Raw genomic sequence first — 123,022 nt, forward strand, 5'->3', positions numbered from 1 at the left:
AGCCACACTCTCTGGCCGCAACAATACCTTGGACTCTTAATCCTGCGTTTATTGGCGGCTCTCACCGTCTGTGCCCTGTAACGGCAAAGTGCAGACCTCACCCTCCTCCAGGTGCGCTCACAACGTTGGACAAACGCTTGAGCGGAGGGAACGCTGGACTCGGCAAGCTGGGATGAGAACAGAGGAGGCTGGTAACCCAGACTACTCTGAAACGGAGATAACCCGGTAGCAGACGAAGGAAGCGAATTGTGAGCGTATTCTGCCCAGGGGAGCTGTTCTGCCCAAGACGCAGGGTTTCTGAAAGAAAGGCTGCGTAGTATGCGACCAATCGTCTGATTGGCCCTCTCTGCTTGACCGTTAGACTGGGGATGAAACCCGGAAGAGAGACTGACGGACGCACCAATCAAACGACAGAACTCCCTCCAAAACTGTGACGTGTGAATTGCGGACCTCTGTCTGAAACGGCGTCTAACGGGAGGCCATGAATTCTGAATACATTCTCAATAATGATTTGTGCCGTCTCCTTAGCGGAAGGAAGTTTAGCGAGGGGAATGAAATGTGCCGCCTTAGAGAACCTATCGACAACCGTCAGAATCACAGTCTTCCCCGCAGACAAAGGCAGACCGGTAATGAAGTCTAAGGCAATGTGAGACCATGGTCGAGAAGGAATGGGGAGCGGTCTGAGACGACCGGCAGGAGGAGAGTTACCCGACTTAGTCTGCGCGCAGTCCGAACAGGCAGCCACGAAACGGCGCGTGTCACGCTCCTGAGTCGGCCACCAAAAGCGCTGGCGAATAGACGCAAGAGTGCCTCGAACACCGGGATGACCCGCTAACTTGGCAGAGTGAGCCCACTGAAGAACAGCCAGACGAGTGGAAACAGGAACGAAAAGGAGGTTACTAGGACAAGCGCGCGGCGACGCAGTGTGCGTGAGTGCTTGCTTAACCTGTCTTTCAATTCCCCAGACTGTTAACCCGACAACACGCCCATAAGGAAGAATCCCCTCGGGATCAGTAGAAGCCACAGAAGAACTAAACAGACGGGATAAGGCATCAGGCTTGGTGTTCTTGCTACCCGGACGGTAAGAAATCACAAACTCGAAACGAGCGAAAAACAACGCCCAACGAGCTTGACGGGCATTAAGTCGTTTGGCAGAACGGATGTACTCAAGGTTCTTATGGTCTGTCCAAACGACAAAAGGAACGGTCGCCCCTCCAACCACTGTCGCCATTCGCCTAGGGCTAAGCGGATGGCGAGCAGTTCACGGTTACCCACATCATAGTTGCGCTCAGATGGCGACAGGCGATGAGAAAAATAAGCGCAAGGATGAACCTTATCGTCAGACTGGAAGCGCTGGGATAGAATGGCTCCCACGCCTACCTCTGAAGCGTCAACCTCGACAATGAATTGTCTAGTGACGTCAGGAGTAACGAGGATAGGAGAGCGGACGTAAAACGTTCTTTTAGAAGATCAAAAGCTCCCTGGGCGGAACCGGACCACTTAAAACACGTCTTGACAGAAGTAAGAGCTGTGAGAGGGGCAGCAACTTGACCGAAATTACGAATGAAACGCCGATAGAAATTAGCGAAACCTAAAAAGCGCTGCAACTCGACACGTGACCTTGGAACGGGCCAATCACTGACAGCTTGGACCTTAGCGGAATCCATCTGAATGCCTTCAGCGGAAATAACGGAACCGAGAAAAGTAACGGAGGAGACATGAAAGAGCACTTCTCAGCCTTTACGTAGAGACAATTCTCTAAAAGGCGCTGTAGAACACGTCGAACGTGCTGAACATGAATCTCGAGTGACGGAGAAAAAATCAGGATATCGTCAAGATAGACAAAAACAAAAATGTTCAGCATGTCTCTCAGAACATCATTAACTAATGCCTGAAAAACAGCTGGCGCATTGGCGAGACCGAACGGCAGAACCCGGTACTCAAAATGCCCTAACGGAGTATTAAACGCCGTTTTCCACTCGTCCCCCTCTCTGATGCGCACGAGATGGTAAGCGTTACGAAGGTCCAACTTAGTAAAGCACCTGGCTCCCTGCAGAATCTCGAAGGCTGATGACATAAGGGGAAGCGGATAACGATTCTTAACCGTTATGTCATTCAGCCCTCGATAATCCACGCAGGGGCGCAGAGTACCGTCCTTCTTCTTAACAAAAAGAACCCCGCCCCGGCCGGAGAGGAAGAAGGCACTATGGTACCGGCGTCAAGAGACACAGACAAATAATCCTCGAGAGCCTTACGTTCGGGAGCCGACAGAGAGTATAGTCTACCTCGAGGAGGAGTGGTCCCCGGAAGGAGATCAATACTACAATCATACGACCGGTGAGGAGGAAGGGAGTTGGCTCGGGACCGACTGAAGACCGTGCGCAGATCATGATATTCCTCCGGCACTCCTGTCAAATCGCCAGGTTCCTCCTGAGAAGTAGGGACAGAAGAAATGGGAGGGATGGCAGACATTAAACACTTCACATGACAAGAAACGTTCCAGGATAGGATAGAATTACTAGACCAATTAATAGAAGGATTATGACATACAAGCCAGGGGTGACCCAAAACAACAGGTGTAAACGGTGAACGGAAAATCAAAAAAGACATAGTCTCACTGTGGTTACCAGATACTGTGAGAGTTAAAGGTAGTGTCTCAAATTTGATACTGGGAAGATGACTACCATCTAAGGCAAACATGGGCGTAGGCCTGTCTAACGGTCTGAAAGGAATGTTATGTTTCCGAGCCCATGCTTCGTCCATGAAACAACCCTCAGCCCCAGAGTCAATCAAAGCACTGCATGTAGCACCCGAACCGGTCCAGCGTAGATGGACCGACATAGTAGTACAAGATCTAGATGAAGGGACCTGAGTAGTAGCGCTCACCAGTAGCCCTCCGCTTACTGATGGGCTCTGGCCTCTTACTGGACATGAAATAACAAAATGTCCAGCAACTCCGCAATAGAGGCACAGGCGGTTGGTGATCCTCTGTTCCCTCTCCTTATTCGAGATGCGAATCCCTCCCAGCTGCATGGGCTCAGTCTCAAAGCCAGAGGAGGGAGATGGTTGCGATGCGGAGCAGGGAAACACCGTTGATGCGAGCTCTCTTCCACGAGCCCGGTGACGAAGATCTACCCGTCGTTCTATGCGGATGGCGAGAGCAATCAAAGAGTCCACATCTGAAGGAACCTCCCGGGAGAGAATCTCATCCTTAACCGCTGCGTGGAGTCCCTCCAGAAAACGAGCGAGCAGCGCCGGCTCGTTCCACTCACTAGAGGCAGCAAGAGTGCGAAACTCAATGGAATAATCCGTTATGGACCGTTCACCTTGGCATAAGGAAGCCAGGGCCCTAGAAGCCTCCTCACCAAAAACTGAACGGTCAAAAACCCGAATCATCTCCTCTTTAAAGTTCTGGAATCTGTTAGAGCAATCAGCCCTTGCCTCCCAGATAGCTGTGCCCCATTCTCGAGCCCGGCCAGTAAGGAGTGAAATGACGTAAGCAACCCGAGCTCTCTCTCTAGAGTATGTGTGGGGTTGGAGAGAGAACACAATCTCACACTGCGTGAGAAAGGAGCGGCACTCAGTGGGCTGCCCGGAGTAGCAAGGTGGGTTATTAACCCTGGGTTCTGGAGGCTCGGCAGGCCAGGGAGTAACAGGTGGCACGAGACGTAGACTCTGGAACTGTCCAGAGAGGTCGGAAACCTGAGCGGCCAGGTTCTCCACGGCATGGCGAGCAGCGGACAATTCCTGCTCGTGTCTGCCGAGCATGGCTCCTTGGAACTCGACGGCAGTGTAACGAGCGTCTGAAGTCGCTGGGTCCATTCCTTGGTCGGTTCCTTCTGTCATGCAGGTAAAAGAGGACCCAAAAGCGACTTAACAGAAACAGAGTTTAATAATGTTCAAAACGGAATAACTGACATCCTCTAGATTTGTAGAGGGGAAAACAACTGGAGAAGCGGCCACAGACTGCAGGTCGCTTCGGGTAGGCGCAGGCCGTAGTCGACTGAGACACCTGCTCACACGCAGCGTCTGATGAAGGCACAAAACACGACAGGACAGGGTGATACACAATCACGGCAAAAAAACACGACAGGACAGGGCGAAACGCAATCACAGCATGGTGAATACAATACAAGGAACCGACGGAACAGGAACGGATCACAAAGGAATAAATAGGGAGTCTAATCAGGGGAAAGGATCGGGAACAGGTGTGGGAAGACTAAATGATGATTAGGGGAATAGGAACAGCTGGGAGCAGGAACGGAACGACAGAGAGAAGAGAGAGCGAGAGAGTGAGAGAGGGAGGGGGAGAGAGAAGGATAGAACCAAACAAGACCAGCAGAGGGAAACGAATAGCATGGGGAGCACAGGGACAAGACATGACAATAAATGACAAACATGACAGTTGTGATCATAAGGCATGGTACACTGGGAAATCCAGTACTGAAGTTATCAGTAAAACAGAACATTCCAAATAAGTCCCCCCCAAGATGGCCGTCGAGTAGTCATGCATCTGAGTGATGCTTTCAGATTGCAGTTCTATGTACAGGTAACTGCCTAAATAATGGAGACACATAAGTAAATGAGGGATACGCAATACATTGAAAGTAGGTGCTTCCACACAGTTGCGGTTCCTGAGTTAATTAAGCTATTCACATCCCATCATGCTTTGGGTCATGTATACAAATGCTGGGCAGGCCATTATTTTGGCAACCATGGCTATGTCCCAATAGGATGACAATGCCGCCATCACAGGCCATCACAGAGCGGTCACCGAATGGTTTGATGAGCATGAAAACAGTGTAAACCGTATGCCACGGCCGCCTCAGTCACCAGATCTCAACCCGACTGAACACTTCTGGGAGTTTCTAGAGTGGCACCCGAGACAGTGTTTTCCTCCACCATCAACAATACACCAAATGATGGAATTTCTCGTGGGAATAAGGATGTCACGTTACCCTGACTGAGTTCCAGACTCCTACACCCTATTTAGTCACTTTATGTTGCTATTTCCTTTATTTTGTCAGTTACCAGTATATTCCAGTTCTACAACTGAGTACACCAAACACCTTCCTAATATTGAGTTGCACCCCCCCAACCCCTTTTGTCCTCAGAACAGCCTCGATTCGTCAGGGCATGGACTCTACAAGGTGTTGAAAGCATTCAACGGGGATGCTGATCCATGTTGACTCCAATGCTTCCCACAGTTGTGTCAAGTTGGCTGGATGTCCTTTGGGTGATGGACCATTCTTGACACACACAGGAAACTGCTGAGCGTGAAAAACCCAGCAACATTGCAGTTCTTGACACAAATTGGTGCGCCTGGCACGTACTATCATACCCACGTTCAAAGGCACTTAAATATTTTGTCTTGATCATTCACGATCTGAATGGCACACATACACAATCCATGTCTCAATTGTTAAAAGGCTTAAAAATCCTTCTTTAACCTGTCTCCTCTCCTTCATCTACACTGATTGAAGTGGATTTAACAAGTGACATCAATAAGGGATCATAGCTTCCACCTGGGTTCACCTGCTCAGTCTGTGGCATTGAAAGAGCAGCTGTTCTTAATGTTTTGTACACTCAGTGTATTTACCTACTGTTGGTCCTATGATCTATCAATCTCCCATTCTCTGGGGCGTCAGGTAGCCTAGTGGTTAGAGCGTTGGACTAGTAACTGAAAGGTTGCAAGATCGAATCCCTGAGCAGACAAGGTAAAAATCTGTCATTCTGCCCCTGAACAAGGCAGTTAACCCACTGTTCCTAGGCCATCATTGAAAATATTAATTTGTTCTTAACTGACTTGCCTAATAAAATAACCTGGCTTCACTTTGTAAATTGGAGTGTGTGATATTGTCTTAATAGAACATAATATTGGTTTAGCTAGAACAGGCATGATGGTCATTTAAGACAGACATTCAGAGCTCGCTAGTTGATTTAGGAACAGATATGAGGACTGCATTGGTCAAGATGCTTCCTGAGTTCTTCCAAATTAACTGATTTAGGATCAGCTCTCCCTTAACCAATATGCACCAAATAATAAAACTGTCCCTGGATCAGTTGTTACTGTATCTGTAGAAAGTGATCAGGGGTGTGATGGAGGGTTCAGACGCTTTTTTTCCTTAATTGACAGGTCTCTCGAAAAAGGTTATGACCCTGGTGTGATTGTGCCTCTCCACTCAACAAAGACCCGCTTTCAGACCCTCTCACCTGGCCCTATATGCCTCAGAAAGATACACGATAAAGATCATAGAGGCATTTCATCCCCTGGTTCACTATTTCTGAGCTTCACAATGAAGAGAGCCCATGTTGTTTGCCTGGAGGGGACTGTTGGGCATCTGAACTGTTGTGACAGGTGAACTAGTATAACATTAGCAATAGCAACAAGCCCCATGTACTGGTGGAATTTGTATGTGCTGTATGTACTGCATGTACTGTAATTTGAAGGGATACATTGTTGGTTTAGAATAGACAGTGCGGTGCTGCTTGCTGAGTAATTACAGTTGGTGTGTATTTCTGTTCACAGTTACATTTAATCAAGCTAACACCATTACTGCATATGCAGGAAAGTTCATGGAAATGCATACAACACGCCTTCAGTTTCCAGCCCCTTAATATCCATTGCAAACAGTCATGGCAGACATCTTCTTTTAACTGGTTCTCACAGCCTCATGTCAACTGGTCTTTGCTCAAACAGACAGGCCTCTTGCTGAAACTCTGACTGACCCTAAGTATGCAACGTGACCATGACATAACACTGTCATCGACTGGAGTGCTCTACACACCCAGGGGTAGCCTCAGGTCCCGCAATAATTAGACACCCATAAAGCCATAATCCAAGAATCTCTGTAGAGTCAGACAGGTTTAGAATGAGTTAATCCTCAGAGACAGGCTGGCCGTTTCCCATGCCCTCAGTGCTCCCTACGGTAGTTCACACCATGGTCCACTTCATACACCCTCAACTCCCATTGTTAGCTAAGTGGATTAGCCTTATTTTATTTTGTAGATGTGTTTTTTACATGTAGGTTAGTTGGAGGCCTGTGAGCAGATGAACACCAAGTTTATTAACAATTCCTGCCAATAAAGCCCTTTGAATTTAATTGAAAGAGAGAGCGAGAGAGAGTAAGAGAGAGAGAAAGACAGAGAGAGAGAGAGAGAGAGAAAGAGAGTAAGAGAGAGAGAGAGACAGAGAGAGAGACAGAGAGAGAGAGTAAGAGAGAGAGAGAGAGAGGGAGAGAGAGAGAGAGAGAGAGAGAGAGAGAGAGAGAGAGAGAGAGAGAGAGAGAGAGAGAGAGAGAGAGAGAGTAAGAGAGAGAGTAAGAGAGAGAGAGAGAGAGAGAGAGAGAGAGAGAGAGAGAGAGAGAGAGAGAGAGAGAGAGAGAGAGAGAGAGAGAGAGAGAGAGAGAGAGAGAGAGAGAATATTGAAAAGTAGAAACTTTCTAAATATAGGCCACCAACATTTGCCAAGTGTGGGCACATGTATAGGCGGACAGGTCGACAGTGTCATTCACTCTCAATGAGGGGATCGGTTTCCTCTTGGGGGAATCCATGGACTTCAATAAAGTAATCCTATATTTGTGTGCACAATAGCTGATCCATCTTAAAAGCCTGTCTCTCCTCTATTGACCTGAGTAAGTTCTGTTCTGGGTCCTAAATCTAAACTGCAAGTCTATGGACATGATCCCAGGTAGACTTCCGATACTCTTGCATCAAAAGAGCCATGATGTAATGCAGACATCAGGTCATTACTGCATTACACATTTGTTATAAGCCCATATATAAGAGAGTTGCCTATTGTAAGTGTCAATAAAAAAAAGTGTATGAATAAACATGAGTTGAATATGAATGTAGGCCTATCCGTGAAGGCCTAAATCCACCTGCAAATGGTCAAATGGAAAATCTGTTATTGGTTATTGTAGCCTATTGAGCAACATTCGGAAAAGGCCTACTTCAATTATTGTATATGCAAAATTGTGGTGAGTGGCTATACTTCACGCTATTGTAATGGGGGTCGAAAGCGAATCAAAAAAGTGTGATTTATAGGTAGGCTACCTCGTCCTCGCAGCGCGTGGGAGGAATAGGAGAAAGAAAGAGGTCCCTGGGAGAATAGATTCTGCTGGTGCTGAGGGGAGGGAGATGTGGGTTGGGTTTCAAGCTCGACTGGGGGTCGGGGGGAGGTCTAGTATTTTGGAATATACGAAGATCCGTAGAAGGTACTGTGGACATAAAACCGCGGTTCTTGCTCTGACGCGGTGGGTGTAAAGTGCCGGCTAGGGCCCCGCGTTGGATTCCACTTCGATTTTGGAAGGTTGACTGCATGGTTCGGTTGTAGTCTCTGGGAACACACAGACACACTCCATTAAAAGAGAGCATCGTCTGATCCGTCCCATCTTTTTCTTCACCCAAGGTCCTGCATGTCTAAAATTTAGACATGTTCAGCTTTGTGGATTCACGGACTGTTCTGCTACTTGTAGCATCCCAAGTTGTTTTAATATCCATTGTCAGATGCCAGGAAGAGGATGACCGTAAGTTACATCATTCTGTTGAATTGCCTTTTGATGCCATGTTATCAACTCATATTTTACTTTCTGCGCTTCTGTGGCCACACCACCTTGGCATGTAAAGTTCCTGCGCAAATCTCACCTTCACAATGAATTGGGCAAGTGTTGGTCAAACTGCAGCAAGCAAGATATGAGAATTGGATACGATTTTGTGAACCACTTGGGTACATTGGCATTGATGGAGGGGCACAAACTCATGCAAACATATCTGTCGGTCATTGGAGGAATTGCCCAATTATGAATTAGAATTCTTGCAGATACAATTCAGAGATGAAATGTTAATCATCTGGACTGTTATACTGTACATGATATCAATTTAAGAAATTACTATTTAACTATTTAAATAATGGTGTTGAATTGAACATTATCATCCTAATACTGGTTTGATATTGACATCGTTGATTGCTACATTTTGGTTACATTGTAAGTGTTTGCAGATAGAAGGGGCCTATGAAAGAGTTGACCTTTCTTTTGGGAGGATAGGTGAGGCTATCAAGGCACATCTGTGTGGGATGGAGAACCAGGTGAACAAGTGTCCGTTTGTTTCACTCCTGCATACTCACTGTGGTTCCTGTCTCTGAACAAGCCGTGGTTCCTGTCTGCTCTCTCTAGCCCTGGTGCCAGTGTTTAACAACACAAATCCATTTGGTGGAGACAACAGACGGAGACACAGTGGCTCACTTGAGATGCTTTGACAGTTCAAGAGCTTATTGGGCGATTTAGAAAACGTTTACTTTGGCATTTACAACCCCCCCCCCCTGATTTCAAAAGAATAGCTGAATTGTTTAAGGTGACTATTTGTTAGAGGAGGGGGATTAAACGCGTAATTATTTGTGTTTCATGCTGTGGCTGAAATATTTGAAAAGGTTAATTATATTCATAATTTAAAAAGACAGGGTCAGACACAGCTTGACCCCAGACTAGAAGGCTCAAAGGGTAGCAGGAAGTGAATGGCAGTTGGTCGCTCAATAAGATATTTTATTTTATGAAGAAACTATGGAACAGGATACTACTGTCGCTAGAGAGATAGGCTACACCACACTATGCAATGTGTAATGTATCATGTGTTGCTTTACAAATCATAAATATTCATAGGCTTGTTTCCACATAGCCTAAAATGGTTCATCAATTTCTCTTGAAGTACTCCAAAGAACAGATTTTAGGGGCCACGTTTCCATTGTTGCTAGTAGTTTTAAGCATTTAGTAAGGAATTAGAGATTGTGGGTCCGTATACATATTGCCTCAACTCAAAGAAAAGTTGTGCAACAACATGCCACCAACCGAACCCACCCACCTCGTGTGTTATGTACTATAGTTTGGTAGCAGGTACGTGCTAATAACCACTTTCACATAAATGCAACACAAACAAATAGCTGCATTTCGCCTCGTAGACCCAACCTTAGACCCTGTGCATGAATGCTCCCCATTCTCAATTCTCCAATGTGTTTGAACTGGCGCCTGACACAGCTGTGCGATCCAGATGGAGAATTTTAGAAGGACTCCCCTGTTTACTTAGGGCAGCAGCTTGTCAATTGGGCACAGTCCCCCAGTGTGAGGGACTCATTCATAACAGGTCCACTGGTCACCAGGGAGTGCAGTAGGTATACAGGTTAAACATACTAACTCCACCACCACGCCAAAAAAAAAAAAACTATTTGCACTGTAAATGGCACCGCTAAATACATTCACGGTCGGCTGCCTCAGCATCCTCCTGCATATGATTACTGTGATCTGAATGGATGCTTTATCTTCCGTTGGAGTTACCGAATCTAGCCGTTTGAGTGCAGGAGAAATAAACCTGGGTGAGGCTTGTTGAGCTTTTATGTATTTTTACCAGGTAAGTTGACTGAGAACGCATTCTCATTTACAGCAACGACCTGGGGAATAGTTACAGGAGAGAGGCGATGAATGAGACTGGAGATGATTAGGTGGCCATGAAGGCCAGATCGGGAATTTATCCAGGACACCAGGGTTAACCGCCCCTACTCCTACAATAAGTGCCATGGGATCTTCAGTGACACCAAGAGTCAGGACACCCATTTAACATGCCATTGGAAAGTCAGCACCCTACAACAGGGCAATGTCCCCAATCACTGCCCAGGAGCATTGGGATAAAAATATAAAAAAATTTGACCAGAGGAAAGGGTGCCTCATACTGGCCCTACAACACCACTTCCAGTAGAATCTGGTCTCCCATCCAGAAACTGACCAGGACCAACCCTGCTTAGCTTTAGAAGCCAACCTGCAGTGGGATGCATGGTGGTATGCTGCTAGACTAAACCAAACGACAGACCGGTGGTTAGATTTTGTGAGACTGTGGCCCCCAGGTAGAATCTGCATCCACCCAGACAGGTACCTTGAAAGATCCAGTCTGCCATGCTGCCAATCCATGTTGCATCGTGTTGAGATGAGTCTATTAGGCATAATACCTGGATATGATGAACATAATGATTCCATACATTATTATAAATTATGCTGATATGCTTCTGTCTTTAATGTGGTTAATAATAAATGCTTTTGTGTGATTCTGGACATCTCTGTTCTTCTTTGAATAGGTCACTCCTACTTACTTTTAAAGAGCAGATCGGATCAAGGCAAAAAGTGTTTTAGCTACTCGGCTCTGTAGTCTTGTAATTCTCTCCAGGATCTTCTCATCGAGGAGGAGTTTAAAAGTTTGGTTGATTCACATGCTATTGAGGAATGTGATTGGCATTAGGACTTGAGGCAGTGGTACAGTTGAAGTCGGAAGTTTACATACACCGTAGCCAAATACATTTAAACTCAGTTTTTCACAATTCCTGAAATTTAATCCTTGTAAAAAGTCCATGCTTTAAGTTAGGATCACCACATTATTTTAAGAATGTGAAATGTCAGAATAATAGTAGAAATAATTAATTATTTCAGCTTTTATTTTTTTCATCACGTTCCCAGTGGGTCAGAAGTTTACACACACTCAATTAGTATTTGATAGCATTTCCTTTAAATTGTTTAACTTGGGTCAAACGTTTTGCATAGCCTTTCATAAGCTTCCCACAATAATTTGGGTGAATTTTGGCCCATTCCTCCTTACAGAGCTGGTGTAACTGAGTCAGGTTTGTAGACCTCTCCACACTTTTTCAGTTCTGCCTGCAAATTTTCTAAAGGATTGAGGTCAGGGCTTTGTGATGGCCACTCCAATACCTTGACTTTGTTGTCCTTAAGCCATTTTGCCACAACTTTGGAAGCATGCTTGGGGCCATTGTCCATTTGGAAGACCCATTTGCAACCAAGCTTTAACTTCCTGACTGTCTTGAGATGTTGCTTCAATATATCCACATAATTTTCCTTTCCTCATGATGCCATCTATTTTGTGAAGTGCACCAGTCCCTCCTGGAGCAAAGCACTCCCACAACATGATGCTGCCACCCCCGTGCTTCACGGTTGGGATGGTGTTCTTCGGCTTGCAAGCCTCCCACTTTTTCCTCCAAACATAACGTTGGTCATTATGGCCAAACAGTTCTATTTTTGTTTCATCAGACCAGAGGACATTTCTCCAAAAAGTACGATCTTTGTCCCCATGTGCAGTTGCAAACCATAGTCTAGCTTTTTTATGGAGGTTTTGGAGCAGTGGCTTCTTCCTTGCTGAGCGGCCTTTCAGGTTATGTCGATATAGGACTCGTTTTACTGTGGATATAGATACTTTTCTACCTGTTTCCTCCAGCATCTTCACAAGGTCCTTTGCTGTTGTTCTGGGATTAATTTGCACTTTTCGCACCAAAGTACGTTCATCTTTAGGAGACAGAACGCGTCTTCTTCCTGAGCGGTATGGCGGCTGCGTGGTCCCATGGTGTTTATACTTGCGTACTATTGTTTGTATAGATGAACGTGGTCCCTTCAGGCATTTTGAAATTGCTCCCAAGGATGAACCAGACTTGTGGAGGTCTACAATTTTGTTTCTGAGGTCTTGACTGATTTCTTTTGATTTTCCCATGATGTCAAGCAAAGAGGCACTAAGTTTGAAGGTAGGCCTTGAAATACATCCACAGGTACACCTCCAATTGACTCAAATTATGTCAATTAGTCTATCAGAAGCTTCTAAATCCATGACATAATTTGCTGGAATTTTCCAAGCTGTTTAAAGGCACAGTCAACTTAGTGTACGTAAACTTCTGACCCACTGGAATTGTGATACAGTGAATTATAACTGAAATAATCTGTCTGTAAACAGTTGGAAAAATTACTTGTGTCATGCACAACGTAGATGTCCTAACCGACTTGCCAAAACTATAGTTTGTTAACAAGAAATTTGTGGAGTGGTTGAAAAACGAGTTTTAATGACTCCAACCTAAGTGTATGTAAACTTTCGACATCAACTGTACATATGATAGATTTTTTTTTAAATATATATGTCTGTAATTTAAATATGTTTGTGTCTGCGTCAAAACATGGTGTACCAGTCAAAAGTTTGGACACACCTACTCATTCAAGGGTTTTTCTTTATTTCTACAATTTTCTACATTATACAATAATAATGAAGGCATCAAAACTACTAAATAGCACATATGGAATCATGTAGTAACCAAAAAAAGTGTTAAACAATTCAAAATATATTTAATATTTTTCAAAGTAGCCACCCTTTGCCTTGATGACAGCTTCGCACACTCTTGGCATTCTCTCAACCAGCTTCACCTGGAATGCTTTTCCATCAGTCTTGAAGGAGTTCCCAAATATGCTGAGCACTTGTTGGTAGCTTTTCCTTCACTCTGCAGTCCAACTCATCCCAAACCATCTCAAATGGGTATGGTCATGTGATTGTGGAGGCCAGGTCATCTGCTGCAGCAATCCATCACTCTCCTCCTTGGTCAAATAGGCCTTACACAGCCTGAAGGTGTGTTGGGTCATTATCCTGTTGAAAACAAATGATAGTCCCAATAAGCGCAAACCAGATAGTATGGCGTATCTCTGCAGAATGCGGTGGTAGCCATGCTGGTAAAGTGTACCTTGAATTCTAAATAAATCACCAACAGTGTCACCAGCAAGCACCCCCACACCTCTTCCTCCATGTTTCACGGTGGGAACCACACATGTGGAGAACATCCGTTCACCTACTTTGCGTCACACAAAGACAAGGTGGTTGGAACCAAAAATCTCTAATTTGACCAAAGGACAGATTACCACCGGTCTAATGTCCATTGCTCATGTTTCTTGAACCAAGCAATTCTGTTCTTATTATTGATGTCCTTTAGTAGCGGTTTCTTTCCAGCAATTCGACCATGAAGGCCTGATTAACACACTCTCCTTTGAACAGTTGATGTTGTGATGTGTCTGTTACTTGAACTCTGTGAAGCATTTATCTGGGCTGCAATTTCTGAGGCTGGTAACTCTAATGAATTTATCCGCTGCAGCAGAGGTCACTGGTCTTCCTTTCCTGTGGCGGTCCTCATGAGAGCCAGTTTCCTCACAACGCTTGATGTTTTTTGAGACTGTACTTGAAGAAACTTTCTAAGTTCTTGAAATGTTTTACAGATTGACTGACCTTCATGTCTTAAAGTAATGATGGACTTTCGTTTCTCTTTACTTATTTGAGCTGTTCTTGCCATAATAAGGACTTTGTCTTTTACCAAATAGGGTCAAATCTGTTAACCACCCCTCCCTTGTAACAACACAATTGATTGGCTCAAATTAACTTGTAACAAGGCACAACTGTTAATTGAAATGCATTCCAGGTGACTACGTCATGAAGCTGGTTGAGAAAATGCCAAGAGTTTGCAAAACTGTCATCAAGGAAACGGGTAGCTACTTTGAAGAATCTCAAATATAAAATGTATTTCGATTTTTTAAACAACTTTTTGCTTAATACATGATTCCATGTGTGTTATTTCATAGTTTTGATGTCTTCAATATTATTCTACAATGTAAAAAGTTGTACAAATGAAGAAAAACCATTGAATGAGTAGGTGTGTCCAAACTTTTGACTGGTACTGTATATACTTTTTATGGTGTGTCTATGTAAGTTCCTTCAGTATGTCTGACATTTGTCTCAAATATTGTTCCCCCCCTGCTGCTGTCTTGGTTGGACCAGGTCTCTCTGTAAAAATAGATTTTATTGCAATGAGACTAACCTGGATAAATAAAGGTTAAATAAAATACAATAAAAATGATAGGTGAAACCAGTTGATTGTCCCAAGCTGTGAGTGTAGTCATGAGTGTGGGTGCTGTGATGCTGTGTGCTGTGCATGTGGTGTAAATGAGGCCTCATGCTAAGCTGATAACTTGTCTCTCCCCCCTCCTCCCACCTGCCTCCACTTACCTTCACCCATCTCACTCTGACCCCCACCCCTCTCCTCCACCCCACCTTGCACTCAATGCCCTTCCTGCTTGCCCTCCACCCTACCCTGCCATTTACACATGTGCCCCCCTCATGCTTCCTCCCCCGCACCTATACACCATGATCACTGTCATGCCTTCTTTGACACCCACCCATCCCTATTTATCCCTCTCCTGCCACAACCACCCTCCACCCCCGTCTCTGCCCCCGGCATGACCCATGGCCTCTGTACCACCTCCTGCCGGTGGTCACAGAGGAGGCAGGCAGCTGCATCCAGGATGCCCAACGCTATAACGATAAGGATGTGTGGAAGCCGGAGCCGTGTCGTATCTGTGTGTGTGACAGCGGGTCAGTGCTGTGTGATGAGATCATCTGCGAGGAGATCAGAGAGTGTGCCAACCCCATCATCCAACCTAGAGAGTGCTGCCCCATCTGCCCTGCGGACGCCAGCGCCCCAACTGGTTGTAATTTATTTATTCACACAATCATGAATAAATTACTGTGCCCTTTTAACATGCCAAAACTTTTGAATGGGGAACTAAATGGTAGTTAAGATGTTCACTGGGTTTAACAGGTCCTCAGTAACTTATGTTCAGGACTTTGGTGTGCAGACATGAGTCTGGACAGGAGTCAGGACAGATTTTGTGGCTCATAAATTGGTATTAAAGGGATTTATAAGTAGCTAGGTGTGATGTTCCCTATTCAAAAGTGTTACCTTTTTCCCTGCTTGTTTTGGGTTGGCGACCAGACCTGCAACATCCTCTGGATAATCTCCCTCTATGGATGTTCACTTCATGAGGAGTTGAATCCTACAGTTGTGGCGTCCGGTTTCCACTTAAAACAACCAGGGTCAATCTTGAAAACAAGACACTTCAATGTTTGCTTTAACTAGTGGCGGGTGACTAAGAAGCTATCCTGACCTGCCAATCACTGTGTCCTTTTTTTTTTGTCCAATGGAAGCTTTTTTCCCACCACATCAAAGCAATCCTATTGGGGTGAAATAAGACAAATGATTGACAAGACATGATAGTCCCGCCCACTTTTGGGGCTCTTGAAGTCTCATTTCCTCCATCACTAGTGTCTAAGCGTGAACATTTATGACTGCTTTGCCTTCTTTTTCAACACCGGTCCCATGTTACTCGCATTGCGTCTGGATATGATCCTATTCCCAGGGACATACGCATGTGGGAGTCATTATTGTTCTTCACTTCACCAGACTTGACCCAACCTACACTCTTAGAAAAAAGGCTTATTCAGGCTGTCCCCATAGGATAGCCCTTTTTTGGTTCCAGGTAGAACCCGTTTGGGTTCCATGTAGAACCCTCTTGTGGGAAGGGTTCTACCTGGAACCAAACGTGTTCTACCTGGTACCAAAATGGTTCTACAACAGCTGAAGAACCCTTATAGGTTCTAGATAGCAGCTAGAGTAGTACTCCCAGGCTCAACACACAGCAGATAACATATGCAAAGAGAAGAGGCAAACACATGATAATATAGAGTGCCAATGTGCTATTACTATCAATATTCAAAGATACAGTATATGCACTTTGAACATAGAATACTCATACTTGCTTTCCGAACAACACAAATAAACCAAAGCTGCTCTCACATTTCACATTTGAATCATTGTTCATGTTTTATGATTGAACAAAGCGTATATATATTCTGAGACAATATTTTCGAGCATTTTGAAAAAATTGGTCTTTGAAAACGAAAAAATGGTTTTCATGCGTCATGTTTTATTCTGTCAAGTATAGTAAACTTGAACTTTTGAGAAGATATACATTTTGGTTCTAACAATCCCATCATCAGTCTTTCATAATAACCACGAAATGTGCGATTTCGTAGCATGATATGCTCCTCGCTAAAGCCATTTATACAATGAACTCTGTTGTTCGCTCCAAAATATGCTATATTGACAAATGTTTTTTCACGCACAGACGATTTGATCCAAACATCTGTCCCACCCCCACGCTTTGCTTTGCTTCTGGCCCCATCCCCTCAACATGGATCTACAGCTAACCCTCAAACCCACTCGGGATGGGTTGTCAGGGCCTTGGAGTTTGGTCTTTGGTTTCCACAGGTTTTCCTTTGAATCTGGAGGGTTCAAACTCTGGAGGTTTGGCCCCACACAGATATCAGCAGTCTCAAGTTTACCCTTTTTAATGTTGTTTTCTCTCTCTCTTCCTCATCCACCTGAAATGCAACTTCAGAGGCGGTGATTGGTGCTCAGGTGAGACCACCCTATGATATGCCACCCTGAAAGCTGTTATGAACGAATAACAATAACTTGGCAAAATACAATCATATTTTCTGTTGGACAAACCAATGTGTCATTTAGACCATGCTTATCAGACTATCGCCGACACCATCATCTAAACACCGTGTATAACCATCCACACACTCAGGGCTCCAAAATACTTCCGACTTACATGATGTGAATATTATGTGTCTTTATACAGATAGAGTCTTCATTTGGGACCACAGACTTTCATTGGGACCACAGCCTTTCGTTAGGACCACCGATTTAAGACCAGAGACTTTCATTAAGACCACTGACCACCATTAAAACCACTGACTTTCATTTTTTCCTATTAGGGCCAGAAAGGGGAACCAGGCGAGATTGCAGATGTAAGTATGCACACTCAGATTTACTGTATAGTCAAATAATTGCGCTAAGTATTCAGGGGACACGGGGGGGGGGGGGGGGGGGGGTTTATTATCTCATGTACTTATTTCTTCTCCGCCTTATTGAAGCGTACAGTCAGTGATGAGCTGCTGTATGCAAAGGCTCACGCTCACTCTGAAAGAGATCAGAAGACTTGTTTGTCCGTTCAAATCAGAGTGACATGGGGATTTTTGCTCCACGAAGGCACTGGCGCTCCTTTTTAGGTACCTACGCGCACGCCATCGCCAAGCATTAGGCAAGACGAGGCTATGGCATGTCTACTTCTAACGGTGACACTTTAACACGTTTTTATAATAGCCTCACCTAAAAGTCACATACATGCAGCATAGCTATCCGAGTCAGTTTGTAGTCATTATCGGGGTTTTGACTCTCTGGAGGGTAACGGACTACTAATTTGGCTATTTGTGATCTTCTTCTTTTGGGGGAATCGTACGATTCCAAGAGAGCCAAGGCCTCCGAATGATAAGTGATTAGCTACCATGCTTTGAACCTGGTGGTTTTAGACAGATTTTTGTTGTTGTTTTGTTGTGAAAACATGGATGGAAGACGACATTCCTAGGACATAATGGACCGAAACCAATCGTCTTTTACATCCATTTAGTAACTTTTTTGATTCATGGGTATGCAAGGCTTCTTGGGAAATGAACAAACCCTGACAAGCTGAAGATGTTTTTTTCAGCCAAAGTAAATTGCCAACGGACTTCCTGCTATTCCCAGCATCTTAGCAATTCAAAGCAGTGCAACCCGAAACCTTATCAAAGACATCAGGCCTTTGAAAAGACTACTTTCATCCCACTAAGTATTGAGAACTGAACAAGCTCTCTTTCTGTTCTGTTGTCCAGGTTGTCGGACCGAATGGACCAGCAGGCCCTATGGTAAACATATTCTCAAATATTTACTTGCTATTTTTGTTTTGTGAATAATGTGCTCTGTTTGTCACGCATCTTGCTCATCCTAACATGCTTGTTTGTGCAGGGCCCCTCGGGCGAGCAGGGACCACGTGGAGAAGCTGGCGCTAAGGGTGATAAGGTAAGACAGTAAATCCGTCTGTGGTATGGACTGAAATAAGGGCTAACCATTCAACATCTTCAATTGCTGCCTAGTTTATCATGTGTGAGACTTTGCATTTAGATCCAGGATAGTGAGATTTACAGTATACGCTACCTTATTGTGGAAAATCCAATATATTCCAATCTATAAATAGTACAATAGGATTGTAACGAAACAGTGGCATACTCCGCAAAGCACCTCAATACGTCCTCTGCAGTTCTTCAACCACTGGCCAGGCTAGTTATGCAGCAAATGCATTACAGTTGATTGATTGGTTAATTGGTTGATTGTTTGGGTGATGGACTGATTTGTTGATTGGTTGGTTGATCGATTGATTGATTGATTGATTGCGACCAGAATTACATTCAGTAACATAGTCTCCTAAGGCAGACAACACCATCAAAGCCATGCAACAATATCGATCACTCACTTTTCCCAATGAAAGCTGATAACACTGAACATGTTTGTGTATTGAACCCATTGTTGAATGTGCTTGTCCCTCTTGCCTTTTCCCCAGGGAAATGTTGGCCCCAGAGGCAGAGATGGCGAGCCTGGAACCCCCGGGAACCCCGGAACCCCTGGCCCTCCCGGACCCAACGGACCCCCAGGTCTTGGCGGGGTAAGTGGTAGAAAACAGAGGAGAGGACAGGAGAGTAGATGAGAGAGTATGTCACCACCACACATAATCTCTGTTTATGTCGTTGTGGTGCAGAGAAGCACTCCCTGTTGATGGACTAGCAGTACAGTATCGCCATATTCTCACTGTCAGGTGTGTGTGTGTGTGTGTGTGTGTGTGTGTGTGTGTGTGTGTGTGTGTGTGTGTGTGTGTGTGTGTGTGTGTGTGTGTGTGTGTGTGTGTGTGTGTGTGTGTGTGTGTGTGTGTGTGTGTGTGTGTGTGTGTGTGTGTGTGTGTGTGTGTTCGCACGCACACACGTGTGTGAAATAAACTAAGCCATACGCCTATTTGCTCATCTATGTGTTAGTTAGTAGAATAGAGAGCGAATAGAGAGAGAAGAATGGACGACACATTGGTAAGCTACTGTGCCACAGTCAATATCACCAATGTAATCCCTTCTGACAACTGTAAACGTGCCACCAGAGTTTTTGTTTCCTCCGAGTCCTGGTGAGGTCACCACTGTCGACTCACGAACAATGTCTCTCGACCCGTGTTGTGTTTCTGCAGAACTTCGCGGCTCAGATGGCTGGTGGATTCGATGAGAAAGCCGGAGGCGCACAGATGGGAGTGATGCAAGGACCTATGGTTAGAGGACAAGAGATGTTACTGTACCGTCACATGAACTTCACGGAATCCAGAGGGGGTTTAAAAAGACTCAAATGAATGATTGAAAGAAATAAAATCATAGTGGTAAACTAAAGAGCTATATGGTATGTGGTAAATGTCGGTCGGTAGTGGCATGCTGTGTTACAGACTTGAAGACAGTACTGCAGACTGCAATCTTGTCATGGAAATGAACCACTGAATGGAACATACTGTAGTATAGATTGTGCTGTAGTGCGTACTGTAGTATAGAATCGATAGCTAATGCTGTCCTGTTGGTATGGAATATGAGCTATATTATAACGGCAGTCAGTAACAAAGACATAGAAATGATCATGAAACATACGCTATTTATATTACCTATGGTCGATGAATTGACGTATCTATGGACACGCCCTGCAGCATTTGGAAGCATATGACCCCTCCCCCAATTCCCAAGTAAGAGTCAACCTACAGTCTATTATTCTACCCGACGACTCATTGAAATACACTGTATTTATTGGTTTTCTCATACGACCAGGTAACCATGGCCTCAAACCTTTATTACACCACAACCGTAACTAATTATTGCACAACATCGGAAGACCCACAGGCCATGTTATTTGAATTACAATGGGACATCGGAGCATTTTAAGTGTTCTTTCTCTCCCTAGAAGACATGACTAAATAGCAAATATCCCCAATAGTCTTTGAGCTATGAATTGCTATCAATATTATGCATTTCCTCTCATTATCTCTCTCCCTGTTCCTCTGTAGGGCCCTATGGGTCCCCGTGGTCCACCCGGCCCTTCTGGAGCCCCTGTAAGTATACACCACCTTCATAACTGTGGGCTGGACACCTCTCTAAGCCCTAGTAATAACCACAACAGAAGGAGAATGTGGACAGTGCTGTAGATTAGTGCTTGACCCTTTGACCTTCTGTATCGGATGGATAAACATTTATGGTCTACCTGTGTCCTAATATACTATGTTGGTCCCTAATGTGGACACCCTACGCCTATAGAAATATGCAGACTATTAGGATGTCTTTGACTTGATGTCCCTTCTAATCAATTCCAGGGCCCACAAGGTTTCCAAGGTAACCCCGGAGAGACTGGAGAGCCAGGCCCTGCTGTGAGTATCCAGAACTATCCCAGGGTGCACCATACATCTCTGTGCCACAACGCCAATATAGAAATATAATACGTAGAGCTTGGCAGCAGCGCCAGAGCATTCTAGTACCAGCTCTCTCGGGAGCCGTATTCGACTGAGGGCTGTATGATTGCGTACTAACCACATGAAGTATAGAGAAATGAGTGTTTACTGTGAAAGTGTTTCATAAATCCACTCAACCCAGTTCGACCTCTAACCCCTAACCCCTAGAAGTGGTAGGAATGTCTATCCATGTGCGGATCACATGGATAGAGCTCCGTCCCCCTCAGAGCTCAAGTGAAAATTACCAACATCATTACCCGTCATTAAAATCAAACCACGAGCAACAGGAAAATGCCCCCTTCCTCTACATGCTGTGAATGTCCGATACAAATAGACAGGAATAGACAGGGTACCTTTTTAACATGACTGCCTGTGACATAACACTTTCATTAGAGTTGGCAGTGAGAATTCAAAGACTGGGTGAAAGGCCCTGAAATCATTAAGTGATTTCCTTTTAGTTTACTTTTAGTTTACTGTGGGAAGGTAGCTTCTTGCACTAGTCTGTTCTAAGTCACATCAATGACAACAAGCTCTTTGCCCTCATGACAGGGTGCACTGGGACCCCAAGGACCCCCTGGACCTTCTGGCAAACCAGGAAGTGATGTAAGTATTGCCTTCTTCAGCAACCGAACCAGAACCATGCCAGGCTTGGACCAGATCCGCGGCTCAGGCCTGAGCTCGGTTGTCAAAGCCGTGCTCGAGTAGAGCGCGAGCTCTATCAGATGTAGAGCTCTGAACACGCTTTGTGACTTCAATTTCCTCAACAAAGCTCTTGCCACCTGCCCAAACTATCATTATCTTCTTGACTTCGTCAGGCCAGACTCCAGTGCCCCTCGTTCCCTCATGAAAGGCGGACCTTGTTTCTTCCCCCACTGTTTACAAAAACACAAGCATGATCGTCTTTGACACAGTACCAGCGAAGCAGTCCACAAAGCACTGACCTACCATTTCTAACTTATAATACAATTGTTTCATTAAATGTCCCTTTAGAAAATCCTAAACTCCTAGCCATTTACATTCCCACACTGAACCCCCCCCCCCCACCCACCCACCCACACACTCACCCCCCACCCCACCCCAGAGGGCATTTGCCTTCTCTCGCTGAAGTAAACTAATTAGAATCTTAAATGTAAAATGTTAAGACATTTACTATTCAGTTGATAAACTCCGGATTTGAATCATATCTTTCTTTATTGCTAGGGTGAGGCTGGCAAACCTGGAAAGGCTGGTGAACGTGGACCTGCAGGACCTCAGGTAAACACTGAAAGATTAGACTATAGTAGAAAAAAAACAAACAGAAATCTATGTCCACAACATCAGAGCACAATGCCATGGATAACAATTCTCTTATGTACTACAGACTTAAGTTTTTTAAAATTTGTTTATCATCAATTGCCTTTGTTTAAGTCTTACTATATACTGATCAATTCAACGTTCAATATCTTAAGGTAGGAGTTCCGTTTACAGATGAATCCCACACAGAATCCTTTCGTATCCAATTTCCTCATTTATCTCTTTCTTTCAGGGAGCTCGTGGATTCCCCGGAACTCCTGGTCTTCCCGGAATCAAAGGACACAGAGTGGGTGCTTCATTATCTTAACAAACACAACTCCCTCTGCATGGATATTGTGATGTTACACGTCCCAGCATGATTAGCAACGCAACAGATTAGCTCATTAGTGTTCATTAAATCAGTCTAATGGGGCTGATGCAGGACTAATAAGTCCTGATGAAGTGGCTCACTGCTGTCTGTCTGTCTGTCTGTCCGTCCGTGTGTGTAGGGTCATCCTGGTCTCGATGGATCTAAGGGAGAGGGTGGTGCTGCTGGAGCCAAGGTAAGACTCCTGCCTCGGTCTTCTACTCATCCAATCTTTTGAGTTGTCTATTTCTGTGTCTACTCGTCTGTCTATCTGACGGACTGTCGGAGAAGCCGTCCGATTGGCTAACTGACTGACTGTCTCCTCTCTATAGGGCGAGGGTGGCGCTCCCGGAGAGAACGGCGCCCCTGGACCAATGGTAAGAGAGCGTTACACCTGTGCAGCACCCGAATGGTATGAGCATAATGCTTTTATTCGCCAACTGTAACTTTTACCTGAATGTTACCAAGCTGAGTGTTCATCACTTGTCTCCTGTAGGGACCACGTGGTCTGCCTGGCGAGAGAGGCCGTCCCGGAGCTTCTGGCTCTGCTGTGAGTAACAACGCAGACATTTACCTTTGACACTCTCTGATTAAACTATTACACTCCTGAACAATACAAGCTAGCAACGCACCAAAGCTAAGGTGTAGCCCTAGATGATATGCCGTATAGCTTCGACCATTTATGTCCCCAATCCCAATCAATCCTCACCAGACCCAATCATAGTCTGTACACTTGCCTACCAGACAATCCCAGCCTAGAGTTTGGGACTTTCTCTTTGGTTAATGTTGCCACACGATAAAGAACTTCTCAATCTGGCTGTGTAGCCAAATCAATTACAGTCCAAATGGCAATTCTGAAAAGCCTGCCTAATGGTCGTCTCGTGAAGCCGACCGTAGGCCTTTGGAGACGGAATATTGAGACACAACGGTGTGAACGTGTTCATCCATCAACACCTCACAGTACCTAGACACCATCATAATGTCTCCCGTGTCTGCTCTCTCCTCAGGGTGCCCGTGGTAATGATGGCTTGCCTGGCCCTGCTGGTCCTCCTGTACGTATGAGCTCCTCATGTTGGTTCCTCGCTGTTTCAAAGACATCTAGCTTTTGTCATTGTCATACAAGATAACCGTAATGCAGAAATCAATAATACACCTATTGCATCACAATTTGTGCATATTTTCAAAATAATTTGAAATGGATTTGGACCACTTTGTCTGTTTCTCCCAGTCCATGTTGTATTTGTGCGATAATAACAAAACCAGGAATTAGTGAGTTTGTGAACTCTGACCTTTGAACTGGGATTCCTACAGGGGCCTGTTGGACCTGCTGGAGCACCTGGTTTCCCTGGATCCCCTGGCTCCAAGGTTTGTACTATTTACGATTACAGTATGTACAATTTTTGATATTCTTCATTTCTTTCTGCCGTGCATCCTGCCAGCCATGAACCAAATCGAAGCCTATTGGTGCGATAAAGGATGGGTCTGTTCAATTCCCACCAATCGCGGCGGTCAGACACTTCCTTTCCCTAGACCACGGGTGATAAACTCTGACGAGGTGATCCATAGTGATAAGCTGCAACGAGGCAAGATTCTCACAGTCACCCGACGTCAAGGACTCGGAAGAGTCACATTGAACCGTGACTGTATGCCGGTCTATCACAGGGAGACAATGAGCTCCAATCACCACACCATTTGACTTTGTCGCCGAGGGCAGTTTGAAGAACAGTTAGAAGCAACGGAGAAGCAACGGCAGTCCTAATGGTCCTCTGAATTGCTTCCTTCCTACAGGGAGAAGCTGGCCCCACTGGTGCCCGTGGAGCTGAGGGCGCACAGGGACCCCGCGGAGAGGCTGGCACACCCGGATCTCCCGGTCCCGCTGGCGCCTCTGTACGTAACACCCAGGCTCTGTGTGATACAGTCCGAAGTGCATCATCTCGTACTGATTATCTCTCATAATTAAACTGATGCATTGTTTTCGACTCTTCACTCTCTTCCTTTAGGGCAACCCTGGTACTGATGGTATCCCCGGAGCTAAAGGATCTGCTGTAAGTATACTCTTACACTATATGGTTTAGAAAGTACCCTCTATACTCTTTATATACTCAGCATGAAATAAACAGTGCTCTTGGTCACCATTATCGGTCTACTACTCAGTCAGTAACGCTCAGTTGTGTTCTCTCTGTCGCCCTCTGTAGGGTGCTTCTGGTATTGCTGGTGCACCTGGTTTCCCAGGACCCCGTGGCCCCCCCGGACCTCAGGGAGCAACAGGACCTCTTGGGCCCAAGGGCCAGTCGGTAGGTCCCCCCATGTTCCCCCCAAAACCTGGACACCCTAGTATTATGTTGGTGGTGCTTATTGGTTTTACTTAGGGGGGAAACCCATGTTTCTGGTGAGTCAAGTCATTCCTATTTCAACTGTTCTGAGTGATTTCTAGAATGATGACTTTGCCCCTGCGTTTGTTACAGGGAGACCCCGGTATTCCTGGTTTCAAAGGAGAGGCTGGACCCAAGGGAGAGCTTGTGAGTTCTGTTTTGATGGGTCATATAATATCATAACCACACATGGATATTTTCACTCAATTGAGTTGGACTTGGAAGTATGTTTGGGATTAATCCGGCATCTTCTTGCTCACCCCCTGTAGGGCCCTATTGGTCCCCAAGGCGGCCCTGGCCCCGCTGGCGAGGAGGGCAAACGAGGAGCAAGAGGAGAGCCGGGTACTGCTGGACCACTTGGACCTCCTGGCGAGAGAGTAAGGATCCGAACCATCACAGACCTCGCGGCAGTTTGCTCTGTTTTTGTCCTGTGTCATTGGGTCATATCAGTTGTTCCCACATCCTATTCCTCATCACGGAAATGTCCTCTCTGTCATTGTTTCTAGGGAGCTCCCGGTAACCGTGGTTTCCCGGGTCAGGACGGTCTTGCTGGTGTTAAGGTGGGTCTTACAATGCTGATTTGACACGTTGACACTTTTCTCTCACCTGATAAACAGAAATGGACAGGAGCAAAATCACCATAACAACTAGTTCTACTAAATGAGTCCTTAACCGTAAGAAGACGGCCATGTAGACCAATGAGTAAAAAACAAATACAAATAAATTGTCCAAAACCAGTTATGATTAATACAATTAGCTCGTCACAGTTCATCAACAATGTTGTTTAAACGTGAGTGACGAAAGCAAAACAATACTAATCTCCCTCTTTGTCTCCCCTCTTCCTCCTCAGGGAGCCCCTGGCGACCGTGGTGTTCCCGGCGTGGGTGGGCCTAAGGGAGGCACTGGTGACCCCGGCCGCGCAGGAGAGCCTGGTCTCCCCGGAGCCAGAGTGAGTAGTACCTCTGGTCTCCACCACCACCACCACCATAACCAGCCAAAACAGCCATCGATACGAGCTGGGGCTCATCGTGGCTTTAAATCGGTTTCCATCTACATGTATAATGTTGACACTGTCTTTGTGTGTGATGCTCACAGGGTCTCACTGGTCGCCCCGGAGATGCTGGTCCTCAAGGCAAAGTTGGCCCTGGTGTAAGTATGCCTCGTTAACCGGCTAGCACCGCCTAGTATTCCACTCTTACCAAACATTTTGCCATACAATTAAACCTTCTCTCCTCCGTGTGTGGTACTGTAGGGTGCTGCTGGTGAGGACGGTCGCCCCGGCCCACCTGGTCCTCAGGGAGCACGTGGCCAGCCTGGTGTGATGGGATTCCCCGGACCAAAGGGAGCCAATGTAAGTGTCACAGGGGTTTCCAGTAAAGTTGTGATACCCAGAGGGAAGAAATTGCCAGTCGATTTTCCTCCAGCTCCAGACACAGAGTATCTGACAGTGCAGACACATACAGTACAGGAAGTGTATGGAAACGTCTCCATTAAGCCCCCTTGCACTTGTCTTTTCTTCTTCCCTGTGACTGACCACTGTGGGTTTTTTTTCTCCAACAGGGTGTTCCTGGCAAGGCAGGAGAGAAGGGTCTCGTGGGTCGTCAAGGTCTGATAGTAAGTTGATCAGCGTTTCAGATGAACTTCCTGTAACCCTTGGGTCTTAGCAAAGTTGAGTTCTGTGCAATTTTTTTGTTATTTTCAGCCCCACAAAATTTCAAGGAATGACACGGTGCAGGAACCGGATATCGATCGCCGTCCCTTTGCAGCGGTGGTTCACGATGAACTGATTCATGTTCCTCTCTCTCTCTGAACAGGGTCTGTCTGGTAAAGATGGTGAGACTGGCGCTGCCGGACCTAACGGCCCTGCTGTAAGTGTTCAACCCCTGACCGACGTTGTGAAAGACAATATACAGCAGACGGTTCTTGAGGAGTGAAAACTGCACCTCGTAGTAACAGAATCCCTTTCCGCGATGCACCTATAACAGAATACGTGTAGCCATAGTATTTGTAAAAAAGCTAGCGTCTCCCTTTGAGCACTTGAGGATGCAATGGAATTCCCAGACTTTCCACACAGCACCACAGGGTGCTGTCGCTGTCTAACCTGTGTTGATCACTTTTGATGGCTCTCCTCTTAGGGACCTGCTGGAGAGAGAGGAGAGCAGGGAGCTGCTGGGCCATCTGGCTTCCAGGTGAGTTTGCCTTACTTTTCTGGAATGGCTAGAACAGGAATGATTCTATTCCGAACAACCTGATGTCTATTTTTGATGACGTCATAGGAAGTCACTGATTGTCCTGTTGTTGTTGTGCAGGGTCTGCCTGGACCTGCTGGCCCCCCGGGAGAGGGAGGCAAGCCTGGTGATGCGGTGAGTGTCCACGGTCACAGCAGTACACCAGGCCGACCTGTTCAGGTCCCTTATTGATTGATTGAACACATTAGGAACATCTAACCCTGCTACTCACGTCACATTTATCATCACACGCCTCAGGCCTGTATCCTGATTGTGTAATTCTAGCAAACACAAGAACATGCTGTATTCTCAACGTATCATTTATCTACTGTAAAAGTATGCAGCTATAATGTCTCTCTCCTCTCTCTGTAGGGTGTTCCTGGAGAGGCTGGTGCTGCAGGCGTTACGGGACCCAGAGTGAGTTTTCATTTCTACAATAAGTCTGATATAGATTATTTTTCCTCACTTACTGTCACAATCATGTAGTTAGCCACCACCATCTACTTATCAAACCTTTATGTCTGTAGTCCTTCCTGTTTCTGCCTCTCACTTCCTGTCTCTCTGTTCCCTGATAGGGCGAGCGTGGTTTCCCTGGTGAGAGGGGCGGTGCAGGATCTCAGGGTCTGCAGGGACCTCGTGGACTTCCTGGAACTCCCGGAACCGATGGACCCAAGGTGAGGAGCCCCTCCCCTCAGCCAACCTCGTCTTCAAGAAGAGTTTCCGTTGCTATTGGAGACAGAGTCCTGAGCTCCTATAGTCGGCCAATCACAGTACCACTACTGAAGAGAGAAACATCAGAAACAGTGTGATCGGCCATCTTCTAACTCCACGTTCCTCCTCTCTGACAGGGAGCCATTGGGCCAACTGGTGGTGCTGGATCTCAGGGACCCCCCGGCCTGCAGGGTATGCCAGGAGAGAGAGGAGCTGGTGGTATCCTTGGAGCCAAAGGTGACAGAGTGAGTAACAACTGTCAAAAATATCGAATCATTGTTGTCGAAAATTCGACGGCAGACTGCAAGGTTATATCATGATACATGTCATGGTTTTCTGTGTTTTGCAGGGTGACAACGGCGAGAAAGGACCTGAGGGCGCTCCTGGAAAGGATGGCTCCAGAGTGAGTACCGCGGAAGCAGAGAAAATAGACACACTCTTCTGTGGCAACTCTGATCCAAAGTCCCAATGGAAATACAATGATCCAATGACCAAGTGAGGTTGATAATAACTCCATCTCTCTCCTTTCCATCTTTATTCTCTCCTCCCACTCAGGGCTTGTCTGGTCCCATTGGTCCTCCTGGCCCAGCTGGTCCCAACGGCGTGAAGGTATGAATTAGCATACTGATCAAACACACCTGTTATTATGTGTACGGTGTAATATTCATTTGGCAGATGGTTTCTCACTCTTCTCTCTCCTTCCCTCTCAGGGTGAGGGTGGACCTTCTGGCCCAACTGGTGCGGCTGGTGCCCGTGGCGCTCCTGTAAGTTGGGTCTTTCCGCCTCCAGTGTCATATCGTCCGTTCTTAGACTTGTATTGAATCAGCCACGTTGTCGACGTGCTCAAGTTCGAAATGTACCTTCGCGCAAACTCACTCCCCTCCAGTACAGAGAGCAGGAAGAAACTAGAGAAGAAGCAGAGCTCGACAGATCAAAATATAAGATCACTCAAAGTCACCAGATATTTTGATGGCCACATATTGTTCAGTTTGATTCCCAAGTAGCCCGGCAACAGTTATAAATAATAAAGGAAGCCCCAAGTACACTAAATCAAAGTACACTTAGTCCCTCAGAATATATTCCATTCCAAAAGGTTTGATTTCCGATGAGTGCAGCCTCCTCCACTTTCACCCACCGCACCTGCAGCATGACGGACAGGGCCACATACACGTGCAGTTAGAAAACCTTTCTCTCTGGTGCCTGTGTCTCGAGTCCGTCTCTCTCTTCCTGTAGGGTGACCGTGGTGAGGGTGGTCCTCCTGGGCCTGCTGGCTTCGCTGGGCCTCCTGTGAGTAGAACCACACCAGCCGCATACGTTTCAAGGAAAACATTCACATTCATCCATATCAAATGTTGGATCTTTATTGACCTGTATCTTCCATCCACCAAACTCCAGGGTGCAGATGGTCAGCCTGGAGCCAAGGGAGAGTTTGGCGAGGCTGGACAGAAGGGAGATGGTGGTGCCCCTGGACCTCAGGGACCCTCTGGGGCCCCTGGACCTGTGGTAGGTACCCATCGAAATGCACTTTGAGATACCAAAAAACCTGTATGTCCCTGAGACAGATATCTTATGACCCAAGACGTTACCATTCGGAGAAAAAAGAAATGGAGAGGATTTGAGAACACAATTGATGCACTTCTTGTTTCATCGTTCTTGTTTCTTTGTCTAATTGTGTTTACTGTTGCTTTTTGTTCCAGGGTCCCACTGGTGTTTCTGGATCTAAAGGAGGCCGCGGTGCCCAGGGTGGCGCTGTAAGTCGACAGTTCCAATGATAAGAGATTATTACCCAATAGTAAGTGAAAATATCACATGGTATGTTCTGTTATTGAAATATTGTCTTGTCTCTTTCTTGTTGGTAGGGTGCTACTGGCTTCCCTGGTGCTGCTGGAAGAGTTGGATCTCCCGGCCCCAACGTGAGTATCACATCCTCACGACTCTTCCATAGACAACAGAACTGCACCTTTTCATTCAGATTACCTGTGTATATGTGTGTGATTGAAACACAATGCTGCATCTCTCTGTTCCCCTCTCTCAGGGTAACCCTGGTGCTGCTGGCCCCGCTGGTCCTGCTGGTAAAGACGGTCCTAAGGGAGTTCGCGGTGACGCTGGCACCCCAGGAAGACAGGGTGATGCCGGGCTGCGTGGAGTTGCTGGAGCCCCTGGCGAGAAGGGAGATGCTGGAGAAGACGGCCCCCCTGTGAGTCTTCCCCATCCACTCTTACATTGGCTAAATGATATCTCACGGAGGTAATGCCACCCAGCCTCTTAAAGTTACTGCCCAGTGTTTCCAGATTTCTAGGAAATCTCACCTTTAATGAATTACAATGAGTGAAATACTTTCCTTCCAAATGGTGTGGGCGTATATCGGTCATAAAAAGTAAACCGCTGATTGGCCAGCTTATTCAATGAGGCATTCTCTACGAGGAAATAGCCAGCATTTTTTAAATGGTCTGTTTGCGATACAAGTTTGAGGTGGTGTTTTGGAAGTGTCTTTTCTCAAATTTAAGCTTTGGCCCCAAATACGAGTCAGCAACATTATCTGGGTGGGAGTTAACCGAATATAAACGTTTAAAAAGTGAGATTTTCACTGAACAGTTACTTTAAGCTTCATGGATGTACCTTGTCGGCCTGGTAACACCAACTCCCCCACCTTGATAGTCAACCACTTCATTTCAAATGTGCCTGATTTTTCTGGAACTGGAGTTATGAACTCGATGAGCTGGGGTTGTAAAGTCAATGTAGTGAACTTTGACCTAATTGTCTCCTCCATTTCTAGGGCCCTGATGGTCCTTCAGGTCCCCATGGTCTGGCTGGGTCTCGTGGTATTGTTGGTCTGCCTGGGCAGCGTGGAGAGAGGGGCTTCCCTGGTCTTCCTGGACCGTCTGTGAGTACCTCACCCCTGATAGCCTAATTCAAGTGTGGTAGTTACTATGATTAGTGAGTAAAAAATTGTCACAGTATTTTCTGAATCAGGAAGAGAGGTGACCTTTGAAAGCCAGGTCAGTGTTAGAGGACCATTGCCCTTACTGGTCCAGCTGTAAGTTAAGGTCTCTCTATAAGCTGACATACCCATATATAGTGATAGAAAATATGAATGACAATTGGCCTGACAACCTTTTAAGTCCAGGCTCATATAACTCCCACTACTCATGCACCATTGAGTGGTAACTAAACAACATATGTCCCCTAAAATCATATATGGGATGCCTGGAGTGATTGCCTGTGTAATATCATGGAGTCCTGATATCCACATACATTCAATATGACAGAATCTATAACCAGACTTCTTTCTCCTTAAAACGGTCACAAAGAAGTCGATCACTCAGTGACCAATTGGCTGTAACTGAGATGCATTCAGAACTAAGTGTCCATCATGCTACGTCATATTGAGGTTTTTGATGCTTTTCTTACCAGCTAGGGGCTTTTAGACAGTTGCTGATGTCCTACATACCATGCGGATCAATATTGAAGTCCGTGAGTCCATTGACTAGTCAGTCGCATGTTACATCGTTGCAGTTATTGACATCAGATATAATTGGACTGTGGTGACATCTGACACTTCACTCCTTGATGGTGAGTCTGATGTCCATGTTCTGTGTGTCCCAGGGAGAGCCCGGTAAGCAGGGAGCTTCTGGTGCTGGTGGTGACCGTGGACCGCCTGGCCCTGTGGGACCCCCTGGACTGTCTGGACCTGCAGGAGAGCCCGGAAGAGAGGTCAGAACTAAAACACAGCAGCAAAGGCCAAAACAACAACAACCACAACAATTATAGGCCACTGTAGCTGCACACAGCAATGACAGAGGTGTGGGCCATAGCTGCACTATAGTGCCACCTGCTGGCCAATTTAATTACACCTCTGGATTGAGCCACTGCAAGAACCATAGCAACGACAGCAGCAGCATAAGCAACAACAACATGAACATAAATATCAATAATCACCACACAACAACAGCAACCTCCAAAAAACAAGAACTTCCCTCCCCCACACAGTCACAATAACCGGCAAGCAGAATTGTAAACAATGACCACAGCACTAACAACAACAACCGCAACCAACAAAAAAGCAATACATTTCAATGAATGAATAAATCTCTGTCTCTACCTTACAGGGCAACGCTGGATCTGATGGACCCCCTGGTAGAGATGGATCCACTGGAGTCAAGGTGAGACGCCTGCATTATACACCAATCAGACCAATCAGTCCAAACCAATCAGTCCAATTGATGGATAAGCTATCATATGCGATTTGATGGCCTTATATCCTATGATCTTCTCTCCCCCTGTAGGGTGAGCGTGGTAACACTGGTCCTGCTGGTGCTCCTGGTGCCCCGGGCGCTCCCGGTGCCCCCGGCCCTGTCGGCCCCCTGGGCAAGCAGGGAGACAGAGGAGAGGGAGTGAGTACCCATACAAAACTAGACACAATATGAATGAGATAAATGTCGGTGTTTTGTCATTCACACTGCTTTGGGTGTTGTTAGCCTGTCTAATGGGAAGAACCTCACTCTTGTTTCTAGGGTGCTCAAGGACCTGCCGGACCCGCTGGACCAGCTGGCGCTAGAGGAATGGCTGTGAGTCTCAACATCGCTCATTTTGAAACACACACACCATTCTCTAGTGAACTATTACCAACTGTAGCTGCACCGGCATTGGCACACCCTTTTTTTGCTGAGCTGATTGACACTCTCTGCCTCCCTAAATAAGGGACCCCAAGGACCCCGTGGAGACAAGGGAGAGGCTGGCGAGACAGGAGAGAGGGGACAGAAGGGACACCGTGGCTTCACCGGTCTGCAGGGTCTTCCCGGACCTCCCGTAAGTCACCCAAGTCCTCTGGCCACGCTGGACCTTTAGCCATTATACCTCTCCATCTTCATAGATCTGTATTCATGACACTTCTGCGTGTGGAATAAGTTCTGTTCCCTGACTTCCAGTCGTCTTTGTCTAAACTAACAGGGCTCCGCTGGAGACCAGGGAGCTGCTGGACCTGCCGGACCTAGTGGCGCTAAAGTGAGTCCATGCGAGAGGGAAGGACAGAACACTTCTCTAATCCCTCCAGACTTATGATAAGACAAAAGGACTACTCCTATACAGTAGTTATCCCGTGATATAATAATGAGGGTCAAAGGCTAGTTTTTTTAAATAATCCTCCAACACCGTGATAAGGTAGAGATGAGAATGGCCACTGTGTTTTAATTAGTCTGTCCTGGGATAACAGGGAAGGCTAATGCTTTTGTGATTACCACATGTTGTAGTAGAGAGGAAGACAAGACAGGAGAGGCTACTACTTAAAAAATGTACCCATAAAGATTAATTACATGATAAAGAAGAGGAAAGGGATGTGAATAATTATCACCCGTAGAGAGATACACTACATGTACAAAAGTATGTGGACACCCATTCAAATGAGTGGATTCGGCTATTTCAGCCACACCCGCTGCTGACAGTTGTATAAAATCGAACACACAGCCATGCAATCTCCATTGACAAACATTGCCATTAGAATGGTCTTACTGAAGAGCTCAACGTGGCACCGTTATAGGATGCCACCTTTCCATCAAGTCAGTTCATTAGATGTCTGCCCTGGTCAACTGTAAGTGCTGTTATTGTGAAGTGGAAAAGTCTAGGCGCAACAACGGCTCAACCGTGATGCGATAGGCCACACAAGCTCACAGAACAGGACTGCCGAGTGCTGAAGCGCGTAGCAAGCGCGTAGCACATAATAATCGTCTGTTTCTCGGTTGCAACACTCACTTCCGAGTTCCAAACTGCCTCTGGAAGCAACGTCAGCACAATAACTGTTTGTCGAGAGCTTCATGAAATGGGTTTTCATGGCCGAGCAGCCTTCCCTGTTTCAGGAATGACAATGCCCCTGTGCACAAATCGAGGTCCATACAGAAATGGTTAGTCAAGATCGGTGTGGAAGAACTTGACTGGCCTGCACAGAGCCCTGACCTCAACTGCATCTAACACCTTTGGGATGAATTTAAAGGGAAACTGCGAACCAGGCCTAAGTGATAAACATCAGTGCCCCTCCTCACTGAGGCTCTTGTGGCTAAATGGAAGCAAATCCCCACAGCAATTTTCTAACATCTAGTGGAAAAGCCTTCCCAGAGGAGTAGAGGCTGTTATAGCAGCAAAGGGGAGACCAACTGCATATTAATGCCCAAGATTTTGGAATGAGATGTTCAACGAGCAGGTGTCCACATACTTTTGGTCATCTAGTGTAGCTGCTAAGTTTAATGTCCGATAAGCAGGTTGTTTTTGAATTAAAGAGTGTACACTGTAGGACAATTGAACATGAACAATGTTACATCCGGTAAAAGTTTCAAACTAACTGTGAATCCAGCCCCTCTACAAAGAGACTCCCATTCATACATGCTATGCTAGCATCCATGTGTGTGAGCTGTGACTGACCCCACCCTATCTATCTCCTCAGGGACCCCCTGGCCCAGCCGGTCCCGCTGGTAAGGATGGATCTAACGGTACCCCTGGACCCCTCGGACCCTCTGGGCCTCGTGGTCGTTCTGGAGAGACTGGTGCTGCTGTGAGTAACGCTTGGCAACATTTATAGCATATAGCAGCAAATATGTTAGTCTTCATGTAGTCCCACCTTGTAACAATTGTCTCCTCATCTCCTTCAGGGTCCTCCTGGTAACCCCGGACCCCCTGGTCCTCCTGGTCCTCCCGGCCCTGGCATCGACATGTCTGCCTTCGCTGGCCTGTCTCAGCCAGAGAAATCTCCGGATCCCCTGAGGTACATGAGGGCTGACGAGGCATCCAGCTCCCTGAGGCAGCACGACGTGGAGGTGGACTCCACACTCAAGTCCCTCAACTACCAGATCGAGAACCTGCGCAGCCCTGACGGTAGCCAGAAGAACCCCGCCCGCACCTGCAGAGACATCAAACTGTCCCACCCCGAGTGGAAGAGTGGTGAGTGGGGGAATGGTTAGAGGAGAGGGAGAAGAGAGAGTGAATGGAAAGGAAAGACCACAGATGTGTACAGCGTGATCAGTCCAAACCATGCTAAGGTTTGAACCATTTGTCCTCTCCCCCTCCTGTTCGCCAGGTGACTACTGGGTGGACCCGAACATTGGCAGCACAGCTGACGCCATCAAGGTCTTCTGCAACATGGAGACTGGCGAGACCTGCGTGTACCCCAGCATAGCCAGCGTGCCGCACAAGAACTGGTGGACAAGCAAGAGCAAGGACCGCAAACACGTCTGGTTCGGAGAGACCATGAATGGAGGATTCCACGTGAGTCTCGACATGAATAATCACACCACTGGCACGTTTGAGCGAAATACGGCTACTGCTTTAGTAGGGTAACTTCATTTCAAGGGTTATCCTGATCATCGAGTAGAGCACTTCCTCTCAGTGTTTCCTTTTATGAATTGCAGGCTGAACCTATATTTCCAGGCTTGCAGATAAGTTCTAGACATCACATAAAATCCTACCACCCATAAACCTGTGTGTGACCTCCATGTTCGTTGCCGCCGCCTTCCTTGCCCCGTGTCCCGCTTAACCCTAAGCTCTTCCTCCTCTGGCTCCCTCCACAGTTCAGCTACGCTGAGGACGGTACCAACGCCGCCAGTATCCAGCTGACCTTCCTGAGGCTGCTGTCCACGGAAGCGTCTCAGAGCCTCACCTACCACTGCAAGAACAGCGTGGCCTATATGGACGCATCCACGGGCAACCTGAAGAAGTCTCTGCTGCTCCAGGGCTCCAACGACGTGGAGATCCGAGCTGAGGGCAACAGCCGCTTCACCTACAGCGTGGCGGAGGACGGCTGCAAGGTGAGGGGAATAGGCACTGTCAAAGTAGGGACAGGGGAAAAGATGGACATAGTAAAGTAGGACCTATTGGGGAAGGCACAGTCCAGTTACACAGTAGACAAAAACAAAAAAACTGTCATTGTAGCCTATGAGAATGTACAGTGTTTCAACACATATCTGTTGTCGTCCCACAGAAACACACAGGCCAGTGGGGCAAGACTGTCTTCGAGTACAAAACACAGAAGACCTCCCGTCTGCCCATCGTGGACATTGCTCCCATGGACATCGGAGGAGCGGACCAGGAGTTCGGTGTGGACGTGGGCGCAGTCTGCTTCTTGTAAAAGTGGGACAAACGAGACGAGAAAAAAAAAACTAAAACATGAAAGAAATAACTATGAAACAATACACGCTCCAAACAAATGAAGACCGGAACTAAAAAAAGAAAATGATAATTGATATTCTCTCTTACAAAGAAGTGCTCTCCAAGTTGTACACCCTGGATGTTAGCACTGAAAGACACCAGCAATATCCGTACGTAATTCCAGCATTCCCCAGTCGTGTTTCCTGTGGCCCACAGTCGGTGGGAATGAGTTTGAGCCAGAAGGAAAAGGGACCAGGGCCAAGGGACGAGTGATGGAGAAACAGAAACATGACTCGATGTCACTTATTTATTGTCTAAACTTTAAAGGGGCATAGATGAGGTACAGTGGGACTGGGGGGGGGGCTTCACCATAAGAACAGCACAAGCTCCTCCCACTACAGAACACCTAGAACCTCCCACTCCACCTCCCTCTCCGACCTAGCTACAAATACGCCATTTTGAATCAATGTAGACCAAAAAATATTTTCAGTAATTATAAGGTGCTTCAAAATGTGTTTTTTTTTACCATCAAGACCAGGATCTAAACTTTTACTGTGTATTAAAAATACTTGGTTCTATTGTTGTAAAAGTCTGTGTTTATAAACAACCAGATGATTTTATATATATTTCCACATTATGTGTGTACATGTGTCTATATGCACACCAACACTTTTTGGAAAGTGAGGTTACATTTGGGATATGTTTGTCCTTGTCCTTTACCCCTTGATTGCCCATAAGAGGAAAATGTCTTACTCGGTTGACAAACAACCCCCCCCCCCTAACAAAAAAAAATTATAATAAAATTTGGGAAATGAAATCAGTTTTGTTGTAGTCATCCGGATTATTTAAAGCTACCTCACGCTGAAAAACAAAGTGAAAAAGTTGACCTTAAATCTTGAGCTGACCAAAATGAGCTTTCGGGTGGAACTGGTGCTGAACAGCTATCTTTGCTTTGCTGTCTTCAGAAGGTGCTATGAGTTCTAGAATTCAGTCATTGTTCCCCCAAACCCCCACTAGCCTCACACACCACACACACACCCCACCTCGGACGACAGGTGCAGCCATTCAAGGCAGGGAACCAAGTGACTCTGGATATTCTCCTATGGAGTCTACGCCCCACAAATAGAATCACGGGACTCCCAAGGAGAGCTACCCAAAACAACCAGGGTGGCTCGTCTCTGTGTGTGTGAGAGGGTGTGTCATTTCTTTCTCTGTTACTCTTTTTTATTATGATCATGATCATTTCTTGTCTGTTTTTATTTTGTTACACTTTTAATTGATGTAAATTGGAAATAAAAAGGAAAAACCAAGTAACAATGAAGTTGATTTCTAATTGCGTTTCTTTTGAGTAAGTACGGACATGGCATGGGAGTTGAATAGGTTTTTTTTTGGTAACTGAACCCAAGGTCTGTATACTTTAAGGTTTTTGTTGTAGTTGTATTTCTTGGGAGTTCAGTTAACTTTTTTTTGTTTTTTTTGTTTGTGAGTGCATGGTATGTGTGTGAGTATGCGAGACTGTGCGTGAGTGTGTGTTTTAGCTATGAGAAGATCTCATTACACAGGAATGAAAGTACTGTCTGTAATCATTCACCGGTTTCAGGGTTGGGCCGGGCATGGTTGGCTTCTGTTTGTTTGAATTAATAAGCATAAATAAAGAAATTGTGCTGAATGGAATTGTGAAGTATTTTGTTTATTAACAGTAATGTCTTGCTGACGCGTCAACACATTGACATAGGCGTTTGCCGTTGTGTGCTTTCTCCACAATACCTTTCTGCTGAGCAATAAAAATTAGACTGAAGACTAAACAGTGATATCTTCTTAAAGGGAAATTATTCTCATTACCAACCTACATTAAAAATCACAAATAGCATCTTTGTAGACCTACATCTTTTCGAGTTATTGACCGAAAGCAAAGCTATACCATTAATGCCAGACTGTTTTTTTTTTTAAGATTGAAAACATTATTGCCAAGATAAACATAGATTAAGAGAATATACAGTAGACTTGATTAAGTTAGACAGGGATCCACAAATAGATTCAGCCGCGGGTTGATTTTTTCTTGAGCGAAGTCAGGGGACCAGAACGTTATTATAAATCATTTGTAGACTGAAAATTGACCGCAAGAACCCCAAACAGATGCAGTATGACAAGAACTGAATCATTTCAAACATTGATCACATTTGTATATGATCATATACACTCACCGGACAGTTTATTAGGTACACCACCCCATTCACAAAAATAGATCGCTCCTACAGACAGGGAGTCATGTTGCTTGCTATATAAAGCAGGCAGACAGGCATCGGGGCATTCAGTTCCTGTTCGATTTAATGTTCAAATGGGCAAAATGAGTGACCTAAGATGAGTCGGATCCAGTATCTCAGAAGCTGCCACCCTCCTGGGCTTTTCACACACGAGTGTCTAGGGTTTACAGAGAATGGAGCGACAAACAGAAATCATCCAGTCAGCAGCAGCAGTCCTGTGGGTGAAAACAGCTTGTTGATGAGAGGTCGAAGGAGAATGGCAGGAATCGCACAAGCGAACAGGCGGGCCACAGACAAATAATGGGACAGTACAACAGTGGTGTGCAGAACGGCATCTCGGAACGGACAATTAAATCGATCTTTGTCACGGATGGGCTATTTCAACAGACGACCACACCGGGTTTCACTTCTATCAGCTAAAAAGAAGAAGCGGCTCCAGTGGGCACGCGATCACCAACACAATTTAGGAGTGGAAAACCACACCTTGTAGAATGCCCCGAAGAAGTCAGGCTGTTCTGGAGCCAAAGGGGAGTCTGACCCTGTACTAGATGGGTGTACTTATATTAAACTTGCAGGTGAGTGTATCTATTGTGCATGGGAATACTTTTGAACACATTTGTTTATACAGTCCTTTGTGTCTGTTGTTTAAAGAACTTTGGGGGGGGGGGGGACGGGTAAAATTCAGCCAGTTCTTGCAAAAGAGATAAACAAGGTGATTGGGGGTTTGGAGTGTTTCAATGGAGATTTTCATTAGACTTACTTAAAAGAATCTTCAGTTGGGAAACCCTGCCTTAGTACATGGATAGTCTAAGTAAGACTAATGAAAATCTCCATTAAAACGCTCCAAACTCCCAATCACCTTGTTTATCGCTTTTGAAAGAACGGGCCAGCGCTGCCTAGACCTTAACCCCATTCCACCAACCCCCCTTACCATGTCTTGGTCTAGGAATTCAAAAAGACACAATCATTCACAATTTGCATTACACTTTGTGCACGTTTATTTACAAAGTGTTTTTTTTTTTAAGTATAAATTGTACTGAAATATGGTTTCCGTGTTAGTTTGAGTGTGTGTATGTGTGGGTGTGTGGTCAGGAGATGAGTTCAGTGTAGAGAGTCTGGTTGTTGTAGTCGGCTGGTCTGCCCTGGGTCAGGGGGGAGAGACGGGCTGCCTCCCAGGCCAGGCTGGGGATGCCCAGCACTCATAAAGCAGAAAGGCACGTGGGTAATCTTCCCATTGGACCAACACTGTAGAGAGAGAATTCACTACAGTCACTAGGATGAGTTAAGTTACACCTCACTACACCTGTTGCTCTAGTCACTGATGCACTACTGTACAACAATAGCCATGTAAAAGGGAATTCGTGTGTGTGGACCATGTACCATTTTATGTTGCCCATGTCTCCCCATACGAATGGAATTAAGGCAGAAACAACTTGAGGTTTGAAAACAGCTCTACATTTCAAGTTTATCAGTGAACTCTAGCTTTATTAAGACCAGTTTAAGCAGCACTGTGAGGCGTCGTCTAAATGACTGGAGGCCCGCGAATGTAAAGAGAAGAGTTTGAAGAGAGACTAACCACAGTGAGCTGGGCTCCATGCTGGTAGTTGGGGTTAAACTGCATCAGTCTGGGCTCTGTCCCGGCCTCCCCCTGGACAAAACCACTGACACACACACACACACACACACACAGTTATTACCACTGAGATTCAAACAACTGATTACCACTGAGATACCTTCCTGGCAATGTAACATACTAGAGCACATACCATGGCAGAAGCTTAAAAGCGGGGCTGATTTGAGTCTTGAACACTGCGATCATGGCAGGGCGGCCTGCTCCGGCGTCTCCTGGCGGAGCCGATGAGAGGGAGGAAGTGAGCGGAGGAGAGAAGACGTCAAAACACACACAATCTCTCAAGTCGGAGAAAGTGGGAAGAGACAGAACAAGCCTGACCTTTGACATGCACGGCTAGACGCTCTCCTCTCGGATCCCACGCCAATGACTGGATCTCTCCTCCGACCCTGACACATAGACAAAACGCAACAATCCAATCGGTGAGGGTAATCGACAACTAGTGAAGTAAAGGACTAGCTAACACGGGCCTTTCCTTACGTGATATCTCCGTCAGGTGTATTTAAGGTGGTCTCGGACAGGTCGGCCACCACTGTTGCTGCCTTTGGCCCACCTGACATCATTAAGGGCACCCCTAGTGGACAAAGAGGAGAACACACATCAAAACAAACAACGCAAGCACACAGCAGTGTAAACAACTATAAAAAGGTTGAAGTGCCTCATATTGTACATGGAATTGTGTGTGTGTACCTGGGTTGTCAGTGAAGGACAGGGCATAGATGACGGTCTCTCCTTGCACACTGAAGAGCAGCCGACTCCCATCAGGACTCCAACAGCCAGACTAGACAGTTACAGAGAGACAGTTAGCCAGCCACACACACAGACACACACGCGCACACACACACACACACACAATCACACCTGACAGCGTCCCTTCAGACTAGGCCACCGCTCGCAAGTCCACATCCTGGTTTCCCAAACCCTGCAGCAACACAAACACATAAATAACACACACATACAGTAATACAGAAACATCAAGCCGACCAACACTACACGAAGCTCTCCTGCACTACCGTCTCTGACCTGAAGAGGGAGGAGGGTGTAGCTGCCAGCACACGACTGCCATCGGGAGACCAGGACAGGTACGAGACTCCTCCCCCTCCCACGCGGTGGAGAGGCACACAGCTCTCAACAGCGACGTCCCACACCTGACAGAGAGGAGACGGCGAGAAAGAGAGAGACAGACAAGAGTCACAAAGCCCTTACAACATCACAGTAAAATACTTTCACAGCTGAGTAGCAGATCCTGTGTGTGTGTGTGTGTGTGTGTGTGTGTGTGTGTGTGTGTGTGTGTGTGTGTGTGTGTGTGTGTGTGTGTGTGTGTGTGTGTGTGTGTGTGTGTGTGTGTGTGTGTGTGTGTGTGTGTGTGTGTGTGTGTGTGTGTGTGTGTGTGTGTGTGTGTGTGTGTGTGTATTGAGACGATTCCTACCAGCATGGCAGTGTCCCTGGGAGAGGCCGACACCAGGAGAGGTCCGTTAGGTGACCATGCGACGGACGTGACGGGGGAATGGCCTGGGTGAGACAGGACCTGGGCACAGCCAGAGGAAGGCCTGTAGGAGGGAGGGAGACCAAAAAAAGATTGAGAGAGAAATAGGGAGGGCAGAGGAAAAAGAACATTCAAGACATAGAAATGACTCTATAATGCACACAAGTGTGTGTGTGTGTACCTGGTAGAAAGTGAGGTGGGGTCCACGTGCCAGACAAGCAGGCAGTTGTGACAGGCGACGGCCAGGGCAGACGCACACAAAGGCTTCCACTGCAGAGCCGCCACACTGCGCTGCAGACGGTGCTTCAGGGTGGGAGTAGTAGCACTGAGGAGAGAGAATGTGCGAGAGACAGAGAGACGAAGAGACAGGGAGACCAAGGCAGGGAGACAGAGAAGAGAGAATTTCACTCACAAACCGTACGTAAACATTGCAGGAACGGTGCCATAGTTTAAACACTGCACTGCACTAGGCTGGTCTGACAATATGATTGAGGACATACAGTGCATTCGGAAAGTATGTCCCCTTGACTTATTCCATATCGTTAAGCTAAAGCCTTATTCTAAAAAAAAATTTGGGGTCCTCAATCTACACACTATACCCCGTAATGACAATGTACAAACAGGACAGGCAGCGATTACAGCCTTGAGTCTTCTTGGGTATGACGCTACAAGCTTGGCACACCTGTATTTGGGGAGTTTCTCCCATTCTTCTCTGCAGATCCTCTCAAGTTCTGTCAGGTTGGATGGGGAGTGTCGCTGCACAGCTATTTTCAGGTCTCACCAGAGATATTCGATCGGGTTCAAGTCCAGGCTCTGGCTGGGCCACTCAAGTCCCAGAAGCCTCTCCTGCGTTGTCTTGGCTGTGTGCTTAGGGTCGTTGTATTGTTGGAAGGTGAACATTCGCCCCAGTCTGAGGTCCTGAGTGTTTTGGAGCAGGTTTTCATCAAGGATCTCTGTACTTTCCTCTGTTCATCTTTCCCTCGATCCTGGCTAGTCTCCCAGTCCCTGCCACTGGAAAACATCCCCACAGCATGATGCTGCCACCACCATGCTTCACCGTAGGGATGGTTCCAGGTTTCCTCCAGACGTGATGCTTGGCATTCAGTCCAAAGAGTTCCATCTTGGTTTCATCAGACCAGAGACTCTTGTTTCTCATGGTCTGCGAGTCTTTAGTTGCCTTTTGGCAAACTCCAAGCAGGATGTCATGTGTCTTTTACTGAGGAGTGGCTTCAGTCTGGTGACTACCATAAAAGCCTGATTGATTGAGTGCTGCAGAGATGGTTGTCATTCTGGAAGGTTCTCCCATTATTCACAGTGGAACTCTGGGCCTCCTGACCAAGGACCTTCTCCCCAATTGCTCAGTTTGGCCCCGTGGCTAGCTCTAGGAAGAGACTTGGTGGTTCCAAACTTCTTCCATTTAAGAATGATGGAGGCCACTGTGTTCTTGGAGACCTTCAGTGCTGCAGATACCCTTCACTAGATCTGTGCCCCGACACAATCCTATCTCAGAGCTCTACGGACACGTCATTCGATCTCATGGCTTGGTATTTGCTCTGACATGCATTGTCAACTGTGGGATCTTATATAGACAAGTGTGTGCCTTTCCAAATCATGTCCAATCAATTGAATTTACTACAGGTGGACTCCAAGTTGTAGAAACTTCTCAAGGCTGATCAATGGAAACAGGATGCACCGGAGCTCAATTTCGAGGCTCATAGCAAAGGGTCTGAATACTTATGTAAATAAGTTATTTCAGTTTTTTTTATACAGTTGCAAACATTTTCACTTTCTCATTATTTGGTACTGTACGTAGATTAAAACATTTTCCTCATCATCTAATCAAATGTTCTAATAACGCTGTAACGTTACAAAACGTGGAAGAGGTCAAGGGGTCTGAATACTTTCCGAATGCACTGTAGGTTTCATCCGAAGCCAGCCCATAGAGTTTGATAGTCAATGACACAGAGACAGAGACAGAGACAGAGACAGAGACAGAGACAGAGACAGAGACAGAGACAGAGACAGACAGACAGACAGACAGACAGACAGACAGACAGACAGACAGACAGACAGACAGACAGACAGACAGACAGACAGACAGAGAGACAGACAGACAGACAGACAGAGAGAGAGAGAGAGAGCACCATTGTGACAGACTTAACCTCTTGGGGTTGTAGATCTTGATGGAATCGTCTGAAAGGGCCACGGCACACTTCTGAGTGTGTGGGTGCCAGGCAAAGCCCCGCACTGCACAGTCCGACCTGAGACACAGGGAGCAAGAACAGGAGGACAACTACAGATACATAGCATACTTCAGCCATGATTTCAGAGAGCATGCTTTTGTGAAAGTAAACAAATACCTCACATTTGACAAGGACATACATAACATAAGAGAGAGTATATTTAAGGATCCGACTGGGGATTCATCAACTAAATAAGGTAGTCTTACCAGTCCAGCACTTGGGAAAACTCGGCGGTCATTTCCTCGCTGCTCAACTGAAGACAAAGGGCAAAATAACGACAGTCACTTAGAGAAGCCTGCAGAATCCAACACACCCCGGCAAGTTCTGTATTGTTTGATTGGAACTGCCTGAGAATTAGCCATGTGAAACGACAGACTGGACCACTTACTGTTAGGTGAGGAAACAGAGAGCTGTGGAAGGAGGAAACCCAGCGTAGCAAGGCCAGGACACAGCTCGAGCTCACCCCTAGCCACTTAGGCACTGGGAACACACTCAATTAGGAGACGGACTGAAACACTCAAATCAACCTGTAACATTGGTTTACATGTCGAGGTCAGGTAACCTTGTTGAACGTGATGGTATGAAAATGCTTTTAGAACATAATATTACACATTTTTCGAGAGATGTTTTATTTTATTTTTAAAAATGTAACCTTTATTTAACTAGGCAAATCGGGTAAGAACAAATTCTTATTTACAATGACGGCCTAACCCGGGCCAAACCCCGGACAACGCTGGACCAATTATGCGCCGCCCTATGGGACTCCCAATCACGGTGGGATGTGACGCAGCCTGGATTCGAACCAGGGACTGGAGTGACGCCTCTTGCACTGAAATGCAGGGCCTTAGACCTCTGCGCCACTCAGGAGCAGCCGTAATCAAACATGTGAATAAACTAAAAGCTAAAACAACCAATTTGAGCTCGAAAAACAACAAAATACTCGCAACCACGATAACAAGCCTGTATAGTCCGGTCAAAAATGCATTTGCATATATGAGCACATTCATCTTGGCTACATTACATGGGCAGAGGCATCAAGATCTACTGTTACCCGTCATTAGTAAACTAGCTAAATGCATGATGTCTACAATCACATTCAAAGCAGTTAGCTAGCATCGAATAAGCGCCTATTGTTCATTCAAAAACCCACTTACACATGTTTTTGTGTTCATTCGGAGGGTAAGCTCTAGCTGTGTTAAACATTACAGTAGTTTTGACATGGGTATCGGGACAAACTGCGATAGCCAAAGCTAGCCAACAGGCTAACTGCACGGTAATGCCCACAATAACAAAGTCAATTTTGCTGGCAGATCACGTACACTACACATTAAAACGGTATTCAATATTGTTTGCAGTGAGGGACTTCAGATGTGCCAAACCTAGGAGAGGCTAGCTAGATACCTGGGCTAGAAAAGCGAGTATTCAGTCAATGCAAGATGGTTAGGTGTCTGTCTGTTCTGAAAGAGTTAGCTACCAATATGCAGGGTTGTTAACAGTGTCCACTCCTGTTAAATCAATGGCACCTATTGGTGAGAGCTACCAAATGATGCTGCCAATGTCCATAGTAAAAATAACTGTAGCAAGACGTCCCGCTAACGTCACTAGATGGCAAAACATCCATCAATGATAGCGGAGCTTACTGTGGTTTGGACGAGCTGGCTAGCTATGGATAGCCAACCTTGCCGGGGTATCTATTTTTGTCAATTTATCATTCATGCCACGTTACACGACTCATTTCTAACGGAACAGCCTTCTAGAAATGGCACTTATTTTCCTATGTTTTTAATTGTCAAAATGAAAACACTCACTGAGGCTAATAACATGCATTGTAATCTGGGCCGCTTGTCAGACCAACCATTCCAAGTGATGCCAGTGATGATGCGTTATCAAAACGGCGGCATGCAGTAGTCAACTGAGGCCAACGTTTAAATGTTTGAACATAAATTTGTTTTGGAGCAGTTTTAGGTGTAGGGATATGCTTCTTTATCATGTTTGGTTATCAAAATGATCATCTTTAAAAAAAGATACAAAGTCTTGCATGACAATTTCTTTATCTAGAGCCCACGCTTGCATGTAATAGTTTCGTGACGGCGAAAGAACGACGATAACATGGCACTCACCCTCTGCACTGGAGTTGGCGATCTCATTTAGGAGTCCAGACAGGCCGGCATCACGCCTAGCAGACAGAGGTGGGGATTAGTGAACAGGGCTTCGAGAATTGCGAGAGAGTGAGAGAGAGAGACACACACACACAAGCCCCTGCACTCCTCGTGTACAGCGTCTCACAGTGGTCCCTGAAGGCCGACTTGCTGCTGCTCTCTTGGCGGCTGTGAGGCTTCAGTGACTCTCGCGGGAAGTACAGATTCAGAGCAGGTGAATCCTACAGCAAAATGGAAACACATACAACATTATTCATACACTGTAGCTCTTGCTCTCCACACACACCATTGCCTAATAGGTGATAACATTAAACATCCAAGCAATGCAGTGGCAGACAGTTTGTAGCAACTCGGTAAGTTACACTGTAGCTAGTGGTGACTAGTAAGTTAACAGGGGTGGGTATAATTTGTGGATCGTTCCAACAGGAATCTGTTCCAAAAACGTAAAGTACAAGGTTGCCAACAAACAACGCATACAAAGTAGCATGATCAACTCACCGCGTATCTTATTCTTAATGTTTGCCCATAGGCTACCAGAGTGAGGAAAGACATTTTTCGGGAAATAAACGTGGTGAGTGAAAAACGTTATGAAATAGCCCACTCTCTACCCGGCATCTTATTCTGCCGCTATTCAAAATTGTATGCGTTGTTTTGTTGGCAACCTTTGTTATTTGCGAAGTTTTTTGGAACAGATTCCTGTTGGAACGTTCCACATATTATACCCATCCGGTTAACAGTAGTAGGGATTGACAATGATACGGTAGCCCGCCCACCTCAAACCAGACGGATGGATCTGTGTTGGACTCGTTGTATTGAGAAGTCTCTCCATCGCCGGACAGCGGTGGGGGGAACAGAGCCAAAGAACACATCATAACCACATTCCTCCTGGAAAAAAAGACACATCACATTTAGCAAACTCAACATGCAGCCATCACATGCAGCTGCTAGCGAAGTTAGCTAGATTGCTACCTAGTCCTAAACGTTAGCTAGTACGCTTAGTTATGATTGGCAATTTAGCCATGCTAGCAAGCTAGACCGAGAATTACTAAAAAACAACTACTCAGTTGCCCATGTAGCTGATGTTAACTACCTTCCTTTTCCTGTAAAATGTAGCTAGGTTTGCTTCAAAACGCAGGTCAGCGACCGTCAGGAAAGTTTCGTAAACTACGGAGGCCTGTAACAGGCATACAATACGGAGAATTTACACAACGCGGACGTACTTTGTCCAATGGTGCATGCGCTGCTGTCATCTACCGGAAAAATAGCAGCATTACATCCTACTTCTGTTCACACCAGATGTTGGGGGGTAGAGCTGGAGCAGAGCGATCCCAGTTTGACAGGAGCTCGGAGCGAGATTCTCAAAGGCTGGAGCGTCGGCCTTTTCGCACGCTCCAGTAGCGCTTACTTCACGACTTTAGGCATGCCCGGCCCAGCATGTATTTGTAATCTACTTCTGTGCTGCTATAGCCCCTTTGCTTTAGCTATTGACCTGGAGTTAGCTAAATATTTTCATAAAGAAACGGATAAAACACACATGTGCCTAATCAAGATGACGTACAAATGATGAGGAGCAAGAGAGGGAGTTGTCCACAACTAAATAATCATAATGGAATCTGAAAGGACACGTGTCCCGAGGCATGGTGGTGTACTACATTCACATGCTAAAATAAAGGAATGAGGTGATAGCTAACTACGTGTGTCATTGAGCAAAGTGTTTCTAAACAAAAAAACACATATCTTAAACGTTTCGTTCATGTTTGTTCTATTATCTATCTATACAATAGGCCATAGTTGGCCCAATAGGCTTGGTATATGCCGGTATTCAAGAAGCTTTCCGTTTTGATTGGGTTATTTTGCCTTAAAAACCTTTAGGCCTACCTATATAAATAACTCCAAAATCAGGGTCTCTGCCCAGCCTGTCAAGAATGGCGAAAATGATGTTTAGCATCCTGCAAGTGTGGAATGGATACTCTCCGCTACTGGCCCGATCTCCAGGCACCATCGCATGAGCCTGAAGCCACAGACAGGCCAAACTCATGTTTCTAAAAATGTATTCTAAAAATAAATTCAAAGGCAATAATGTCATTTATCGTTTAATTTGTATTTAATTATAAGTAAAGTCACAACCTATATACGAAATGTATAGACTATAATGATGTAATACAACAATGTTGAATGCTTTATGTTCCTACCAGCCTTTTGTGTCACACTTGCAAATGCTTCACAATGTATTTCTTTGTAGGCTATAGCCTTGAAATAATATAAATAATATAGCCTGAATAATTCCTTTCCATTCCTTCTTGGGCTCCCTGTCTGGCTCCTGACCTATTTGGAATGTTTATATGCTGTTTAATATGACATGTGCACTTCTTACATTCACCTTTTCATGTTTATTCAAACACTTTTCATTCAAATCATAGGATTTGGTTTCAATACTTCAAAACCAAATAGTAGGCCCGGGTAGTCACAAAAATAGATGGGTGTTGGTTAAATTGTGATTTTAATGAATGGAGAAAATATCGAGCGGCAGTTTTCTTTTTTGAGCACAGAGCGGTTTGAAGCAGAGACGTTGCAAATGACCTGGAGCACCTGAGCAGTGCGGTATTTCCAACAGCTCAACTCCGCTCACAAACTCTGGTTCACACTGATGCTGTTTGTTACTTGGCCTGGATGAACCAAACACATTGTAAAAACGAATTGTAGACATTGAATGTTGGCAGTGGCGACCTGTCATTCAGGGCAGGTGGGGCAGAGCCCCACCGGTTTTGAGCCCCACGTGTTTTTTTTGTTTTTTTTTGGGGGCTTGCCTGTTCTGCATGTTATTTTGGCATTAATACATATCACATATCAGTTTGCAAACAATGTAATATATATATATATATCACTGAGTTAATAAAGCTGCATACAAACGTGGTCTCGTTTTTGTTTTCTTGAGTAAGGCAGCTCCAAAATGCAGGTGTTTCAGCCTAGCTCAGTGTTTTCTGTTGTGGTGGGGCAAGCCAGCAGAAAATGCAGAGAGTTGCACTGTGATTTGCTCAGTGTTCTGTCACTCATATGGACACTACATCACAGCCAAGTCTAAGGGTAGACATCGAAAATTCTAGCCCCTTTGGTGCTGCCACAGAGTTACATTAGAAGTGCCCATCCAAGAAGGCTAAAGGTCACTTGCCACAGATAAAATGACATCAAATCACGTTTTATCTACAGGAGCTTTGATTGGACTGATCATGTCAACATCATACTTTCAAAATCTTAGCTAGCAGTCATCATCATGAAATGTCGACAATCTACTGGCAAATCCTTTTTAATCCTTGTCACATGAAGAGAAATAATTAAGAGAAATGATAGATAAAATGTATTGGTGCTCATCGGCCATTGGACATAAACATTACACAACAAGTTGGAAATCGCAAATTCAACAATGAGTGGTTTGGAAGGAATCAGTGGCTAACTGCTATTGAATGGAGTGGCTGTATCTGTGTGGTCCCAGGTCTAATAATAAGGGTCTCTTTTCCTAGTTTAAAATTATAAACATTCAACATTGGCCATGCTGTCAATGAAGCATGATTTGTGCCACGCTCAAAACAATTGTTAACTCGGAACTGCAAAATCTGACTTTAGTGAATTCAAGACAACTGGGAACTCTGGAAAAACGAGCTACGACTGGGAAAATAAGTTTTGAACTTTCATCCAACGGAATTGTAAATCGGGAACTCATGCCTCTTTCTAGAGCTAAGACCTGCAGATCACTGAGGTCATCATGATTCAACCTTTTTTTTCAAGTTATAAATCCAGAAAATTTTACATTTACATTTACATTTAAGTCATTTAGCAGACGCTCTTATCCAGAGCGACTTACAAATTGGTGCATTCACCTTATGACATCCAGTGGAACAACCACTTTACAATAGTGCATCTAAATATTTTAAGGGGGGTGAGAAGGATTACTTTATCCTATCCTAGGTATTCCTTAAAGAGGTGGGGTTTCAGGTGTCTCCGGAAGGTGGTGATTGACTCCGCTGTCCTGGCGTCGTGAGGGAGTTTGTTCCACCATTGGGGAGCCAGAGCAGCGAACAGTTTTGACTGAGCTGAGCGGGAACTGTACTTCCTCAGTGGTAGGGAGGCGAGCAGGCCAGAGGTGGATGAACGCAGTGCCCTTATTTGGGTGTAGGGCCTGATCAGAGCCTGGAGGTACTGAGGTGCCGTTCCCCTCACAGCTCCGTAGGCAAGCACCATGGTCTTGTAGCGGATGCGAGCTTCAACTGGAAGCCAGTGGAGAGAGCGGAGGAGCGGGGTGACGTGAGAGAACTTGGGAAGGTTGAACACTAGACGGGCTGCGGCATTCTGGATGAGTTGTAGGGGTTTAATGGCACAGGCAGGGAGCCCAGCCAACAGCGAGTTGCAGTAATCCAGACGGGAGATGACAAGTGCCTGGATTAGGACCTGCGCCGCTTCCTGTGTGAGGCAGGGTCGTACTCTGCGGATGTTGTAGAGCATGAACCTACAGGAACGGGCCACCGCCTTGATGTTAGTTGAGAACGACAGTTTGTTGTCCAGGATCACGCCAAGGTTCTTAGCGCTCTGGGAGGAGGACACAATGGAGTTGTCAACCGTGATGGCGAGATCATGGAACGGGCAGTCCTTCCCCGGGAGGAAGAGCAGCTCCGTCTTGCCGAAGTTCAGCTTGAGGTGGTGATCCGTCATCCACACTGATATGTCTGCCAGACATGCAGAGATGCGATTCGCCACCTGGTCATCAGAAGGGGGAAAGGAGAAGATTAATTGTGTGTCGTCTGCATAGCAATGATAGGAGAGACCATGTGAGGTTATGACAGAGCCAAGTGACTTGGTGTATAGCGAGAATAGGAGAGGGCCTAGAACAGAGCCCTGGGGGACACCAGTGGTGAGAGCGCGTGGTGAGGAGACAGATTCTCGCCATGCCACCTGGTAGGAGCGACCTGTCAGGTAGGACGCAATCCAAGCGTGGGCCGCGCCGGAGATGCCCAACTCGGAGAGGGTGGAGAGGAGGATCTGATGGTTCACAGTATCGAAGGCAGCCGATAGGTCTAGAAGGATGAGAGCAGAGGAGAGAGAGTTAGCTTTAGCGGTGCGGAGCGCCTCCGTGATACAGAGAAGAGCAGTCTCAGTTGAATGACTAGTCTTGAAACCTGACTGATTTGGATCAAGAAGGTCATTCTGAGAGAGATAGCGGGAGAGCTGACCAAGGACGGCACGTTCAAGAGTTTTGGAGAGAAAAGAAAGAAGGGATACTGGTCTGTAGTTGTTGACATCGGAGGGATCGAGTGTAGGTTTTTTCAGAAGGGGTGCAACTCTCGCTCTCTTGAAGACGGAAGGGACGTAGCCAGCGGTCAGGGATAAGTTGATGAGCGAGGTGAGGTAAGGGAGAAGGTCTCCGGAAATGGTCTGGAGAAGAGAGGAGGGGATAGGGTCGAGCGGGCAGGTTGTTGGGCGGCCGGCCGTCACAAGACGCGAGATTTCATCTGGAGAGAGAGGGGAGAAAGAGGTCAGAGCACAGGGTAGGGCAGTGTGAGCAGAACCAGCGGTGTTGTTTGACTTAGCAAACGAGGATCGGATGTCGTCGATCTTCTTTTCAAAATGGTTGACGAAGTCATCTGCAGAGAGGGAGGAGGGGGGGAGGATTCAGGAGGGAGGAGAATGTGGCAAAGAGCTTCCTAGGGTTAGAGGCAGATGCTTGGAATTTAGAGTGGTAGAAAGTGGCTTTAGCAGCAGAGACAGAGGAGGAAAATGTAGAGAGGAGGGAGTGAAAGGATGCCAGGTCCGCCATTTTCCTCCATTTCCGCTCGGCCTTCCGGAGCCCTGTTCTGTGAGCTCGCATTGAGTCGTCAAGCCACGGAGCGGGAGGGGAGGACCGAGCCGGCCTGGAAGATAGGGGACATAGAGAGTCAAAGGATGCAGAAAGGGAGGAGAGGAGGGTTGAGGAGGCAGAATCAGGAGATAGGTTGGAGAAGGTTTGAGCAGAGGGAAGAGATGATAGGATGGAAGAGGAGGGAGTAGCGGGGGAGAGAGAGCGAAGGTTGGGACGGCGCGATACCATCCGAGTAGGGGCAGTGTGGGAAGTGTTGGATGAGAGCGAGAGGGAAAAGGATACAAGGTAGTGGTCGGAGACTTGGAGGGGAGTTGCAATGAGGTTAGTGGAAGCACAGCATCTAGTAAAGATGAGGTCGAGCGTATTGCCTGCCTTGTGAGTAAGGGGGGGAAGGTGAGAGGGTGAGGTCAAAAGAGGAGAGGAGTGGAAAGAAGGAGGCAGAGAGGAATGAGTCAAAGGTAGACGTGGGGAGGTTAAAGTCGCCCAGAACTGTGAGAGGTGAGCCGTCCTCAGGAAAGGAGCTTATCAAGGCATCAAGCTCATTGATGAACTCTCCGAGGGGACCTGGAGGGCGATAAATGATAAGGATGTTAAGCTTGAAAGGACTGGTAACTGTGACAGCATGAAATTCAAAGGAGGCGATAGACAGATGGGTAAGGGGAGAAAGAGAGAATGACCACATGGGAGAGATAAGGATCCCTATGCCACCACCCCGCTGACCAGAAGCTCTCGGGGTGTGCGAGAACACGTGGGCGGACGAAGAGAGAGCAGTAGGAGTAGCAGTGTTATCTGTGGTGATCCATGTTTCTGTCAGTGCCAAGAAGTCGAGGGACTGGAGGGAGGCATAGGCTGAGATGAACTCTGCCTTGTTGGCTGCAGATCGGCAGTTCCAGAGGCTACCGGAGACCTGGAACTCCACGTGGGTCGTGCGCGCTGGGACCACCAGATTAGGGTGGCAGCGGCCACGCGGTGTGGAGCGTTTGTATGGTCTGTGCAGAGAGGAGAGAACAGGGATAGACAGACACATAGTTGACAGGCTACAGAAGAGGCTACGCTAATGCAAGGAGATTGGAATGACAAGTGGACTACACGTCTCGAATGTTCAGAAAGTTAAGCTTACGTAGCAAGAATCTTATTGACTAAAATTATTAAAAATGATATTAAAAAAATAGCAGACTTTGATCGTTTGAAGACAAAATTTGCACACGAAGGACCGCCGTTCCACCTTTCTGCATTGAGGAATCGGCCCAGAAGCGGCCTTCTTCCGGAATCAGGTTTCAGACTTGGCCTGGAATCAAAATCAGCCCAAGTACATCAGGCCGTTTCTGTCTACCGGAATTCAGACGACTTTGTCGACATCTTACCAGAATCCCCCCCAGAAGTGGCCCGATGCAAATGTAAATAAATGTATACAAAATTAACCGATTTAGTCATTTTAAATATTGCTCTTATACATTTTATTCATATAAATTATACCCATCCACCCCCAAAACAATGATGTCAGAGGAAACACCGTACACCTGGTGACCGTGTCAGCGTGCATGCACCTGGCCCGACACAGGAGTCAGTCACTACAGTGCGATGCAACAAGGACATCCTGGCCAACCAAACCCTCCACTAACTCGGACAATGCCTGGCCAATGGTGCATCAGCTCATGGGTCTCCCATTCGTGGCCAGCACGGGTACAGAACTAGCATCTGTAACAATGTAGTTTGCACTGTGATGCAGTGTCTTAGACCGCTGCATCACTCGGGAGGCTCCATCCACAAAGTTTTTAATGCTTATCAGTGGCCTTGCACAAGGTATCAAAATACTAAAATACAACTTAAACAGGACTCTTAAATAATTTAATGTAAATGTTAATTGTATTTTTTGATCACAGAAACAACGAGAAAATATGGAAAAATAAATAAATATGAAATGTTAATGATCTCAGCAGTGCCCCGGCTCTCAGAGATCCACTGTGCTAGCTGGGAAGGTAAGTCCAAAAATGTCTTGTATGCTGCTGCATAAATGATGTAATATGCTAGGGAGATATGTATACTGTAGCTAAGAAAGTAATACTAAGTGTATGTTGTGTAGCAAGCTGTTAGTAGCCCATGTGCCTCACCCTAATAATTTGGTTTATTTTCACCTCTTAATTTCACCTACTGTTCTGACTTGGTGGTGCACATGTAGCCTATAACCTGTTTTTGAAAAGTGTAATCATCTAATATTGTAAGAGCTTTCATTGTCTGCTTATATGCCCCCTTTAATTATCCTACAGTTCTGACTTGGTGTACAGGGACAACACGGTAAGAATGGCCCATGTTCTGAATTCTGTCGGCTGTACACTTCAAAGGTGTATAAGTATACCTTAGTATAACTTAAAATAGTTTTATTGACTACGTCCGTCCTAGCTCGCTCATTAATGTCTTAATCGAAATTACGGATTGCCTCTTATCCGCTTGTCATCCTCTTATGCCATAGTTTGCACATCTCAATTGTCAATAGAAACCACATTTGTTCAAACTGTCATGTTTTGTCATTAATTATCATGTCTTGTCCCGGTGCTTCCCCTTCTATTCGTTTCCCTCTGCTGGTCTTATTAGGTTCTTTCCCTCTTTCTATCCCTCTCTCTCCCCCTCCCTCTCTCACTCTCTCGCTCTCTCTTCTCTCTATCGTTCCGTTCCTGCTCCCAGCTGTTCCTATTCCCCTAATCAATCATTTAGTCTTCCCACACCTGTTCCCGATCCTTTTCCCTGATTAGAGTCCCTATTTCTCTCCTTGTTTTCCGTACCTGCCCTGTCGGATCCTTGTCTATATTCACCGTGCTGTGTCTATGTTTTGCCCTGTCGTGTCGTGTTTCCCTCAGATGCTGCGTGGTGAGCAGGTGTCTGAGTCTGCTAGGTTCAAGTGCCTTCCCGAGGCAACCTGCAGTTCTTGATCAAGTCTCCAGTCTGTTCTCGTCTTTACGAGCAGTATTATGCCTTTTGTTTTGTTAAGTATCTTACTGGATTAAAAACTCTGTTTTCGCCAAGTCGCTTTTGGGTCCTCATTCACCTGCATAACAGAAGGATCCGACCAAGGAATGGACCCAGCACTACAGAGGCTCGTAACACTGCCGTCAAGATCCAAGGAGCCATGCTCGGCAGACACGAGCAGGAATTGTCTGCTGCTCGCCATGCCGTGGAGAACCTGGCCGCTCAGGTTTCCGACCTCTCTGGACAGTTCCAGAGTCTTCGTCTTGTGCCACCTGTTACTTCCTGGCCTGCCGAGCCTCCGGAACCTAGGGTTAATAACCCACCTTGCTACTCCGGGCAGCCCACGGAGTGCCGCTCCTTTCTCACCCAGTGTGATATTGTGTTCTCTCTCCAACCCAACACATACTCTAGCGAGAGAGCTCGGGTTGCTTACGTCATTTCACTCCTTACTGGCCGGGCCCGAAAACAGCTATCTGGGAGGCAAGGGCTGATTGTTCTAACAATTACCAGAACTTTAAAGAGGAGATGATTCGGGTTTTTGACCGTTCAGTTTTTGGTGGGGAGGCTTCCAGGGCCCTGGCTTCCCTATGCCAAGGTGATCGATCCATAACGGATTACTCTATAGAGTTTCGTACTCTTGCTGCCTCTAGTGACTGGAACGAGCCGGCGCTGCTCGCTCGTTTTCTGGAGGGACTCCACACAGTGGTCAAGGATGAGATTCTCTCTCGGGAGGTTCCTTCCAGTGTGGACTCTTTGATTGCTCTCGCCATCCGCATAGAACGACGGGTAGATCTTCGTCACCAAGCTCGTGGAAGAGAGCTCGCGTCAACGGTGTTTCCCTGCTCCGCATCGCAACCATCTCCCTCCTCTGGCTCAGAGACTGAGCCCATGCAGCTGGGAGGTATTCGCATCTCGACCAAGGAGAGGGAACGGAGGATCACCAACCGCCTGTGCCTCTATTGCGGATTTGATGGACATTTTGTCAATTCATGTCCAGTAAGAGGCCAGAGCTCATCAGTAAGCGGAGGGCTACTGGTGAGCGCTACTCCAGGTCTCTTCTTCTAGATCCTGTACCTATGTCGGTCCATCTACGCTGGACCGGTTCGGGTGCTACTACATGCAGTGCCTTGATTGACTCTGGGGCTGAGGGTTGTTTCATGGACGAAGCATGGGTTCGGAAACATAACATTCCTTTCAGACAGTTAGACAAGCCTACGCCCATGTTTGCCTTAGATGGTAGTCATCTTCCCAGTATCAGATTTGAGACACTACCTTTAACTCTCACAGTATCTGGTAACCACAGTGAGACTATTTCTTTTTTGATTTTTCGTTCACCTTTTACACCTGTTGTTTTGGGTCATCCCTGGCTAGTATGTCATAATCCTTCTATTAATTGGTCTTGTAATTCTATCCTATCCTGGAACGTATCTTGTCATGTGAAGTGCTTAATGTCTGCCATCCCTCCCATTTCTTCTGTCCCCACTTCTCAGGAGGAACCTGGCGATTTGACAGGAGTGCCGGAGGAATATCATGATCTGCGCACGGTTTTCAGTCGGTCCCGAGCCAACTCCCTTCCTCCTCACCGGTCGTATGATTGTAGTATTGATCTCCTTCCGGGGACCACTCCTCCTCGGGGTAGACTATACTCCATCCCAACGTAAGGCTCTCGAGGATTATTTATCTGTGTCTCTTGCGCCGGTACCATAGTGCCTTCTTCCTCTCCGGCCGGGGCGGGGTTCTTTTTTGTTAAGAAGAAGGACGGTACTCTGCGCCCCTGCGTGGATTATCGAGGGCTGAATGACATAACGGTTAAGAATCAATGTCATCAGCCTTCGAGAAGCCAGGTGCTTTAGTTGGACTTCTTAAATCAGAGAGGGGGATTTAATGTTAGGGCATTTTGATTCTGCCGTTTGTCTAATTGTATGTTTTTCAGGCATTAGTTAATGATGTTCTGAGAGACATGCTGATCATCTTTGTTTTTGTCTATCTTGACGATATCCTGATTTTTTTCACCGTACTCGAGATTCATGTTCAGCACGTTCGAACAGCGCCTTTAGAGAATTGTCTCTACGTAAAGGCTGAGAAGTGCTCTTTTCATGTCTCCTCCGTTAATTTCCGCTGAAGGCATTCAGATGGATTCCGCTAAGGTCCAAGCTGTCAGTGATTGGCCCGTTCCAAGGTCACGTGTCGAGTTGCAGCGCTTTTTAGGTTTCGCTAATTTCTATCGGCGTTTCATTCGTAATTTCGGTCAAGTTGCTGCCCCTCTCACAGCTCTTACTTCTGTCAAGACGTGTTTTAAGTGGTCCGGTTCCGCCCAGGGAGCTTTTGATCTTCTAAAAGAACGTCTCCTATCCTCGTTACTCCTGACGTCACTAGACAATTGTCGAGGTAAGAGGTAGGCGTGGGAGCCATTCTTTCCCAGCGCTTCCAGTCTGACGATGTTGCGCTTATTTTTCTCATCGCCTGTCGCCATCTGAGCGCAACTATGATGTGGGTAACCGTGAACTGCTCGCCATCCGCTTAGCCCTAGGCGAATGGCGACAGTGGTTGGAGGGGGCGACCGTTCCTTTTGTCGTTTGGACAGACCATAAGAACCTTGAGTACATCCGTTCTGCCAAACGACTTAATGCCCGTCAAGCTATTTCTTACCGTCCGGGTAGCAAAAACACCAAGCCTGATGCCTTATCCCGTCTGTTTAGTTCTTCTGTGGCTTCTACTGATCCCGAGGGGATTCTTCCTTATGGGCGTGTTGTCGGGTTAACAGTCTGGGGAATTGAAAGACAGGTTAAGCAAGCACTCACGCACACTGTAGTAACCTCCTTTTCGTTTCCTGTTTCCACTAGTGGGCTCACTCTGCCAAGTTAGCTGGTCATCCCGGTGTTCGAGGCACTCTTGCGTCTATTCGCCAGCGCTTTGGTGGCCGACTCAGGAGCGTGACACGCGCCGTTTCGTGGCTGCTTGTTCGGACTGCGCGCAGACTAAGTCGGGTAACTCTCCTCCTGCCGGTCGTTTTCAGACCGCTCCCCATTCCTTCTCGACCATGGTCTCACATCGCCCTAGACTTCATTACCGGTCTGCCTTTGTCTGCGGGGAAGACTGTGATTCTTACGGTTGTCGATAGGTTCTCTAAGGCGGCACATTTCATTCCCTCGCTAAACTTCCTTCCGCTAAGGAGACGGCACAAATCATCATCGAGAATGTGTTCAGAATTCATGGCCTCCCGTTAGACGCCGTTTCAGACAGAGGTCCGCAATTCACGTCACAGTTTTGGAGGGAGTTCTGTCGTTTGATTGGTGCGTCCTCTCTCTTCCGGGTTTCATCCCCAGTCTAACGGTCAAGCAGAGAGGGCCAATCAGACGATTGGTCGCATTTGAAGCCTTTCTTTCAGAAACCCTGTCTTGGGCAGAACAGCTCCCTGGGCAGAATACGCTCACAACTCGCTTCCTTCGTCTGCTACCGGGTTATCTCCGTTTCAGAGTAGTCTGGGTTACCAGCCTCCTCTGTTCTCATCCCAGCTTGCCGAGTCCAGCGTTCCCTCCCCTCAAGCGTTTGTCCAACGTTCGCACCTGGAGGAGGGTGAGGTCTGCACTTTGCCGTTACAGGGCACAGACTGTTAGAGCCGCCAATAAACGCAGGATTAAGAGTCCAAGGTATTGTTGCGGCCAGAGAGTGTGGCTTTCCATCGCAACCTTCCTCTTACGACAGCTTCTCGTTCCGCGGTTCATTGGTCCGTTCCGTGTCTCCCAGGTCGTCAATCCTGTCGCTGTGCGACTGCTTCTTCCGCGACATCTTCGTCGCGTCCATCCTGTCTTCCATGTCTCCTGTGTCAAGCCCTTTCTTCGCACCCCGTTCGTCTTCCCTCCCCCTCCCGTCCTTGTCGAGAGCGCACCTATTTACAAGGTACGTAAGATCATGGACATGCGTTCTCGGGGACGGGGTCACCAATACTTAGTGGATTGGGAGGGTTACGGTCCTGAGGAGAGGAGTTGGGTTCCGTCTCGGGACGTGCTGGACCGTTCGCTTATTGATGATTTCCTCCGTTGCCGCCAGGGTTCCTCCTCGAGTGCGCCAGGAGGCGCTCGGTGAGTGGGGGGTACTGTCATGTTTTGTCATTAATTATCATGTCTTGTCCCGGTGCTTCCCCTTCTATTCGTTTCCCTCTGCTGGTCTTATTAGGTTCTTTCCCTCTTTCTATCCCTCTCTCTCCCCTCCCTCTCTCACTCTCTCGCTCTCTCTTCTCTCTATCGTTCCGTTCCTGCTCCCAGCTGTTCCTATTCCCCTAATCAATCATTTAGTCTTCCCACACCTGTTCCCGATCCTTTTCCCTGATTAGAGTCCCTATTTCTCTCCTTGTTTTCCGTACCTGCCCTGTCGGATCCTTGTCTATATTCACCGTGCTGTGTCTATGTTTTGCCCTGTCGTGTCGTGTTTCCCTCAGATGCTGCGTGGTGAGCAGGTGTCTGAGTCTGCTAGGTTCAAGTGCCTTCCCGAGGCAACCTGCAGTTCTTGATCAAGTCTCAGTCTGTTCTCGTCTTTAAGTAGTATTATGCCTTTTGTTTTGTTAAGTATCTTACTGGATTAAAAACTCTGTTTTCGCCAAGTCGCTTTTGGGTCCTCATTCACCTGCATAACACAAACACTCAGCCATACCAGCTGTTTAAAAAAAAGTCAATAAATGAGGCTGAATGAACTGTTTCACTGCCAGACAAGGCTCCGCTGATAGCCAGGTGAAGTAGGGGTAGAGTGCAATTAATATATATATATATATATATATATATATATATACAGTACCAGTCAAAAGTTTGGATACACCCATTTATTCAAGGGTTTTTCTTTATTTTTACTATTTTCTACTTTGTGGAATAAGTGAAGACATCAGAACTATGAAATAGCACACATGGAATCATGTAGTAACTAAAAAGGGTTAAACAAATCCAAATATATTTTAGATTTTAGGTTCTTCAAAGTAGCCACCCTTTGCCTTGATGACAGCTTTGCACACGCTTGGCATTCTCTCAACCAGCTTCATGATGTAGTCACCAGGAATGTTTTTCAATTAACAGGTGTACCTTGTTTAAAACTTAATTTGTGGAATTTCTTTCCTTCTTAATGCATTTGAGCCAATCAGTTGTATTGGGACAAGGTAGGAGTGGCATACAGAAGATAGCCCTATTTGGTAAAATACCAAGTCCATATTATGGCAAGAACAGCTCAAATAAGCAAAGAAAAACGTCAGTCCATCATTACTTTAAGACATGAAGGTCAGTGAATGGGGAATATGTCAAAATTTCAAAATGTGGAAAGCTGCCGTTGCAAAAACCATCAAGAGCTTTGATGAAACTGGCTCTCATGAGGACCGCCACAGGAAAGGAAGACCCAGAGTTACCTCTGCTGCAGAGGATAAGTTCATTAGAGTGACCAGCCTCAGAAATTGCAGCCCAAATAAATAACAGACACATCTCAACATCAACTGTTCAGAGGGGACTGCGTGAATATGGCATTCATGGTCCAATTGCTGCAAAGAAACCACTACTAAAGGACACTAATAATAAGAAGAGACTTGCTTGGGCCAAGAAACACAAGCAATGGACATTAGACTGGTGCAAATCTGTCCTTTGGTCTCATGAGTCAAATTTTTTGGTTCCAAGCGCCGTGTCCTTTTGAGATGCGGAGTAGGTGAACGGATGATCTCCGCATGTGTGGTTCCCACTGTGAAGCATGGAGGAGTAGGTGCAATGGTGTGGGGGTGCTTGCTGGTGACACTGTCAGCAATTTATTTAGAATTCAAGGCACACTTAAACAGCATGGCTACCACCGCATTCTGCAGCGATACGCCATACTATCTGATTTGTGCTTAGTGGGACTATCATTTGTTTTTCAACAGGATAATGACCCAACACACTTCCAGGCTGTGTAAGGCCTATTTGATCAAGGAGGAGAGTGATGGATTTCTGCAGCAGATGACATGGCCTCCACAATCACCTGACCTCACCCAATTGAGATGGTTTGGGATGAGTTGGACCGCACAGTGAAGAAAAAAAGCAACCAACAAGTGCTCAGCTTATGTGTGAACTCCTTCAAGATGTTTGAAAAAGCATTCCAGGTGAAGCTGGTTGAGAGAATGCCAATAGTGTGCAAAGCTGTTTTCAATGGCAAAAGTGGCTACTTTGAAGAATCTCAAATATAACATATATTTTGATTTGTTCAACACTTTTTTGGTTACTACATTATTCCATATGTGTTATTTCATAGTTTTGATGTCTTCACTATTATTTATGTATAAAATAGAAAATAATCTAGAAAAATCCTTGAATGAGTAGGTGTGTCCAAACTTTTGACTGGTAATCTAATTATAATCTAATTAAGTTAGATCCGATGTAAGTCAATAGTGACTAAATTAGCATTTTCCAAATCATGTTCAAATCATGTCCAAATAACTTAAATGAGTTACATAGTCATTTTGTAGATACTTTAGGATGTGGACATGATTTGATGGGACAATAAAAAGAGGGACCTTACATCAAAACCTCATCATAGTGAGGATATTAACAGTGAGATGATGCCATTTTATTTCAATATTTGATACTTGGACTTTAACTTAATCACTAGTTAATTTAGTTAATCACTCAACACATTAAAAAAAAATAGATTTTAACATAAGTTACCCCAAAATATTTTATTTAAAAAAAACATTTGATTAAAAAAGCGTAAACTGTAGTCACTTACTTGCCTTCATAGTTTGTTTTTCTAAGCATGACCATCATCCATATTCCAAATGTTTTACCAAACTTTGCTTTTCTTGTGTCAGCAATTGGACATTGTTCTTGGGGAGTGCTAGTTACCCCACGTTATCTTACCGTATCTGAACCATTCATTGTGTGTGCAAAACATTTCCAAAGACATCATCTCAAGCAAAGAACAAAGAAGTCAGTGGAACTCACATGACTCGAAGACAGTTTATGAAACGTTGCTGAAAAGATGGAAACCACTGTACAATTTTGTGGGGGCGATATTCGCGCCCCCTTGTGGGTAGCTTGCTCCTCCGTGACGTCAATTCAGCACTGGGAAGGAGACAGCTCCCTCCCCCAACACAGCGCGCGACTCACGTTCCATGGTTCCCCGGTTATTGATAACACAATTTGCCCGCTGGGATTCGTTCTGTTAACGTGAACTCGTGGAAAGGGACTTTCACGCAATAAAACGACTGTAAGTCCGGAGAGGAAAAACGACATTTGTTCTTAATTATCGCATGTAGCAAGCTGAACCCATCCCGTACTTGACAACGCGACATCAACCAGGCAGAAAGGTATGGGAATGTCATGCTATCAAGTATTATAGATCAAATAGGAAATCAGGTATAATGAGATGTTCATGTAGGGTTGTCTTTGCCTCATGCAATGTACTCTGTTCGTACTCTGTTCACATTGTAGCGTAACAGCACGTCAATCCAGGAGAAAATGCATAATCGCTGATTAATGCGAGAGATCATATTTATGCAGCAGCGTGATAATCTATTACGAAATATGTTTGTGTTGGTGCCAACATTAAGTAAATCTACAGACGATGCGGCAGTTAGACTTGGCATGGATGGACTCGTACGGTTCGGGCTTTAATTCATGCACGTCGACTGTGATGCTAGTGAGTGTCATCATCACATCCTTGGTTATTTAAAGATAGATCTCCCTGCATTTGTGAGCGAAAGTGCTCCTTCCCACTGTGGCCCAGTGTTTTTCCCATTTAACGCTCTCTATTCTATTCTCATGCGGTGGTGCAGTACAGAGTAAGGGGCTGCCGTATAATGTAAATTGGGTACATGTGGCAGTTCTCTCTCTCTCTCTCTTACTTACACACACACGCACACGCACACGTACGCACGCACACACACACACCTCAATGGGTTAGTTATGCAATTTCGGCATATTCTACATAGATACAATGCCATGACTTGTACAGTATTGTAAATGAATTGGTTGCAGCATAACACTGTCAAGCCAAGCATATAACAGGACCATTCCATACATACAGTACCAGAAGAAGCATAGCAGCTTACTCATCCTTATTGATTCCAACAGAGTACTATCCATATCCATAATGTAACAAATATATAGGCTTTCCTGCCCTATGGTGACACTCCTAAGGGATTCACCCTGGGGATAAAGGTCAGGTGTATTCTGTAGTCACTGCTATCTTCCTGGTTCATTCATAAAACTGTTTCCCATTCCAGATGATTTGGCCCTGTTTGACTGCCTCGATCCCGTTCATAGATTCATAGATATTAAAATGTGGTTTACTGAATAATTGAGTCTATATTGAGGAGAAATTGCATTGAAACGGTTGACTTGTTCTCACAGGAGTGTTTATTTAAAAAAAAGAAAGGTAGAGCAAGATTTTTGTTGATTCCCTGTAGTAATTTTTTTCTCTCTCTCTCTCCCTCTCTTCTCCCACAAAGTAAGGCCCATCTGTCTGATGTTTAGTCTGTTTACAGACAGTCTTTCTGCTGAGGGAACAACACCTTTGTAGTTGACTTGATTAAAATAATTTCTACTCTACTTAAACTTAAAGAAGGTACCAAATTGTACTTGAAGGGTTCCAAACGCTTGTCACTGTAGTGGTACCTGTAAGCGAAATCCATTGTTAGTTATAGGTATATATCCTTGCAGTTTGTACAAATTTCCCTTTTTAGAGTACCATCACAGTGACAAAAAATGTACCTCTTCTCTATACCAAGCTCCTCATGTGTTCACACCTCTCCGCCATCCCGCTTCTGACACCAGTGTAGTGAATTCGTGGGAGTAGCCTGGGACTCGAACCTGGGTTGAGCAACTGTCACATCAACACGTTAATCAGTAGGCTAAGAGGTCCATATAACTCTTGACTAGTTTGATCAGTGTTGGGTTAACGTCGCTGAAATATTAATTGCAGCTCTTTATTGTCACATGCTTTTATGTAAGCCTTTATAAAGACTTCAGAACTAGCAGCAGACATGCTCAAACTTGAATTAACATAACCATAGACTGCTTAAACTGGTACACCACTTTCAATCACAGGTGGCCAAAAATAACTAACTGAATGCCACCCCAACTCAGCCATGCCTCCTATGATTGTACCTTTTATATTCCAAATATCGGGTACAACATTTTTACATTATACTAGATAATCCCCAAATGTACAGAACAAAGGTACAGAACAGTACCATGTGAGATTATACAGTGCATTCATAAAGTATTCAGACCACTTCCATTTTTCCCACATTTTGTTACGGTAAAAAAAATCTCATCGATCTACACACAATACCCCATAATGACAAAGCAAAAACAGGTTTTTAGACATTTTTTGCAAATGTATTACAAATAAAAAATAAAAAATGTCTTATTTACATAAGTATTCAGACCCTTTGATATGAGACTCGAAATTGAGTTTGGTGCATCCTGTTTCGATTGACCACCCTTGAGATGTTTCTACAACTTGGCTGGAGTCCACCTGTGGTAAATTCAATTGATTGGACATGATTTGAAAGGCACACAGCTGTCTATATAAGGTTGCACAGTTGACAGTGCATGCCAGAGCAAAAACCAAGCCATGAGGTTGAAGGAATTGTCCGTAGAGCTTCGAGAAAGGATTGTGTCAAGACACAGATCTAGTGAAGGGTATCTGCAGCACTGAAGGTCTCCAAGAACACAGATCTGGGGAAGAGTACCAAAACATTTCTGAAGCATTGAAGGTCCCCAAGATGAATAGCCTCAATAATTCTTAAATTAAAAAAGTTTGGAAGCACCAAGACTCTTCCTAGAGCTAGCCGCCTGGCCAAACTGATCAATCGGGGGAGAAGAGCCTTGGTCAGGGAGGTGACCATGAACCCAATGGTCACTCTCAGAGTTCACCTGTGGAGACGGGAGAATTTCCAGAAGGACAACTCCTTCTGCACTCCACCAATCTGCACTCCGCCAATCAGGCCTTTGTGGTAGAGTTGCCAGACGGAAGACACTCCTCAGTAAAAGGTACATGACAGTCCGCTTGGAGTTTGCAATGACCTTCCAATGACCTTCCAATGACCCTAAGCACACAGCCAACACAACGCAGGAGTTCCTTTAGGACATGTCTGAATGTCCTTGGGTGGCCCAGGCAGAGCCCGGGCTTGAACCCAATCTAACATCTGATGAGAGACCTGAAAATAGATGTTCAGTGATGCTCCCCATCCAACCTGACAGCTTGAAATGATCTGCAGAAAACACCCCAATACAGGTTTGCCAAGCTCGCAAAACTGTGGTATGCTTCTGACCCTAACCGTACCCTATTATCTGAGAGTATATGTATCATACTGACAAGGCCAAACATTCAGAAAACACAATTTTGAATGAGAAACTGAGATACAGGTATATTTCAGCACTGGACAGCTCCAAACAGCCAAAAGAGCAGGTATTAATGGATTATGCTGATTTATAGTGATTCATTTTATTTTTTCTTTCCTCTTCATTTTTGTTTCTCCCCATCCAGGCCTCCCCTTCTCCCTCTGTACTCCCATCCATCCTTGGCTACTGTGTTGTGGGACCCCTGATGAGTGGGACCTGCATCCATGAGCCCCGCGCCCCCTCCCCCTCTCTCTCAGGCTTCAGCACCCCCATCTCAGAGCCCCCCTTCCGCAGGTTGGATGCAGACACCCCTGCCTGCACCCCAGAGACCGACCTGACCCCCACCCAGTGTGTCCTCCGCAACGTGTTGTCCATCGACACCGGTGGGGCACCAGGGGTGCCAGGCGGGGTTGAGGGGTGCCCCCACACCTGCGGCAGCAGCCCCACCCCTAGTGACGGGCCCCCGGCCCACTTTGACAACAGTGTGCTGAAGTTACACGAGCATGAGGCCTGCCAGTGTGGGGGCGGGGCAGAGGCGGGGCTTAGCTCTGAGGCTGGGGCCGTCCGTAGCCAATCAGACAACATCCGGATGCAGCAAGGAGGTGGAGGGTTTCTGGAGGGGCTGTTTGGCTGCCTGAAACCCGTCTGGACCATGATCGGGAAAGCATACTCCCCCGAACACAAGCATAACCAGGAAGGTGTCTGGAGTGAGTATAACAGCCAGTTCTTTGTCACTTCAGCACAAGGTCTTCTGTGTTTAATAATGACTTTTGTATACTTTTAGGATACTGAATACCTTAACCAATACATAAATACATGGCGATGTCATGTAGGATACTGAATCTATTGTCACTTGAAATGTTAGTCAGTCACTGTGAAAGATGTTGAGGTAAATCCGTAACCATGGTGATGCATTATATATCCAATAAAAAGGTTCAACTTCGAGATGCTGCTCTTCCTTGCCACTTTTCATTTTGGAGGGTATTCACTAAAATGGCTTACATTTCTCTCTCTTTTTATATCTCTCACTATGCCTTCCTGCCACCATCCCCTACTCTCCGCCATAATGCGGCTGATGTTACCTTTGCACTAGCCTCATTCACAGTCTTATCTACGGTAGTGGATTCACAGCTGGTTAACGAGACAACAAGAACAGCTGCCTCTACAGCAGCAGGTCCCTTGAGACCACAAAACTTCAGTGGACCTCATGCAGAATTAATCTGCTTGTCTCTCTTATTCCGCCTACTGGCATCTGTCTTCTCACAGTGACCAAACTCTCAGTTATTCATCTATCTACTGTACTCTTATGACAGATTATGGGAGATGAGAGATTAGCTCTGGGGAGACGTGCAGCTGTTTGCTCTCCAACTGCAATCTTACTGTACACTGCTCATATTGATCCAATCGTGAGATATGATGCTATAACGTGGAAAACACCTACTAATGTGTCAATATTAAGTAATTTTATCCATAGGAAAGTTATATATACAGTGGGGAGAACAAGTATTTGATTTTGCAGGTTTTCCTACTTACAAAGCATGTAGAGTTCTGTAATTTTTATCATAGGTACACTTCAACTGTGAGAGACGGAACCTAAAACAAAAATCCAGAAAATCACATTGTATGATTTTTAAGTAATTCATTAGCATTTTATTGCATGACATAAGTATTTGATACATCAGAAAAGCAAAACTTAATATTTGGTACAGAAACCTTTGTTTGCAATTACAGAGATCATACGTTTCCTGTAGTTCTTGCACACACTGCAGCAGGGATTTTGGCCCACCCCTCCATACAGACCTTCTCGAGATCCTTCAGGTTTCGGGGCTGTCGCTGGGCAATACGGACTTTAAGCTCCCTCCAAAGATTTTCTATTGGGTTCAGGTCTGGAGACTGGCTAGGCCACTCCAGGACCTTGAGATGCTTCTTACGGAGCCACTCCTTAGTTGCCCTGGCTGTGTGTTTCGGGTCGTTGTCATGCTGGAAGACCCAGCCACGACCCATCTTCAATGCTCTTACTGAGGGAAGGAGGTTGTTGGCCAAGATCTCGCGATACATGGCCCCATCCATCCTCCCCTCAATACGGTGCAGTCGTCCTGTCCCCTCTGCAGAAAAGCATCCCCAAAGAATGGTGTTTCCACCTCCATGCTTCACGGTTGGGATGGTGTTCTTGGGGTTGTATTCATCCTTCTTCTTCCTCCAAACACGGCAAGTGGAGTTTAGACCAAAAAGCTCTATTTTTGTCTCACCAGACCACATGACCTTCTCCCATTCCTCCTCTGGTTCATCCAGATGGTCATTGGCAAACTTCAGACAGGCCTGGACATGTGCTGGCTTGAGCAGGGGGACCTTGCGTGTGCTGCAGGATTTTAATCCATGACGGCGTAGTGTGTTACTAATGATTTTCTTTGAGACTGTGGTTCTAGCTCTCTTCAGGTCATTGACCAGGTCCTGCCGTGTTGTTCTGGGCTGATCCCTCACCTTTCTAATGATCATTGATGCCCCACGAGGTGAGATCTTGCATGGAGCCCCAGACCGAGGGTGATTGACCGTCATCTTGAACTTCTTCCATTTTCTAATAATTGCACCAACAGTTGTTGCCTTCTCACCAAGCTGCTTGCCTATTGTCCGGTAGCCCATCCCAGCCTGTGCAGGTCAACAATTTTATCCCTGATGTCCTTACACAGCTCTCTGGTCTTGGCCATTGTGGAGAGGTTGGAGTCTGTTTGATTGAGTGTGTGGACAGGTGTCTTTTATACAGGTAACGAGTTCAAACAGGTGCAGTTAATACAGGTAATGAGTGGAGAACAGGAGGGGTTCTTAAAGAAAAACTAACAGGTCGGTGAGAGCTGGAATTCTTACTGGTTGGTAGATGATCAAATACTTATGTCATGCAATAAAATGCAAATTAATTCATTAAAAATCTTACAATGTGATTTTCTGGATTTTTGTTTTAGATTCCGTCTCTCACAGTTGAAGTGTACCTATGATAAAAAAATTACAGACCTCTACATGCTTTGTAAGTAGGAAAACCTGCAAAATCGGCAGTGTATCAAATACTTGTTCTCCCCACTGTATGTACTCTAGATGTCTTTCCCTTGTGGACCATTAAAATGCAACAGATGATGTCGTTTATATGATACATCTCAGCTGGTTTGCTTAGAGCCGTCTGCCACCCACTGCCTGTCACTTACTGCTTCCTTGTGTTGATGTTGCATTCTTAGAATCCTGGGAGGTTCCATTTGAAGAGATCTCGGACCTGCAATGGGTTGGCAGCGGGGCCCAGGGGGCGGTCTTCTTGGGGAAGTTCCATGGAGAGGATGTGGCCGTCAAGAAAGTCCGGGACATCAAGGAGACGGAGATCAAACACCTACGCAAACTCAAGCACCCCAACATCATCACCTTCAAGTGAGAAAAACTCCCTGACCCTGACCCCAAGAGAACAGAGATGTAGAGATGTATATGACTATAGTAGTAGAACGTATAAACATATACTCAACTGTTGGTCCGAGCTATTGTAGCCTAGACCAGGCAAACCATCATGACATCATCAGACATTGACTCTATTATTCTCCTCTTTACCATTGTCCCTCCCTTCCTCCTTTCCTTCTTCCCTACCTCTCTTTCCCCCAGGGGTATCTGCACCCAGGCTCCCTGCTACTGTATCCTGATGGAGTACTGTGCCCAGGGCCAGCTGTACGAGGTGCTGAGAGCAGGCAGGAAGATCACCCCCTCCCTGCTCATTGACTGGGCCATGGGCATCGCCGGGGGCATGAACTACCTGCACCTCCACAAGATCATCCACAGAGACCTCAAGTCCCCCAAGTGAGTCCATGTGCTCGATATTATCGAAACCGTCCGCCTATATCAGGTGTGGGCAATCATTTTGGCTCGAGGGCCCCATCGCGATTTCCAAATTCAACCGAGGGCCGTACATATTTTTTTACGACCAATTTGTTAGTCAAAACCAAGTCCGTTCAAGAGTGTCCCGGAGTGTTTTTTTAACACCCCCAAAAATGATAATTCCACCCGTGGGCTGGATTGAATGGGCTCGCGGACCAAGTCCGGTCGGCGGGCTGTATGTCGTCCACCCCTGGCTTATAGAGACTAGAAGTCTCCAAAGTCAATCAGTGAGCTCTTTCTAATAAAATGTTTTGCTATTTCTGGCTTAAGAACATCTACAATAATAGTGGTTTTCTTTCTACCCTTGGAAGTATGCTGATTACCCATGATGACCTAGTGAAGATCTCTGACTTCGGCACCTCCAAGGAGCTCATTGATAAGAGCATGAAGATGTCCTTCGCTGGTACGGTGGCCTGGATGGCCCCAGAGGTCATTCGGAATGAACCCGTATCGGAGAAGGTGGACATCTGGTAAGTGAAAGATTCTTGGCCATAGAAAAGATGACCAATGCAATCCCATCTCAGTGATCACTAACATAAGGAGTGTTGTGAACTGCAGGTCGTTTGGGGTGGTGCTGTGGGAGATGCTGACCGGGGAGGTCCCCTATAAGGATGTGGACTCCTCTGCCATCATCTGGGGGGTGGGCAACAACAGCCTGAACCTCCCTATCCCCGAGAGCTGCCCAGACGGCTTCAAAATCCTCCTGAGGCAGTGCTGGTGAGTGGAGATGGAAGGAGGGAAAGAGAGGGATGGTGGAAAAGAGGAGAGAGAGGTGAGAGGCGGCAGTGGAAATAGATAGCGGGAAATTCTGTCCTTTTAAACCTTTAAGACTTGTCCCACGTAGAACCATATTGATTATACAGTAGATATACCAGAGTTGTCTCTGACTGAAAATATCCCCTTGGCTTTGCAGGAACTGTAAACCCAGAAATAGACCCTCTTTCCGTCAGATCCTTCTCCATCTGGATATAGCCTCAGCTGATGTACTCTCCACCCCACAGGAGACATACTTCAAGTCTCAGGTAGCCTACTCTACACTATATCTCACACAACCTGATGAACTCATACACAAGCAAACACATTCCCAAGTGACAGATATGAGTGCACAAATATGTGCATACACGTGTACACTCACACACATACCCAGTGTCTAAGTGTGTGTGTGTGTGTGTGTGTGTGTGTGTGTGTGTGTGTGTGTGTGTGTGTGTGTGTGTGTGTGTGTGTGTGTGTGTGTGTGTGTGTGTGTGTGTGTGTGTGTGTGTGTGTGTGTGTGTGTGTGTGTGTGTGTGTGTGTGTGTGTGTGTTGCGCAGGCTGAGTGGCGGGAGGAGGTGAAGCAGCACTTTGAGAAGATTAAGTCTGAGGGGACCTGTCTGCACCGACTGGACGAGGAACTGATCAACCGGCGCAGAGAGGAGCTCAGGTCTGTACCACTACACTCTGACAGGCAGAGTTATTCTTCCCTTTTAGATGCTGGATGTGATGCTATGCCAGGATAGTGTCAGAGAAAAACCACCACCCACTGGGCCCAGACTCAATTCATTAAAATGACATGGACACAGCATTGATTCAACCAGTGTGTGCCCAGTGGGCAGTGCCTTGTTATGAGCTGTGTAACTAAAGTACAGTAATCGCATGGTCATGTCGACAGGCAGTTTCGCTAACATCAAATGTCTACCGTTCCTTTTTATCCAATGCCCTTCCCTTATCTATCTATGAAGATAGAAAAAAAGAAAGAGATAGAAAATAATAGTCTCAGGGCACACTTCTTGCATCCTTTCATGCGGATCATGATGTCATTTGTGCGCTCTTTTCTATTCAGGCACGCTCTGGACATCCGGGAGCACTATGAGAGGAAGCTGGAGAGGACCAACAACCTCTACATGGAGCTCAACGCTGTCATGCTGCAGCTGGAGCTCAAAGAGAAAGAGCTGCAGAAGTAGGTGGCTCCCTCAATCAAAGCACTTCGATGCTTATTTAGTTGTTTAGCTAATTCTCGGATCATTTGCATAAGGAAAAGTCAGATTTATCACATGAATCATGTCAGCTATTCTGGCATATAGACCTTCTGAACATGCAGTGTTTCAAAGTGAGTTGATAAATAGTCTCTGCTATTTCGGGTTATAGAGGATACAAGTCATAGAAATAGAATATGTAGAACAGACTAGTTTCTCGATTTCTTATGCAAACAACATGAATGGTATTGATGTGTTCCTAGGAGAGAGCAGTCTTTAGATAAGAAGTATCCAGGACTGTTCAAGCACCACAGCTCCAGACAGACTAGCTCCTCCAACTCCATGGACAAACTCATCAAGAAGAGAAATGTCCCACAGAAACTGCCCTCTGGAAAGAGGTGAGAGTTCATTCCGAGAGCCAAAAGCATAGGAGACCAGCGTAGTTCTTATCTGAACCCTATAAGGAGGTGGATCATGCAAAACTAAATACTCGATTGAAACCATTATAAATAGCTGAAGATTTATTATCCAATTATTTCACATCTGACCATAATTTCCTATTCTATTCTGTTCTCATAGGCCAGACATCCTCAAGTCAGAGGTGATCATTCCCAAGATGGATTCCTCCGTGATGCAGGTCACTATCCCCTCCTGCTCCAACAGGGGCTCCACGTCTCCTAGCCGCTCGCGTAGGGTCAAGACCCGCCACCGCAAGCCTGGCAAGGGCAGCAGCGGGGACCTTGCCGGCCTGAAGGCCACTCAACCCACTCCCGATGGGGAAAACCCTACCCAGGCCAACAGCTCCAGCACGGGCCCCTCCAAGCAGCTCCAGGAACCCAGCGTGGCCCTGCGGGCCCTGGGCCACGAGCAGCAGCAGAGGCAGCTGTCCTCCTCCAGCCCGGACCTCATCTGCACCACACTGGCGGCTGACGGTCAAGGGAAAGGAGAACCTACCGTTGGGGGGCTTGAGAGGGGCGGCAGCCTGAGCGCCTCCGCGGGCCTAGGGGGGTCCGAGGGGGGCGCGGGGGGTCTGGATGACCTCACAGAGACCACCCCACGCAGCGACACGCCCAGCGAGGACGCGGCCTCGTTCCCCTTCTCTAGCAGCCCAGACTCGCCATGTGGAAGGGGGGCGGCCGCCGGGAGGGGGTCTGTGCTGGGCGGCCCACGCCTGCCCCACGATGGGGACGATAAGGAAGAGGGAGTGAGTGGTATGAGGTTACCCCGGGGGGCATCAGGCCATCTCACTCCCTCAGCTATCCTGTACAGGGCGGCCATCGCACGCAAACAGGTACAGTCCCAATGGAAGCTAGTTATGTTCAGTGTGTACTCTCTCTTTTCATCTCTGTGAATCTGTTAGCTAACCCATTCTGTTTTCCCTGCTGTGTCCACAGAGGCGTGGCGTGTCTTCAGAGGAGGAGGAGGGGGAGGTTGACAGCGAGGTGGAGTTGCCACGGAGACGGTGAGCAGTGTTGGGGAAGCTACTCGGAAAATATAGTTTACCAAGCTACAGATTACTTCACACTGGAATAAGTTAAGATGCACTAAATCTACCCTTAAGAAAAATATAGTTGAAAAAGTAGTTCACTATATCCAATCTAATTTGTGATACATTTTCATATCTAAATCTGAAACGTCATAGACTACAAATTGCAAGAACAGACCACTCTGGAGTCAGACGTTAACAGAATGTGTCATTTAGCCCATTAAACACGAAAACTGTGTTTCAAGTGAGAATTAGGCATGTCTGATGCTGAAAAAGAAAGACAATTCTTGCCTACCCATATTTTATTTTAGCAAAACAGGTAGTGTGTAATTCCAGTAGTTAGCTACACTGCTACATGTCAAAAGTAATGAAAACACTACCAAGATTAGAATGTAGTTCAACTACCACCAAGCTACTGCAAAATGTAGTTAAATCACTAGTTGAATTATATGTAGTTCACTACTCCCCAGCACTGAAGGTGAGTACAGCATGTTGCTGTACTTCAGTGCCCAAAAAACAGATACAAATGTTTTATTTTCTCATCTTTGATATCTCCACTAAATGGTTATGTGATATGATTTTAGGAGTCATAGTGTTTGGTACCGTGATAAAAATAACATTTGTAAAATATTACTATTCTAATCAGAGATTTTGTGGAAGTGGTGGAAGTGGTTATTCAATTAATATTCAGTATGACTGTTCAGTCGGACTGTTCAGTAGGACTGTTCAGTATGACTATTCAGTATGACTGTTCAATATGACTGTTCAATATGACTGTTCAGTATGACTGTTCAATATGACTATTCAATATGACTGTTCAATATGACTATTCAATATGACTGTTCAATATGACTATTCAATATGACCGTTCAGTATGACCGTTCAGTATGACCGTTCAATATGACTGTTCAGTATGACTGTTCAATATGCCTATTCAATATGAATGTTCAGTATGACTATTCAGTATGACCATTCAGTATGACTGTTCAATATGACTATTCAGTATGACTGTTCAATATGACTATTCAATATGACTGTTCAGTATGACCGTTCAGTATGACTGTTCAGTTTGACTGTTCAATATGACTGTTCAATATGACTGTTCAGTACGACTGTCAAATATGACTATTCGATATGACTATTAAATATGACTGTTCAGTATGACTGTTCAATATTACTATTCAATATGACTATTAAATATGACTATTAAATATGACTATTCAATATGACTATTCAATATTAATGTTCAATATGACTGTTAAATATGACTATAAAATATGAATATTCAGTATGACTGTTCAATATGGCTATTTAAATGACTGTTCAGTATGACTGTTCAATATGACTATTGAATATGACTATTTAATGACTGTTCAATATGACTATTCAATATGACTGTTCAATATATCTATTCAATATGACTGTTCAGTATGACTGTTCAGTATGACTGTTCAATATGACTGTTCAGTATGGCTCTTCAATATGACTGTTCAATATGACTATTCAATATGACTGTCAAATATGACTATTCAATATGACTGTCAAATATGACTATTCAATATGACTATTCAATATGAATGTTCAGTATGACTGTTCAATATTACTATTCAATATGACTATTAAATATGACTATAAAATATGAATATTCAATATTAATCAAATGAATGGATCAAAACTGAAACTAAACTGGATTCCTCTCTTCTTTCATCCCCCTCTTCTCCCTCGTTCATCCTCATCAGACGTCCGACCAGTATCACCAAGTGCCAGTTGGTGTCTACCTTCAGCTCGGAGAACCTCTCTGTGTCGGATGGTGAAGAGGGCCACACCACCAGTATGACTATTCAATATGACCACTCCCACAGCGACTATAAAATATGAATATTCACGCCGGACGTCATCCTCATCAGACGTCAGCACCAACAGGGTGTCTACCTTCAGCTCGAGAACCGTCTGGGAAGAGGGCGCGGCACCCGGACGTAGCACCAACACGATGACCTCCTGTCGCAGGGGTCAGAGATCCCAGCAGACAACACTGACCCGGTGCAGGCCTCTGGCGGGCTGTCTGAGAGGGAGGGAGCCCTGGGCCAGGTCAAAGCCCTGCTGGACGCTTCACAGAATCCTAATGAGGCAACACAATTCTCTCTCTCTGATACTGGATATACAGTGCATTCGGAAAGTATTCAGAGCATTTTTTAGAATTTTTTGCAAACGTATTACATAGAAACAACTGAAATATCACATTCACATAAGTATTCAGACGCTTTGCTCAGTACTTTGTTGAGTACTTTGTTGAAGCACCTTTGGCAGCAATAGCTTGACACACCTGTATTTGGGGAGTTTCTCCCATTCTTCTCTGCAGATCCAATCAAGATCTGTCCGGTTAGATGGGTGAGCGTCGCTGCACAGCTATTTTCAGGTCTCCAGAGAAGTCCGGGCTCAGGCTGGGCCACTCAAGGATGATTTTGAAACTTGTCCCAAAGCCACTCCTGCGTTGCCTTGGCTGTGTGCTTAGGGTCGTTGTCCTGTTGGAAGGTGAACTTTCGCCCCAGTCTGAGGTCTTGAGCACTCTGGATCAGGTTTAGGGATGGTGCCACGTTTCCTCCAGACGTAACGCTTGGCATTTAGGCCAAAAAGTTCAATCTTGGTTTCATCAGACCAGAGAATCTTTAGTCATGTGCAGTTTACTGAGGAGTGGCTTTTGTCTGGCCACTCTACCACAAAGGCCTGATTGGTGGAGTGCTACAGAGATGATTGTCCTTCTGGGAGGTTCTCCCATCTCTACAGAGGAACTCTGGAGCTCTGTCAGAGTGACCATCAGGTTCTTGGTCACCTCCCTGACCTCCCTGACCTCCCCCGATTGCTCAGTTTGGCTGGGCGGCCAGCTCTAGGAAGAGTCTCTGGTGGTTCCAAACTTCTTCCATTTAAGAATGATGGAGGCCACTGTGTTCTTGGGGACCTTCAATGCTGCATAATTGTTTTTGCCACTCTTCCTAGATCTGTGCCTCGACACAATCCTGTCTCAGAGCTCTATGGACAATTCCTTCGACCTCATGGCTTGGTTTTTGCTCTGACATGCACTGTCAACTGTGGGACATTATATAAACAGGTGTGTGACTTTCCAAATCATGTCCAATCAAATTAATTTACCACAGGTAGACTCCAATCAAGCTGTAGAAACATTTCAAGGATGATCATTGGAAACAGGATGCACCTGAGTTCAATTTCGAGTCTCATAGCAAAGGATCTGAATACATATGTAAATAAGGTATTTTTTTTATTTAAGTTTTTATATATTTACAAAAAATATTAAAAACCGGTTTTCGCTTCGTAATTATGGGGTAATGTGTGTAGATTGATGAGGATTTTTTTTTATTTAATCCATTTTAGAATAAGGCTGTAACGTAACTGTAACGGTTCTCTTGGTGTGAAGGAGAGTCGGACCAAAATGCAGCGTGTAGATTGCAATCCATAATTTAATAAACAAACATAACACGAATCTAAATACAAACACTACAAAAAAACAATAAACGTAACGAAAACCAAAACAGCCTATACTTGTGTACACTAACACATAGACAGGAACAAGGACACTAAGGACAATCACCCATGTCAAACTCAACAAATATGGCTGCCTAAATATGGTTCCCAATCAGAGACAACGATAAACACCTGCCTCTGATTGAGAACCACTCCAGACAGCCATAGACTTTGCTAGATCACCCCACTAGCTACAATCCCAATATATACACACCACATACAAAAACCCATGCCACACCCTGGCCTGACCCAATACATGAAGATAAACACAAAATACTTTGACCAGGGCGTGACGGTAACAAAATGTGGAAAAATTTAAGGGGTCTGAATACTTTACAAATGCACTGTATATCTCGTGTTATTTTTAATTACTGTGAAGAAAAATATAAACACAACATACAACAATTTTTTCCAGTTTATATGAGGAAATCTGTCAATTTAAATAAATTCATTAGGCACTAATCTATGGATTTCACATGACTGGGAATAGAGATATGCATCTGTTGGTCACATATACCTTAAAAGAAACGGGCCTCAGGATCTCATCATGGTATTTATGTGCATTCAAATTGTCATCGATAAAATGCAATTGTGTTTGTTGTCCATAGCTTATGCCACCATAACCCCACTGCCACCATGGAGCACTCTGTTCACAATGTTGACATCAGCAAACTACTCGCACACATGACGCCAGACACGTTGTCTGTAGTTGGCAAAGGAGAAATGCTCACTAACAGGGATGTAAACAAATTTGTGACCATAATTAGAGAGGAATAAGCTTTTTGTGCACATGGGAAATGATCTGGGTATCTGTTATTTCAGCTCATGAAACATGGGACCAACACTTTACATGTTGCATTTATATTTTTGTTCAGTCTAGTTTATCTGTTCCCCAACACTAGTTTCTAATCTACACTACTTCCATGGACAAGAACCATTAACACCTCCCATAACTCTGAGGTTTCAGTTGTTAGTCTTCTACCTCTAGCATAATGTTTCTCTTCTCTCCCTCTACCTCAGAGTCGGGCCCTGTGCGACGACTCGGACTGCGACAGCGCTGAGCTCGACCAGTCAGGAAGTGGGGAGCCCAGTCGTCCACCCAGCGCTGGGGCCTGGGCACCTCCATCAGGGTACCCCTCTGGGCCCCAACAAGGGTCTCCTCAGGGGCACCAGACAGGGCCTCCATAGAGCCAACACACTGGACACTATAGAACGACAGCTACCTTACAGTAAACAACCATCACAGAGCCTACCTACGCCAGTATCTAAAACAGGACTTCACTGAATGTGATGAGTGGTCACATCAACTGAGCTCAGGCTATGACAAGTTAACGACCAGTGTCTCGTGCAGCAATATGGCTTTGTTAGTTAGCATATCTTCATAAAATAACACAGGTGATTTGTTATAAACTGACAGCAGTTGTTAGGACAGCTTGTGATATGACTTGTTTAGATTTCATTTTATAGAGAGTTTAGATCAAGTGTTAATACAGGTACCTTTAGACACTGCTCCAGTTCGGCAAAAAAAAAAACTTGCACACCGACAAAACAGACATGCGCACACACTGTCCCCTTGCCAACTGGTACTTTACCATCACAGCTCTTGGAAGAGCCTAATGTCCAATTCACAAATTTCTCCCATGCAAATTAATAATGTAGATATTCACATATCACGTTACAAAAAAATAATATATTTTACATGTAAGATAACTGATGTATAAAAAAAAATGAAGCAGTATGCAGCCCAATTAACAAATGCATGACTACACGTTTATATTAAGTTTTGGATGTGTCCGTTTTATATTTTGTGAGAAGGTTTACACTTTTTTTTACCCTGAAAGTATTCATTTCCATAAGAATTTTTGTTAATGAATTGAGGTTGGCACTTAAAAAGGTCATATCAAAGGTGAATGAACAGCTCAGTAAAATGTTTGAACCTTCGATAGGTCCCTCAGCTGGTAGTGTTAAAGTCATACTTTTATCTTAACTCTCCTACCACAGAGTTTTGAATACACAACCCTTTAAGATCACAGAGAAACTAGCCAGAACAAAGATAGAATACTGCTCTCTGGTGGTAGTAGTGGAATAGTAAGTATCCTTTGAATTGCAAGAGGTTTTTGTTTTTAATACAGCATTGCACATTGTACTGTAACATAGGAATTATATCAAAATATGAGCAAGAAAATAAATACTGTATTGGTAAATCTTCTGAGGTGTGACGGGTGTGTTATATTGTGAACATGTAAACTTCTTACAGAACTTAGGTGAGGCCTCTGTATGACAAGTGAAGTAAAGTGAAAAAGGAAACCAAACTGAAATGTGCAGGACAAAATGCTTTCCATTCCATTTCATTCCGTTCCATTTCATTCAGTGGGCTAAGGCAGTTGTTTTAATCACATTTGGTTTCTACATTAGTAGAAGGAAAGGTCCTCATATTTTTACCCCAGGAAATATGTAAATAGAAAAAATTACAGGTTACATCCAGGGGTAGTTTTAGCATTTCACATCTTTTTATTTATGTATTGAAGTTCTTCAACAATTCAGTTTGCACCCGAATCTACAATAGTTTGAAAACGTGCACAAAAACGTGAGTTTCTTCATCCTGCAAAGAATAATAAAAAATAAAATCTGATCCAGGCAAAGGAGATAGCAGGAAACTAGTGTTAATTTTAGAATCTTCCTTCAAGTTATTTTAAATGAATACCTCAAGTCTTATCCTATAAAGACATGCAATAATTGTTTTGTTTTACCCCTTGCAGCACCCTCCCACCCCTGCAGTTAAAAAAAATATTTTCTCTATTCAAATATTCCAACGTTATCAATGTTTATCTTATATCTCAATAATTTCAGAGAAAAGAAATTCATCCCTCTGGCCCGTTGTCTCCGGGTTACCATGCCCCACCCACCCTATCAGAATCCAGTACACAATAACAACACTCAAATGTCCTGAATAACGAAAACATTTAAACGGATGAAAACAGGAATGACAAAATAATTATACAGCAAATAAAAGAGGTGACAGAATTCAGTTAAAAACACTCCTCATAGTCCCTCTTCAGAGACGTTTCAATTTGTTCCTGATCTTGTCTTTCGTTACATCTTAAGAGTACATCATTTACACCCCACGTATACCCATTACCCACAATGCCTCATTTAGGAAGTTCAGCTTTAAAGAATGGTAAATATCAGTGAATTCTAACAGGAGGACTGGTGTGTATTAAATAAACAATAAATACAAATCATCAAATACAGGGAAGGAACAGTCCACAACAGCTTGTTATTATCGGGTCTTTTTTTTCTTCTTCTTCTTTTTTTAAATACATTTTCTAAGAAAAATCTGACATTAAAAAAAAACATATTCCTTTTCAGATTTTTCCAAAATGTTTCTTCCCCGGCTACCAAGGTCAAAACATAAATACACCAAAAAAATATCTTTAAAAAACTATATGCAAAGGGAATTTAACATAATAAATAAATAAAATACCTTGATGTAATTACAGCTGAGTAGGTAGGTGTTTAACCAAAGGATTGGTTTTTGCATTAACTTTATTGAGGGACCTCTCGGTAAAAAGTAGGGGGGGTTACGTCAGGTGCTGATGAAGATTCTCCATGTCAGTTGGCTGCCAGTCCAGTAGCTTCAGATGACAGCCTACATAAACATAAAAAAAACCAGAGGAGATTCAAAAACTAGCCTTTATAGCAAGCTGCTTTGATTTCCTAGTCATATTGGTCCTCTTATTCTGAACCATGACTTGGCATATCAGTAGTTCCAGCGTGTTGTCCCTCACCTGGCGTTGATCAGGTACTCAGCCAAGCTGATGCTGGCAGGGGAGCCGGTGATGGTCACCTGCCTGTCAGAAGAGCCCTCCACTGGGTTGGCAATCTTGATCTGAGCCCCGGACATCTGGCGGATCTCATTGATCTTAGCCCCCTGACGGCCAATGATGCAGCCAATCAACTTAGGCCAAGGAATGCAAGAGAGAAAGTTTCAGAATACAAGACATTTCAACCACTCTTCTCAGGAGTGAAATGGTTTTTAAACTAAAAACCCAGATAAGACAAGTATGCTACAACTAACACTAAAGAAATTCCTGAAAGATTTACATCAATCTTGGGCTGAAGTATCGAGAACAAGTAGGGAAGAGAATTCCAGAGTGGACGGGGACACTTACATCATTTGGAATGGTCAGCTCATGGGAACCAGTTTGTGCAGAAGCATCCATCCCAGCTAAAGAGAGAAAACACAAGTCAGTGCCGACAAAGACAAAATGTTGCAGAGAATGCAACAAAAATCAATAAAAATGCTTCCGGTCTCTTTTCCTCCTCTGTTGACCTACCCTGGAAACCCTGGTTGTTGGGAGCGATGGGGAAAGGGCTCTGCTGCATGGCCAGCTGGTGGAGTTTAGTAAGCTGTGGAGAGAGAGGTGGATACATGGAGAGGGAGAGATGAAGAGGAAGAGAGAGAGAAGGGTTGATGAAAGGAGAAAGACAGGAACTATAAAGCCAGGAGATACACAGGGTTATGTTCTGCATTAACACACGTATACACTACATGACCAAAAGTATGTGGACACCTACTCGTCAAACATCTCATTCCAAAATCATGGGCATTAATATAGAGTTGGTCACCCCTTTGCTGCTATAACAGCCTCCACTCTTCTGAGAAGGCTTTCTACTAGATAAGTGGTTCCCTAACTTTTCATAGGCCAGTACGTACCCCTTTCAAAACATTCAACCTCCAGCTGCGTACCCCCTCTTGCACCAGGGTCGGCGCACTCTCAAATGTTTTTTTGCCATCATTGTAAGCCCCCCCACACACACACAACGATACACTTATTAAACATAAGAATGGGTGTGAGTTTGTCACTTTCCACAATCCAAGTTGTGACAAAGAGCTCCATAACACCAGGGCACAAATAATAAATATTTTTGCTCTTTATTTAGCCATCTTACATATAAAACCGGATTTGTTCATCAAAAATTGTGAATAACTCATTGGTTAATGAGATGGGTGTGCTTGAAAGGATGCACATAACTGCAATGTTGGGTTGTATTGGAGAGAGTCTCAGTCTTAAATAATTTTCCACACAAAGTCTGTGCCTGTATTTAGTTTTCATGCTAGTGAGGGCCGATAATCCACTCTCACATATATACATGCGCACCCAGCTCACTCCGGTGCGTCGCTATATCACATTTGACATTGTCCGTAAGCTTGAGTTCATTTGCACACAACAAAAAATACAAATGATGGAAAGACCGGTGTGTTGTCCTTGTTAATGCAGACAGGGAAGAGCTCCAACTTCTTAATCATAGCCTCAATTTTGTCCCACACATTGCATATAGCTGAGAGTCCCTGTAATCCTAGATTCAGATCATTCAGGCTCTGAAAAAAAAAAAAAAAAACAGATAGGCCAGTCGTGTGAGAAACAAGTCATCATGCAAGTGGTCAGAAAACTGGAAATTGTCAGTAAAAGAACACTAAGCTTGTCTCAATTTGTTTTTTAAAAGTGTCAATACTTGATAACCAGCGCACTTCTGTACGTTATAAAAGTGTTACATGGTCGCTGCCCATATCATTGCATAATCGGTCAGGCGTTCCCTTGGCAGCAAGAGCCTCTCGGTGGATGCTGCAGAGTATCTAAGTGGCGTCGGGAGCAACTGCTTGCACCTGCGTTACCACTCTACTATGTCTCCCCGTCATGGCTTTTGCGCCATAGGTACAGATACCAACACATCTTCACCACAAAAGTCAATTTGCTGTCACAAAGCTGTCCAGCACTTTAAAAACATCCTCTCACGTTGTCCTGGTTTCCAGAAGTGGATGTCTTCCTTAATTGACCCCCCATAAACATAACAGACATATACCAGGAGCAGTGCCAGGCCAGCCACGTCTGTTGACTCATCCAGCTGTAACGCATATAATTCACTGGCTTGTACGCGAAGCAGAAATTGTTTCAAAACGTCTCCTGCCATGTCACTGATGCGTCGTGACAGTGTTGTTTGATGAAGGCATTGTCTGTATAGTTTTGGCCTTTCCCCCAGCTGTATCAGCAGCAGCAGGAAGAATCAAGTCTTCCACAATCGTATGGGCTTGCCTGTCCTAGCCACTCGGTAGCTGACCATATAAGATGCTTCTAGCCCCTTCTTATTAATGGTGTCTGTTGCTTTTCTAAGTCTTACTACTCGAAAGTCATCTTTATTCTTGATCAAAAAACTCCCGTGGTTTATTTCTCAAATCGTCATGTTTTGTTTCTAAATGTCTGCGCAAGAGTGAAGGTTTCCCACGAGAGAGTAACGGTTAGTGTCATTGGATGTTAAATATTTGACTAGGCTACCTGTATTTGACATCAGGTTGTTATTTCGCTGAACACTGGATGGTTTAATTTTATTTTTGGCAATGAAACGAGGCTATTCAGGTGAGAACAAAACCTCACTCAAATGTGTTAAAATGTCCCTTCACTGGAACTAAGGGGCCTAGCACAAACCATGAAAAACAGCCCCAGACCATTATTCATCCTCCACCAAACTTTACAGTTGGCACTACGCATAGGGGCAGCTAGCGTTCTCCTGGCATCCGTCAAACCCAGATTCGTCGGTTGGATTGTCAGATCATGAAGCGTGATTCCTCACTCAAGAAAATGTGTTTCGACTGCTTCAGAGTCCAATGGCGGAGAGCTTAACAGGTGGCATCCGATGACGGTGCCAGGGTTGAAAGTCACTGAGTTCTTCAGTAAGGCCATACTACTGCCAATGTTAGTCTATTGCGATTGAATGGCTGTATGCTCGATTTTATACACCTGTCAGCAACGGGTATGGCTGAACTAGCAGAATCCACTTATTTGAAGTGGTGTCCATATATTTGTGTCTGTGATATATAAATATTTATAAACTGGGTGGTTCGAGCACGGAATGCTGATTGGCTGACAGCCATGGTATATCAGACGTATCCCATGGGTATGACAAAACATTTATTTTTACTGCTTTAAATTACGTTGGGAACCAGTTTATAATAGCAATAAGCCCCCTCGGTGGTTTGTGGTATATGGCCAATATACCACAGCTAATGGCTATTTCCAGGTATTCCGCCTTGCACCTAAGAACAGCCCTTAGGTGCATATTGGCCACATACAACAAACACCCCCTCTGGCCTTATTGCTTAAAACACACGTCAAAAGTTTGGAACCACCTACTCATTCAAGGGTTATCCTTTATTTATTTTTTACAATTTTCTACATTGAGAATAATAGTGAAGATATCAAAACTATGAAATAACACATGGAATTTTGTAATGAAAAAGTTAAAAAATATATATATATATTTTATATTTGAGATTCTTCAAAGTAGCCACCCTTTGCCTCGATGACAATTTTGCACAGTCTTGGCAATTCTCTCAACCAGCTTCATGAGGAATGCTTTTCAAACCGTTTTGAAGAAGTTCCCACATATGCGGAGCACTAGTTGGCTGCTTTTCCTTCACTCTGCAGTCCAACTCATCCCAAACCATCTCAAATTGGGTTGAGGTCGGCTGATTGTGGAGGCCAGGTCATCTGATGCAGCACTAAATCACTTCTTGGTCAAATAGTCCTTACACAGGCTGGGGGTGTGTTGGGTCACTGTCTTGTTGAAAAACAAATGATAGTCCCAAGCGCAAACCAGATTGGATGGCAAAGCGCTGCAGAATGCTGTGGTAGCCATGCTGGTTAAGTGTGCCTTGAATTCTAAATAAAATCACAGAAAGTGTCACTAGTAAAGCACACCCACACCATCATACCTCCATGCAGAGAGTACCTACTCTGCATTTCACAAAGACAGGGCAGGTAAATAATAATACTTTTTTAAACTCAAATTTGGACTCATTAGACCAAAAGGACAGATTTCCACAGATCTAATGTCCATTGCGCTTGTTTCTTGGCCCAAGCAAGTCTATTCTTATTATTGGTATCCTTTAGTAGTGGTTTCTTTGCAGTAATTAGACCATAAAGGCCTGATTCACACAGTCTCCTCTGAACAGTTGATGATGAGATGTTTCTGTTACTTGAACTCTGTGAAGCATTTATTTGGGCTGCAATTGTTTTTGTGACTGCACTTGAAGAAACTTTAAAAGTTCTTGAAATTTTCTGCATTGACTGACCTTCATGTCTTAAAGTAATGATGGACTGTCGTTTCTTTTTGCTTATTTGAGCTCTTCTTGCCATAATATGGACTTGGTATTTTACCAAGTAGGGCTATCTTCTGTATACCACCCCTACCTTGTCACAACAAAACTGATTGGCTCAAACACATTAAGGAAAGAAAGAAATTCCACAAATTAACTTTTAACAAGGCACACCTGCTCATTGAAATGTATTCCATGTGATTACCTCATGAAGCTGGTTGAGCAAATGCCACGAGTGTGCAAAGCTGTCATCAAGGCAAAGGCTACTTTGAAGAATGTCAACTATAAAACTGATTGGTTTAACACCTTTTCAGTTACTACATGATTCCATGTGTTATTTCATAGTTGAGGTCTACACTATTATTCTACAATGTAGAAAATAATTCAAATAAAGAAAAACCTTTGAACGAGTAGGTGTCCAAAATTTGGACTGGTACATACACACACTATACCAAACATTGGGGAACACATTCCTAATATTGTCCTCAGAACAGCCACAATTCGTCGGGACATGGCTCTACAAGGTGTCGAAAGAGTTTCACAAGGATGCTGGCCCATGACTCCAATGCTTCCCAATGGCTGGGTGTCCTTTGGGTGATTGACCATTCTTGATGCAAAACGGGAAACTGTTGAGCGTGAAAAACAGCGTTGTACTTCTTGACAAACTGGTGCACCTGGCACCTACTACCATACCCCATTCAAAAGGCACTTGTAAACAAACTATAGTTTTGGCAAGTCGGTTAGGACATCTACTTTGTGCACGACAAGTAATTTTTCCAACAATTGTTTACAGGCAGATTATTTCACTGTATCACAATTCCAGTGGGTCAGAAGTTTACGTACACTAAGTTGACTGTGCCTTTAAAAATTCCAGCAAATTATGTCATGGCTTTAGAAACGCCTGTCAGGCTAATTGACATAATTTGAGTCAATTAGAGGTGCACCTGTGGATGTATTTCAAGGCCTACCTTTAAACTCAGTGCCTCTTTGCTTGACATCATGGGAAGAAAAAAAATCTAAATCAAAAGCAGAGACCTCAGATTTTTTTTCCATAGACCTCCACAAGTCTGGTTCATTCTTGTGAGCAATTTCCAAACACCTGAAGGTACCACATTCATCTGTACAAACAATAGTACGCAGGTATAAACACCATGGGACCACGCAGCTGGCATACCGCTCAGGAAGGAGACGCGTTCTGTCTCCTGGAGATCCCAGAACAACAGAAAAGGGCCTTGTGAAGATGCTGGAGGAAACAGGTACAAAAGTATCTATATCCACAGTAAAACGAGTCCTATATCGGCATAACCTGAAATCCCACTCAGCAAGGAAGAAGCCACTGTGCCAAAACCACCATGAAAGGCCAGACTACGGTTTGCAACTGCACATGGGGACAAAGATCGTACTTTTTGGAGGAATGTCCTCTGGTCTGATGAAACAAAAATAGAACTGTTTGGTCGTAATGACCATCGTTATGTTTGGAGGAAAAAGGGGAGGCTTGCAACCCGAAGAACACCATCCCAACCGTGAAGCCGGGTGGCAGCATCATGTTGTGGGGGTGCCTTGCTGCAGGAGGGACTGATGCACTTCACAAAATAGATGGCATCATGAGGCAAGGAAAATTATGTGGATATATTGAAGCAACATCTCAAGACATCAGTCAGGAAGTTAAAGCTTGGTCGCAAATGGGTCTTCCAAATGGACAATGACCCCAAGCATACTTCCAAAGTTGTGGCAAAATAGCTTAAGGACAACAAAGTCAAGATATTGGAGTGGCCATCACAAAGCCCTGACCTCAATCCTATAGAACACTTGTGGGCAGAACTGAAAAAGTGTGTGGGAGCAAGGCCTACAAACCTGACCCAGTTACATCAGCTCTGTCAGGAGGAATGGGCCAAAATTCCCCCAACTTATTTTGGGAAGCTTGTGGAAGGCTACCTGAGACATTGCTACCAAATACTAATTGAGTGTATGTAAACTTCTGACCCACTGGGAATGTGATGAAATAAATAAAAGTTGAAATAAAATCACTCTACTATTATTCTGACATTTCACATTCTTAAAATAAAGTGGTGATCCTAACTGACCTAAACTGAATTTTTTACTAGGATTAAATGTCAGGAATCGTGAAAAACGGAGTTTAAATGTATTTGGCTACGGTGTATGTAAACTTCAACTGGGGCGGCAGGGTAGCCTAGTGGTTAGAGCGTTGGGCTAGTAACCGGAAGGTTGCAAGTTCAAATCCCCGAGCTGACAAGGTACAAATCTGTCGTTCTGCCCCTGAACAGGCAGTTAACCCACTGTTCCTAGGCCGTCATTGAAAATAAGATAAGATTTGTTCTTAACTGACTTGCCTAGTTAAATTAGGGATGCACATATAAATTCTGTTCAACACCGATAAATTATTAGCGGCTCAGACTTTACACTGAAATATATGGACAAAATACTGGCTATGTAATCATCCGATACTGATATTTCTTTCGGCAATTATCAACTGATACAAAGTCTGAAATACTGTGCAGCCCCACTTCACAGCAACAGTCAAAAATGTGCAGTCAAAAAAAAAAAAATTGTGCACCTCAAAACAAAACAATAGATTGATTTGACAGTTAAGGCTAGCACCACAAACAAATTTGACAAAGCCTAATTTCAGAAATTTCCCCAAACATAATCAAGGCTGCAAAATAAATTAAACGATACACATGGCAACAAACTAAACATTTAAAAGTACCAGAAGGCCTTAGCGATGCATCACTGCAGTGCATTTACTGATTGAAACTTAAAAATGGAACTAGAGTGGTTGAAGGGGGGTACAGCATGTAAGAGAGGGTGGGTGCCATGACTACCCAGGAGGGTTGATGTGTAGATATATGGGCTCACTTACAGAATGACCTTCACTTACGTCAGGCTGTGGAATGGCGTGCTGTCCTTGGACAGCGTATGCCTGCAATGAGAAAAAAGCACTTAGGAGGGTGTGTGGGAAATGGGCACGAAAAGCACACTCACAGACTGTTAGTATCCTGGAGACCCATGGCTGTGTTTAGACAGGCAGCCCAATTCTGATCTTTTGGGCACTAATTGGTCTTTTGACCAATCAGATCGGCTCTGACAAAGATGTGATTGGTGTAAAAACTAATTAGTGGGAAAAAGAGATCAGAATTGGGCTACTGTCTAAACGCAGCTAAGTCCTTGGATGTCTGGAATGAGAACGCTATGGGGTAATTCAGACAACACCATACACAACGGACATAGGATATGGACATATGGGTGACGCATATAGCCTAGTGGTTAGAGCGTTGGGCCGGAAACTGAAAGGTTACTGACTTGCCTCGTTAAATAAAAGGTTAAATTAAAAAATACACACCCTCCAGCTAGTACTCAAACCATCTGACAGCTCAGCTACTCTACAACTACTGGAGGGGATTTCTCTCGCTTAACATAGAAACTCTGGAGGCCATTTGGCAATGGTGCTGACGTCTGCACAGTGCAGAATAACACACTACTGAAATGTAGAAACAGACTTAAAAATACAGTGTTATTCAACTTCCCTTGAACAACTGACAATGCTATCATTTAAAAAAAGGGAAAACTGACATATTAATTACAGACTAATTAGTTGATTAATTACAGATGAATAAGGTTGGTTTATTTACCTGACCTCCCGCAAATATGACAGGAGAGCCTGAGGGTTTGGGCCTGTAAGGGATGGTTACACCCTTAGGCGGAGACTGAAGAGAAACAAAATCAACCATTAGGAACTGGAAAATGTACATAAGCGGTAGTGATTTTGAAGACACTTCGAAATGTAGGACAATGATATATAAAAAAAAACATTTTAAAAATCAGGAACCTAATCAACATCTCGGTTGAAATAGAAAAATAAAACGAGACAAAAAGGGGGTAGTGCGCATTGGTTCCCATACTACTACCTCGAGCATGACGACACAGATCTGCTTGACACACTCGATGATGGACTGGGGGGTCCCTGCAATGGTGATGGCACGCTCTGTGGAGTTAGGCAACATGTCCCCTGCCACCTGTACCTGAGCTCCTGTCGACTGGAGAGAGAGAGAGAGACAGGAAGGAGGAAGGGTCAACATTAAGTGTTCAGAGTTCTCTTTAGAATATCTGGTGGCACAGTTCATCTAGAGACCGTGGGTGATCCTTTCTAATTAGCATAATAACATACCTGTGTGGGTGTACTGTACGTACCTCTCTGATCTCTTTGATCTTGCAGCCGCCCTTGCCGATGAGGGAGCCACACTGGCTGGCAGGCACAACGATGCGCAGGGTGACTGGCGGTTGGCTGGTGGCCGTGCTGTTAGTCATCGAGCTGCTGATGTCCTGTAGGGAATCGAACGGAAAAACAAGATACACTGCTGAGGATTGCTTCGGTCCAAAGGCTTGGACTTACAGATTTTTTTCTCATGATCTTTACTATGCAAAATCTGAATTGTTACATATTTTACTCTAAAATGGTGTATTGTTCATGGGTGCGTGAAAAACATTTAAATTTCTTAGTAATAGGTTTGCAGCCTGATTGAAATGTTCTATGGCTTATTTGAAATCTGTAGTTCGGAGTCAAACCTCCTCCAGCTTCTCGATGATCATGGAAAAGGCTTTAAAGATGGCGGTGGTGGGGCCTGCCAGGGTGATGATCCTCTCTGGGCAGTTCCCCTCAGAGATGTTGATACGAGCGCCACTCTGTACAAGGCAAACAGTCACGTGGACGTGACATGTTATTCATGTGTTTTCTCATTACAATGCTAAAATATTAAGATAATATATTTAATTGCATTTACACATTCAGCGCTGGCCAAAATTTGGTTGTAACATTGCAATCTGTCAACCCTCAAGCATGAGTCATCAGAATCAGTAGAAAATGTCTAGAAGTGGCCACTACTCTCAAACTTCCTTCAATACGTTAATCAATGCAATGACGGACAACTCACCTCCTCTCTCATCTTCTTCACAGACTCTCCTTTCTGCACAGAAAGCACAATGTTTAAACAACAGTCACAGCCATGAATGAAAAGTGCAAAGCAGAACAGTGAGAAACATCAGGAAGACACACTCACCTTGCCAATAATGCTTCCAACTTCCTGCAGACAAGAAAAGCAATAACACATTCAAATCAGTAATCCATCTTTTTTTATTTATTTATATTTATATATTATATATATATATATATATATACTTTACAAAAGCTTTACTCAAGAATGAAAGAACCCCATGTAGTAGTATTTTCTACTATATGAGAGTTATCCATGTAGTGTGCAATGTAAGGTTTATATTAGTCTCGCATTGCCATACCTCCAAAAACACGTTGTCGTCATGCCGCCGTTGGAGGTCTAGAGGATTTATTGCAAACATTTGATGTTTTTGAAGATTTTGATTGGACGTTACATTTCAAGAAGCTCCCGAGTGGCACAGCGAGTCTAAGGCACTGCACCTCAGTACTAGATGCGTCACTAGACCCTGGTTCGATTGCAGGCTGTATCTCAACCGGCCATAATTGGGACTCCCATAGGGTGGCGTACAATTGGCCCAGCGGCGCCCGGGTTAGGGTTTGGCCGTCATTGTAAATAAGAATTTGTTCTTAACCGACTAGCGTAGTTAAATAAAAGGTTAAAAATAAAAATAACCCTCCTCCCACACGCCTGTAGAAGGGGTGATGTGTGTTATGTGCGTCACCGTTTTCCGCCCGGGTAGTTGTTGCCTACGCTAGTGCTCGTTTCCAAGCTATCAAGTGTGGCCGACTGTCTGCGATTTATATTTATTGAAATCTCAAGTGGACTGTGCTCCGGTGACAGCTTTGTGGCTGGTTTTCTGCAAAGGGACCAGGACGACTGATCCGTGTAAAGGAAAGAATGAATGGGGCCATGTATCGTGAGAAATGCCGTGAAAACCAGCGTGCTGCAAATGTTCTGGCCCGTTCCTGTAGGTTCATGCTCTACAACATCCGCAGAGTACGACCCTGCCTCACACAGGAAGCGGCGCAGGTCCTAATCCAGGCACTTGTCATCTCCCGTCTGGATTACTGCAACTCGCTGTTGGCTGGGCTCCCTGCCTGTGCCATTAAACCCCTACAACTCATCCAGAACGCCGCAGCCCGTCTGGTGTTCAACCTTCCCAAGTTCTCTCACGTCACCCCGCTCCTCCGCTCTCTCCACTGGCTTCCAGTTGAAGCTCGCATCCGCTACAAGACCATGGTGCTTGCCTACGGAGCTGTGAGGGGAACGGCACCTCAGTACCTCCAGGCTCTGATCAGGCCCTACACCCAAACAAGGGCACTGCGTTCATCCACCTCTGGCCTGCTCGCCTCCCTACCACTGAGGAAGTACAGTTCCCGCTCAGCCCAGTCAAAACTGTTCGCTGCTCTGGCCCCCCAATGGTGGAACAAACTCCCTCACGACGCCAGGACAGCGGAGTCAATCACCACCTTCCAGAGACAGCTGAAACCCCACCTCTTTAAGGAATACCTAGGATAGGATAAAGTAATCCTTCTCACCCCCCCCCCTAAAAGATTTAGAGGCACTATTGTAAATTGGCTGTTCCACTGGATGTCATAAGGTGAATGCACCAATTTGTAAGTCACTCTGGATAAGAGCGTCTGCTAAATGACTTAAATGTAAATGTAAATATTTTTAGTCCTCATGTACTGTTGCTCCTACGTTACTGATCTGGTGCGCACCTTTGGAGCTCTGCTCAAGCATGGCATTTCACAGGAGTCTGTTACACCGGCTTCTGGCCCGTCTAGCCGATTTTTGCAATGGAACTTCCCCAGGCTTCCTGGTTCATGACGATGCTATGTTTATGCTGACTACACAGTAATGAATGAGGTGTGTGAATGGGACAACCACGGTGTAATGGTCACATCTTTTATCATCCATCTCCTGTGCACACTCACCTTTCCGTGCATAAGGAGTCTAATGGTTAGGGTGACATTAAGCCCTCCTTCAATCACACCGGTGTCCATAGTTGTTGTAGTGTCTGAAGTCTATATTTGCCAAGAAGTAGTATTTGGTCTTCAAGACAAGAGGGAGCATAGAAAAAAAAACAGAAGTGTTAAGTTACAGATGGCAAACAATTGATGAAAAAAATATATTAAAGCAAGAAACCAACCAGTACTACTGACTTACATTTTTACATTTAGTAATTTACCATTTAACAGATTCCAGAGCAACTTGCAGTTAGTCCATTCATCTTACAATAGCTAGGTGAGAACCACATTTCAATCATAATAAGTACATTTGACAGGATTTAGCGAATTTACTTATATTGGTTCTGCTAAAAACAGTGAAACTAGCTACTGAGAGAGCTGACCAGGGCATTGTTACCTAAGACTAAGTTAATCGAATAAGTGAATCCCATTGTTGAACTTGATTCATTACACCCAAAGTTCACCAACTCTGCTCATATTACAGTGTATTGATTCAGATATAGTTTAGCTAATGATTATGCAGCGAGGAAACCAGACGTAGCTACTAAGTTAGCTACATTTATTTACACCATGAAAATACATAACACTGATTTATCAAAGCCAACGTTTGCTTACTAGTTAGCTAGTACAAGTCTGTACTTAAATTACTTAATTAAGCATGGCTAAAAATGGTAAGTTCATTACTTTTGGATAACAATATTGCTCGTTATAACGGGAAAAAATGTATTTAAAAAGCCAACTGATGTTAGTTAGTTCCAGTTGCATGTATGTAACTTAGTATGATAATTAGTTAGCTAACGTTAGCTTGCCTGCTAGCAGCATTTCTAGTTAGTAACCCTAGTGACATTGGCTAGTTACCTAAAGATTTAAAACCTAAAGTTGATGAACCTATGAATGAAAGACGGTCCCTACTCAGTCTTGGTAGAATGTGGATAGCTTCATCAATAGTGCAAACTGCTCAATGGCAAGATAGAAACGGATAGTAGCAGCTAACGTAGCTAATCAAATCAGAATGAGCGCAATGCTAGCAAGCTAGCCTAGTATGTGACGATTAATCCGCTATTTTGAATGCTGCGGCCTAGGTCCTGAATCACTCAGGCGCAGTTAACTCTGTCCTTCACACTCCAAAGAAAATTGAGTAGTTAGGGCAACCTTACCCGAACAGTCCCGTGAGGTGTGTTTAGGGGGAGGGTAGAAGGGGAGAGGTTCGGGAGGGAATTTTAAAAGGATTCGGGGAAGAGGGAAGAGACGCTGCTGCTTGATCGGGCTCCACTCTCCTGCTTAGCACAAAAGACAACAAAATGAAAATCGTTCAACTTTCACCTTTAACCCGATCCTCCCCCACGATTTAACCCCGCCCACTAAAAACCTTGGCTCACGTCATAATATTTCTCAGTCGGCAAACACACTGTGGTAATGGGCACAGTCCCACACATTGGTGCTGGTAAATAGATCGATTTTTACAAGCCATTTTAGAAAATATAAAATATATATTTTGGCTGTGCTGAGTGACTATATGACGGCCATATGAACAACAAGAAACGCATTGAGCTAAGAAATATATATTTGTACTTTTCTTGCATTTTTTTGGTATCTTATTCTTTTGTTGTGAATTAACAGTAAAGAAGGGTCTTACATTTGTGTTAAAAGAGAGCAGGGAATACAATATAGGTTTGTGGCCTTATGTAGCAAAGCCACTGATGTGAGAGTAATCTCACCAGATGGCCATGCACAGTTAGCTCATTACTGGAAAAATAGCAGAGTATGTCTGGGCAAAAGCTGTTATTCAGAATGGTGTTGGACAAAGATACACAAAGGCTTCCAGATAACACTTTACAATCAGGTTCCATTTGTAAAGGGTTTATAAAAGGTTCTAATTGCGTTATTAACGGTTAATTGATCAATTGTAAATGCCTTATAAACCAGGAATAAACAGTTATATATTGCAATAGCTGGTCAGTGTTTGCCAAATAGTAATCCAATGTTTACCTCCAGTTATTAACCATTTATAAATGCACTTACAAAATCAAACCTTATGTATCATCATGCAACCTTATTTTCAATAGCTGCACAGTTGAACAATATTTATTTTCTCACTTTTGGGTGTGGTGCATTGTTCTCATCCCAGGAACAGAAGAGGTTGGTTTGAAACCGTGATGTCCTGGCAAAATGTACATCCAGAAAATATTTCAACCATCATTACCCCTCACCAGATTACCCAGCCTGGTTTCATAGACTAGACGTAATATAGTAAATGTAAATCCGGAACACTAAAATTATACTGAACAAAAATATAAACACAACATTCAACAATTTCAAAGATTTTACTGAGTTACAGTTCATATAAGGACATAAGTCAATTTAAACAAATTAATTTGGCCCTAATCTTTAGATTTCATATGACTGGGCAGGAGTGCTTCACCCACCGGGAAACCAGGTCCAGCTAATCAGAATTAGTTTTTCCTGCAGTCTGCATGCCAATTGCACGCCCCCTTAAAACTTGAGACATCTGTGGCATTGTGTTGTATGATAAAACAGAACATTTTAGAGTGGCCTTTTATTATCTGCACCGTCAAGAGCATCCAGACTGGTTGCATCATTTACATTACATTTACATTTAAGTCATTTAGCAGACGCTCTTATCCAGAGCGACTTACAAATTGGTGCATTCACCTTATGACATCCAGTGGAACAACCACTTTACAATAGTGCATCTAAATATTTTAAGGGGGAGGGGGTGAGAAGGATTACTTTATCCTATCCTAGGTATTCCTTAAAGAGGTGGGGTTTCAGGTGTCTCCGGAAGGTGGTGATTGACTCCGCTGTCCTGGCGTCGTGAGGGAGTTTGTTCCACCATTGGGGAGCCAGAGCAGCGAACAGTTTTGACTGAGCTGAGCGGGAACTGTACTTCCTCAGTGGTAGGGAGGCGAGCAGGCCAGAGGTGGATGAACGCAGTGCCCTTATTTGGGTGTAGGGCCTGATCAGAGCCTGGAGGTACTGAGGTGCCGTTCCCCTCACAGCTCCGTAGGCAAGCACCATGGTCTTGTAGCGGATGCGAGCTTCAACTGGAAGCCAGTGGAGAGAGCGGAGGAGCGGGGTGACGTGAGAGAACTTGGGAAGGTTGAACACTAGACGGGCTGCGGCGTTCTGGATGAGTTGTAGGGGTTTAATGGCACAGGCAGGGAGCCCAGCCAACAGCGAGTTGCAGTAATCCAGACGGGAGATGACAAGTGCCTGGATTAGGACCTGCGCCGCTTCCTGTGTGAGGCAGGGTCGTACTCTGCGGATGTTGTAGAGCATGAACCTACAGGAACGGGCCACCGCCTTGATGTTAGTTGAGAACGACAGTTTGTTGTCCAGGATCACGCCAAGGTTCTTAGCGCTCTGGGAGGAGGACACAATGGAGTTGTCAACCGTGATGGCGAGATCATGGAACGGGCAGTCCTTCCCCGGGAGGAAGAGCAGCTCCGTCTTGCCGAAGTTCAGCTTGAGGTGGTGATCCGTCATCCACACTGATATGTCTGCCAGACATGCAGAGATGCGATTCGCCACCTGGTCATCAGAAGGGGGAAAGGAGAAGATTAATTGTGTGTCGTCTGCATAGCAATGATAGGAGAGACCATGTGAGGTTATGACAGAGCCAAGTGACTTGGTGTATAGCGAGAATAGGAGAGGGCCTAGAACAGAGCCCTGGGGGACACCAGTGGTGAGAGCGCGTGGTGAGGAGACAGATTCTCGCCACGCCACCTGGTAGGAGCGACCTGTCAGGTAGGACGCAATCCAAGCGTGGGCCGCGCCGGAGATGCCCAACTCGTATGGTATGGTATGGTATGGTATGGTAACGTCTTGGTATATGACCGTAAGGCGTTACAAAGGGCAGTGCATACGGACCAATACATCACTGGGGCCATGCTTCCAGCCATCCAATACCTATATACTAGGCGGTGTCAGAGGAAAGCCCATAAAATTGTCAGAGACTCCAGTCACCCAAGTCATACTGTTTTATCTGCTACCGCACGGCAAGCGGTACCGGAGCTCCAAGTCTAGGACCAAAAGGCTCCTTAACAGCTTCTACCCCCAAGCCACAAGACTGCTGAACAATTAATCAAATGGGACTAATACATTGCCCCCCCCCCCCCTCCATTTGTTTTGTACACTGCTGCTACTTTCTGTTTATTATCTACCTACATGTACAAATTACCTCAACTAATCTGTACCCCCCGCACACTGACTCGGTACGAGTACCCCCCTGTATATAGCCTTGTTATTGTTATGTTATTGTGTTACTTTTACAAATTTAATTTACTTTAGCTTATTTGGAAAATATTTTCTTAACTCTTGAACTGTACTTTTGGTTAAGGTCTTGTATGTAAGCATTTCACGGTAAGGTCTACACTTGTTGTATTCGGCGCATGTGACAAATAAGGTTTGATTTTATTTGATTGTCAAAAGCAACCCACTAGTAACACAGCCACCTGGTGCAGTCAATGGCTCATTGTTCCAAAACTGTTCGCCTGTTTCTACGTCGTCAAGCCAGGACAACTTCTTCTTCGATGAGGTTTATCGGCAGTTGGCATCCAGTCTTACCTCAGGCCAACAGTCTGAAAGGATGGTGGGAGTTAACTCACACCCTGTTATAAATCAAGGACAGAACATTCAGCTCTCCCTCTCCAATGTTCACCAGAGGAATGTGCCTTTCTTTCAAGAAGACCTTTCCCACCGAAACCCTAACACATTCGAAAGCAAATACTGGAACAATATTTTTAACATAGAACGTGGGGAATGGTCAGAGGTGATCTAAATTATACTATTGTCGTTTAGTTTGTTCTTTTGTGATGTCATTGATATCATGATGTCATGTTATAAAGGAAATACTGTAACTTGGAAAGTATACCTACTACACGTACAAAGTTTCCATCTTATGCGTTGTGCATGTGTAACGGCATTCGTCTTCCTCTGACGAGGAGTATGAGAGATCGGACCGATACGCAGCGTGGTAAGTGTTTATGATATTTAATAGAACGGAACACTTAATGACAAAAAACAACAAGAGAACGAAAATGAAACCGAAACAGTTCTGTCTGGTGCAGATACACAAAACAGAAAATAATCACCCACAAAACACAGGTGGGAAAAGGCTACCTAAGTATGATTCTCAATCAGAGACAACGAACGACACCTGCCTCTGATTTAGAAGCATACCAGGCCAAACACGTAGAAAATATAACATAGAAAAAAGAACATAGACAACCCACCCCAACTCACGCCCTGACCAACCTAACACAAAGACATAAAAAGAAACTAAGGTCAGAATGTGACAGTATGAAATATGAAAAATTATGAAAGTGTTTTTGTTAAGAGAGGGACATGATTTTAGGAGCTATAAGCGATAATTGTTTAACATAAACTTTGCACATTGACAAGTCATGCCCCTGAGTGAGGTCAGAATTTGTCAGCCTGGTGGAACTGCTATTTCGAACAAACTGTATGAAATGATGGGTTACACTGAACACTGAAAAAATAAATAAAACGTCAAACGAACAGTCCTGAATGGTGCTGGAAAAACACTGAACAGAAAATAAACACCCACGAAACCCAGGTGGAAAAAGGCTACCTAAGTATGATTCTCAATCAGAGACAACTAACGACACATGCATCTGATTGAGAACCATACTAGGCCGAACACAAAAACCAACATAGAAAAACAAACATACACTGCCCACCCCAACTCACGCCCTGACCATACTAAAACAAAGATAAAACAAAGGAACTAAGGTCAGAACGTGACACAATGCTACACATTCCTTTGTCTCATGCCCTTATGCACATGTCCCAGACCTAAGAACCTCCCTTCTACACACTGCTGCCACATGCCCATAAGCTTGACACCTATAACAACACAATGTATTTGGCACACAAGCTCGTACTGGATAACTGAAATATCCTAACTTAACTTTGTTGAGCAGAGACTCAACATCTAAACTCAAAAGAACAGTCAATGAGGCTTCTGATTCATCACATACCACGTCTGTGTCACATCAAACTAGGAGCAGCAAAAACAAAGGGAATCTTTCCCTTCAATTGGTCTTCTTTCACATTTACTGCTACCCTAGTAATCACTCCTTTCAATGGTACCCTGTTCTTGAGTGAAAAATAAGTCAAATTTCCTGTCCCAATTCTTTAGGCGCAAAGCGCCTGCTCCCTCTGGCCAGTAGAAACACAAACACACAAGACCACTTCAGGTATCTTTACCGATTCCACAGCACCCAACTTCGTTTTCACCCACACTGAAACCACAAATGGATCAGCCAAAAGGCAGGGATCCACTTTCTCCAAAAATGTCACTCCTAGCATCACAGACTCATCTTTATCCTGACCATCAGTGCAAGCCTCTGGCTCCAAGGACTTTACCATTTCCGATAATCCGCTTTCATTCACATACACTTATTATTAATTATATGTCTGCTTATGATAATATAGTACTTCTCCTAACATGCATCTCGTTGTTGCCCTTTCAAGGGACGCTGATTTCTCTCATCCAGTGACAGGTCTCCAAAACTACGACACTCACAATGTTCCATTTGTTCTTTTTGTATGTTTTTATGGTGCGCGTGTGTTGGAGATAAAATTGAATAGATTTTATCTAAAATTTCCAAATGTTATTGTGTTACAGCTCGTATTTAAAATGGATTAAATATATATTTTTTGTCACTGGCCTACACACAATAGCCCACAATGTCAAAGTGGAATTATGTTTCTCGAAATGTTTACAATTTAATTAAACCATTTAAACTGAAATGTCTAAAGTCAGTAAATAATCAACCCCCTTTTTATGGCAAACCTAAATAAATTCAGGAGTACAAATTTGCTTAATAAGTTGTATGGTGTTAAACATTATTTTTGAATGACTACATCATCTCTGTACCCCACACATACAATTATCTGTTATCAGTGAATTTCAAACACAGATTCAAAAACCAGGTAGGTTTTTCAATGACTCGCAAAGAAGGGCACCTATTGGTAGATGGGTAAAATTGAAACTGGCAGACATTGAATGTCGCTTTGAGCACGGTGAATGTATTAATTGCACTTTGTATGGTGTATCAATACACCCAGTCACTACAAAGATACAGGCGTACTTCCTACCTCAGTTACCGGAGAAGAAGGAAGTCACTCTGGCATTTCACCATGAGGCCAATGTTGACTTTTAAACAATTACAGAGTTTAATGGCTGTGATAGTAGAGAACTGAGGACGGATCAACAACATTGTAGTTATTCCACAATTCTAACCATATTGTCAGGGTGAAAAGAAGGGAGTCTGTACAGAATACAAATATTCCAAAACATGCATCCTGTTTGCAACAAGGCACTAAAGTAATAATGTAAGAAATGTGGCAAAACAATTAACTTTTTGTCCTGAATCCAAAGTGTTATGTTCTGGGCAAATCCAATACATCACATTACTGAGTACCACTCTCCATATTTTAAAGCATAGTGGTGACTGCATCATGTTATGGGTATGCTTGTAATCATTAAGGACTGGGGAGTTTTTCAGGATAAAAAAAGGAATGAAGCTAAGCAAAAGCAAAATCCTAGAGAAAAACCTGGTTCAGTCTGCTTTCCACCAGACACTGGGAGATGAATTCACCTTTCAGCAGGACAATAACCTAAAACACAAGACCAAATCCACACTGGTGTTGCTTACCAAGAAGACAGTGAATGTTCCTGAGTTGCTGAGTTACAGTTTTGACTAAAATCTACTTGAAAATGGTTGTCTAGCAATGATCAACAACCAATTAGACAGAGCTTGAAATATATTTAAAAAAGAGACATACCCAGAAAGACTCAGCTGTGATAGGTGTCAAAGGTGCTTCGACAAAGTACTGACTCAGGGTTGTGAATACTTATGTAAATGAGACATGTCTCTCTTTCATTTTCAATAAATGAGCAAAAATGTCTAAAAACATGTTTTCATTTTGTTATTATGGGGTATTTTGTGTAGATGGGTGAATTTTTTACAAATATTTAATACATGTTTTATTCAGGCTGTAACACAACAAGATATGGAATAAGTCAAGGGATAAGCATACTTTCTGAAGGCACTGTAGATACCACCCACTTGCTTGACTCCCCTTCATTTTCATATTGGATCAAGAAATACGTAAATAAATAAATAAATAATATAAATTAATAAAATGAAAGATAGTGGGATTAATTATTTAAATAATTATTTATCTATTTATGTGTGCATTTATGTATGTATTAATGTATTTATATATTTCTGTGTGCATTTATTTACGTATTAATTTATTTCTAATTAAGGCAGATTTGGTCCTCCAAGATCATCTCAAGATCTAAAGCCATATTATTGGCATGGTTCGCTGGTTTCTGAAAAATTCCCCCGACTTTATGAGATCTGCCCGTCTGTGAAACACGCTTGTAAAAAAAGACGACCATGTTGTGTTGACAGTGACATCATGATGTGACAGTGCGTCATGAAGAATCCTGACGGACGTAATATAATTTCAAATTAAATGATAAAAAAGTGAATAAGAATAATCCTGATAGATGTGGCTATGAGAAGTGTGCAAAGGCCAGTCAGAAGAGATTGTGCGAAAGAAACATTGTTCACAAGATACAAATGTTGACAGATGTTGGTGTTTCAATACTGGAGAGGGAATGCAAAACAACGACGCTGGACAGAGTGGAATCAGGTGTATAAAAAAGGCCGTTTATTGGTCAAAGATATCTTGTCCTGCCGTTTATCGTGCACGGACCTAAGGAATGTGACTCCTGTGAGGAGTCAGAATAGTTAGGCTGCTCAGCCAGAGTTTACAGCAGAATGTATACACAGAATAATGTAGGTGGAGTCTCGTCGTGTTGGTCTTCTGACTGGTCCTGAAGAGTTGGAGGCGGGCCTTGCTCTAGCCAGAGCGGCCCCATTGGTGCACAGCAAAGTTCTTTGCTCTTGGCACCCGACCAGTAGGGGGGGGGGGTAGAGTGTGTGTGTACAGTGCTCATGAAATGTATGTGTGTCAAGGAAACGTGGATATTGGTAATGTCTGCTTTAGGCCCAGGTGTTTCCTGTCTTTGCAGGAGTGCATGCAAGGGTTCAATGTCAGTGAGATAGCTTGGCATTTCTAAGCTCGTTATTGTTGCAGGCTGCTCTTTGTAGTTTACAGGGGAGTATATTTGCGTGATGGCAGCTGTGTGTCCTTCGGATAATCATGTTATTGCACACAGGCTCTAGACTAGACTGTAACCAGAGCTTTGGTTTGCTAGTAACGCTTCATATTATATTATTTATATAACACAGAGGAGAGAGGGTCAATCTCTATCCAATTTGTTTCACTTTTGAATACAGAAGTTCTGCTGGATGATTTAGCATGCTGCTCAGAGCTAGCTAAGTAGCTAATGTTTGCTAACACCTGCTCTGTCCTACCTAGCAAGCTTGGAAACATTAGCTAGCCAGCTAGCTAGCATTAGGTTAAAACCTAAAACTTATTTTTGAATATAAACATTCTGCTAGATGATTTAACACAAGATACTCTTTGGCATTATATAGCTAACTAGCTAAGTAGATCACGTTTTCTGGCTGACTAGCAAACGTTAGGTGCCACTTATCTAGCTAACATCAACATGACAGAGTTTCCATGCAGTTTGTTTAGCTTTTGGGCAGGGCTCAGCTGCTTAGAGTAGAAAGCGCAGGGCTGCAGCTTTGGAGGGGTTCCGGTACACTGGGACAGCACTGCCCCAACTCCTACTTTGGAGGCATCCACCTCGATGATGATGGGGAGTAAGGAGTCGGGATGTGTCAACACGGGAGCAGTGGTAAAACGTGCCTTCAGCATCTCTGCCCTCTCCGCAAAGAGGCACGACCACCGTGCTGAAGCCCCGGATGAACCTCAGAAAATAGTTGGCGAACCCCAGGAATCGCTGCACTGCTTTCACAGAGTTGGGGATGGGCCATGACCTGACTGCGCTGACATATTGCTTCTCCATCTCCACTCCCTCCGTTGAGATGATAGCCCAAAAAAGGACATGGACCGCTGGAAAAACAAACATTTATCCTGTTTAACATATAGATCATGCTCTAACAGTCTTCTCAGCACAGACCTGACTTACGAGACATGCTGGATGCGGTCAGCAGAATAGACCGAAATGTTAACTATATAGACCACTACGCCCGTCCCAGCATGTCTTGAAACACTTTGTTGATGAAGGCCTGGAATACTGAAGGAGCATTAGACAGGCCAAAGGGCATTACGAGAAGGTTGGGATGAGGGGTAAAGGATAGCTGAACTTGACAGTGGCCCTGTTCAGTGTTTGATAATCAATGCAGGGGTGCAGACTCTTTGTTCTTGACAAAAAAGAAGCTTGAGACTGGTCACTTAGAGGGGAGGATAAAACTCTGCTGGAGACTTTGTATATAGGTCTCCATGGCCTCGGTCTCCGCATAGGAGAGGGGATAGACATGTCCTCTATGGAGGCCTGCGTCAGACAACAGGTCAATGGCACAGTACCAGGGGCGATGGGGAGGCAGGTGTGTAGCCTGGGTCTTTGAGAAAACACGGTGCAGATCCTGGTACTCCTTCGGTAAATCCACTTGTAGAGCACAGTCCAGACTTTCCATCGTAGTGGTTTTGACAGACTCCGCAAGACACCTCCCCTGACACTCCGGCGACCAACCCAGCAGTCTCCTCTCAGACCATGAAATAACCGGGTTATGCAAACTCAACCAGGGGAGACCTAAAACAATGGGGTGCGTGGGGGTGTCTATAATCAAGAAAGTGATCTGTTCTGAATGTGTGTCATGGGTCAGCAAAGAAACAGGAACAGTATTGTGATGTATGAGCCCTGTCACTATTGGACAATTATCCAGGGCTTGAACTGGAATGGGTGAATGTAGGGGAACCAGAGGAATGTGTAATGCAGTTGCCAGTGCGCTAGCTAAGAGATTCCCGGCAGCTCCGGAATTAATCAGAGCTACAGGGAATGAAGGGCTAGGGTACTCAGGGAATTTAACGGGAAATCACATTGGTTGATTTGACAGACAAGGAGAGGAGACCTTGCCTTCTACCTGGGTTGGTGCAGGAGAATTGCCTGGCTTGTCACCTCCTCGCCTCCTAGTGGATAGAGAGCAGGTTGGGGAGAAAGGACCCCTTTCTCCACAATAGAAACAGAGGCCCAGATTCCTCCTATGCTCTGCCTCAGGCAAACGTGTTGAACCCACCTCCATCGGCTCTGGCCACGGAGCAGGGGTAGCCATGGGCTGATAAGCTGGTCAAATGACAGGTAGTCATCACGGCAGGCTAACCCCAGCAGTACTTCCTCCCACAGTCCCCTGCGGAAAACTGTGACCAGAGCCAACTCGTTCCATCCGGTGGAGGCGGCGATGGTCCGGAACTCCAGGGCGAACTTCGAGGCGGTCCTAGATCCTTGGCATAGTCGGAGTAGACGCTCACCCTCCTCTCGGCCCTCCACAGCATGATCAAACACAGAGCGGAAGAGGTGTGTGAAGAACACATAGAACTCGGCCTCGGGTCCGCCCGTCTCCCAGAACGCGGCACCCCAGTCCAGAGCCCAACCGGTCAGTGCCGAGATGACAGTAGCAACCCTGTATCTTCCGGAAACAGCCCCTGCATAGCGAGCGAGGTACAGGTCGCATTGTAGAAGGAACCCCTTGCATCTTGCTGGTGCGCCTTCGAAGCGCTCCAGGAGGGACAGGGTTATTCCACGGACCGGCTCCGATGGAAAGGTGGTAGGTCGGGGTGTGGGAGGTGGTACCAGAATCGGTGCTGGAGACTGGGGGGACTGCACACTCCCCTCCAAGGGCAGGATGTTTGCCAGCACACTGTCCATGGTGATAACGAGTCTGGAGAGACAGAAAAAGTGCACCCCTTGGGGTCTGATGATCGAGCTTGGGAAACCCTGGACTAATAACTCTAGGGCAGGGTTAGGCAACCCTGGTCCTGGAATTACGCAGGCACTTCATGTTTTTGAATTTAACTGACCTGGACCAGGTGTGTTGAATTCAGGCAATCACTGAACTGATCAATTAGCTCAATTGGTCAGGGATGCATTCAGTACATAAAAAACTTAATAGAATGTTTAATTGAACAGAAGCGGTGTTAAATGACCAGTTAAAAAACGGAAAAGGGTTGGGTTTGGTTGTGGGTTCAAAATGCACTGATGGACAGATGAGTCAAAAGTATGACTTAATGGGTCCCATTATGTCTGGTGTAGCTCTAGACTCTGATTTCTCTTTTGACGAACATGTCAAGAATATTTTAAATACAGCTTTTTTTCCATCTTCGTAACATTGCAAAAATCTAACTTTTTGTCCAAAAATTATGCAAAAAAGCTAATCCATGCTTTTGTCACTTCTAGATTAGACTACTGCACTGCTCTACTCGACTACCTGGATAAAGCACAAAAAAATTAAGTTAGTATTAAATACGGCTGCTAGAATTTTGACTAAAACCACAAAATGTGATCATATTACTCCAGTGCTACCCTCTCTATGCTGGTTTCCTGTTAAGGGCTAATTTCAAGATTTTACTGCTAACCTACAAAGCATTATATGGATTTGCTCATACCTATCTCTCCGATTTGGTCCTGCCTTACATAAAGTTGAAGTCAGAAGTTTACATACACCTTAGCTAAATACATTTAAACTCAGTTTTTCACAATTCCTGCCATTTAATCCTAGTAAAAAATTCCCTGTTTTAGGTCAGTTAGGATCACCACTTTATTTTAAGAATGTGAAATGTCAGAATAATAGTAGAGAGTGATTTATTTCAGCTTTTATTTCTTTCATCACATTCCCAGTGGGTCAGAAGTTTACATACACTCAATTGGTATTTGGTAGCATTGCATTTAAATGGTTTAACTTGGGTCAAATGTTTCAGGTAGCCTTCCACAAGCTTCCCACGATAAATTGGGTGAATTTTGTCCCATTCCTTCTGACAGAGCTGGTGTAACTGAGTCAGGTTTGTAGGCCTCCTTGCTCACACACGCTTTTTCAGTTCTGCCCACAAATTTTCTATGGGATTGAGGTTAGGGCTTTATTTTGTTAAAGCCAGAGCAGCGAACAGTTTTGACTGGGCTGAGCGGGAACTGTACTTCCTCAGTGGTAGGGAGGCGAGCAGGCCAGAGGTGGATGAACGCAGTGCCCTTATTTGGGTGTAGGGCCTGATCAGAGCCTGGAGGTACTGAGGTGCCGTTCCCCTCACAGCTCCATAGGCAAGCACCGGGGTGACGTGAGAGAACTTGGGAAGGTTGAACACTAGACGGGCTGCGGCGTTCTGGATGAGTTGTAGGGGTTTAATGGCACAGGCAGGGAGCCCAGCCAACAGCGAGTTGCAGTAATCCAGACGGAGATGACAAGTGCCTGGATTAGGACCTGCGCCGCTTCCTGTGTGAGGCAGGGTCGTACTCTGCGGATGTTGTAGAGCAGGGGTGTCAAAGTCAAATGGACGGAGGGCCAAATAAAAATTTAGCTACAAGCCGAGGGCCGGACTGTTCGAATGTTCATTGAAATTTTTTTAAATGACGCATATAGTCTAGTGAACCTAATTGAACCTACTGAAAACCTAACAAATATATTCCAATATGATCAGATAAATAAAGCAATATTTTCTTATGGCTCTGTCAGTAATCTTTAATTTTCAACAGACACAAAAGACAAATTTCCTTTATATAAAAATCCCCATAACATGAACATTAAATGAAAGAAACCGGTATTCAAGGCACCATCAGTAGCCTATATTTTCTATTTTAGCAAAAGTGGGCTAAATTTACTTCAAAGAAAAAAACAATAATAGCAATTTTCTATCATCCACTCAACTGAAATATTTTTAAAATATAATTGGATTGAAATACAATAAAATAAAGTGCAAAAATCTATCAATCAAAAACAACACTTTGTTTAAGGAGAAGTAACATGCAGTGAAAACAAATATTAAACTTTAACTTTTAAACTTGAACTGAGTAAAAACTCTAAATATGTGATTGCACAGTAATGTTCACTTGTTTGAGGTTGAGGGTGATACTTGGTGGTGTCCCATCTTTTCCACAAGTTCATCAATGTTCGGGGTAAGGCTCTGAGCTGAGGAAATCCTCAGAATTGAGTGGAGGTGTTCAGCAGTAAGTCGACTTCTGTGTGATGTTTTGTTCAAGTTCATCAAAGAAAACAGTTGTTCACACAGGTATGTGCTGCCAAACATAGACAACGTTTGAGCAGCCTGGATGCGCAGCTGGGGCATTGTGTCGGGGAGGAAACGGGCGAACTCCGCAGCACCCACTGCCGCATATTTTGCCCTCAGTGCATCATTGCATTGGAGGTCAATCAACTCCATTTGGAGGTTTGGGGGTGAGCTTTCCACGTCAACAGCAAATGGCTTACCGAGCAGTTCCAACCTGCTTTTTTGTGCTTCAAAGTCAGCAAATCGGCGTCGAAAGTCAGCGGCAAGCATACCTATTTTATCAGCCAACTGTGCGCTCGGGAACGCACTGGTAGAGAGCTTCTCTTTCATGGTCTGGCAGCTGGGAAAGTGGCTCAAATTTTCTTTCCGCATCTGCGTCTCCCACAGAGTCAGTTTGGTTTTAAATGCCTTCACTGTACTGTACATATCAGAGATGACACGATCCCGACCCTGCAGCTGCAAGTTAATTGCATTCAGATGACTCGTAATGTCACACAGAAAAGCCATTTCACACAGAAACATTTCGTCTCGGAGTTGTGTTGTGTCTTTCCCTTTGCTGTCCAAGAACAGACAAATCTCCTCACGAAGCTCGAAACATCTTTGAAGCACCTTTCCCTGGCTTAGCCATCGCACCTCTGTGTGATAAGGCAAATCACCATGCTCCGTTTCTAACTCCGTCAGAAATGCCTTGAACTGGCGGTGATTCAAACCTTTGGCTCTGATAAAGTTAACTGTAAGATGATGCTCATTACATGCTCCATTTTCAAGGCTTTACCGCACAACGCTTCCTGGTGTATGATACAATGATAAGCTGTCAGCTCACCTGTCGCGTTTTCCTCTTGCATCTTTTCCCGTATCTTCCCACCAGTCCGCTCCTGTGTCCACACATCGCAGGTGCTCCGTCGGTTGTCAAACCCACAAGTTTTTCCCAAGGCAGCTCCATCTCATTTACACATCTTGACACCTCTTCATACAAATCATGCCCCGTAGTTGTGCCATGCATAGGACGTAAAGCCAAAACTCCTCTGTCACGCTTAGGCTGGAGTCCACTCCGCGGATGAAAATTGACAACTGGGCAATGTCAGAAATGTCGGTGCTCTCATCCACAGCCAAGGAATATGCAATGAAATCTTTCCCTTTTTCACAAGCTGCTCTTTTAGATTGATGGACAACTGGTCTACTCTCTCGGCAATGGTGTTTCTGCTCAGACTCACATTTAAAAAGAGTTGCCTTTTTCTGGGCAAACTTCGTCACAAACTTTAATCATGCAGTTTTTGATGAAATCCCCCTCCGTAAATGGCCGGGCTGATTTAGCGATCTCTTCTGCCAAAATAAAACTGGCCTTGACAGCAGCCTGGCCTTGTGATTTGGCTTTTTTGAACAGAGCCTGTCGAGATTTGAGGCCTCGTTTTAATTCCTCTGCCTTTTGTAGCCTTTGTTCCATGTCCATATTCTTGTTTTTGTCCGCGTGTTTCGTTTCATAATGTCGTCTCAGATTATACTCTTTCAGTACCGCCACACTTTCTCCACACAGAAGACACACAGGTTTTCCAGCTACCTCCAAGAAACAAATACTCCGACTCCCACCTTGTTTGAAACCCCCCGGTTCTCAGTGTCCACCTTCCGTTTTGCCATTTTTGATGGGTATCTGAAAGTTAATTTTACTGTGATGCTGACAACTGCTGTGCCAATAAATATTGAAATGAAGCAGCCTACTGCTCGGTGCGTCACCGTTGCATTGTGGGAAATGTAGTATTGGTGCGTGTAAAAGATCTGCGGGCTGCCGGCTTGCTGCGGTCTGCGGGCCGGTTCTAATAATAAATCAAGATCATCCCAGGGGCCGTAAAAAACCTTCTCGCGGGCCGGGTGTGGCCCGCGGGCCTTGACTCTGACATATGTGTTGTAGAGCATGAACCTACAGGAACGGGCCACCGCCTTGATGTTAGTTGAGACGACAGGGTGTTGTCCAGGATCACGCCAAGGTTCTTAGCGCTCTGGGAGGAGCTTTAACAACCTGAGTGATGTCTTGAGATGTTGCATCAATATATCCACATAATTATCCTGCCTCATGATGCCATCTATTAATTTTGGATTGGAGATGCTTAATGTGAGTCTGGAAGAAGAGTTTACAGTCTAGCCAGACACCTAGGTATTTGTAGTTTGTAGTCCACATATTCTAAGTCAGAATCGTCCAGAGTAGTGATGCTGGGCGGGCAGGCAGGTGTGCATTTGGTTTTAATGGTCCAAACACACCAAGACAGTCGTGAAGAGGGCACGACAAAGCCTATTCCCCCTCAGGAAACTAAAAAGATTTGGCATGGGTCCTGAGATCCTCAAAAGGTTCTACAGCTGCAACATCGAGAGCATCACTGCCTGGTACGGCAATTGCTCGGCCTCTGAGCGCAAGGCACTACAGAGGGTAGTGCGTATGGCCCAGTACATCACTGGGGCTAAGCTGCCTGCCATCCAAGACCTCTACACCAAGCGGTGTCAGCAGGAAGGCCCTAAAAATTGTCAAAGAGCCCAGCCACCACAGTCATAGACTGTTCTCTCTACTACCGCATGGCAAGCGGTACCGGAGTGCCAAGTCTAGGACAATAAGGCTTCTCAACAGTTTTTATCCCCAAACCATAAGACTCCTGAACAGGTAATCAAATGGCTACCCAGACTATTTGCATTGTGTGCCTCCCCCCCCCCCCCCCCCCCCAACCCGCTGCTGCTACTCTCTGTTTATCATATATACATAATCACTTTAACTATAGATTCATGTACATACTACCTCAATTGGGCCGACCAACCAGTGCTCCCGTACATTGGCTAACCGGGTTATCTACATTGTGTCCAACCCACCACCTGCCATCCCTCTTTTACGCTACTGCTACTCTCTTTTCATCATATATGCATCGTCACTTTAACCATATCTACATGTATATACTACCTCAATCAGCCTGACTAACCGGTGTCTGTATGTAGCCTCGCTACTTTTATTGCCTCACTACTGTATATAGCCTGTCTTTTTACTTTAGTTTTATTTACATTTACATTACATTTACATTTAAGTCATTTAGCAGACGCTCTTATCCAGAGCGACTTACAAATTGGTGCATTCACCTTATGACATCCAGTGGAACAGTCACTTTACAATAGTGCATCTAAATCTTAAAGGGGGGGGTTGAGAGGGATTACTTATCCTATCCTAGGTATTCCTTAAAGAGGTGGGGTTTCAGGTGTCTCCGGAAGGTGGTGATTGACTCCGCTGTCCTGGCGTCGTGAGGGAGTTTGTTCCACCATTGGGGGGGCCAGAGCAGCAAACAGTTTTGACTGGGCTGAGCGGGAGCTGTACTTCCTCAGTGGTAGGGAGGCGAGCAGGCCAGAGGTGGATGAACGCAGTGCCCTTGTTTGGGTGTAGGGCCTGATCAGAGCCTGGAGGTACTGAGGTGCCGTTCCCCTCACAGCTCCGTAGGCAAGCACCATGGTCTTGTAGCGGATGCGAGCTTCAACTGGAAGCCAGTGGAGAGAACAGAGGAGCGGGGTGACGTGAGAGAACTTGGGAAGGTTGAACACCAGACGGGCTGCGGCGTTCTGGATGAGTTGAAGGGGTTTAATGGCACAGGCAGGAGCCCAGCCAACAGCGAGTTGCAGTAATCCAGACGGAGATGACAGGTGCCTGGATTAGGACCTGCGCCGCTTCCTGTGTGAGGCAGGGTCATACTCTGCGGATGTTGTAGAGCATGAACCTACAGGAACGGGCCACGGCCTTGATGTTGGTTGAGAACGACAGGGTGTTGTCCAGGATCACGCCAAGGTTCTTAGCGCTCTGGGAGGAGGACACAATGGAGTTGTCAACCGTGATGGCGAGATCATGGAACGGGTAGTCCTTCCCGGGAGGAAGAGCAGCTCCGTCTTGCCGAGGTTCAGCTTGAGGTGGTGATCCGTCATCCACACTGATATGTCTGCCAGACATGCAGAGATGCGATTCGCCACCTGGTCATCAGAAGGGGGAAAGGAGAAGATTAATTGTGTGTCGTCTGCATAGCAATGATAGGAGAGACCATGTGAGGTTATGACAGAGCCAAGTGACTTGGTGTATAGCGAGAATAGGAGAGGGCCTAGAACAGAGCCCTGGGGGACACCAGTGGTGAGAGCGCGTGGTGAGGAGACAGATTCTCGCCACGCAACCTGGTAGGAGCGACCTGTCAGGTAGGACGCAATCCAAGCGTGGGCCGCGCCGGAGATGCCCAACTCGGAGAGGGTGGAGAGGAGTATCTGATGGTTCACAGTATCGAAGGCAGCCGATAGATCTAGAAGGATGAGAGCAGAGGAGAGAGAGTTAGCTTTAGCAGTGCGGAGCACCTCCGTGATACAGAGGAGAGCAGTCTCAGTTGAATGACTAGTCTTGAAACCTGACTGATTTGGATCAAGAAGGTCATTCAGAGAGAGATAGCGGGAGAGCTGGCCAAGGACGGCACGTTCAAGAGTTTTGGAGAGAAAAGAAAGAAGGGATACTGGTCTGTAATTGTTGACATCGGAGGGATCGAGTGTAGGTTTTTTCAGAAGGGGTGCAACTCTCGCTCTCTTGAAGACGGAAGGGACGTAGCCAGCGGTCAGGGATGAGTTGATGAGCGAGGTGAGGTAAGGGAGAAGGTCTCCGGAAATGGTCTGGAGAAGAGAGGAGGGGATAGGGTCAAGCGGGCAGGTTGTTGGGCGGCCGGCCGTCACAAGACGCGAGATTTCATCTGGAGAGAGAGGGGAGAAAGAGGTCAGAGCACAGGGTAGGGCAGTGTGAGCAGAACCAGCGGTGTCGTTTGACTTAGCAAACGAGGATCGGATGTCGTCGACCTTATTTTCAAAATGGTTGACGAAGTCATCTGCCGAGAGGGAGGAGGGGGAGGGGGAGGATTCAGGAGGGAGGAGAAGGTGGCAAAGAGCTTCCTAGGGTTAGAGGCAGATGCTTGGAATTTAGAGTGGTAGAAAGTGGCTTTAGCAGCAGAGACAGAGGAGGAAAATGTAGAGAGGAGGGAGTGAAAGGATGCCAGGTCCGCAGGGAGGCGAGTTTTCCTCCATTTCCGCTCGGCTGCCCGGAGCCCTGTTCTGTGAGCTCGCAATGAGTCATCGAGCCACGGAGCGGGAGGGGAGGACCGAGCCGGCCTGGAGGATAGGGGACATAGAGAGTCAAAGGATGCAGAGAGGGAGGAGAGGAGGGTTGAGGAGGCAGAATCAGGAGATAGGTTGGAGAAGGTTTGAGCAGAGGGAAGAGATGATAGGATGGAAGTGTTATGCAGGTGAATGAGGACCCAAAAGCGACTTGGCGAAAACAGAGTCTTTAATCCAGTAAAGTAAATCTACAATCATAAAGCATAATTCCACTCGTAATGACAAGAACAGACTGGAGACTCGATCATGAACTGCAGGTTGCCTCGGGAAGGCACTTGAACGTAGCAGACTCAGACACCTGCTCACCACGCAGCATCTGAGGGAAACACGACACGACAGGGCGATACACAGACACAGCACGGTGAACAATAGACAAGGATCCGACAGGGCAGAAACGGAAAACAAGGGGAGAAATAGGGACTCTAATCAGGGGGAAAGATAGGGAACAGGTGTGGGAAGACTAAATGATTGATTAGGGGAATAGGAACAGCTGGGAGCAGGAACGGAGTGATAGAGAGAAGAGAGAGAGGGAGGAAGAGAGAAAGAGGGGAACGAACCTAAAAAGACCAGCAGGGGGAAAACGAACAGAGGGAAAAGCAAAATGACAAGACAAAATAAGACAAAACATGACAGTACCCCCCCACTCACCGAGGGTTACCAGATACTGTGAGAGTTAAAGGTAGTGTCTCAAATCTGATACTGGGAAGATGACTACCATCTAAGGCAAACATGGGCGTAGGCTTGTCTAACTGTCTGAAAGGAATGTCATGTTTCCGAGCCCATGCTTCGTCCATGAAACAACCCTCAGCCCCAGAGTCAATCAAGGTACTGCATGTAGCACCCGAACCGGTCCAGCGTAGATGGACCGACATAGTAGTACAGGATCTAGATGAAGAGACCTGAGTAGTAGCGCTCACCAGTAGCCCTCCGCTTACTGATGAGCTCTGGCCTTTTACTGGACATGAATTGACAAAATGTCCATCAAATCCGCAATAGAGGCACAGGCGGTTGGTGATCCTCCGTTCCCTCTCCTTAGTCGAGATGCGAATACCTCCCAGCTGCATGGGCTCAGTCTCTGAGCCAGAGGAGGGAGATGGTTGCGATGCGGAGCAGGGAAACACCGTTGACGCGAGCTCTCTTCCACGAGCTTGGTGACGAAGATCTACCCGTCGTTCTATGCGGATGGCGGGTCGGATCCTTCTGTTATGCAGGTGAATGAGGACCCAAAAGCGACTTGGCGAAAACAGAGTCTTTAATCCAGTAAAGTAAATCTACAATCATAAAGCATAATTCCACTCGTAATGACAAGAACAGACTGGAGACTCGATCATGAACTGCAGGTTGCCTCGGGAAGGCACTTGAACGTAGCAGACTCAGACACCTGCTCACCACGCAGCATCTGAGGGAAACACGACACGACAGGGCGATACACAGACACAGCACGGTGAACAATAGACAAGGATCCGACAGGGCAGAAACGGAAAACAAGGGGAGAAATAGGGACTCTAATCAGGGGGAAAGATAGGGAACAGGTGTGGGAAGACTAAATGATTGATTAGGGGAATAGGAACAGCTGGGAGCAGGAACGGAGTGATAGAGAGAAGAGAGAGAGGGAGGAAGAGAGAAAGAGGGGAACGAACCTAAAAAGACCAGCAGGGGGAAAACGAACAGAGGGAAAAGCAAAATGACAAGACAAAATAAGACAAAACATGACAGGAAGAGGAGAGAGTAGCGGGGGAGAGAGAGCGAAGGTTGGGACGGCGCGATACCATCCGAGTAGGGGCAGTGTGGGAGGTGTTGGATGAGAGCGAGAGGGAAAAGGATACAAGGTAGTGGTCGGAGACTTACCTACCTATTGTTCACCTAATACCTTCTTTGCACTATTGGTTAGAGCCTGTAAGTAAGCTTTTCACTGTAAGGTCTACTACACCTGTTGTATTCGGCGCACGTGACAAACAAACTTTGATTTGATTTGAAGTTTGAATAATTAGATAATGCATAGATAAATAATTGAATATATAAAGATATAATAGAGAAAATGAATTCATTTTAGTCTGTATTTTTGTATTTCCTTGCTCATTTATTTCATTATGTGTGGATTTACTCATTCATTTATTTATCTGTTTATGTGTGCATTTCTTTCGTTCTAATTATGGCTGGTTTGGTCCTCCATAAGATGAAGCCTTCATTCCTGGAATAATGAAGTGTACCAATCCATCTTGAGGGTTTCACATGTGGGGCAAGACACATCATGGGAGTTGACCAATGGTCTAAAATCCAACCATTTCTTTTCTGGGGACGGAGCAACAATGCATCACACCCAAAAGTGAGAAAATAACTATAGTTTAACTGTGCAATCATTGAAAATAAGGTTGCATGATGCTACATAAGGGTTCAATGTTTTATACGCATTTGCAAGTGCATTTATAAATTATTAATAGCTGGAGGTGAATAATGGCTCACTATTTGGCAAGCACTGACTGGCTGTCGCACTAGTTTGACCAATTTGTTATAACCCATTTATTACTGGTTTATAATGTATTTACAGAAGATTAAATAACAGTTAATAACATAATTACAAACCCTTTACAAATGGAACCTTGTTGTAAAGTGTTACCGGCTTGCCTTGGAAAATCACATTTCGTTTTCCAGAACTGAAAGGAGTCTATGATGTAATTTATTAGTATTTTATTGCCTTCCTCAAAAATGTTAATTTTTTGGTATTTCATTTTTATTTATTTAAAGAGCCCATGAGATATTTAGTAAATTATATAACCCCTATTTTCTTTCAAAATTGTAATTATTTTTACAAAATGTTCTGAGAAATAATTTATATATCATAGGGGAAAATGGAGGAGAAACCAACTATGACTGATATCAATTTGGACAAGATCCTTTCTACACCTCAAGAAGTACCATATTCCATTGAGGTGGTACTGGGGAAAGTGGATATTGCTGAAATGGGTCGGGCTAAACGAGTAGTCACATTCCAGAAATGGTTCTTCTTGAAACTCACACCATTTGCAATTACTGCTTTGAAGAATTGACATATAAATACAGTGGGGGGAACAAGTATTTGATACACTGCCGATTTTGCAGGTTTTCCTACTTACAAAGCATGTAGAGGTCTGTAATTTGTATCATAGGTACACTTCAACTATGAGAGACGGAATCTAAAACAAAAATCCTGAAAATCACATTGTATGATTTTTAAGTAATTCATTTGCAAGTCAAAATGAGTCTCAGTAGTGTGTGTGGCCTCCACATGCCTGTATGACCTCCCTACAACGCCTGGGCATGCTCCTGATGAGGTGGCGGATGGTCTCCTGAGGGATCTCCTCCCAGACCTGGACTAAAGCATCCGCCAACTCCTGGACAGTCTGTGGTGCAACGTGGTGTTTGTGGATGGAGCGAGACATGATGTCTCAGATGTGCTCAATTGGATTCAGGTCTGGGGAACGGGCGGGCCAGTCCATAGCATCAATGCCTTCCTCTTGCAGGAACTGCTGACACACTCCAGCCACATGAGGTCTAGCATTGTCTTGTATTAGGAGGAACCCAGGGCCAACTGCACCAGCATATGGTCTCACAAGGGGTCTGAGGATCTCATCTCGGTACCTAATGGCAGTCAGGCTACCTCTGGCGAGCACATGGAGGGCTGTGCGGCCCCCCAAAGAAATGCCACCCCACACCATGACTGACCCACTGCCAAACCGGTCATACTGGAGGATGTTGCAGGCAGCAGAACGTTCTACACGGCGTCTCCAGACTCTGTCACGTCTGTCACATGTGCTCAGTGTGAACCTGCTTTCATCTGTGAATAGCACAGGGCGCCAGTAGCGAATTTGCCAATCTTGGTGTTCTCTGGCAAATGCCAAACGTCCTGCACGGTGTTGGGCTGTAAGCACAACCCCCACCTGTGGACATCGGGCCCTCATACCACCCTCATGGAGTCTGTTTCTGACCGTTTGAGCAAACACATCCACATTTGTGGCCTGCTGGAGGTCATTTTGCAGGGCTCTGGCAGTGCTCCTTGCACAAAGGCGGAGGTAGCGGTCCTTCTGCTGGGTTGTTGCCCTCCTACGGCCTCCTCCACGTCTCCTGATGTACTGGCCTGTCTCCTGGTAGCGCCTCCATGCTCTGGACACTACGCTGACAGACACAGCAAACCTTCTTGCCACAGCTCGCATTGATGTCCCATCCTGGATGAGCTGCACTACCTGAGCCACTTGTGTTGGTTGTAGACTCCGTCTCATGCTACCACTAGAGTGAAGGCACCGCCAGCATTCAAAAGTGACCAAAACATCAGCCAGGAAGCATAGGAACTGAGAAGTGGTTTGTGGGCACCACCTGCAGAACCACTCCTTTATTGGGGGTGTCTTGCTAATTGCCTATAATTTCCACCTGTTGTCTATTCCATTTGCACAACAGCATGTGAAATTTATTGTCAATCAGTGGACAGTTTGATTTCACAGAAGTGTGATTGACTTGGAGTTACATTGGGTTGTTTAAGTGTTCCCTTTATTTTTTTGAGCAGTGTATTTTTATAATCAAAGTCACCAGATAGATGCTGTTCTCTCTGCTGATTACTCTTTGTGGTTTAGGCCTAGATACTGTAAAACACTTTGTTACAGTTGTTTTTTAAAGGGCCTTATTAACAAAATGTGATTAATTGGTTGACTGCTGTAGAACAGGAGCTGGTGGGGAGTAGGAGATGGAGGAGGGTGAGGACATCCGGGAGGTGGATGACATCACTGAGGAGTGAGATGAGAAGATGCAAGACAAGATCCAGAGGTCCATGTTGGACATCCAAGGTTGAATTTATACGTCTTCAAGAGCTTTGTGTATTTCTCTTCGAACTCGACATGAAGAAAACCACCAAAACAGAAGCAGCACTCAACAAGGGAGGTCTGCGGCGCTGGTGGCGGGAGTCAAAAGTCGACACCAGGAGCATACTGAAGATCCAGGCGCTTCAGCCGCCCACAGTGGACGGCATGCTGGTGGACCCTAACCTGGCCACCAAGTCTTCAACTGGCCTCTCATTCATGTTGGGCGACATCGCCAGGTCCCTGTCCTGCAACAAGGCCATGAGCATGGCCTTTAAGTTCATTCAGATGGGGCTCCACAACCTGAACGAGGCACTGCAGGAGGGTATATGCGAGGCCCACAAATCCCCTGCCCAGCTGGATGAGATGAAGGCTGACAACTACCGTGCCAACCTGGCCCATGCCAAAGCAGAACTGGAAGGGGGCAAGAGGAGGATCACCAAGCTGGAGAGAGAGAACTATACCTTCAGGGTGAGATCACAGCACACAAGTTCCAGATCCACAAGCTGCAAAAGATAGTCAGGTCAACAGGGTCCTGTAATTGAAGTGATTGAGCAGGTGATGGAAGTCCCCATGCCTCAGAGCCAACCCCAAAAGAAAAAGAAATAAAAGAAACGCACACCTATTTAGGCAAGGTGCTGGCTAGCGGAGTAGAAAACTTGAAAGTAAAAGAGAGCCGCACACTCTAGGAGCTCAGATGCAAAAATTGAATTGCCAACGTTTCGACAGCCAAGATGTCTTCATCAGGGTATAATCACAAGCACTGTGGGATGACTCGTTTATGTAGTGTCAAAAGACACAGGTGTCTGTAATCATGGCCAAGAGTGGCCTAATATCATTGGTTAATGACATACAAACAACAAATGGATAGCAAACGACCATAAATTCCTTTTAGACTACTCAAGCTTACAAACAATTACAATGGCAAGGTCACAATAATCACAAGAATGGCTTCAGATCAAAGTCTACGTTGAGACCGAAGGGAACAAGGGTCTTTAAGTTAAAGATCCAGGCAGCCTCTCATTTTAACAATAAATTATCAAGGTCAACCCCTCTCCTAGGGAGGGTGACATGTTCGATGCCAAGATAACGCAGAGACTAAATCGAGTCGCCTGCCTCCAAGAAGTGGGCCGCAACTGGGTAAATAAAGTTTTTACACCTAATGGTGCTACGATGCTCTGAGATACGTACTTTTAATCCTAGCTTTGTTTTACAGAGCCAACCCCAGCCAGAGAGCACCCCAGCTCCATCCAAGCCTAAGTATTTCACGTCACCCCACTCCTCCGCTCTCTCCACTGGCTTCCAGTTGAAGCTCGCATCCGCTACAAGACCATGGTGCTTGCCTACGGAGCTGTGAGGGGAACGGCACCTCAGTACCTCCAGGCTCTGATCAGGCCCTACACCCAAATAAGGGCACTGCGTTCATCCACCTCTGGCCTGCTCGCCTCCCTACCACTGAGGAAGTACAGTTCCCGCTCAGCCCAGTCAAAACTGTTCGCTGCTCTGGCTCCCCAATGGTGGAACAAACTCCCTCACGACGCCAGGACAGCGGAGTCAATCACCACCTTCCGGAGACACCTGAAACCCCATCTCTTTAAGGAATACTTAGGATAGGATAAAGTAATCCTTCTCACCCCCCCCCCCCTTAAAATATTTAGATGCACTATTGTAAAGTGGCTGTTCCACTGGATGTCATAAGGTGAATGCACCAATTTGTAAGTCGCTCTGGATAAGAGCGTCTGCTAAATGACTTAAATGTAAATGTAATGTATTTCAGACGGCCCCCACTGCCCAAGAAGGAGCAGAAGCCAAAGATCGCACACCTGTCACCTTCGTTACGCGCATCAATGATTCATTGCACTCACCTGTACTCCATCACCTTTTGATTGCCTTCCCTATATCTTTCTGTTCCTCTGTTTCATCGCCGTGTCAGCTTTAATGTTATGTTTTTAATGTCCAGACGCTGTCATGTCCTGTTTCATGTCTGTTTATTAATTAAATGTTCACCCCCTGTACTTACTTCTCGTTTCCAAGCATCTGTCCTTACAGAATGCTGACACCACAATTTGAAGCATCAGGGAGTTTTAGTTTTTGTTGGTGATGATGTGCGCCTGCTAAACTCGTTCCCTTGCTCCAGCGACTCCCTTCCCTTCCGGACCATCGAGCCGCACAAGGTGATGTGGTCGCTAAACCCTGTCTGCCAGCGCCACTGCCTGCCACCTCCAGCCCAGGCCACCCACCTGGTGATGCCCGCTTCAGAGACCAGACCCCTGAGCGGAGTCAGGTACAGGGAAAAACCCACTGTAAAACCCCTAGTACTGTGAACTCAATAAATAGCCTTCACGTTGCTGCATTCATGTAACCATGCTGCAATGTTCAGCCTCAGCTCTCCCTGCTCTTCCATCGTTGGTACAGATACAGCAGCTCAGTGCTCCGTCTCTCTCAGGGAGCTGTTTACGGGGCCAGCTGCAGACACTATGGAGTTCTAATCTGACCACGAACAACATGCAGGTGACCAAGAAGATGTCCGCTCCCCTCTACAACCTTTCCTCCATTTCGCTGCTGATGGAGATGAACATCAACCACAGCCGAGCCACTGCACTGTGCTCCGCGCAGGTAAAGGGCTCACACACTTCAGCATCAGCTATCATATCAATGATCTCAATGGACATGGTGTAGTGCGGTTAGGAGCTTAGAGAGCAGCAAAGTGTGGACAATACATGGCAAGATCATAGTATTATTTCCTGTGTGATAGAGTTTCTAAATTCTCATTGGTTTGTGATGTGTTAACACTGTGATTTAGCTCGGGATGAGCCACTGCACTTCATGAGCGCTGGAGGTGGAAAATTGACCTCTGTGTTTTATTACAATGATTTTGGATATGACACTGGGGTTTACAAGCCTTGCAACCCATTTGCTGTCCTCAACCAACTCACTGAAAGGGATTGGTTGTGCAATCCATGAAGAGAGCAAGGCACAGGGAACTGATTTTTATCCTCTGTGTGTAGTGTACCCAGCACAAACATCTAAAGAGAAGCTGAAGTTTGAGTTATTGAGTGTGTTCTCGTCTCTTCCGTCTCAGGATGGGCAGGGGACAGTTGCTGCTTGCTAGAGGAGATGTAGGTAGGTAAGTGTAGGGAGATGATCTACTGAAGCGTCCCAGTAAAGCATTGAAAATAATCAAGCAACCCTGAAAAGTGCTAAAAATAGCCCATAGTAACATATGCAGCCTAAGAAACAAGGTTCATGAAGTCAATAACTTGCTTGTAACAGATGACATTAATATTCTGACTCTTTGAAACTCACTTGGATAATACATTTGATAATACAATGGTAGCAATACATGGTTATAACATCTATCGAAAAGACAGAAATGCAAACGGAGGCGGTGTTGCGGTCTATAATCAGAACCATATTACTGTAAATCTTAGAGAGGAACTCATGTTAAATACTGTTGAAGTAATATGTCTACAGGTTCATCTGCCTCACCTAAAGCCCATTCTGGTGGGAAGTTGCTGTAGACCACCAAGTACTAACAGTCAGTATCTGGATAAAATTTGTGAAATGCTTGACAATGTATGTGATATCAACAGAGAAGTATACTTTCTGGGTGATTTTAAATATTCACTGGCTTTCATCAAGCTGCCCACTCAACAGAACTTCACAACTGTAACCAGTGCCTGCAACCTGGTGCAGGTTGTCGGTCAACCTACCAGGGAAGTTACAAACAGCCCAGTCATTAAATCATCAACATGTATCGATCACATCTTTAGTAAAGCTGCAGAAATTTGCTTGAAAGCAGTATCCAAATCCATAGGATGTAGTGATCACAATATAGTAGCCATATCTAGGAGAACCAAAGTTCTAAAGGCTGGGCATAATATTGTGTATGTAAGAGGTCATACAATAAGTATTGTAGTGATTCTTATGTTGATAATGTAAAGAATATGTGTTGGTCTGTGGTGTGTAATGAGGAACAATCAGACGCTGCACTTGACACATTTATGAAATTGCTTATTCCAGTTACCAATAAGCATGCTGTCACACCCTGATCTGTTTCACCTGTCTTTGTGATTGTCTCCACCCTCCTCCAGGTGTCACCCATCTTCCCCATTATCCCTGGTGCATTTATACCTGTATTCTCTGTTTGTCTGTTGTCAGTTCGTCTTGTCTCGTCAAGCCTACCAGCTTTTTCCCCAAACCCCTGTTTCTTGTTAGTTCCTGTTTTGTAGTTCTTCCGGTTTTTGACCATTCTGTCTTCCCTGACCCTGAGCCTGCCTGCCGTTCTATACCTTATGAACTCCGCCCTGGATTACTGACCTCTGACTGCCCTTGACCTGTCGTTAGCCTGCCCCCTGATCCATAAATAAACATTTGTTATTTTGAACTGTCTGCATCTGGGTCTTATCCTGAGGTCTGATACATGCACCCATTAAGAAAATGACTGTAAAACTGTTAAATCCCCTTGGATTGATGAGGAATTTAAAAATGTTATGGTTGAGAGGGATGAGGCAAAAGGTATGGCAAGTAAGTCTGGCAGCACAACCGATTGGCAAACGTACTGCACATTGAGAAATCATGTGACAAAAAAATAAAAATAAAAAAGATATAAAGAATGATAGTAAAAGGTTTTGGAGCACCTTAAATGACATTTTGGGGAAAAAAAGACAATCCAGGCTCCATCATTCATTGAATCAGATGGCTCATTCGTCACAAAACCCACTGATATTGCCAACTACTTTTATGATTTTTTTTCATCGGCAAGATTAGCAAATTTAGGCATGACATGCCAGAAACAAACACTGACACTACACATCCAAGTATATCTGACCAAATTCTGAAAGACAAGCATTGTACTTTTGAATTCTGTAAAGTGAGTGTGGAAGAGGAGAACAAATTATTGTTGTCTATCAACAATGACAAGCCTGACAATCTGAATGGAAAATTACTGAGGATAATAGCAGACAACTTTGCCACTCTTATTTGCCATATCTTCAATTTAAGCCTACTAGAAAGTGTGTGCCCTCAGGCCTGGAGGGAAGCAAAAGTAATTCCTCTACCCAAGAATAGTAAAGGCCCCTTTACTGGCTCAAATAGCCGACCAATCAGCCTGTTTCCAACCCTTTAGTAAACTTCTGGAAATTGTGTTTGACCAGATACAAGATACAGATACAAGACCAGATACAATGCTATTTTACAGTAAACAAATTCAGCACGCTTATAGGGAAGGACATTCAACATGCACAGCACTTTGGGGCTCCTGAGTGGCGCAGCGGTCTTAGGCACTGCATCTCAGTGCAAGAGGTGTCACTACAGACCCTGGTTTGATTCCAGGCTTTATTACAACTGGCCGTGATTGGGAGTCCCATAGGGCGGTGCACAATTGGCCCAGTGTCATCTGAGTTAGGGTTTGGCCGGGGTAGACCGTCATTGTAAATAAGAATTTGTTCTTAACTGACTTGCCTAGTTAATTAAAGGTTAAATAAAAAATTCATGTAAAAAAAATACACAAATGACTGATGATAAAAATATTGTGGGGGATGTTTTGTTAGACTTCAGTGTGGCTTTTGACATTATCGATCATAGTCTGCTGCTGGAAAAACGGATATGTTATGGCTTTACAGACCCTTCAATATTGTGGGTAAAGAGTTATCTGTCTAACAGAAAACAGAGGGTGTTAATTAATGGAAGCCTATCCAACATAATCCAGGTAGAATCAGTAATTCCCCAGGGCAGCTGTTTAGGCCCCTTACTTTTTTCAATCTTTACTAATGACATTCCACTGAAAGCCAGTGTGATTATGTATGTGGATGACTCAACACTGTACACGTCAGCTAATACAGCGACTGAAATGTCTGTAATATTGTTGTATGTGGGTGTTATACATTTTGTAATGTAGATATGTGATGTTGTAATAATGTTACATGATGATCTATTTTTACTTTGTTTTATATAATATAAGTGCCTTTGGACCCCATGAAGAGTAGCCTTGGCAGCAGCCAATGGGGATCCCTAATTAATACAAAAACACAAATACTTATCTCAACCATCATCCAATAAATACCACTCTCCAGCCCATGCTCTAAGCCTAATTTACTTCCAAACTGTAGTTTCCAGTGGTGTCACAGAGGAGGAAGTAAATAGTTTAATGGCCAAGGCTGCAGAGCAGCCTAACTATCACATGGGCAGAAGGTACTGTTGTTTAGCTGTTGGAAGGAGGAGTCTAAAGAATCCGGTCCCGCAGCCACTCAGTAATTTAAAAAACTTAGATGACAGGATTTTCCCTCTCCGTTTGCTTTGGTGTCAGGGCTAGACATGGGTTGATTCCCCAAAGTGTGTTATTACATGAAAACCCAATTGCTTACAGTATCTGGCATTCCAGAGCAGTTCTGAGAATGACCTTTTCCTGTTTGAGCACCAGCAGGTAAAGAGATCTTTAGAACAATTGCAGCAGCACTAGCAGAATGACTACAGCAAATAATTAACTGTTTCACACAATATCCACCATACACCTTTGCACAACAAAAGGAATACGTACAGTGCATTTGGAAAGTATTCAGACCCCTTGAATTTTACCTAACTTTATGTTACGTGAAAGCCTCATTTGAAAATGGATTAACATTAGTTTATTCTCATCAATCTACTCACAATACACCATAATGACAAGGCAAAAACAGGATTTTAGATTTTTTTGTAAATGTTTCTATTTTTTTTTAAATGAAATATTACAGCAATTGCAGCCTCAAGTCCTCTTGGGTATGACGCTACAAGCTTGGCACACCTGTATTTGGCGAGTTTCTCCCATTCTTCTCTGCAGATCCTCTCAAGCTCTGTCAGGATGGATGGGGAGCGTCACTTCAGAGCTATTTTCAGGTCTCTCCAAAGACATTTGATCGGGTTCAAGTCCGGGCTCTGGTTGGGCCACTCAAGGACATTCAGAGACTTGTCCCGAAGCCTCTCCTGCAATGTCTTGACTGTGTGCTTAGGGTCGTTGTCCGGTTGGATCTCTCTGAACTTCCCTCGATGCTGACTCGTCTCCCAGTCCCTCCTGCTGAAAAACATCCTCATAGCATGATGCTGCCACCACATGCTTCACCATTCCGATGGTGCCAGGTTTCCTCCAGACGTGACGCTTGGCATTCAGGCCAAAGAGTTCAATCTTGGCTTCATCAGACCAGGGAATCTTGTTTCTCATAGTCTGAGAGTCCTTTAGGTACCTTTAGCTGTCATGTCTGGCCACTCTACCATAAAGGACTGATTGGTGGAGTGTTGCAGAGATGGTTGTCCTTGTGGAACGTTCTCCCATCTCCACAGAACTCTGGAGCTCAGTCAGAGTAACCATTGGGTTCTTGGTCCCCTCCCTGACCAAGGCCAATCTCCCCGATTGCTCAGTTTGGCCGGGCAGCCAGCTCTAGGAAGAGTCTTGGTGGATCCAAACTTCTTCCAGCTAAGAATGATGGAGGTCCCTGTGTTCTTGGGGACCTTCAATGGTGCAGACATTTTTTGATACCCTTCCCCAGATCTGTGCCATGACACAATCCTGTCTCTACAGACAATTCCTTCAACCTCGTGGCTTGGTTTTGCTCTGACATGCAGTCAACTGTGGAACCTTATAAAGACAGGTGTATGCCTTTCCAAATCAGGTCCATTCAATTGAATTTACCACAGGTGGATTCAAGTTATGGAAACATCTCAAGGATGCTCAATGGAAACAGGATGCACCAGAGTTATATATATATGCCATTTAGCAGACG

The 123,022-nt window shown here is 45.0% G+C and overlaps 4 protein-coding genes across 9 annotated transcripts; 2 read left to right on the forward strand and 2 right to left on the reverse strand.

Annotated features, from left to right (window-relative positions):
- The first annotated feature begins 8,220 nt into the window (after positions 1-8,220).
- On the forward strand, positions 8,221-37,832 carry LOC124031738 (collagen alpha-1(II) chain-like). 2 transcript variants are annotated; one of them, XM_046343350.1, is made up of 54 exons: positions 8,221-8,528; positions 15,126-15,332; positions 17,085-17,104; positions 17,470-17,502; positions 18,403-18,435; positions 18,536-18,589; positions 19,128-19,229; positions 19,794-19,871; positions 20,646-20,690; positions 20,949-21,002; positions 21,633-21,686; positions 22,284-22,337; positions 22,609-22,662; positions 22,865-22,918; positions 23,055-23,099; positions 23,219-23,272; positions 23,730-23,774; positions 24,034-24,087; positions 24,511-24,609; positions 24,723-24,767; positions 24,918-25,016; positions 25,188-25,241; positions 25,364-25,471; positions 25,601-25,654; positions 25,945-26,043; positions 26,190-26,243; positions 26,347-26,445; positions 26,655-26,708; positions 26,909-26,962; positions 27,230-27,283; positions 27,404-27,457; positions 27,695-27,739; positions 27,898-27,996; positions 28,171-28,278; positions 28,383-28,436; positions 28,589-28,642; positions 28,744-28,797; positions 29,267-29,320; positions 29,429-29,536; positions 29,731-29,784; positions 29,893-29,946; positions 30,069-30,230; positions 30,810-30,917; positions 31,640-31,747; positions 32,143-32,196; positions 32,320-32,427; positions 32,548-32,601; positions 32,735-32,842; positions 32,984-33,037; positions 34,467-34,574; positions 34,672-34,960; positions 35,097-35,284; positions 35,587-35,823; positions 35,997-37,832. In XM_046343350.1, exons 1-54 carry the CDS (start codon positions 8,435-8,437, stop codon positions 36,141-36,143), a joined length of 4,470 nt encoding a protein of 1,489 aa, XP_046199306.1. In that variant the 5' UTR covers positions 8,221-8,434; the 3' UTR covers positions 36,144-37,832. The 2 variants fall into 2 exon arrangements, with proteins under 2 accessions (XP_046199306.1, XP_046199307.1); XM_046343351.1 differs by lacking the exon at positions 15,126-15,332.
- A 1,562-nt stretch (positions 37,833-39,394) lies between these two features.
- On the reverse strand, positions 39,395-47,193 carry aaas (achalasia, adrenocortical insufficiency, alacrimia). Of its 2 annotated transcripts, none has more exons than XM_046343353.1 (17): positions 47,036-47,193; positions 46,719-46,830; positions 46,040-46,166; positions 45,907-45,963; positions 44,175-44,266; positions 43,993-44,039; positions 43,706-43,804; positions 41,725-41,868; positions 41,487-41,607; positions 41,081-41,205; positions 40,919-40,979; positions 40,748-40,838; positions 40,538-40,631; positions 40,379-40,446; positions 40,194-40,272; positions 40,004-40,088; positions 39,395-39,672 (listed from the first exon to the last, which is right to left on the reverse strand). In XM_046343353.1, the coding sequence occupies exons 2-17, from the start codon at positions 46,815-46,817 to the stop codon at positions 39,529-39,531; spliced, it is 1,533 nt and encodes a 510-aa protein (XP_046199309.1). In that variant the 5' UTR covers positions 46,818-46,830; positions 47,036-47,193; the 3' UTR covers positions 39,395-39,528. The 2 variants fall into 2 exon arrangements, with proteins under 2 accessions (XP_046199309.1, XP_046199308.1); XM_046343352.1 differs by having other exon boundaries at positions 43,688-43,804.
- Positions 47,194-61,833: 14,640 nt separating this feature from the next.
- LOC124031741 (mitogen-activated protein kinase kinase kinase 12-like) lies at positions 61,834-78,202 on the forward strand. Its single transcript, XM_046343358.1, is given in 15 exon segments — positions 61,834-62,063; positions 65,252-65,813; positions 68,331-68,514; positions 68,740-68,931; positions 69,321-69,479; positions 69,568-69,726; positions 69,923-70,031; positions 70,321-70,430; positions 70,830-70,946; positions 71,226-71,360; positions 71,542-72,253; positions 72,357-72,424; positions 74,188-74,374; positions 74,429-74,575; positions 77,006-78,202. Coding segments are annotated over 14 exon segments (2,949 nt in total). The 5' UTR covers positions 61,834-62,063; positions 65,252-65,311; the 3' UTR covers positions 77,174-78,202.
- Positions 78,203-78,473: 271 nt separating this feature from the next.
- On the reverse strand, positions 78,474-92,396 carry LOC124031740 (poly(rC)-binding protein 2-like). 4 transcript variants are annotated; one of them, XM_046343357.1, is made up of 13 exons: positions 92,238-92,396; positions 91,048-91,165; positions 89,216-89,239; positions 89,090-89,122; positions 88,725-88,841; positions 88,350-88,481; positions 88,067-88,195; positions 87,791-87,865; positions 87,040-87,081; positions 80,323-80,395; positions 80,158-80,213; positions 79,774-79,943; positions 78,474-79,634 (listed from the first exon to the last, which is right to left on the reverse strand). In XM_046343357.1, exons 2-13 carry the CDS (start codon positions 91,114-91,116, stop codon positions 79,598-79,600), a joined length of 957 nt encoding a protein of 318 aa, XP_046199313.1. In that variant the 5' UTR covers positions 91,117-91,165; positions 92,238-92,396; the 3' UTR covers positions 78,474-79,597. The 4 variants fall into 4 exon arrangements, with proteins under 4 accessions (XP_046199313.1, XP_046199311.1, XP_046199312.1 ...); XM_046343355.1 differs by having other exon boundaries at positions 87,022-87,081; XM_046343356.1 differs by having other exon boundaries at positions 88,064-88,195.
- Between the last annotated feature and the right edge of the window lie 30,626 nt (positions 92,397-123,022).

The sequence above is a fragment of the Oncorhynchus gorbuscha genome, linkage group LG03 (assembly GCF_021184085.1).
Source record: "Oncorhynchus gorbuscha isolate QuinsamMale2020 ecotype Even-year linkage group LG03, OgorEven_v1.0, whole genome shotgun sequence".
Taxonomy (NCBI): Eukaryota; Metazoa; Chordata; class Actinopteri; order Salmoniformes; family Salmonidae; genus Oncorhynchus; species Oncorhynchus gorbuscha.

Bases quoted from the DNA above. Each gene is read 5' to 3' on its own strand.
- LOC124031738 (XM_046343350.1), top strand. From the start codon at position 8,435: ATGTTCAGCTTTGTGGATTCACGGACTGTTCTGCTACTTGTAGCATCC. The intron at 22,338-22,608 runs GTAAACACTGAA...TCTTTCTTTCAG, and splicing joins GTGGACCTGCAGGACCTCAG to GGAGCTCGTGGATTCCCCGG. The intron at 23,775-24,033 runs GTACGTATGAGC...GGATTCCTACAG, and splicing joins CTGGCCCTGCTGGTCCTCCT to GGGCCTGTTGGACCTGCTGG.
- aaas (XM_046343352.1), bottom strand. From the start codon at position 46,817: ATGATGTGTTCTTTGGCTCTGTTCCCCCCACCGCTGTCCGGCGATGGA. The intron at 41,869-43,687 runs GTGCTCTCTCTC...CTCTCTCCTCAG, and splicing joins AGGTTAAGTCTGTCACAATG to TGCTACTACTCCCACCCTGA. The intron at 40,273-40,378 runs GTCAGGCTTGTT...CGGCTCCGCCAG, and splicing joins TCTAGCCGTGCATGTCAAAG to GAGACGCCGGAGCAGGCCGC.
- LOC124031740 (XM_046343354.1), bottom strand. From the start codon at position 91,116: ATGGACACCGGTGTGATTGAAGGAGGGCTTAATGTCACCCTAACCATT. The intron at 88,842-89,089 runs GTGAGTTGTCCG...TGCCTTGTACAG, and splicing joins TGAAGAAGATGAGAGAGGAG to AGTGGCGCTCGTATCAACAT. The intron at 80,214-80,322 runs GTAGGTCAACAG...TTCTCTCTTTAG, and splicing joins CAACAACCAGGGTTTCCAGG to CTGGGATGGATGCTTCTGCA.